General features: G+C 42.2%; 8 protein-coding genes and 1 pseudogene across 17 annotated transcripts; 6 read left to right on the forward strand and 3 right to left on the reverse strand.

Moving 5' to 3' along the window:
• Positions 1 to 925: 925 nt before the first annotated feature.
• On the reverse strand, positions 926 to 15087 carry LOC118368203 (beta-soluble NSF attachment protein-like). 4 transcript variants are annotated; one of them, XM_035752082.2, is made up of 13 exons: positions 14941 to 15087; positions 14149 to 14199; positions 12547 to 12762; positions 6569 to 6832; positions 4757 to 4839; positions 4553 to 4669; positions 4088 to 4134; positions 3785 to 3862; positions 3640 to 3695; positions 3353 to 3437; positions 2635 to 2739; positions 2420 to 2488; positions 926 to 2297 (listed from the first exon to the last, which is right to left on the reverse strand). In XM_035752082.2, the coding sequence occupies exons 4-13, from the start codon at positions 6664 to 6666 to the stop codon at positions 2145 to 2147; spliced, it is 891 nt and encodes a 296-aa protein (XP_035607975.1). In that variant the 5' UTR covers positions 6667 to 6832; positions 12547 to 12762; positions 14149 to 14199; positions 14941 to 15087; the 3' UTR covers positions 926 to 2144. The 4 variants fall into 4 exon arrangements, with proteins under 4 accessions (XP_035607975.1, XP_035607976.1, XP_035607977.1 ...); XM_035752083.2 differs by lacking the exon at positions 6569 to 6832; XM_035752084.2 differs by lacking the exon at positions 4088 to 4134.
• LOC118368205 (cardiolipin synthase (CMP-forming)) lies at positions 6892 to 17545 on the forward strand. Of its 2 annotated transcripts, none has more exons than XM_035752090.2 (5): positions 6892 to 7236; positions 16106 to 16272; positions 16682 to 16755; positions 17133 to 17222; positions 17331 to 17545. In XM_035752090.2, exons 2-5 carry the CDS (start codon positions 16239 to 16241, stop codon positions 17415 to 17417), a joined length of 285 nt encoding a protein of 94 aa, XP_035607983.1. In that variant the 5' UTR covers positions 6892 to 7236; positions 16106 to 16238; the 3' UTR covers positions 17418 to 17545. The 2 variants fall into 2 exon arrangements, with proteins under 2 accessions (XP_035607983.1, XP_035607982.1); XM_035752089.2 differs by lacking the exon at positions 6892 to 7236 and adding an exon at positions 15695 to 15840.
• Positions 17546 to 18040: 495 nt separating this feature from the next.
• hao1 (hydroxyacid oxidase (glycolate oxidase) 1) lies at positions 18041 to 20734 on the reverse strand. Its single transcript, XM_035752081.2, has 9 exons — positions 20457 to 20734; positions 19757 to 19908; positions 19573 to 19673; positions 19328 to 19482; positions 19021 to 19196; positions 18813 to 18904; positions 18579 to 18737; positions 18419 to 18488; positions 18041 to 18305 (listed from the first exon to the last, which is right to left on the reverse strand). The coding sequence occupies exons 1-9, from the start codon at positions 20591 to 20593 to the stop codon at positions 18238 to 18240; spliced, it is 1110 nt and encodes a 369-aa protein (XP_035607974.1). The 5' UTR covers positions 20594 to 20734; the 3' UTR covers positions 18041 to 18237.
• A 208-nt stretch (positions 20735 to 20942) lies between these two features.
• On the reverse strand, positions 20943 to 32069 carry tmx4 (thioredoxin-related transmembrane protein 4). Of its 2 annotated transcripts, XM_035752087.2 has the most exons (8): positions 31794 to 32068; positions 31157 to 31272; positions 30981 to 31026; positions 30754 to 30882; positions 23071 to 23116; positions 22871 to 22972; positions 22231 to 22294; positions 20943 to 22137 (listed from the first exon to the last, which is right to left on the reverse strand). In XM_035752087.2, the coding sequence occupies exons 1-8, from the start codon at positions 32009 to 32011 to the stop codon at positions 22016 to 22018; spliced, it is 843 nt and encodes a 280-aa protein (XP_035607980.1). In that variant the 5' UTR covers positions 32012 to 32068; the 3' UTR covers positions 20943 to 22015. The 2 variants fall into 2 exon arrangements, with proteins under 2 accessions (XP_035607980.1, XP_035607981.1); XM_035752088.2 differs by lacking the exon at positions 30754 to 30882 and having other exon boundaries at positions 31794 to 32069.
• Positions 23039 to 60044, forward strand: LOC118369074 (1-phosphatidylinositol 4,5-bisphosphate phosphodiesterase beta-1-like). 3 transcript variants are annotated; one of them, XM_052496772.1, is made up of 33 exons: positions 23039 to 23145; positions 37076 to 37617; positions 42509 to 42586; positions 42992 to 43060; positions 43306 to 43446; positions 43679 to 43758; positions 44143 to 44196; positions 44645 to 44720; positions 44895 to 44995; positions 45136 to 45299; positions 45407 to 45553; positions 53019 to 53176; positions 53410 to 53492; positions 53585 to 53669; positions 53819 to 54005; positions 54190 to 54254; positions 54391 to 54490; positions 54578 to 54662; positions 54866 to 54990; positions 55134 to 55288; positions 55390 to 55554; positions 55803 to 55902; positions 56018 to 56122; positions 56238 to 56350; positions 56461 to 56599; positions 56854 to 56916; positions 57031 to 57247; positions 57479 to 57635; positions 57712 to 57788; positions 57908 to 57997; positions 58828 to 58885; positions 59663 to 59749; positions 59874 to 60044. In XM_052496772.1, exons 2-33 carry the CDS (start codon positions 37519 to 37521, stop codon positions 60042 to 60044), a joined length of 3594 nt encoding a protein of 1197 aa, XP_052352732.1. In that variant the 5' UTR covers positions 23039 to 23145; positions 37076 to 37518. The 3 variants fall into 3 exon arrangements, 2 of the variants coding, with proteins under 2 accessions (XP_052352732.1, XP_052352733.1); XM_052496773.1 differs by having other exon boundaries at positions 57482 to 57635; XR_008092956.1 differs by lacking the exons at positions 57908 to 57997; positions 58828 to 58885; positions 59663 to 59749; positions 59874 to 60044 and having other exon boundaries at positions 57031 to 57237.
• A 9707-nt stretch (positions 60045 to 69751) lies between these two features.
• Positions 69752 to 77381, forward strand: LOC118368206 (cell division cycle-associated protein 4-like). 2 transcript variants are annotated; one of them, XM_035752091.2, is made up of 3 exons: positions 69752 to 70036; positions 72963 to 73099; positions 73406 to 77381. In XM_035752091.2, exon 3 carries the CDS (start codon positions 73415 to 73417, stop codon positions 74342 to 74344), a length of 930 nt encoding a protein of 309 aa, XP_035607984.1. In that variant the 5' UTR covers positions 69752 to 70036; positions 72963 to 73099; positions 73406 to 73414; the 3' UTR covers positions 74345 to 77381. The 2 variants fall into 2 exon arrangements, with proteins under 2 accessions (XP_035607984.1, XP_035607985.1); XM_035752092.2 differs by lacking the exon at positions 72963 to 73099.
• Positions 77382 to 77515: 134 nt separating this feature from the next.
• LOC118368207 (uncharacterized) lies at positions 77516 to 81827 on the forward strand (annotated as a pseudogene).
• Positions 81828 to 100683: 18856 nt separating this feature from the next.
• On the forward strand, positions 100684 to 124473 carry LOC118368208 (neuroblast differentiation-associated protein AHNAK-like). The gene is made up of 7 exons (XM_052496774.1): positions 100684 to 101018; positions 110970 to 111019; positions 111170 to 111280; positions 111370 to 111456; positions 111589 to 111730; positions 112003 to 112166; positions 112274 to 124473. Exons 1-7 carry the CDS (start codon positions 100964 to 100966, stop codon positions 121829 to 121831), a joined length of 10167 nt encoding a protein of 3388 aa, XP_052352734.1. The 5' UTR covers positions 100684 to 100963; the 3' UTR covers positions 121832 to 124473.
• A 4207-nt stretch (positions 124474 to 128680) lies between these two features.
• Positions 128681 to 132001, forward strand: LOC118369228 (protein LBH-like). 2 transcript variants are annotated; one of them, XM_035753690.2, is made up of 5 exons: positions 128681 to 128819; positions 130022 to 130122; positions 130546 to 130636; positions 130933 to 131131; positions 131268 to 132001. In XM_035753690.2, exons 3-5 carry the CDS (start codon positions 130547 to 130549, stop codon positions 131339 to 131341), a joined length of 363 nt encoding a protein of 120 aa, XP_035609583.1. In that variant the 5' UTR covers positions 128681 to 128819; positions 130022 to 130122; position 130546; the 3' UTR covers positions 131342 to 132001. The 2 variants fall into 2 exon arrangements, with proteins under 2 accessions (XP_035609583.1, XP_035609582.1); XM_035753689.2 differs by lacking the exon at positions 130022 to 130122.
• Positions 132002 to 143189: the final 11188 nt, after the last annotated feature.

The raw sequence follows: 143189 nt of genomic DNA on the forward strand, positions 1-143189 counted from the left end.
TGGGCTGCAATAGTGGGAGGGGTTTCCTTCCTGCATTATGACTGCATCATCCAAGCTCTCCAGCATCAACAACGTTCTGACACACACACACAAACAAGGAAAACACTTTGATTGATGCATGCACGCACAAACACATGCCTACACACACTCACACGCAACTCTCCTTGTTCTTGAAGACAAACTTATTCAGCTTGAGGTCTCAAAGCACCAGTCCGTTGTCATGGCAATGTGCCACGGCCAGCACCAATGTGCCACGGCCAGCATAGGGCTCCATTTGCTGGTAGCCGCCGACACTGGGCTCGGAGCAGCGCCTCTGGGTTCCCATAGGAACGTGGGAAGAGGGGGGCAGGCTGTAGCATGAACACAGAACCTACCGTGAGACAGGAAGCACCTAGAACACAGAAACACTGTTGAGAGGTCATACATATTCTACAATATTAGCCTATATTATAGAACACCTGGAATACAGGGATACTGTTGAGGCCCTATATGAAACCAGTAAGACAAGATCTGCATTATGGTGTTAGCACAGCCTACAAACAAACACAGGCCTATTGTACATGAGCATCAACTGTCCTGTTTCTGTTGAACTTGGTGGCACATGCAGTAAGAAGAGGAGATGAGGGGGAAAAGGCTGGAGTTTGGAGACGAGGAGAGAAAACACGTGATGGTGCTCCCTTGCCTTCTTTCATCTCTTTTCCATCTCAATAGTTGGCTTCCTCTTCTAGTTTTACAAAATAAATAACTTTATATATTGTAATCCACAGACCTTGCACACCAGCTCGTTTATATAGGCTACTCTGCTAGCGTGTCGTGGAACACACCTTCCACGTTGTTCATTATTTTCCATATAATGCATAGCTCCTCGTTGATTATCCCTTACATAGATCCATCTCTCTATCTCACACACACAAGGCAGCAAATGCAAGTTTGTTGAAGTTTTATTTTTTTGTACATTATGCACTGGATAATGAACATAGTGATACATTGAGTTAACCTTTTTTGACAATAACACTGAACACACACATCATTACCATGGCAACATGCTGAGAGGAATACACACACAGCACAAAAGCACAACACAGCAACACACTACAACACAGACACTTCCCCTAACCTCTGACTCCTAACACCTGTGTCGATCTGATAGAATTGAATGTGTGCTTATACCTATCCAATTTCTTTCAGATCACTAGTGTCTAACGGGCTAGGGGACATGTCTACGAGGTAGTGCATAAGGGTCCAGGGGTTAAGGGAAGTGTGTAGGGGCTAGGATGATTGTCTAGGGGTGAGGGGAGAAGTGTGTAGGGAGTAGTGTTGTGATATGAGGGAAGGGCAAGAGGAGAGGAAAGTAAAGGGTTCAAACATATATACATATTTTCATAGGAGAATAATCAATAGAAACACTTTTATAACAGAGGACTCTGATTTGACAAGAACTATTAACACACCGTTATGTCACCCACAGAACAAGTGTTCATTCCCTTTGGTTTCTCTCTATCGCTCACACACATGCGTACACACACAAACATATACATATACACACACACACAAAACAACTACAACAAGCACTGTCACAGATATATTGGCTTCAATGTGATACATTGAACGCACACACACACACGAGCTTTACATACACTGTCTGTATAGCCCTACACGTTAAAACATGAACCTGTACAGGTCCAATCAAGGGAAGATATTCAGTGGAGACGTTAGGAAGGTTAAGTGTGTCATACACTGTAAAAAAAAAAGTGTACTGATTCACATTAAAAACATGAGTGTAAGAGTACCCTACTTAACTAAAAGATCAAGTTGTATAAACATTTATACTATTATGTATCTAATAATTTGTCAACTGGTTTTTCAACTCCTGGGTAACTCCTACTTGTAAAGTTGAAACAGCTAAGGTTTTTGACAGTGTGTGAGTCTGAGGGGAGATATGGTAAGACACGATGAACTACAGAGTCATGGAGTTCTTTACACTGAACACATGAAACACATAAAGACCTGCCTCCCTTCACACCACTGACCTAACCCTATATCTCTCCTCCATCCCTTTCATCTCTCCATCCTCTCTCCCTACCCATATCTTTCTCTATCCCTCACTCCTGTATCCCTCCCCCCAACCCACCCCTCTTTTCTCTTTATTTGAGATCTCCAGCATCTCCCTGGATGGTCTTCTTGATACGGAGCAGCATGGTGGTGAGCCATTGGTCCAGACGAGAGATGGAGTCAAATTCTTTAACAGCTTCAGTAAACGCCTCACAGTTCTGCTCCTCATGGGCATCCAGTAACTTCTACAGAGACAGAGAGGGGGAGGGAGATGGGTGTGGGCTTGTGAAGAAGGAAGCTATGCTGGTAAACAAGCAATGTGAAGTCCGTTAACACACACACACACAAAGGCGCTCATCATGTCTACCTTCAGCAGCTTGCACTCTCTGGAGTCTGCGAAAGCAGGAAACATCTCCTCATACTTCTCTATGGCCAGCTGTAAAAACACACACACACACTTGTAATCACTAATAATTGACAGGTACTCTCTTGGTTCAGTTGTATTATCTGAATGATATATGTCTACTCTGTGTCTCTTGTTTTAAAACAGACAACTACTACCATTAATAATGATAATAATACCTTTGCGTTGAGTTCGTCCACAATGAAGTGACAGAGGGAGGCTTTGAAGAAGTACTCTTTGGCATTATACTTCAGCAGGGGGTTGTCCATAGTATTGGTGGCCACCTGACACACACACACACCATTACATTACTCAAAGAGCGCTGTTCACATTTCATGCACCTCCCGGGTGGTGCAGTGGTCTAATGCAATGTATCGCAGAGACTCTGGGTTCGAGCCCAGGCTCTGTCGCAGCCGGCCCTGACCGGGAGGTCAATGGGTCGATGCACAATTGGCCTAGCGTCGTCTGGATTAGGGAGGGTTTGGCCGGTAGGGATATCCTTGTCTCATCGCGCACTAGTGACTCCTGTGGCGGGCCGGGTGCAATGCACGTTGACCAGGTCGCTAGGCGTACGGTGTTTCCTCCGACACATTGGTGCGGCTGGCTTCCGGGTTGGATGCGTGCTGTGTTAAGAAGCAGTGCGGCTTGGTTGGGTTGTGTTTCGGAGGATGCATGGCTCTCGACCTTCGTCTCTCCCAAGTCCGTAAGGGAGTTGCAGCGATAAGACAAGACCGTAACTACCAATTGGGGTAAAAAAAGAAGAAGCAACAACCCCAGTTCGGGAGTTGTAGCGATGAGACAAGACAGTAATGACTAACAATTGGATACAACGAATTTGGGGAGAAAAAGGGGGTAAAAAAAATCAAATAAATGCATGCATAGCAGACACATACACACCTGCTCGTAGATCTCAATGGCTTTCGGATACTGCTCCAGCTGAGCGCTGTAGTGGCCCACTTTCAGCAGACACTTGTTAGCAGAACTGAGAGAGAGAGAAACATAAGGAACAGCATAGGTCCTAGTATAGAGCTCTGTGGAACCCCTCATGACGACTCCCACTGAACCCTAACCTCTGTGATAAATAGTACAAGAGTAGTATAATACAAAAGCATTTGGGTGTAGTAGAGTGTAGCATAACTGAATAGTATAGTATTAATTTATACTACAGAACACTGGATACTCACCTGTTGGACTCCTCCCCTTTATAATAATCGGCTGCCTGCTCATAGTGGGCGATTGCCTGGGCAACAGGAGACACACACGTAAAGTATTGTTCATAAGGAGTTAGATGTGAGTGAGTGTGTGTGTGTGTGTGCGCGTGTTCCATACCTTCTCTATGTCCACCAGCTCAGACTCGTACACCTCTGCGATGGTGATGTGATGTTTGGCTGCGATAGTAAACCTACCCTGTAATACACATGTGGACAACACTGATACATAATCATTAGATTGTATCAGCCTTCAAATCGGTTGGTATCAGCCAATGATGGCTGGAAAACAAAGCCCCCTCACACACAGTACATGCACTATTGCACATAGAAATGGGTGAAGCAGGTTAAGATGACAGTGGTATGGTTAGCGGTCACAGGTTAGGAATTAGAGGTCAGGGCTCAAGGGTTGGACCAGGCTTACCATGTCAGTGTAAATATCGATGGCTGCATTTATACAGTTGATAGCCTCTAAAGGAGAGATGGGGAGAGGGAGGAGTGAAAGAAGGGGAAAGAGAAAAAGAAAGGGGGCAGAGAGATAGAGAAAGAGAGCAGGGAGTAAGAGAGGTTAGGTTTTCCTACCAGAGAGAGTGAAAAAGAAAGAACACAGACAGAAACATACAGTATGTACTTGTAGGGACTACTATTAGGGAGGATTTGCCCTCTGGGGCGGCAGGTGGTTAGAGCGTTGGGCCAGTAACTGAAAGGTTGCACGATCAAATCCCTGAGCTGACAAGGTAAAGATCTGTTGTTCTGCCCCTGAATAAGGCGGTTAACCCACTGTTCCTAGGCTGTAATTGAAAATAAGAATTTGTTCTTAACTCACTTACCTTAAATAAAGGTAAAATAAATAAATAGTCTAGTATGTAATGTTGGAGTGTGTTCCTACCCTGAGGATCAGCCTTCTTGTAAGCGTTCCCTGCGTCGACGAAGCTGGTGGCTGAGTCCAGTTTATTCTGCAGCTGCATGTGGAGCCGGGCCCCCTGACAGAACGCATTACCAGCAGCTACACACACACAAACACATAATGATCATATCTATGGAATGTATGTAGTATTTCAGCTGTGTGTGTGTGTGTGTGTGAGTGACCCACCGGTCCAGTTCTTGGCCATCTTGAACATGTTGGCTGCTCTGGCGTACATCTCACATGCATCTTCTACTTTGTGGTGACTTCCCCTGAAATACACAGATATTCACACAAACGTTTAACAACACTGTAAGGTATATGAGTTCTAGACCTGGACACCATCAGAAAATGTGTTTTTGTCTAGTGGGTCTCATTCAGGAGGATGCAAACTGAACGTTGTCTACTGAAGATAATCTATACTGAACAAAAATATAAATGCAACACGCAACAATTTCAAAGATTTTACTGAGTTACACTTCATAGAAGAAAATCAGTCAATTGAAATAAATGAATTAGGTCCTAATCCATAGATTTCACATCACTGGGCAGGGGCGCAGCCATGGGTGGGCCTGATAAGGCATAGGCCCAGCCACTTGGGCGCCAGGTCCACCCACTGGGGAGCCAGGCCCAGCCAATCAGAATTAGTTTTTTCCCACAAAAGAGCTTTATTAGAGACAGAAATACTCCTCAGCACCCCCCTTCCCCTCCTCAGATGATCCCGCAGTTGAAGAACCCATATGTGGAGGTCCTGGGCTGGCGTGGTCACACATAAGTCTGCGGTTGTGAGGCCGGTTGATGAACTGCCAAATTCTCTAAAATGACGTTGGAGAAGGCTTATGGTAGAGAAATTAACATTAAATTATCTGGCAACAGCTATTATGGACATCCCTGCAGTCAGCATGCCAATTGCACACCCCCTTAAAACTTGTGACATCTGTGGCATCGTGTTGTGAGACAAAACTGCACATTTTAGAGTGGCTTTTTATTGTCCCCAGCACAAGGTGCACCGGTGTAATGATCATGCTGTTTAATCTGATTCTTGACATGCCACACTGGTCAGGTGGATGGATTATCTTGGGAAATTAGAAATTAAATGCTCACTAGCAGGGATGTAAACTAATTTGTGCACAAAATTTCAGAGAAATATGCCTTCTGTGGGTATAGAAAATGTCTGTGACCTTTTATTAAAAATGGGACCAAGACTTTACATGTTGCGTTTATATTTTTGTTCAGTATATTTAATATCTCATGAATAGAGCTGGCCTACTCTACATGTCAGAGAGCCATGTCTGTTCTGCAGAATATATTATGGGCCACTACCAATAAGCACCCTACTGTTGTCATTAATGAGCAACAACCCGGGCCGGGTGGCGCAGCGGTTCGCTACAGATCCGGGTTCGAAACCGGGCTGTGTCGCAGCAACCAGGAGTCCGATAAAGCCGGCCGGGATGTCACTGTCCCGCGCACGCACGCTGATATGGTCGCCAGGAGGTGTTTCCACCCACACATTGGTGCGGCTGGCTTCCGGGTTAAGCGAGCAGTGTGTCAAGAAGCAGTGAGTCTTGGCAGGTCGTGTTTTGCACTATTAGAGGACGCATGGCTCTCGACCTTCGCCTCTCCCGAGTCCGTAAGGGAGTTGCAGCGATAGGACAAGACCCTAACGACCAATTGGGGGCAAAAATAATAATAATGCAACAACCCCGGTGGTTAAATGATACATGTTGTCAGAAGACCTGAGCACAGCACATCTTTCCCTGAGGCCTGACTGCGACAAACAGGACCGTCATCCTCCCCCTCACTTTTGCAAAATTATACGTATAATAATTACATTAATATAGGCCTAACCATCATACAGCTAACCAATACACTCGCGATGTGTTGTGTCCAATGTCAAGAAAAATCGACACATCCCCTTGCCGTGATGCAGCAATAGTGAATCTGCGCTCGTGTGTGTACTGACTCGGTAGGCTACATGAGAACCAGGGCATCTCATCTCACCCGAACATCCCTCCCAAGAACGAGCCGGAGGACTTGACCTTCTTGTCTGCTTCGGCCATCAGCTGCATGGCCTCCTTCTCTTTTCCGGAGGTATCCATCGCTGTTTGGGCTGTGTGTGTGTCGTCCACAAGGTAAAAAAGAAATATTCCGCAGAATCCGTTCAGCTGGGAATGGATTCCGAGAGATGGTGCTGATGAGAGTCCTCATCCGTCGTATGACTTTATCTATTGATTCCCTCTTGGTGCATTACCGCCACCTATCGATCTGGAGAACATTTCAACAAGTTTGACTCCAGCACGACTTATTTGTAAGAATCATACTGCATTTATATATATTTTGTCTACCATAACAAGTGCACTATATAGCGTTTCAAAATACAAGACTGAAAACAAAACTCTGCAAAGTATGTTTTATGCATTTGAGACTTGAGAGGTTCATCTGAAAAATACTGCAGCGAAGCGATGCGGAAGTTGCTCCAAATGGCTCCAAAGTTGAAAACATAAACAGAGTCATCAACAGAAACTGTCGTTGTGTTAACTACTATTGTTTGCTAGCTATTACATTTTCAATATAGCTCATTATTAAAGCAGCATAACCAAAGAATATCCATTCATCTTTAAAGTTTGTCTTCAGAGAAGTCACGTTCGCTTCCCCAACAAGAAACTCGGGTGAGCAGCAACGTTCGTCTTCCAATGACTACCTTACGTTAGCTGTTCTTCTAGTAGCGGGCGAGGTAGCTAATTCTAGCTAAGTGGTAACGTTAACTTTTCAGCATAAATTGTGAGTTTGATAGCTAGAGTGGAAACGCACGGCCTCCCCCAGTGCTCAAAGAGGTATGGGTCAGACACACACAGTTAGTCTGCGGTAAGTGTCGGTAATACTAGTCTCTAACCAGCCTCGAAATATCCCCTAATCCCTCAATGATGTCCAAGTGAGCCCTTGGTTTTGGGACAGCACTGACAACATGGTGGATACCTGTGAAGGCAGGGGTGATTGGTAAACAGAGCATCTCTTGCTCTGTTTGCCTGTGTCTGTGGTGTCTCAGACCACTCTGGACAGACTCTGTCCTTATAAAGGCTGGGCCCTCTACTTCATTGAATGTAGGTGTGTCTTTGTACATACACACTGCGTGTGCGTTTCCTGTGTGAAGGTTTCATACAGAGTTCTCCATATATGGAGAAGATCAAAGTGTTTGAACAGTACTTCACCTCACAGATACACCATTGACAAATATGTCAAAAACAGTCTGAAGACATAATTTTCAGCTCTGAAAATAGTAGCCTTTGGTGAGAGGGTGAACTTAGTGTGTGTGGGATGAGTTTGAGCATCAGGGCAGTGTGTTGGTGGACTATAAGCGTCTGGTTGAGGATAAGGAGGTTTGTATGGCTCTGCCGGACCAATCAGCTAAGAGAACAACCAGAAACCACCCTTAACTGTCTGGAACTCGCCATACACCAGGTACACACACGTCACTGAAGGTATGTGTGTCTATGTATTTTAATGTGTGTGTGTGTGTCAGTTTTGACGGAGGACTTGGAGAGACATGGGTTACAGGGGGAAGGGCTTCCCGGCGGGGCCACACCCATCATTAACATACCTCAGTTCCAGGTAAAACACACAACAGTTATGGTCTCTCTCTGACTCAGCTATTAGAAATATGTGTTTGTCCCTAACTGTGTCTGTTTCAGGTTGTATAATCATGAGTCATTGACAGCCCTGAGGACCCTGCGGGTGAGTGTGTTTGGTCGGTTGGTGTGTGTGAGGGGGACCGTGGTCTGTGTCAGCAACATCATACTCACCCTACCACACGGCAAGTTCACCATGCCCACCAAGGTACAACACACACATTCACTTTCACCACAGTCGACATTGGATTGAACCCCAGGCTGTGTGTTTCCTCAGTGCGTGCAGCCAGGTGTCGTAGTCGTTCCTTCATTCCCAACAGCTCCCGTCTCACCCTCACTGGACTGGCATAATATCAAGTAGCTACACTATTATTTATCATGCTTATATTGTATATGTCTATACAATTCAATTTAGAGCTCCAGAGGTTTCTTGGGTGTATGGGCTAGGGGAAAGAGTTTAGGGGGGGCTGAGGCTGTATGCAAACTCTTATTTCCCATGGTGGTCCAGGAGATTATTGGAGGAGAGCAGAGGGGGGCGGGGCGGATCCCTCTGGATGGTGGCGTGTCACCCGACCAGTGCTGTCCCTGGAGACACTGTTACTAACACAGGAACTGTCCAAGTCTGCCAGGATGACACACAGTTAACACCCTAGAGATGATTATCTAAGTTACATAACAAAGAAATCCCCATTAAAATCGGTCAGTTTAAGCTAGAGATGTTTTTTTTTGCATTGGATGCGTCTCAATCACCTGCTGTGAAAGGAGATAGTGATGTTTGTCAGACCATGAGACATCTCAGTCGTCTCACAAAAAAATTCTGTAGCGTCTGAACGGTTTGACCTAAACTATTACATTTGTATTTGCCAGGGAGCAGTATTTGCCAGGTCCGAACACACCAAAGCACCCACATTACAGATAAAACAGGGAACTATGTTTGTACTGAATGAGCTAAAGATAAAACAGTACATCATAGAACATCCCTACACCACCATACAACAATATCACAGTGTGTGCGTATGCATGTGTCTGTACCTTTGTGTGTGTCTCCTCACAGAACCCATAATGTGTATTTTTACCTGCGTTTTAAATCTTATTCTACTGCTTGCATCAGTTACCTGATGTGGAATAGAGTTCCATGTAGTCATGGCTATATGTATTACTGTGCACCTCCTATAGTCTGTTCTCGACTTTGGGACTGTGAAGAGACCTCTGGTGGCATGTCTTGTGGGTGTACATTCAGCTTGTCAACACCTCTTAAGGATGAAGTCAATCTCTCTTCCACTTTGATCCATGAATGTCATTAATGTTGGCCCTTAAAAGTACACGGAGAGCTATCTGTGTTGCCCTGTTTTGAGCCAACTGCAATTTTCCCCAAGTCCCTCTGTGGCACCTGACCACACTACTGAACAGTAGTCTAAGTGTGACAAAACCAGGGCCTGTAGGACCTGCCTTGTTGATAGTGTTGTTAAGAAGGTAGAGCAGCGTTAAGAAGGTTGACCATGACAGTTTACAAGACAGGGTTACTCCAATCAGCTTAGTAATCTCAATTTGCTCAATTTCCACATTATTCATTAAAGAGATGTAGTTGAGGTTTAGGGTTTAGTGAATCATTTGTCCCAAATACAATGCTTTTAGTTTTGGAAATATTTAGGACTAACTTACTCTTTGCTACCCGTTCTGAAACTAACTGCAGCTCTAAGTGTTGCAGTCATTTCAGTCGCTGATGTGTATAGTGCTGAGTCATCCACATACATACAGACACACTGGCATGACGTTAGTAGATATAAAAAAAACAAGTGGCCTAAACAGCTACCCTGGGGAATTCCTGATTCTACCTGGATTATGTTGGAGAGGCTTCCGTTAAAGAACACCCTCTGTGTTCTGTTAGACAAGTAACTATTTATCTACATTTTAGCAGGGGCTGTAAAGCCCTGGATAATGTGTGAAATGCTTGATAATGTATGTGATAAGTATGTTTTCTGGGTGATTTAAATATTGACTGGCTCTCATCAATCTGCCCACTCAAGAAAAAACGTCAAACTGTAACCAGTGCCTGCAATCTGGTTCAGGTTGTCAGTCAACCTACCAGGGTAGTTACAAACAGCACAGGAATGAAATCATCAAAATTGCTTTAAAGCAGTATCCAAATCCATAGGCTGTAGTGATCACAATATAATAGCAATATCTAGGAAAACCAAAGTTATGAAGTCTGGACCTAATATAGTGTATAAGAGGTCATACAATAAGTTTTGTAGTGATTCATATGTTGATGAATATTGTACGTGATAATGTAGCACTTGGTGGTCTATAGCAGCTTTCCACAAGAATGGGCTTTAGGTGAGGTAAATAAACCTGTAGCCATATTACTTCAACAGTATTTAACATTAGATTGTCTCTAAGCTTTATAGGAATGTGGTTCTTTATATAGACCACAACACCGCCTTCGTTGGCATTTGTCTTTTCGGTAAATGTTATAACCATGTATTGCTACCACTATTATCAAAGGTACAGTTGAAGTCAGAAGTTTACATACACCTTAGCCAAATACATTTAAACATAGTTTCACAATTCCTGACATTTAATCCTAGTAAAAAGGTCCTGTCTTAGGTCAGTTAGGATCACCACTTTATTTTAAGAATGTGACATTTCAGGATAATAGTAGAGAATTATTTATTTTGGCTTTTATTTCTTTCATCTCATTCCCAGTGTGTCAGTTTACATGCACTCAATTAGTATTTGGTAGCATTGCCTTTAAATTGTTTAACTTGGGTCAAGCGTTTCAGGTAGCTTTCCACAATAAGTTGGGTGAATTTTGGCCCATTCCTCCTGACAGAGCTGGTGTAACAGAGTCAGGTTTGTAGGCCTCCTTGCTAACACACGCTTTATCAGTTCTGCCCACAAGTTTTGTATAGGATTGAGGTCAGGGCTTTGATGGCCACTCCAATACCTTGACTTTGTTGTCCTTAAACCATTTTGCCACAACTTTGGAAGTATGCTTGGGGTCATTGTCCATTTGGTCGCAAATGGGTCTTCCAATCTTGAACTTCCTGACTGATGTCTTGAGATGTTGCTTCAATATATCCACATACTTTTCCTCCCTCCTGACGCCATCTATTTTGTGAACTGCACCAGTCCCTCCTGTAGCAAAGCACCCACACAACACTTCACGGATGGGATGGTGTTCTTTGGCTTGCAAGCCTCCCCCATTTCCTCCAAACATAACGATGGTCATTATGGCCAAACACTTCTATTTTTGTTTCATCAGACCAGAGGACATTTCTCCAAAAAGCACAATCTTTATCCCCATGTGCAGTTGCAAACCGTAGTCTTTTTTAATGGCGGTTTCGGAGCAGTGGTTTCTTCCTGGCTGAGCGGCCTCTCAGGTTATGTCGATATAAGACTTGTTTTACTGTGGATATAGATACATTTGTACCCGTTTCCTCCAGCAACTTCACACGGTCCTTTGCTTTTGATCTGGGATTGATTTGCAATTTTCGCACCAAAATACATTAATCTCTAGGAGACAGAACACGTCTCCTTTCTGAGCGGTATGACAGCTGCGTGGTCCCATGGTGTTTATACTTGCATACTATTGTTTGTACAGATGAATGTGGTACCTTCAAGTGTACGGAAATTGCTCCCAAGGATGAACCAGACTTGTGGAGGTCTACAATTATTTTTCTGAGGTCTTGGCTGATTCCATTTGATTTTCCCATGATGTCAAGCAAAGAGGCACTGAGTTTGAAGGTAGGCCTTGAAATACATCCACAGGTACATCTCCAATTGACTCAAATGATGTCAATTAGCCTATCAGAAGCTTCTAAAGCCATGACATTATTTTCTGGAATTTTCCAAGCTGTTTAAAGGCAGTCAACTTAGTGTATGTAAACATCTGACCCACTGGAATTGTGATACAGTGAAATAATCTGTCAGTAAACAATTGTTGGAAAAATTACTTGTATCATGCACAAAGTAGATGTCCTAACCGACTTGCCAAAACTATAGTTTGTTAACAAGAAATTTGTAGAGTGGTTGAAAAACAAGTTTTAATGACTCCAACCTAAGTGTATTATCGAAGTGAGTTGCAGAGATAGTCAGAATATGATTGTCATCGGTTACAAGCAAGTTATTGACTTCATGGACCTTGTTTCTCAGGCTGCGTATGTTAATGCTTTACTGGGAAGCTTATCAGAAGTAAACTTCATAGTGCAGGGTGAGCTGCACAAAGTGGTCTTCCTACTAGGGCAAACCGCCTCAGTGCTAACAGTGTAACTGGTTCATAGGTTCATGATTAGAGCATACAATAGCTGTAGGATCAAACAGGTATGCGTGGACATAAATTAAGTTACTTACATTTTGTCTGCTAACGCCCCTTAGTATAATGTACTTTCGATGCAGCAATATGACGACTCATTGTCACAATGGTAGTGATTAACTGAGCTGGTCTTGGGCCATTGATATGTCATTGTTTCAACGCAGACTTGAAATGTGTGGACAGAGCCTAGAAGATTTGGTTGGACTCCGTCATTCCTGTAGAGCAGTGGTCAACCGGTCGACTGCCAAACATTTCTGTAAAAAAAAAAAAAAAAAAAAAAAACGATAAAGCATTGTGTTCCTATTTTCTTGTCTCTGTTGGTGGTAGGTGCAGCCAATTCAGCTGCCCTGCGCGCCAGGTAGACAAACTGTTGCAATTTCATGTGTCTGAAGGTACAAACTCTGCCTTCCTGGTGGGCCTGGAGAGGAAATCAAGTGCACAATGCTACCGCTGGCCAATCAGATTGCTCAGATGATCAAGTCTGCAGTAACGTAGCAGGCATAAAAGAAAGCTACGGCAAAATTGATAAGAGATTTCAAAACGTTTAAAACCATGATTAGAGAGAGACTGTCAACGAATACAGCAAAGAGCTGCTGTTTTAGTTCTTACTCAGCACTGTCAACACTTATAAGCCATAAAATGCACATTCTTCCTATTTCCAGTCAGCGCTACAACAAACAGTGCAGCAGTAATGAGTAGGAAAGTGTATTGATAGGCTTGGCTCTTTTTATATTGAGGAATATTTCACTTTCTCTGGTCATAGGGAGTAACAACATGAATTTGTGCATGAGGCAGAAATAATGCAGTGCGACTTGAGTTTCACAATCAGTTGGAACACTGTGTCCCTTTTTGGTCAGTGTCAGTGGAGGAAAGGGAGAGAGGAGGGACATTGAGAGGCTGACCCTCAGTCTACTGCTCTCCCTCTGCTAAGACTGACCATCAGATGCAGGCACCATCAGCCCAGTAAAATAAAAAGCAAATGATTTAAATGTATGCTCATTCAGCTGTGCCTCACAAGTAATACAACAATGGATATATGATCATATAGCCTACCTCAAATTTTTAAATATAATTAAAAAAAATATCCTTAACAACAATGCATTGGCAGGTATTTTTTTAAATTTTTTTTATGTATTTTACTAGGTAAGTCCAGTGAAGAACAAATTCTTGTTTACAATGACGGCCTAGGAACAGTGGGTTAACTGCCTTTTTCAGGGGCAGAACGACAGATTTTTACCTTGTCAGCACGGGGATTTGATCTTGCAACCTTTCGGTTACTGGCCCAACACTAACCACTAGACTACCTGCCGCCCCAATTCAGGCAAAGCCAGTATGTGGTGATAATGTAGTGGGCCCATAGCATACTGTACAAACCTCATTGCTACAATACTGTTTTTAATTGGTTAATGTTGCATAGGCTTACATTTTTTAAGTCATGTTAATAAAATTAGAGCGGTAGATCTCAGCATGCATTTTGACTCAGTGATCTTGACTCAGAAAAGGTTGGTGACCAGTGCTGTACAGTATCTTCTGTTTCCAGATGGTGTTGCATAAACTATTGCAGAATAATTACTAGGGACTGAGAAGGGGGTTGGGAGACACCATCATTTCTGGACAGGGCCATCTATATAGAAGCTTACCCAACCAATCTGAGGCAGTGGTTGTGTGGCTAGCAGTGGTGCTTGGCAGATCTGAAAGAGGCACAACATTATTTGAATGAGAATTCAGTCCACTTGACAATTAAACAGAATTCAGTATTCTTCATGCTGATTATTTGTACAACTTGAGACAGATAGCAATACAAATAGATTAAAACAATATGAAATGTAACACTGATACAGATGAAGTGCATCTGGTGGTTTTAAATAATAATGGTACTATAGATAGTTCGATCTGTCCATGCTTTTCCTAGAAAATGTCCCTAAAGTAGACATTTCTCCTCCTCGCTGGTCTGCAGATACACGACTACATGATGTGGCTGTCACATGTGATGTGCATTGCACTAGAAGAACAAATAGCTGTATCAGATAGACATTTTCAGGAAAAGCAGCTCATAGCATGCCAATAAAATGTCTATCTTTGCATTGGTTCGATATTGACATCTGGCTATATAATTAAGATAACTTCTCTACAAGCAAGAAGTACTCTTACAAGTACAGATTTTTACAAAATGTTTGGCACAGGTTAGTCGCTAAAAACAGATTCGACACAAGCAAATGTAGTTTTGATTCACCAGTTGCAAAATATTATTGGATTTTCTCACATCAAGTTACATGTTTGCAAGTATTTATTCACACATTACCTACCTCCTTGCTGGTGTTGTTGCATTTGTCAAAAGTTACATGTTTGCAAATATTTTTTGCAAGTACAAAACTGATTAGACAGGCGCAACTCATATTTGACATGATTGTACACTTATGACATTAATTTACCTGTATACTCGAGGCTGTGTGTGGTAAAATAAATCAGCTACAAATATTATCAACATTTTAGTAAAATAAAGTAGCTCCTAATAGACTCCTTGCAGCTGCGCAGAGGCGCTGTTTGTTCAGCTGTGTCGCAAATTTCTTTTGGTCAAGGATCTCGCTTTGTGCGCAGGAGTGTGAAATAGTTAACATTTGCACAGAAAAGTAGGAAGGGTACAAGATGAAATTCTGAACCATCAAGCTAGTTGGTTACACCTCCTGCATACTCGGATTTATAATTACCCAAACTATCACAGCGAGATAACTGTTCTTTTGAAGTGACAACCACCAACACGACGTAAAACTCTCGGAATACGGCAGAAAACATGGATTTATCGGCTAGAGTTGCTGGCTGGATAAGAAGTAAACGGATAAAAATATGAAATGTCGAAGGTGTTAAACAGCAGGATATGTGTAAAGAGGAGTAGATGAGGTTAGTTTAAGTCGCGTCTTGTTCGCGGTTTTCAATGTTGTCTGTTTGTAAAGATAACTTTGTGCGCGCGAGGGCACCTAGTTAATGTAATGCGATGAGAAGTGTGTGTTGGTCAACTGGGTCATGGCGGCAGCAGACCGGTGTATGTGTGAGGGCAGAGCTGAAGAGGCTGCAAAGACTCAAACAGAATACTCTGTCACCCAGCTACACACCCCACAGGACACGAATATCCCAATCCGGTCGACCCCAGAGGTTACCGGCCACGCGCTGAAGGGTTCCACCGAAAGCGTCACCCGATACTAATCGCTGGATGCAGGGTAACGAAAACGGCTTTAGTTTATACCCGAAGGCCCTCTCGTACTCGGCTGAGGTTGTGCCCGGTGAGGTCTGGTGTGCCCGATCCTGGTCCGGGGCTGTTCAAGTTTAAATAATTGGTAGGTGTTGTGGGTATGTGGTAAAACAAGTGGTAGTCTTGGCAGATTCATTGTTGTCTGTCTGTGAAAGAAGTTACCCAGATGAAGGCAAAATTATGCCATATTAGATTATACTTTTAGGGCTGGTTTCCCATGCTGTCACTTTACTTTTCATGGCATGAATTAAGGCAGACAGAACCACACATTCTCCAGTCAGATCAACAATGCACAGTCTTGCACTGAATGTTGCTAAACATGTTCTCTAAATTTTGTGTGTGTGTTCCAGTATGAAAGTCCATGGACCATCCCCAACCTGCTGTGTGTATGTTGAATCACGCTGGCTCCGGTCCTGCGAGTCCTGATCACTGAGCAACATTTTCACCTCTCTCTGGGACTCTTCACTTTGGCTGGATTTACTGATGTGGTATGCACGCCTGCCTGCGCACACACTTTGTAAGTGCTTTGATTTGAAATAAAAACAATAACCATACACTGCCACCACTATACACACACACACACACACACACACACACTACACCCTCTGGTAACCCTGTGTGTTGTCTCTGTAGCTGGGTGGTTATATAGCCAGCAACTGGGCCAGTAGGAAGTCTGTTAGGCAGCGCTCTCGACCCATTGACTGATAAGATCCTCATCAGTGTTTTCTCCCCTACACTCAGCTCATCCCAGGTCTGTGTGTTTGTGTGTGTTGAAATGTAAGTCCTTCCTGGCTGCAGTATCCAAATACATCTTAGTGCTAATAATCCCAATCAATGTCCACACAATCGCCATAGAGGGAGAGAACCAAATAATTAGTTGTTCATTTTGTGCTCTTCTGACTGTGTGTTCTCACCTCCCCTGACAGCGTTGGTGATTGTCAGAGACGTCGATCTGATTGCTGCTGTTTCCTACGTCAGATACAAGACTGTCCCCCCTCCTGTAAGTCATACACACATAGCGGGCTGGTTCGGGCCTGTCACGGACACTAGTCCATCGGTCAGAATACATGAACAAGGAGATGGATGGGAGTGTGTCCAGTACGGTTAGATCTGTGGCGTTGCTCTGTTTATACTACATCTGTCTGTCTGTACGTTTTTAAACCCCTGCTACAGTGCAGCTCAAACCCACCACCCTCAGTAAGGTAAGTCTCTGTACATCACACACACCGGTGTTTCCCCTATATGCATTTAAATCGTGGCCGCCACTGAAAATGTAGGAAGAAAAATAAGGGGAAATACACACATGCGTCATACACAAGTAAAACAACAGTCCGCATTCATTTGTCTAGTTGGTTAGTCATGTGTTTGTGCATGCAGGTGAACACAGCGATCCAGCTCTTCCTGGTAGCAGCATCGTTGGCCTCATCCGTCTTTCACTTCAGACAGTCCGCTCCTGCAGACCCTACGGTAATACACACACCATAGCCAGTCTGTTTCTCCAGACTACACACTGGAAATCTTAATGGTACATTGTTTCTGTTGTGTGTTTTGGTAATACTGCTTCTGCGTGTGCAGGTATATCACACAGGTCACGACGACTGTGTCAGGCTACAGCTACTGTCACTACGGCATGAAGACTCTTGCGGTGCTCAACAGCACTAAGTAATCATGGCAACTCAACAGCGCCAACTAAACTCCGCAACACCAAGTAACTGTTGCAACGTAACACGCTTGCTGCACCCACCGGTCTGCCAGTTGAACACACCCATACTTGTGTAAAAACTCCAAAATGAACTCTTGTGAGCGTGTGTATTTATTAACCCTGTATTGCCATGGGAACCATCCTGGTAGATTGACAGTTTTGTATCTGATGAATGTGATTAAATCATGAACCTGCTCTGATAACTTACATGGCGAGAGGCTAACTCCTTGTTTAGATTGCTAGTATGCTCTGTAAAGAGGATCAGGATTCTGCAAGAGTGTATGTGGCGGGAAATGTTACGTGTGGGTGTAATGCGGAAACAGCTTTCCAAGGTTTTCAACATTACAACCAATTCTACCAAAAAGGTTTACAGTGTCAAAGCTGTTAGTGACACCTGCTGGTCTACTGAAGTCACTTCAGCTGTTTTATCAGATTGACTATAGATATTTTGCCATTAGTTCAGTCTCCTAGTTTGGTGACTTTGTCAATACAGCAGAGTTAGTCAAACCCTAATCTCGTAAACCGAGACTTCAGTGAGATGAGATTTGGAAGCGCAAGGCTAGTAAAACCCCAACACCAGTAATATTGGAAAGAAACATGATTTAATGAGGCTTCAAATTACATCAGGTGGTGATAGTCATTTCGGACAGTCATGAGTATTTTACCTCCAATTCGTAGTGCTTTGGAAACTATTGAAAAGCAGTGATAATTGATTAAATTAATTTAACCAGGTTTTACATGGCTGGTGCCTTCAAACCCAATTTGTGTGTATCAGCTTCTTCAGATTCTGGAGGTGAATTCAGGTCTTCTGACGAGGGATCTGTTAACCTCTGCCAGTGAACAACATCCTGCAGACAAAACACAAGGTTCAACCTTTACCTCTGAAGGAGAGGTTGAGAATTAGTAGATGAGGAAAGGCAATGTGAGGAGGAAATGGAGTAGGTTAATTATCCATGGTTACCTGCCAGGGCCATCGCCAGGTGTAGCTCATCTCTCATGAGCTCCAGAACATCACTGACACCCTGCTCCCCCTACAAACACATGTTTTGACGTTTTAGATATTTAGCAGTAGGTAAAAAAAACACATATGGTCCTTTATCTGCACACACACACAGTGGTACCTGGCAGGCGAGCCCCCAGAGTACAGGCCGTCCGAGGAAGACAGCGGTAGCCCCCAGAGCTAAGGCCTTCAGGACGTCTGTCCCCCTCCTCACCCCTCCGTCAAGGTACACCTCACACCTCCCTGCTACTGCTGACACCACCTCAGACAGCACATCCAGCTACACAGATAACATATGTCACAGATCAAGAAGTGAAATATTACTGAAGCGTTTTTGTGTGTTGGGCTCCCTCACCGTAGCTGGGACCCCGTCCAGCTGCCTTGCTCCGTGGTTAGACACCAGGATCCCATCTACACCGTGGATAAGTGCTTCTAGCGCATCTTCAGCTGGAGGGAAGAAGGGTAGATATAGATCCATAGATGTATAGACATGTTACTACTCTGCCATGAAACTTAAAACCTGCCTTATCATTATGTGGCGTGTACTGTGTGTTGTGTGTCACCTCTCAGGACACCTTTGACGACCACAGGGAGGTGTGTGTTTTTCTTCAGCCAAGCAATGTGTTCCCAGCAGAGAGTAGGGTCGATAGCCTGAGCGACATAGACAGCCAGCCCACTGTCCTCACCGTAACCCTCAGCACTGGAGAACGCCAGCTCTGCCGAACCAAAGTTAGTCATCCTACACACGCGCACACACACACACACACACACACTAAAATAAGAGGTAAGCTTAAATAATATATTATTTGATGAAGCATGTGTGTGTGTCTGTGTATATGGTGTGGTGATGAGTGTGTTTTTGGTTCCTACTTCAGGTGAGGGGGGAGTTTAAAGCGGTTGCGCACGTCGTCTCGTCTCTTTCCGAGGTAGGGCGTATCCACGGTAACAAAGATGGCCTTATACCCCGCCTCTTCAGCCCGGCGCACCAATGACAGGGTGAGGTCGCGGTCCTTGTAGATGTACAGCTGTGCGGATTATATATAGGTCATAGATGTTCACCAGACTGGTGATGTAAACTGTGATGTAATCAAAACCTATATCTAGTAGTACTCCACCTGCATCCAGAGCAGGCCGTCGCCAGCTGATGACCTCACTTCCTCTATGGTAGAGGTGGCCCAGGAACTCAGCATCATCCCTGTCCCTGCTGCTCTGGTTGCTAGGAGATGGAGCTTTATTACACACATACAGTATACACAAGAGGCTGGAAGCAGCCGTGTGTGTGTGTGTGTGTATACGTACCTCTGGCGGTGGCCGTCTCTCCGTCAGGGTGGGCCATCCTCTGCATTGCGGTTGCCCCGACACACACAGGCATGCTGATTCGCTGACCTAAAACACTAACACTCAGATCCACGCGGGACACATCCCTCAGTACCCTAGGGAACAAACGCCACCTATACACACAGAGAAGTGATCTGGTGTAAACAAGTGCTGTGTCAGACGTTGAACAGGACTTTGAGTTGAAGTTAGGTGGTGAGTCAATTATTAAACTACTGTGGGGATTTCTAGGATATTGTCTGCCTAAAACAGCCACAAAAAAAACAGTGAACAGCACTGAAACATCCCAAAAACACTTCTAACTCACCTCACTAACATATTCTATGAGATGATGGAGAACATAATCTGTGCAGATCTTATGTAAAGTGTGTGTGATGCAGTATTCTACACTAGTGTTGTATAAAGCCTTGTTGTCTGGTTTTAATGTTACAACTAGGTTTGATTCTCCACATTACAATAGTTGTTACAGGACAGAACGTGCATGTTCATGTTACCTGGAGAAAACAGCAGTGTGTGTATGTGTAACCTAACGTCGCAGGCGTAAGAAGTTCCCACTTCCATTTTTCAGGGGAAACGGAAGTTAGGCTGAAAATACCGTATCCCGGAAAACGGGATGTTAGTGTTTTCTGGAGACTCCGCATAGGCAAGTGTATGTGCTAGTTACCTGGAGAAAGCAGCAGTGTTATCTGCCAAGGTCTCTTGCTGGTCAGCTCCAGAGCAGTAGTAGTCAAACACAGCTTTTGGTAGAACTCTCTTGGCCATAGACTCATAGTCAGCCACACACACTAACTTCTCAGACATGACTACACACACACAAACAGACAAATGCACACTTTAACACACTTTGATCCACACACGCAATAACACATACAGGCCGACTAACTCTAACACGACCTGATCCACACACACAGTCCTCCCTGACTGCTGTCACACAGACACCCCCAAGTCTCTCCTCTCTGATCATCTGACCACCAGCAATCATTAACCCCAAGTTTACACAGCCCTGCTTCCCACTCAATCCCTCCCTCACACACACATGCACTCTAATTTAAGCAACCCTGACCCATCACCCCACAACCCTTATATATGATAGCACTGTCCACACAGCACAGACAGGAGATGGGAACCATAACTAGACAGTAAAAGAGGCCTTTGTATAAAAATGTTTATTTTGGTGATTAAATTATCCATTATCAAGGATGGAGGGGCCTCTCACATGGCAACAACACTCAGTCATTATCATAGTCATCCATCAATAATAGAATCATACCTAGCTCAAACGGTATGTATGCATATGGCAGTCTTAACAATAGAAAACTATTTCAAATCAAAGAAAATAAAGTTTATATTGTGATAATCATAGAAAATTGGACCGTTATAAAAAACACATTTAAAAACACACAACAAGCATTAGTCAAATCACTCTTTTTGCTCAGCATACATTTTTGTCTTTGTCGACCTGTCTGAAGGGAACATTTCCCTTGGAACTGGTTCAGGGAACAACAGAAAACCGGAAAATAACAACATTTTCCAAGGAACAGAATCAGAACCCTCCGAAGCATAGCTGTAACCTACTGACGTTACAAGCGTGATTCAGAAGATAGGGAAATAGATTTTTAATTAGAGAAGAATGGATTAACTTTTTCTATGCTAGTTAGGATACTATAGTTATCACATTTCACATTGTATTTATTAACTACAAAAAGGTAAGATGTGTTTTTAATTCTGGTGCCGCTCTGCACACACAAGCTCATTAGCTAGCTATAGCTAGTTCTGGTTCAATGTTAAGCCAGCTCTGAAGTTAAAAGACATTCAAAGTTCCTCCAAAGAAGCCGCTCCGCCGTAGGTGTAATTCTGTGGACCTAATTCAGATAATGCATGTCACCACAAGATGCCCAGCGCTTTAAGCCAAGCTTCCTCCACCCGCAAAATTTCAGCTGTATGTAAAACAACTCACTGAGCTATAGCTTGTCTGCTCCATATCAAGCTGCTCTATCTGCAGTGCATGATTGGTGAAGTCATTTAATGTTGAGCAAATTATTATTTATTTTTTAGTGGTTTAAAAAGGAACAGAAAGGAACAATATAAACTGTTACTTTTATTTGGTTCGAACCGGTTCAGAACTTTATTTTGCTGGTCGGAAAACAGTGGAATGTAACAAAAAAAATAATGGTTCTGTTCAGAACGAAACGATTGGAAAATAATTTAGGTTCCAACCACTGGTTAGGAGGTACGTTTTGCCTGTCCTCTCCTCTGTCTCAGTGTCTCTGGGTCCTCCTTGTTAGAACCCTCACCCTCATCTGCCTCCGACGCTTGCCTCTTCTCCGCCATACTCACACACACTCCTGCTCGAAACAAACACAAGCTGTAGAGCACTAATAACACACTGTCTTTGTGTGTGTGTGTATGTGCTTTGTTCTGTGGGATCATCCTCTCACCTGCTCTCTCCTCCTTCCGCTTCTGTCGGGAAGGACAGAGGCAATCTGCAACCAGGACCAGCACCTACACACACACACAATGAGATAGAGACGAGTTTAAAGCAGCTCTGTTGAGTGGAGGGGAGGGTTGAGACAGGATCAGAGAAGTTAGACAGGGTCAACCTAAAATAAATACAACTATAGTAAATAATCTAGTTTAGAATGAAGGTAGTTTAAACTAGTTAAGAGGTTAATGTCAGTGTAGGCAGGAGTTGAGTTGAGTTCCAAACTTTAAGTAGAATGCAGCTGGTTACACAAGAGCAGCTGAGTGCATCCCACACATCTGTCCTCCTGCTGCTTCTCCAGTCTCCTCTACCAAGTCCTGAAATAGCAGCCATCCTCCCACTCCCACTCTTACATAAGATCACATTTCACTGCAGAGAAACTCCTCGAAGTGTGTGTGTGTTTGTTTGTGTGTCTACATACTCTAACAGGCTGTAAGAGAGAGACGATTTGGCATCTTTCTCAGAACAATGACATACTCAACATGTTCAGATCCCTTCAAAAGCATTTGTGTGACATAAACATTGTGTTTTGTGTTTATTAACAGTTTAGTAGTAATACAATAATATAGTGAAATTATTATTAGTGTGTAACTCACCAGTCCCATCAGCAGCCCAGTGACAAGTGTTGCCATGGCAAAGGAGAGGTAGGAGCCCCACACCGGCATGCCCAAATCCCCCGTCAGATACCCATGAGTCCACTACACACGCACACACACACACGATTCTGAGTGAGTGTGGATCCTTTACACCATTTTCTCTCTGTGTGTGTGTGTGAGAGAGAGAGATTTGGTCTCACCCGGATCCACAGTGAAAGCCTGAAGAGTCCGGCCATGCAGCTCATCCTGGAGGGAGGAGATCCACAAAGTCAGAGGTAAGGTCAGAATATATTTACAGAAGACAAGACAAATTCCACGTTTATGTATAATATACAGTACCAGTCAAAAGTTTAGACACATCTACTCATTCCTGGATTTTTCTTAATATTTACTATTTTCTATATTGTAGAATAATAGTGAAGACATCAAAACTATGAAATAACACATATCATGTAGTAACCAAAAAAGTGTTAGCAAATCAAAATATATTTTATATTTGAGATTCTTCAAAGTAGCCTCCTTTTGCCTTGATGAAAGCTTTGGACCCTCTTGGCATTATCTCAACCAGCTTCATGAGGTAGTCACCTGGAATGCATTTCAATTAACAGGTTTGCCTTGTTAATAGTACATTTGTGGAATTTCTTTCCTTCTTAATGCGTTTGAGCCAATCAGTTGTGTTTTGACAAGGTAGGGGTGGTATACAGAAGATATCCCTATTTGGTAAAACACCAAGTCCATATTATGGCAAGGACAGCTCAAATAAGCAAAGAGAAACGACAGTCCATCATTATTTTAAGACATGAAGGTCAGTCAATCTGGAAAATGTTGAGAATTTTGAAAGTTTCTTCAAGTGCAGTCGCAAAAACCATTAAGCGGTATGATGAAACTGGCTCTCATGAGGACGGCCACAGGAAAGGAAGACCCAGAGTTACCTCTGCTGCAGAGGATATAAGTTCATTAGAGTTATCTGCACCTCAGAGTGCAGCCCAAATAAATGCTTCACAGAGTTCAAGTAACAGACGGTTGGGGAGTAACGGATTACATGTAATCAGTTGCACTACCAGCAAAAACATTCTAATCAGATTATAGATACTTTTGAAAAACTAGATGATTACTTTTAAATTCAGAAAAGATGTTTGTGAAAATAAACCTAAGGCACTTCTCTGTTATCTCAATGACATTCAAATCAGCATGGAAAAAAGGCACAAGTTTAAGTTTGTTCCACCTGAGTGAGACTGACCACAAGTCAGAGACCGCTGTGATGACACACCAAATATGTTTGCTGGATTGCAGGAAAAGAGCAGGAATAGGCTTTTGTAGGCTACAGTCCAAGCTATATCTTCCAATGGTGCGACTGCTGTCGGCATCCAAAGATTATCCAACTTGAATAAACGCTTGGAGGTAAAGATGACAGTAATGATGTAGTCTATGGCAATACGGCTATCACTTATTATTGATATCTACATAGCGCATTGATGTGAATCACACTGCTGCTCTCTCATTTAGCTATTTGCGGTTGTTGTGGATGGCTGTTCACACATCTAAATGTGTATTTCAACCCAATAATGGTTGAATTCAAGAAGTTTAAGCTGCCTATTAATCATTGTTTTTGAAACCAGTGGACAGCCAGTGAAAAAAGCACTCTTGCAACAGCTGCATAGTGAAGATCCCAGCCTATGGAATAAAAGTGGGGCTTTTATTGCTCGATCTAACCTAATGGACACATGCTCAAACTTGCACACTTTTGATAGACTTAAAGGGGCAGTTGCTACATCCATTTCTGGATTTATAATGTAGATTATATCCATTGACTCTTGAAGAATACAGTTGTGACTCTTGAAGAATACAGTTGAAGTCGGAAGTTTACATACACTTAGGTTGGATTCATTAAAACTTGTTTTTCAACCACTCCACAAATTTCTTGTTAACAAACTATAGTTTTGGCAAGTCGGTTAGGACATCTACTTTTTGCAACAATTGTTTACAGACAGACTATTTCACTTAATTCACTGTATCACAATTCCAGTGGGTCAGAAGTTGACTGTGCCTTTAAACAGCTTGATAAATTCCAGAAAATTATGTTATGGCTTCGAACTCAGTGCCTCTTTGCTTGATATCATGGGGAAAACAAAGGAAATCAGCCAAGACCTCAGAAAAAAAAGTGTAGATCTCCACAAGTCTGGTTCATCCTTGGGAGCAATTTCCAAACGCCTGAAGGTACCACGTTCATCTGTACAAACAATAGTACGCAAGTATAAACACCATGGGACCACGCAGGCGTCATACCGCTCAGGAAGGAGACACGTTCTGTCTCCTAGAGATGAACATACGGAACATATGGTGTGAAAAGTGCAAATCAATCGCAGTACAACAGCAAAGGACCTTGTGAAGATGCTGGAGGAAACAGGTACAAAAGTATCTACACTGCTCAAAAAAATAAAGGGAACACTAAAATAACACATCCTAGATCTGAATGAATGAAATATTCTTATTAAATACTTTTTTCTTTACATAGTTGAATGTGCTGACAACAAAATCACACAGAAATTATCAATGGAAATCAAATTTATCAACCCATGGAGGTCTGGATTTGGAGTCACACTCAAAATTAAAGTGGAAAACCACACTACAGGCTGATCCAACTTTGATGTAATGTCCTTAAAACAAGTCAAAATGAGGCTCAGTAGTGTGTGTGGCCTCCACGTGCCTGTATGACCTTACAATGCCTGGGCATGCTTCTGATGAGGTGGCAGATGGTCTCCTGAGGAATCTCCTCCCAGACCTGGACTAAAGCATCCGCCAACTCCTGGACAGTCTGTGGTGCAACGTGGCGTTGGTGGATGGAGCGAGACATGATGTCCCAGATGTGCTCAATTGGATTCAGGTCTGGGGAACGGGTGGGCCAGTCCACAGCATCAATGCCTTCCTCTTGCAGGAACTGCTGACACACTCTAGCCACATGAGGTCAAGCATTGTCTTGCATTAGGAGGGACCCAGGGCCAACCGCACCAGCATATGGTCTCACAAGGGGTCTGAGGAACTCATCTCAGTACCTAATGGCAGTCAGGCTACCTCTGGCTCTCCTATCATTGAGCACATGGAGTGCTGTCTCTGCATGGCCCCCAAACGAAACCTCAAGCCACCCCACACCATGACTGACCCACCGACAAACCGTTCATGCTGGATGATGTTGCAGGCAGCAGAATGTTCTCCATTACAGCGTCTCTCCCTGCCTGTGCCAGATTGTCACATCTGTCAAGTGCTCAATGTGAACCTGTTTTCATCTGTGAAGAGCACAGGGCGCCAGTGGCGAATTTGCCAATCTTGGTGTTCTCTGACAAATGCCAAACGTCCTGCACGGTGTTGGGCTGTAAGCACAACCCCCACCTGTGGACGTTGGGCCCTCATACCACCCTCATGGAGTCTGTTTCTGACCATTTGAGCAGACACATGCACATTTTTGGCCTGCTGGAGGTCATTTTGCAGGGCTCTGGCAGTGCTCCTCCTGCTCCTCCGTGCACAAAGGCAGAGGTAGCGGACCTGCTGATGGGTTGTTGCCCTCCTACGGTCTCCTCCAAGTCTCCTGATGTACTGGCCTGTCTCCTGGTAGCGCCTCCATGCTCTGGACACTACGCTGACAGACACAGAAAACCTTGTCACAGCTCGCATTGATGTGCCATCCTGGATGAGCTGCACTACCTGAGCCACTTGTGTAGGTTGTAGACTCCGTCTCATGCTATCACTAGAGTGAAAGCACCGCCTAGCATTCAAAAGTGACCAAAACATCAGCCAGGAAGCATAGGAACTGAGAAGTGGTCTGTGGTTACCACCTGCAGAACCACTCCTTTATTGGGGGTGTCTTGTTAATTGCCAATAATTTCCACCTGTTGTCTATTCCATTTGCACAACAGCATGTGAAATTTATTGTCAATCAGTGTTGCTTCCTAAGTGGACAGTTTGATTTCACAGAAGTGTGATAGATTTGGAGTTACATTGTGTTGTTTAAGTGTTCCCTTTATTTTTTGGAGCAGTGTATATCCACAGTAAAATTAGTTCTATAATCGACATAACCTGAAAGGCCGCTCAGCCAGGAAGAAACCACTGCTCCGAAACCGCCATTAAAAAAACAGACTATGGTTTGCAACTGCACATGGGGACAAAGATAGTACTTTTTGCAGAAATGTCCTCTGGTCTGATGAAACAAAAATAGAACTGTTTGGCCATAATTCCCATTTTTACATTTGGAGGAAAAAGGGAGAGGCTTGCAAGCCGAAGAACACCATCCCAACAGTGAAGCATGGGGGTGGCAGCATCATGTTGTGGGGGTGCTTTGCTGCAGGTGGGACTGGTGCACTTCACAAAATAGATGGCATCATGAGGGACGAAAATGATGTGGATATATTGAAGCAACATCTCAAGACATCAGGAAGTTAAAGCTTGGTCCCAAATGGGTCTTCCAAATGGACACTGACCCCAAAGTTATGGCAAAATGGCTTAAGGACAACAAAGTTAAAGTATTGGAGTGGCCATCACAAAGCCGTGATCTCAATCCCATAGAAAATGTGTGGGCAGAACTGAAAAAGTGTGTGCGAGCAAGGAGGCCTACAAACCTGACTCAGTTACACCAGCTCTATCAGGCGGAATGGGCCAAAATTCACCCAACTTATTGTGGGAAGCTTGTGGAAGGCTACCTGAAACGTTTGACCCAAGTTAAACAATTGAATGGCAATGCTATCAAATACTAATTGAGTGTATGTAAACTTCTGACCCACGGGGAATGTGATGAAAGAAATAAAAGCTGAAATAAATCATTCTCTCTACTCTTATTGTGACATTTCACATTCTTAAAATAAAGTGGTGATCCAAAGTGACCTATGACAGGGAATTTTTACTAGGATTAAATGTCAGGAATTGTGAAAAACTCAGTTTATAAGTATTTGGCTAAGGTGTATGTAAACTTCCGACTTCAACTGTATAACTCATACAGTGGGGCAAAAAAGTATTTAGAGTCAGCCACCAATTGTGCAAGTTCTCCCACTTAAAAAGATGAGAGAGGCCTGTAATTTTCATCATGGGTACACTTCAACTATGACAGACAAAATGAGGGAAAAAATCCAGAAAATCACATTGTAGGATTTTAAATGAATTTATTTGCAAATTATGGTGGAAAATAAGTATTTGGTCAATAACAAAAGTTTATCTCAATACTTTGTTATATACACTCTGTTGGCAATGACAGAGGTCAAACGTTTTCTGTAAGTCTTCACAATGTTTTCACACACTGTTGCTGGTATTTTGGCCCATTCCTCCATGCAGATCTCCTCTAGAGCAGTGATGTTTTGGGGCTGTTGCTGGGCAACACGGACTTTCAACTCCCTCCAAAGAATTTCTATGGGGTTGAGATCTGGAGACTGGCTAGGCCACTCCAGGACCTTGAAATGCTTCTTACGAAGCCACTCCTTCGTTGCCCGGGCGGTGTGTTTCGGATCATTGTCATGCTGAAAGACCCAGCCACGTTTCATCTTCAATGCCCTTGCTGATGGAAGGAGGTTTTCACTCAAAATCTCACGATACATGGCCCCATTCATTCTTTCCTTTACACGGATCAGTCGTCCTGGCCCCTTTGCAGAAAAACAGCCCCAAAGCATGATGTTTCCACCCCCATGCTTCACAGTAGGTATGGTGTTCTTTGGATGCAACTCGGCATTCTTTGTCCTCCAAACACGGCGAGTTGAGTTTTTACCAAAAAGTTTTATTTTGGTTTTTTCGTCTGACCATATGACATTCTCCCAATCTTCTTCTGGATCATTCAAATGACAGGCCTGGACATGTACTGGCTTAAGCAGGGGGACACGTCTGGCAATGCAGGATTTGAGTCCCTGGCGGCGTAGTGTGTTACTGATGGTAGGCTTTGTTACTATGGTCCCAGCTTTCTGCAGGTCATTCACTAGGTCCCAACGTGTGGTTCTGGGATTTTTGCTCACCGTTCTTGTGATAATTTTGACCCCACAGTGTGAGATCTTGCGTGGAGCCCCAGATCGGGGGAGATTATCAGTGGTCTTGTATGTCTTCCATTTCCTAATAATTGCTCCCACATTTGATTTCTTCAAACCAAGCTGCTTACCTATTGCAGATTCAGTCTTCCCAGCTTGGTGCAGGTCTACAATTTTGTTTCTGGTGTCCTTTGACAGCTCTTTGGTCTTGGCCATAGTGGAGTTTGGAGTGTGACTGTTTGAGGTTGTGGACAGGTGTCTTTTATACTGATAACAAGTTCAAACAGGTGCCATTAATACAGGTAACGAGTAGAGGACAGAGGAGCCTCTTAGAGAAGAAGTTACAGGTCTGTGAGAGCCAGAAATCTTGCTTGCTTGTAGGTGACCAAATACTTATTTTCGACAATAATTTGCAAATAAATTCCTTAAAAATCCTACAATGTGATTTTCTGGATTTTTTTTCTAATTTTGTCTGTCATAGATGAAGTGTACCTATGATGAAAATTACAGGCCTCTCTCATCTTTTTAAGTGGGAGAACTTGCATAATTGGTGGCTGACTAAATACTTTTCTACCCCACTGTAAATCCTTCATGAGCTTAGTACAACTGTCATACTCTATCAGAACCCCAAATAGAAACTTGTTTTATCCCAGTGTAAACATTGTAAATGTAAACCAACCCTTAAAGTCAATTTTGACATCCATATATGGCCAGCTATGAAACTTGAACATTAATTTATCCCGCAATAGATGTCATTCAATTGGTAACATACATTTTTGTCTTCTAATGCCTCTTAAGGGGAAATAAATGTAAAACTAACGGAATGTAATTAGATTACGTTACTGAGTTTGGGTAATCCAAAAGTTATGTTACTGACTACAATTTTGGACATAGTAACTGTAACAGATTACATTTAGATAGTAACCTACCCAACCCTGGTAACAGACACATCTCAACATCAACTGTTCAGAGGAGACTGAGTGAATCAGGCCATCATGGTCAAATTGCTGCGAAGAAACCACTACTAAAGGATACCAATAATAAGAAGATACTTGCTTGGGCCAAGAAACACAAGCAATGGACATTAGACCGGTGGAAATCTGTCCTTTGGTCTGAGTCCAAATTTGAGATTTTTGGTTCCAACCGCCGTGTCTTTGTGAGACGCAGAGTAGGTGAACGGAAGATCTCTGCATGTGTGGTTCCCACCGTGAAACATAGAGGTGTGATGGTGTGGGAGTGCTTTGCTGGTGACACTGTCTGTGATTTATTTAGAATTCAAGGCACACTTAACCAGCATGGCTACCACAGCATTATGCAGCAATAACCCATCCCATCTCAGCATTATGCAGCAATAACCCATCCCATCTGGTTTGCGCTTAGTGGGAGTATCATATGTTTTTCAACAGGAAAATGACCCAAAGCACAACTCCAGGCTGTGTAAGGGCTATTTGACTAAGAAGGAGAGTGATGGAGTACTGCTACAGATGACCTGAATCACCCGACTTCAACCCAATTGAGATTGTTGAGTGGAACTGCAGAGTGAAGGAAAAGCAGTCAACAAGCGCTCAGCATATGTGGGAACTCCTTCAAGACTGTTGGAAAAGCATTCCTCATGAAGCTGGGTGAGAGAATGCCAATAGTGTGCAAAGTTGTCATCAAGGCAAAGGGTGGCTACTTTGAATAATCTCAAATAAAAATATATGTTGATTTGTTTAACACTTTTTTGGTTACTACATGATTTCATGTGTTATTTCATAGTTTTGATGTCTTTACTATTATTCTACAATGTAGAAAATAGTAAAAAAATGAATTAAATAAAAAGTTAAAACCCTGGAATGAGTAGGTGTGTCCAAACTTTCGACTCGTATTGTATATGGTGTGTATATTTACAGAGGAGAATTAGGAGACTTCCATGAAGGCAGTGGTTCCACCTCCTCCCACCTCCTGTTAGAGACATATGTATGGAACTCCTCCGCCTCACGGACAGACACATACCTCCTCACGCTACCCTCCTTTACACTGTAGAATACACGCACAGATAAATACTGTATACAAAGTTAGAAAGGTTAAAGGTCATGGATCAAAGGACAGGGTCAAAGGTTAACTGAGATACTAACTGGAAAATGGTTGGCAGTGTGGTAACCAAAAATCGTCCACTGAGACCTGAAAGAAAAGAAACACACATACATAGTTAGAAGGAGCCTCGGTATGGCATTGAATCTCACAAAGCGAGGAGAAGACAATATTGAGGACAGTAAGAGCCAACAGTATCAACTTCATAATATTTCCATACCAGGCTGTTCAGTGACGTCCACTTCTCCTACAGAAACCCCCATGGCTGCTGCCAGGCTGGAGAATCTCTCCCACTGCTCCTTCAGCTGGGCACATGCCGGGCACCAGGGAGCAACACTATACACACACACACACATTTATCTGTGGACATTATGGAGATTCTATAGGTGGGTGTTCAGGGCACAAGTCAGGTGTTCTAAAAACCAAATCTGAATCAATCATAGACGTCTATGATTCACTATTTGACAGCAAAGTATAGTTCAGTACAGTAGAGCAGGGGTTCCCAAATGTTTTCACTCAGGCCCCCCTTCCAGCATTTCGTTCAGAACTGAAAATTAACCTGGTTTCAACATCCAGAAAATACTTATTTTCAACGTCAGGAAAATACTTTGGCATGATCTATATAGGTTGAAGAGAGCATAGTTTCACATTCAATGTTCCATCAACTTCAACACGAAACATCTGAATTATTGGAATAGAATACACTCACTCTGGACCTAGACCAAAAGTTTTACTCTAAAATCTTATTCGGCACTTAATAGCTTCAATTATTTATATCCTCCTTCCCCCCTCCCGTTTTCATCTTCCGCCAAACATGCATACATCCGATCATCAGTACGACTTCGTACTGTACTCACAACTTTATCATCCACTCGCCATCCATAGTGACCGTCCAGTTAGCATCTGTTATTGTCAGGACGCCTGTCTCTGTTTCTGCTACAGCAGAACTTGCGATGGAGCTGACTAATATTATTGAGAGGAGTGGTTGGAAAAGATTACTACGTGATAATTTACATGAAGGTGAATTAGTTTGACATAACAGTTTACAGGAACGTTTTGTTTTCAGCTGCGCCATGTTGCTGTTCCGAAACGAAAACTGCCTAGCAAGCTAAACACGGAAGTAACAGAAACAGGGATTTTTTTTAAGGTCGACTGGCGCGTCTAACAACCTGAAGTGTGTGCGTGTGTCATTGTTTGTGTGTGTTTGTGAGTGCGTGTGTTTTTTAAGGTGGTCTGCTATACCACAGACAGATGGATCTAAAAGTAGTGAAACATTATTTATTGGTGTCTCTATTCTGAAAGGGAAAAGGCAATGACCACACACATGGGAAATTGTGAAATTAAACGTAGGTGTCCCTCTGTTGGTTAATGGGAATCTGAATGAGAAGGCCTTAATACAAATTAGTGTCCCTATAACCTTGTCCCTAATGGTTTGTAACTTTATAATTTCTATGAGCAAACAGTTACAGTGTCTGTCTGCCTGTCCCCAAACAAAAAATGATGTTTACATTTGGGAAGTGCTAGTTGTTTTTAAATATATTTTTGAAAGATATGTATAAAATACACTGATCTGTACTGTATGTAATGTATAGCAATGCACACGCAATGGGCATGTAAATTATGATAGAACACATATCAAAACAATGTGAACATGACAGAGGGAGGGATATGCTTGAGTTTTTTATTCGCTGTCACCAAATAATTTTTTCAATTCTGAAATGTTCTTTTTTTAAAAGAGGTATCATTTAAAACATACAATATACTTGCAGTGAAGCCGCTCAACAACTACATCACATTAGTCATCTACCAGACTCCCATCCAGAGTGACACACAGAAGCAACCAGGGTCAACGCCCTGCTCAAGGGCATGTCAACAGATCTAGAAGAAAAAGAAACGCACACCTATTAAGACGAGGTGCTGGCTAGCGGAGTAGAAACTTGAAAATAAAATAAAAGAGAGCCGCACACTCTTGGAGCTCAGATGCAAAAATGTAATACCAACGTTTCGACAGCCAAGCTGTCTTCATCAGGATATAATCTATACCCTGATGAAGACAGCTTGGCTGTCGAAACGTTGGTATTACATTTTTGCATCTGAGCTCCAAGAGTGTGCGGCTCTCTTTTATTTTATTTTCATGTCAACAGATCTCCCACAAGGTCAAAAACGGGGACACGAACCAGCAATCCATCAGCCACCGACCCAAGCTCCCAAATGCCAGGCCACCAGCCTCCCAAACGCCAGGCCACCAGATCCCCCCACAGTTCCCCCCGAGAAAAATTTATAAATTAAATAATTCCATTCCCCACCCCCAAGACCCACCCGCCCCCCCAAGGACCAACAACCAACAAAATTAACAAAAGAGAAAAAAGTGTACAAACACCTGCATGACATCTGCCTAAGGCAATGTTCTGAAATATTCTTCTTTTTTTGTCTTTTAAAATGCTGAAAAATCCATTTATGGATGTGGGAAAATCCACTCTGGACAAATGGCCTGCGGGACAAAAAGAAAATGATTTATATCATTGCTACTTTAGCCATGTGTTATACTAAGTAAAAGAACAGCTAATAAAATGTATATACTTGGAAGGATTGTACAGAAACATACCTCAGTAGGGTAGAGTGCCAACACGATCAAATGGCACAGCCATTGATTGGTGCCATGAGGTTTGAGTGTGTGGGAGGGAGCTGGCCAGGGAGTGGCCTAGGCATCTGAGTTGGAGCTGTTGTGATGGTCAAATCAGGGTGCATTTTGTAGAGCATCTGCCCAATATACTTGCTGTTATTGAAAGAAGACTATCCAGGTGAAAGCTATGATCCCTTATTGATGTCACTTGTTAAATCCACTTCAATCAGTGTAGATGAAGGGGAGAAGACAGGTTAAAGGATTTTTAAGCCTTGAGATAATTGAGACATGGATTATGTATGTGTGCCATTCAGAGGGTGAATGTGCAAGACAAAAGATTTAAGTGCCTTTGATCGGGTATGGTAGTAGGTGCTAGATGCACCAGTTTATGTAAAGAACTACAACGCTGTTGGATTTGTCATGCTCAACAGTTACCCGTGTGTATCAAGAATGGTCCACCGCTTAAAGGACATCCAGCCAACTTGACACAACTGTGGGAAGCTTTGGAGTCAACATGGGCCAGCATCCCTGTGGAATACTTTCGACACCTTGTAGAGTCCATGCCCTGATGAATTGAGGCTGTTCTGGGAGCAAAAGGGGGGTGGGACCAACTCAATATTAGGAAGGTCTTCCTAATGTTTGCTACACTCAGTGTATAACCATATCATAAAAATAACAATCAAAGTCTAGGAGGAAGTGTAGTTCAGCCGATAAAGATGAGTCTTAAGGCCTGCTTTAAAAGCCCCAACAGTCTGAACAGCCCTGAGATTGTCAGGAAGGGTGTTCCAAAGGTGTGGGTCGTGGGAGGAAAAGGCACGGTCCTACATTGTTCGGCATCGGGTCCTGAGTTCATGAAACAGTTTGGCATGCCTTGACCATATGCGTGGAGGTTCATAGGGGGAGAGTAGATCTGACAGGTTGGTAGGTCTGATACCATTTAGGGCTTTGAGGAACAGGTAGCCAATGAAGGTCAGCAAGGAAGTGGGTGATGTGGGCAGATGTTTGTGCTTGTGTCAGAATCCTTGCAGCACTGTCATTTATTAATTGAATTTGCAAGTAGGCCCCTAAGTACTGCATTCCCATAATTGTATTTATATCATACATACAGTATATTAGTATGATTCTCACAGTTAAAATAAAAAGGTCATCCTGTCAAGTTCTGACCTTTATTTGCTTTGTTTTGTCTTTATTTAGTATGGTCAGGGCGTGAGTTGGGGTGGGCAGTCTATGTTTGTTTTTCTATGTTTGGTTTCTGTTTCGGCCTAGTATGGTTCTCAATCAGAAGCAGGTGTCCTTAGTTGTCTCTGATTGAGAATCATACTTAGGTAGCCTGGGTTTCACTGTAGGTTTGTGGGTGTTTGTTTCCATGTGAGTGTTTGTCGCCACACGGTACTGTTTCGGTCATGTTCACATTTATTGTTTTGTATTTTATAGTGTTCAGCTTATTTATTAAAGTAATCATCATGAACACTTACCACGGTGCATCTTGGTCCGATCCTTACTCCTCTTCAGACGAAGAGGAGATCTGCCGTTACACATCCACTACTTTAAACTGACATTAATTAAAGTGAATACATTAGCCTTGCCCTCTGTTTTGAACGCAGACAACCCGAGGAAGAATATAACAGCAACGTAAATGAAGCTACAGAGAAAAAGATGAATCCACTAAAGTTTCTCTATAGAATGAATAAATAACATGTTCCTTACCAATGTGTCTTTGTCATCAGGTAGATGCATCGTTTTCTTTTTCCACCAAAGACCCAGCTGAGCCAGCCAACACTTTTTGGTGTCTTATGGACAGCAGGAGTCTCAGGCCCAGCCACTGGGCCGGCTGCCAGTTTGGCTCTGAGGGGCAATCTTTCTGCCTGTTTGTGTGTCCTCACATCTCCTCTACAGTCTATCATTGCATCCACATTGTAACAACACTATTCTCTATTTAGCACTGCCTGAGAGAAGAGGGTACGCATAGACCTATGGTTTCTGTATACATATACACAGACACACACACACACACACACATTCCCTCACATTCCTTCGCTCTTTTGGACACTCATAACTGTATCCTCATACACTACTTGGTCAAAAGTATGTGGACACACCTTCAAATTAGTGGATTCGGCTGGTTCAACCATACCTGTGTATACAGGTGTATAACATTAAGCACACAGCTATGTAATCTCCATAGACAAACATTGGCAGTATAATGGCTTGTACTGAAGAGCTCAGTGACTTTCAATGTGGCACCGTCATAGGATGCCCCCTATCCAAATCAGTTCGTCAAATTTCTGCCCTGCTAGAGCTGCCCCGGTCAACTGGTTAGTGTTGCTATAGTGAAGTGGAAACGTCTAGCAGCAACAATGGCTCAGCTGCGAAGTGGTAGGCCACACAAGCTCACAGAATGGGACCGCCGAGTGCTGAAGCGCTTAGCGTGTAAAAATTGTCCGTCCTCGCTTGCAACACTCACTACCGAGTTCCAAACTGCCCCTGGAAGCAACATCAGCACAATAACTGTTTGTCGGAAGCTTCATGAAATGGATTTCCATGGCCGAGCAGCCTCACAATCCTAAGATCACCATGCGCAATGCCAAGCATTGGCTGGAGTGGTGTAAAACTCAAGACCATTGGACTCTGGAACAGTGTTTTCTGGAATGAGGAATCATGCTTCCACATCTAGCAATCAGACAGATGAACCTGGGTTTGGTGGATGCCAGGAGAACGCTACCTGCCCGAGTGTATAGTGCCAACTGTAAAGTTTGGTGGAGGAGGAATAATGGTCTGGGGCTGTTTTTCATGGTTTGGGCTTGGCCCCTTAGTTCCAGTGAAGGGAAATCTTAATGCTACATTATACAATGACATTTTGCTTCCAATTCTGTGGCAACAATTTGGGGAAGGTCCTTTTCTGTTTCAGCATGACAATGACCCTGTGCAGAAAGCGAAGTCCATAGCAGCAAAGGGGGGACCAGCAAAATGGTGTACAATGAAAGGGTCGACAAGCCATGTAGTGTATCACCTGCTTCTTGCTCCCCATCCCCCAACACATACACACCATATCAACCACACACACACATTCCATATCAACCACACACATACACACCATATCAGCTACATACACACCATATCAACCACACACACACATACCATATAAACTACATACATGCTGTAGCTCGCCCACGCACTCACGGCTCTTCACCACGTGAGGAGGGAGTGGGAGAGTTAGAGCTGAAATAGCTCCTGCAGTAGTCCTGCACACACACACCAGCCACAGGTCAAGTTGTTTAGGATCCAAACCCTTTCAACCACCCATTCTGGAAAACCTGTACAGGTATGTATGGTCTTATGGTGTGGTCCTGTACATGTGAGCCCAAACCCTCTACAGTCTTTGATGATTATTTGATCAGAAATTAGATACATGAAAATAGACTTATTATGGATCCAAAAACGGTCTATTTGGTTTTATATTCTCTCTCTCTTTCTCTCTCTCTCTCTGTGTGTCTTTGTGTGTGTGTGGGCGTGCAGGCTCAATAAGCATGTCAGAGTGAGTCAGTGTGGGGAGGCAGTAGCAGTTCTGTCTCAAAGAGAGAGAGCAGACAGATAGAACAAGGCATTATGCAGCTAGTACTATATTATCCAGATATACACTAGGTATGCAAGAGGACAGCGATACTAGAAGGATAACCCTAAGACATTATTCAGCTAGTACAGTAGGACACATTATACTAAAGAGAGGAGTGTACTGTTGATTCTATAGAAGAACTGACTATACAGGACAAAGGAGACTGTTGATTGTAGACATATATGCAGCCTGTTTCAGTGATGTAACTACGAGCTCACTATCAACCAACCCTCTCAGTCTACTGACTAAAGAGGAGAGAAGAGGAGAGCAAGACAGGAGAGGAGAAAGACTAGAAGGCAGGTTAAAGAGGACTTCCGGCGCAGCAGGTTGGAGGTGTGTGTGTACCATGGCAGGGGCTCAGCCAGGGACACATGCTCTGAAGCTCAAACCGCTGACCGTCCCCGACACTCTGAAGAATGGCAGCCGCTTCATGAAATGGGACGATGTGAGTATCAGTGGGTGTGTCTCTGTGTATGTGTGTAGTTTGTGCTGATTTTAGCAGCGAGAAGTGTCAGACATTTAAGATAAAAATGTGCACACACTTGACTTTTGTGGTTGTGATTGCGCATGTAATGTTGGTTGCAAATATGTTTTAACATAGTTGCTGTGTGTGTGTGTGTGTTTGCAAGAGTGTGTCTAAGTGTGTTGAAGGTTTTAAGCACAGAGCATGGATACAGAGAAATGTGCTGGCCTGTTGCTATGGTAACTGCCATGGTTTAAATCCCTCCTCAATTAGCTAAGATGTTCCAACACCTAAAAAAGAGAGAGAGTGTGTGTGTGTGTGTGCATGTGTGTGTGTGTGTGTGTGTGTGTGTGTGTGTGTGTGTGTGTGTGTGTGTGTGTGTGTGTGTGTGTGTGTGTGTGTGTGTGTGTGTGTGTGTGTGTGTGTGTGTGTGTGTGTGTGTGTGTGTGCGTGTGTCAAAAAAAATATGTATTGGTCACATACACGTGTTTAGCAGACGTTATTGCGGGTGTAGCGAAACGCATGTTCTTATAGCTCCGACAGTGCAGCAATATCTAACAAGTAATATCTAACAGTTCCACAACATATACCCAAAATACACATACAGTGGGGCAAAAAAAGTATTTAGTCAGCCACCAATTGTGCAAGTTCTCCCATTTAAAAAGATGAGAGAGGCCTGTAAATTTTCATCATAGGTACACTTCAACTGTGTGAAAACAGTAAGTAAGGATTAAGAATATATATACATATACACTACCGTTCCAAAGTTTGGGGTCACTTAGAAATGTCCTTGTTTTTGAAAGACAAGCACATTTTTTGTCCATTAAAATATCATCACATTTATCAGAAATACAGTGTAGACATTGTTAATGTTGTAAATGACTATTTTAGCTGGAAACGGATGATTTTTTATAGAATATCTACATAGGCGTACAGAGGCCCATTATCAGCAACCTTCACTCCTGTGTTCCAAATGCATGTTGTGTTAGCTAATCCAAGTTGATCATTTTAAAAGGCTAATTGATCATTAGAAAACCCTTTTCCAGTTAGGTTAGAACAGCTGAAAACTGTTGCCCTTATTAAATAAGCAATAAAACTGGCCTTCTTTAGACTAGTTGAGTATCTAGAGCATCAGCATTTGTGGGTTCGATTAGAGGCTCAAAATGGCCAGAACAACTGAGCAAGAGGACAAGTACATTAGAGTGTCTAGTATGAGAAACAGACTTCCTGGACCCCAGGAAGAGTAGCTACTGCTTTGGCAGCAGCTAATGGGGATCCATAATAAATACAAATACAAGTTCCTCTGTCCAGTGTCTATGTTCTTTTCCCCATCTGAATCTTTTATTTTTATTGGCCAGTCTGAGATATGGCTTTTTCTTTGCAACTCTGCCTAGAAGGTCAGCATCCTGGAGTCTCCTCTTCACTGTTGACGTTGAGACTGGTGTTTTGCGTGCTATTTAATGAAGCTGCCAGTTGAGACTTGTGAGGCGTCTGTTTCTCAAACTAGACACTCTAATGTACTTGTCCTTTTGCTCAGTTGTGCACTGGGGCCTCCCACTCCTATTTCTATTCTGGTTACAGCCCGTTTGCGCTTCTGTGAAGGGAATAGTACACAGCGTTGTATGAGATCTTCAGTTTCTTGGCAATTTCTTGCATGAAATAGCCTTCATTACTCAGAACAAGAATAGACTGAAGAGTTTCAGAAGAAATGTCTTTGTTTCTGGCCATTTTAAGCCTCTAATCGAACCCACAAATGCTGATGTTCTCGATACTCAACTAGTCTAAAGAAGGACAGTTTTATTGCTTATTTAATCAGGGCAACAGTTTTCAGCTGTGCTAATATAATTACAAAATGGTTTTCTAATGATCAATTAGCCTTTTGAAAATTATAAACTTGGATTAACTAACACAACGTGCCATTGGAACACAGGAGTGATGGTTGCTGATAATGAGCCTCTGTAAGCCTATGTAGATATTCCATAAAAATCTGCCATTTCCAGATACAATAGTCATTTTCAACATTAACAATGTCTACACTGTATTTCTGATAAATGTGATGTTATTTTAATGGACAAAAAAAATGTGCTTTTCTTTCAAAAACAAGGATATTTCTAAGTGACCCCAAACTTTGGAACGGTAGTGTATGTAAGAGTGGCATTGGACTAAGATACAGTGGCATAGTATAGAGTACAGTACATACAGATGAGATGGGTGATGCAATATTTACAAACAACTAAAATGACTAAGATACCGCAGAATAGTACAGAGTACAGTTTACACATATGAGATGAGTAATGCAAGATACGGAGACATTATTAAAGTGGCTAGTGTTTCATTTCCTTAAAGTGGCCAGTGATTTCTAATCTATGTCTATAGGCAGCAGCCTCTGATGTGCTGGAGATGGCTGTTTAACAGTCAGGGGTGTAGTATACAATACAATACAGTATATACATATGAAATGGGTGATGCAATATGTAAAGACAATTTAAAAGTGACTAAGATACCGTAGCATAGTGTGGAGAGCAGTTTATACATATGAGATGAGTAATGCTAGATACGGAACAATATTAAAGTGGCTAGTGATCCATTTCTAAAAGTGGCCAGTGATTCCTAATCTATGTCTATAGGCAGCCGCCTCTGATGTGCTAGTGATGGCTGTTTTGCAGTCTGATGGCCCTAAGATAGAAGCTGTTTTTCAGTCTCTCGGTCCTAGCTTTGATGCACCTGTACTGACCTCGCCTTCTGGATGATAGCAGGGTGAACAGGAAGTGGCTCGGGTGGTTGATGTCCTTGATGATCTTTTTGGCCTTCTATGGCATCGGGTGCTGTAGGTGTCTAGGAGGGCGGGAAGTTTGCCGCCGGTAATGCGTTGGTCAGACTGCACCACCCTCTGGAGAGCTTTGCGATTGTGGGCGGTGCTGTTGCTGTACCAGGTGATGCAGCCCGACAGGATGCTCTCAATTGTGCGTCTGTAAAAGTATGTGAGGGTTTTAGGTGTTAAGCCACATTTATTTAGCCTCCTGAGGTTGAAGAGGCGCTGTTGCGCCTTCTTCACCACACTGTCTATGTGGGTGGACCATTTCAGTTTGTCAGTGATGTATACGCCAAGGCCCCATTAATGTGGATAGGGGGGTGCTCCCTCTGCTGTTTCCTGAAGTCCACGATCATCTCCTCATGTTCTGTTGATGTTGAGTGAGAGGTTATTTTACTGGCACCACACTCACAGAGCCCTCACCTCCTCCCTGTAGGCTCTCTCATCGTTGTTGGTAATCAAGCCTACTACTGTTGTGTCATCTGCAAACTTGATGATTGAGTTGGAGGTGTGCTTGACCACGCAATCATGGGTGAACAGGGAGTACAGGAGGTGGCTGAGCACGCACTCTTGTGGGGCCCCAGTGTTGAGGATCAGCAAAGAGGAGGTGTTGTTTCCTACCTTCATCACCTGGGCGCGGCCCATCAGGAAGTCCAGGACCCAGTTGCACAAGGCGGGGTTCAGACCCAGGGCCTCGAGCTTGATGATGATCTTGGAGGGTCTTGGTGTCTTGGTGTTGAATGCTGAGCTCTAGTCAATGAACAGCATTCTTACATAGTTATTCCACTTGTCCAGATGGGACAGGGCAGTGTGCAGTGTGGCAGCGATTGCATAGTCTGTGGATCTATTAGGGCGGTAAGCAAATTGAAGTGGGTCTAGGGTGGCAGGTAAGGTGGAGGTGATATGATCCTTGACTAGTCTATCAAAACAATTCATGATGACAGAGGTGAGTGCTACGGGACGATAGTCATTTAGTTCCATTACCTTCGCTTTCTTAGGTACAGGGACAATGGTGGCCATCTTGAAGCATGTGGGGACAATAGACTGGGATAGGGAGAGAGTGAATATATCTGTGAACACACCAGCCAGCTGGTCTGCGCATGCTCTCAGGACGTGGCTAGGGATACCATCTGGGCCGACAGCCTTGCGAGGGTTAACATGCTTAAATGTCTGACCCACGTCAGCCACAGAGAAGGAGAGCCCACAGTCCTTGATAGCGGGCCGTGTCAGTGGCACTGTATTATCCTCAAAGTAAGCGAAGAGGTGTTCAGCCTGTCCGGAAGCAAGACGTCGGTGGCTGGTTTTCCTTTTATAATCCGTGATTGTCTGTAGAGCCTGCCACATACATCTGGTGTCTGAGCCGTTGAACTGGGACTCAACTTTGTCCCTATACCGACGTTTAGCCTGCTTGATTGCTTGGCGGAGGGAATAACTACACTGTGTGTATTCTTCCATATTCCCAATCTTCTTGCCCTGGTTAAATGCAGTGGTTTGCGCTTTCAGTTTTGCGCAAATACTCCCATCTATCCATGGTTTCTGGTTGGGGTAGGTTTTAATAGTCAAAGTGGGTACAACATCTCCTATGCACTTCCTGATAAACTAATTTACCGTATCGGTATATGTGTCGATATTATTTTCTGAAGCTACTCTGAACATATCCCAGTCCGCATGATCAAAACAATCTTGAAGCATGGATTCCGATTGGTCAGACCAGCATTGAATTGTCCTCACCATGGGTGCTTCCTGTTTGAGCTTATGCCTATAGGAGGGGAGGAGCAAGATGGAATTGTGGTCCGATTTGCTGAATGGAGGTCGGGGGAGGGCCTTATATGCATTGTGCGTGGGTGTGCGTGTCGCTTTATATTTCTTAGTAGAACGTTCATTCGGGACCAGAGTCATTCATGCTTATGCAATGCCCTTTTCAAACCCAACTCAACTTCAAACATACACACACACTGAAATCACAATACAATATATTAAAATGCACATTACATATGTTATCACAACCACCAACGTCAAGCGCGCGTGTGTGTGTGCTAATATCTGTCTCCATGTGGTCAGGATCTCTCGACAGTGACTCCCATCACCCTGACTGTGGATCCACACGGATACTTTCTTCACTGGACTGATCAGAACAAGGTACACACATGCACATGCACACAGAGACATGGACACACAGAGGACAGATGACACCATGCTATCTCTCACGTTGGGACTCCTACTGTGTATCCTGCTTCTTCTTGCTGGGGCTTAGTCACCCTGTGTGTGTGTGTGTGTGTGTGTGTGTGTGTGTGTGTGTGTGTGTGTGTGTGTGTGTGTGTGTGTGTGTGTGTGTGTGTGTGTGTGTGTGTGTGTGTGTGTGTGTGTGTGTGTGTGTGTGTGTGTGTGTGTGTGTGTGTTGATTAGCGCCTGTGTGTCCCCCCTGTGTGTGCATGTGTTGATTAGAGTGAGTGATGAATATTATAACATCCCTCTCACTCCTCCTCTCATGTCTTTACTCTCTCTCTCCCTCTCTCGCTCTCTTTACCTCTATCTCTCCTGTAGGAGACAGAGTTTTTAGACATCACCCATATAAAGGATGCCAGAACAGGGAAGAGCACCAAAACACCAAAGGTACTTAGCCCCCATGACATCCAAACACTTGACCCAGGTATGTAAAATCAAGCTCTTGTTGGTTTACATAATTGCCTTTGATTCAGAGTCTGATTCAGCCAATTAACAATACATATCAGTAACACTGATAAATTAAACACCAGGCGGAAATGAAAAAAATGTTTTTGCCCTTGAGGACTGGAGATGACACCCATGGTCTAACCTTTGAACCTGACCTCTAACCTCTGACCTGCTGTCCTCCCTAGGAGGCGAAGCTGCGTGAGCTACTTGATGTGGGGAACCTGGTCGGTCGTATAGAGAACCGTCTGTTGACTGTAGTCACAGGACCGGACATGGTCAACATCACATACCTCAACTTCATGGCCCTGCAAGAGGAAGAGGCCATGGTACACACACACACACACACACACACACACACACACACACACACACACACACACACACACACACACACACACACACACACACACACACACACACACACACACACACACACACACACACACACACACACACACACACACACACACACACACACACACACACACACACACACACACACACACACACACACACACACACACAGAATGTTCCTCCCTCTCGCTTTGTGTTGTATAGGAGTGGGCTGAGGAGCTGTTCTCTCTGGCATCCAACCTGCTGAGTCACAACATGAACAGAGAAACCAGTCTGGAAAAAGCGTGAGTCTATCAGGAAAATTCATTTTGGAGCTGAATCTGCAGTAGGTTAAACAGTGGTCCTCCAAGGCATATTTGTTATTGTTTTGGTTTTGTTCATGAAAGGAGCATCCAACGTCATCTTAACCTTTCTGTTCTATCATGCAATGAGGTGCAATGTTGTCCAAAGGGGAAACAACAGTGTTCGTTGTTTTAAGCAACGTCTTTGTTGTTGTAATATTGTAAACTGAAGTGTCAGTTTCACCGCTACGGATTCCAGCTTTAAAGGGAAACATTGGTGTCAGCCTGATTTGTGATAGCGATGGAGATCACTGGAAATGTAGGCGTGACAGAGGTGTGTTTATTCTTCAGTTTCTCGCTCACCTTTTCCCAATCTTTCTCTAACAGGTACGTCAGACTAACCTTGCAGCCAAACTCAGAGGGGCGGATCCCAGTGAAGAAGTGAGTAAATCCCATTGGTTCCTCAATATATTTAGGGGGTTGTCCTGAGCAAGGCGTGGTGCAGAATCACTTATCTATATAAATCACCTTGTATCCTAAATAACCACTAATTATAGGATCAAGTTTTGTGATTCTGTGCAGCGCTCATAGAGGACTCATCTTAATATCTATGCCATTAGTGTCTGTGACAGCATGGGCAGCGCCAATGGAGCTATAACCCATAGGAATCCCCACCCAGTTAACTACTTTGACTACTTTAAAATGGTGGACGCATGGTGGAAGCCCTGAATGGCGACTAGAGGCTTCTATCATTCTCTATGGCAGCACTTTGCTCAGGGCCCATCCCTTCGAACACTGATCATCACTCCCGTGTCTGCTGATTAACTTCCTGTGAATCCTGTAGGATGTGATTGATTGATATTATGCATATCCCGCCCCTTTTACCCAGCATCGTCCGCATGTTCTCAGCAGACAAAAAGAGAGTGGAGACGGCCTTGGAACACTGCAACTTACCCTTTGGACGGGTATACATTATAACTATGGAATATTATACAATATGACAAACTATACAATATTGAAACTGGTAGTACTGGTGGTATTTTAAGTGGTATTTCTTTCCTCTCACATTCAAGCCAACTATAAAAATCATCACTTCTTGAGACCTGACTCATCTCAGCGGTATTTGTGTTCCTTTGCAGAGCAACTCTATTCCCCTTGAGGACTTCACCCCTGACGTTTACAGATCTTTCCTCTCCCACCTATGTCCTCGGCCAGAACTCAGCTCAGTCTTCTCTCAGCAGTAAGTACTATCAGTACCTCCTGGCCTCAACTCTAAACCCTGACCTTTTCTCACATCTATCAGCCATAACTCAGCTGTCTTCTCTCAACAGTATGTACTGTCACTAATTCCTGACTCTCTCTCGCTCTCTCTTTCTGCAGGGGTGCTAAGGGTGCTTACCTGTCTGTGGATCAGATGACAGAGTTTATTAACGAGAGGCAGAGAGATCCTCGTCTGAATGAGATTCTGTATCCTCCTCTCAGACCCTCTCAGACACAGACCCTGATGGAGAAATATGAACTCATCCAGAGCCTGCTTAAACAAGGTGTGTGTGTTTTGTGTGCATGCATTTGTGCCTGGGTGTAAACTTGAGTGTGTGTATGATTGTGTGAGTGTGTATAACCCTCCGTTGTGTGTGTGTGTGTCCTGTAGGGCTGATCACATTGGAGGGGTTCAGCAGATACCTGGTGTCTGATGAGAATGGAGTGATTCCACCTGAGAAGTTAGACCAGTCTGAAGATATGACCTTCCCTCTGTCTCACTACTTCATCAACTCCTCACACAACACCTACCTCACAGGTACACACAAACGTGTACACATGAGCACACGCATGCACGCACACGACTATAATTTGTTGACTCGCACACAATCGCACTTTGAAGCTGATGACAAATCTACTTCATCTGTGTGTATGTATATTTATAAATGTGGTGTTTGTGTATCTATGTGTATGTATATTTATAAATGTGTGTGTGTGTGTGTGTATGTGTCACGTTCGTTGTATGAAGGAGACCAAGGCGCAGCGTGGTATGTGTACATTCTCTTTATTAAAAGAATGTCTCTTTATTAAAAGAATGAACACCGAACAAACGAACCGTGAAGCTATACAAAATATTGCTGACAGGCAACTACACATAGACAAGATCCCACACCAGAAAGTGGGAAAAAGGGCTGCCTAAATATGATCCCCAATCAGAGACAACGATAAACAGCTGTCTCTGATTGGGAACCATATCAGGCCAACATAGACATACAAAAAACCCTAGACCTACAAAAACCCTAGACATACAAAAACCCTAGACATACAAAAACCCTAGACATACAAAAACCCTAGACATACAAAAAACTAGAGTACCCACCCTAGTCACACCTTGACCTAACCAAAATACACTGCTCAAAAAAAATAAAAGGAACACTTAAACAACACAATGTAACTCCAAGTCAATCACACTTCTGTGAAATCAAACTGTCCACTTAGGAAGCAACACTGATTGACAATACATTTCACATGCTGCTGTGCAAATGGAATAGACAACAGGTGGAAATTATAGGCAATGAGCAAGACACCCCCAATTCTGCAGGTGGTGACCACAGACCACTTCTCAGTTATTATGCTTCCTGGCTGATGTTTTGGTCACTTTTGAATGCTGGCGGTGCTTTCACTCTACTGGTAGACTGAGACGGAGTCTACAACCCACACAAGTGGCTCAGGTAGTGCAGCTCATCCAGGATGGCACATCAATGCGAGCTGTGGCAAGAAGGTTTGCTGTGTCTGTCAGTGTAGTGTCCAGAGCATGGATTCACTACCAGGAGACAGGCCAGTACATCAGGAGACGCGGAGGAGGCCGTAGGAGGGCAACAACCCAGTAGAAGAACCACTACCTCCGCCTTTGTGCAAGGAGGAGTAGGAGGAGCACTGCCAGAGCCGTGCAAAAAGACCTCCAGCAGGCCACAAATGTGCATGTGTCTGCTCAAACGGTCAGAAACAGACTCCATGAGGGTGGTATGAGGGCCCGACGTCCACAGGTGGGGGTTGTGCTTACAGCCCAAAACCGTGCAGGACGTTTGGCATTTGCCAGAGAACACCAAGATTGGCAAATTTGCCACTGGCGCCCTGTGCTCTTCACAGATGAAAACAGGTTCACACTGAGCACATGTGACAGATGTGACAGAGTCTGGAGGCGCCGTGGAGAACGTTCTGCTGCCTGCAACATCCTCCAGTTTGACCAGTTTGGCGGTGGGTCAGTCATGGTGTGGGGTGGCATTTCTCTGGGGGGCCGCACAGCCATCCATGTGTTCGCCAGAGGTAGCCTGACTGTCATTAGGTACCGAGATGAGATATGCTGGTGCGGTTGGCCCTGGGTTCATGTGGCTTCCTCAGCAGTTCCTGCAAGAGGAAGGCATTGATGCTATGGACTGGCCCGCCCGTTCCCCAGACCTGAATCCAATTGAGCACATCTGGGGCATCATGTCTCGCTCCATCCACCAACAGACTGTCCAGGAGTTGCACCACAGACTGTCCAGGAGTTGGCGGATGCTTTAGTCCAGGTCTGGGAGGAGATCCCTCAGGAGACCATCTGCCACCTCATCAGGAGCATGCCCAGGCGTTGTAGGGAGGTCATACAGGCACGTGGAGGCCACACACACTACTGAGCCTAATTTTGACTTGTTTTAAGGACATTACATCAAAGTTGGATGAGCCTGTAGTGTGGTTTTCCACTTTCATTTTGAGTGTGACTCCAAATCCAGACCGCCATGGGTTGATAAATTTGATTTCCATTGATAATTTTTGTGTGATTTTGTTGTCAGCACATTCAACTATGTAAAGAAAAAAGTATTTAATAAGAATATTTCATTCATTCAGATCTATGATGTGTTATTTTAGTGTTCCCTTTATTTTTTTGAGCAGTGTATATAGAAAACAGAGATATCTAAGGTCAGGGCCTGACAGTATGTATATTTATAAATGTGTGTGTCTGTGTACATGTACAGTTGAAGTCGGAAGTTTACATACACCTTAGACAAATACATTTCAACTCCGTTTTTTACAATTCCTGACATTTAATCCCAGTAAAAAAAGTCCCTCTCTTAGGTCAGTTAGGATCACCACTTTATTTTAAAAATGTGAAATGTCAGAATAATAGTAGAGAGAATGATTTATTTCAGCTTTTATTTCTTTCATCACATTCCCAGTGGGTCAGAAGTTTACATACGCTCAATTAGTATTTGGTAGCATTGCCTTTAAATTGTTTAACTTGGGTCAAACACTTTGGGTAGCCATTCACAAGCTTCCCAAAATAAGTTGGGTGAATTTTGGCCCATTCCTCCTGAGAGAGCTGGTGTAACTGAGTCAGATTTATAGGCCTCCTTGCTCGCACACTCTATTTTCAGTTCTGCCCACACATTTTCTATAGGATTGAGGTCAGGGCTTTGTGATGGCCACTGCAAAACCTTGACTTTGTTGTCCTTAAGCCATTTTGCCACAACTTTAGAAGTATGCTTGGGGTCAATGTCCATTTGGAAGACCCATTTGCGACCAAGCTTTAACTTCCTGACTGATGTCTTGAGATGTTGCTTAAATATATCCACATCATTTTCCTTCCTCATGATGCCATCTATTTTGTGAAGTGCACCAGTCCCTCATGCAGCAAAGTACCTCCACAACATGATGCTGCCACCCCTATGCTTCACCGTTGGGATGATGTTCTTCGGCTTGCAAGCGTCCCCCTTTCTCCTCCAAACATAACAATGGTCATTATGGCCAAACAGTTCTATTTTTGTTTCATCAGACCAGAGGACATTTCTCCAAAAGTACCATCTTTGTCCCCTTGTGCAGTTGCAAACCGTAGTCTGGCTTTTTTATGGCAGTTTTGGAGCAGTGGCTTCTTCCTTGCTGAGTAGCCTTTCAGGTTATGTCGATATAGGACTCGTTTTACTGTGGATATAAATACTTTTGTACCTGTTTCCTCCAGCATCTTCACAAGGTCCTTTGCTGTTGTTCTGTGATTGATTTGCACTTTTCGCGCCAAAGTACACTCATCTCTAGGAGACAGAACGCGTCTCCTTCCTGAGTGGTATGACGGCTACGTGGTCACATGGTGTTTATACTTGCGTACTATTGTTTGTACAGATGAACGTGGAACCTTCAGGCATTTGGAAATTGCTCCCAAGGATGAACCAGACTTGTGGAGGTATACCATTTTTTTCTGAGGTCTTGGCTGATTTCTTTTGATTTTCTCATGATGTCAAGCAAAGAGGCACTGAGTTTGAAGCAAGGCCTTGAAATACATCCACAGGTACACCTCCAATTGACTCAAATGATGTCAATTAGACTATCAGAAGCTTCTAAAGCCATGACATAATTTTCTGGAATTTTCCAAGCTGTTTAAAGGCACAGTCAACTTAGTGTATGTAAACTTCTGACCCACTGGAATTGTGATACAGTGGATAAGTTAAATAATCTGTCTGTAAACAATTGTTGGAAAAATGACTTGTGTCATGCACAAAGTAGATGTCCTAACCGACTTGCCAAAACTATAGTTTGTTAACACGACATTTGTGGAGTGGTTGAAAATTTGTTTTAATGACTCCAACCTAAGAGTATGTAATCTTCCGACTTCACCTGTATATTTATAAATGTGTGTGTGTGTATCTGTGTGTATGTATATTTATAAATGTGGTGTATCTGTGTGTATGTATATTTATCAAATCAAAGTGTATTTGTCACGTGAGCCTAATACAGCAGGTATAGATAGACCTTACTGTGAAATGCTTACTTGAAGGCTCTAACCAATAGTGCGAAAAAAAAGGTATGTGTGTGTGTGTTTGTGTAGGTAAGTAAATAAATAAAACAACAGTAAAAAGACATTTGAAAATAATAGTAGCAAGGCTATATACAGACACTGGTTAGTCAGGCTTATTGAGGTAGTATGTACATGTAGGTACATGTACATGACTATGCATATATGATAAACAGAGTAGCAGTAGCATAAAAAGAGGGGTTGGCGGGTGGTGGGACACAATGCAGATAGCCCAGTTAGCCAATGTGTGGAAGCACTGGATGGTCGGGCCAATTTAGGTAGTATGTACATGAATGTATAGGTAAAGTGACTATGCATATAAGATAAACAGAGAGCAGCAGCAGCGAAAAAGAGTGGTTGGGTGGCGGGACACACATTGCAAATAGACCGGGTAACCATTTGATTACCTGTTCAGGAATCTTATGGCTTGGGGGTAAAAACTGTTGAGAAGCCTTTTTGTCCTAGACTTCACACTCCGGTACCGCTTGCCATGCGGTAGTAGAAAGAACATTCTATGACTCGGGTGGCTGGGGTCTTTGAACATTTTTAGGGCCTTCCTCTGACACCGCCTGGTGTAGAGGACCTGGATGGTAGGCAGCTTTGCCCCAGTGATGTACTGGGCAGTACGCACTACCCTCTGAAGTGCCTTGCGGTCGGAGGCCGAGCAATTGCCGTGCCAGGCAGTGATGCAACCGGTCAGGATGCTCTCGATGTTGCAGCTGTAGAACCTTTTGAGGATCTCAGGACCCATGCCAAATCTTTTTAGTTTCCTGAGGGGGAATAGGCTTTGTCGTGCCCTCTTCACGACTGTCTTGGAGTGTTTGGACCATGTTAGTTTGTTGGTGATGTGGACACCAAGGAACTTGAAGCTCTCAACCTGCTCCACTACAGCCCCGTCGATGAGAATGGTTGCGTGCTCTGTGCTCCTTTTCCTGTAGTCCACAATCATCTCCTTATTTTGGTTACGTTGAGGGAAAGGTTGTTATTCTGGCACCACCTGGCCAGGTCTCTGACCTCCTCCCTATAGGCTGTCTCGTCGTTGTCAGTGATCAGGCCTGGTGTCGTCTGCAAACTTAATGATGGTGTTGGAGTCGTGCCTAGCCATGCAGTCGTGGGTGAACAGGGAGTACAGGAAGGGACTGAGCACGCACCCCTGGGGAGTTCCAGTGTTGAGGATCAGCGTAGCAGATGTGTTGCTACCTACCCTCACCACCTAGGGGCGGCCCGTCAGGAAGTCCAGGATCCAGTTGCAGAGGGAGGTGTTTAACCCTAGGTTCCTTAGCTTAGTGATGAGCTTTGAGGGTACTAAGGTGTTGAATGCTGAGCTGTAGTCAATGAATAGCATTCTCACATAGGTGTTCCTTTTGTCCAGGTGGGAAAGGGCAGTGTGGAGTGCAATCGAGATTGCATCATCCGTGGATCTGTTTGGGTGGTATGCAAATTGGAGTGGGTCTAGGGTTTCTGGGATAATGGTGTTGATGGTGTTGATGTGAGCCATTACCAGCCTGTCAAAGCACTTCATGGCTACAGACGTGAGTGCTACGGGTCTGTAGTCATTTAGGCAGGTTGCCTTTGTGTTCTTGGGCACAGGGACTATGGTGGTCGGCTTGAAACATGTTGTTATTACAGACTCAATCAGGGACATGTTGAAAATGTCAGTGAAGACACCTGCCAGTTGGTCAGCACATGCCCGGAGCACACATCCTGGTAATCCGTCTGGCCCCGCAGCCTTGTGTATGTTGACCTGTTTAAAGGTCTTACTCACGTCGGCATGGAGAGTCATCCGGAACAGCTGATGCTCTCATGCATGCCTCAGTGTTGCTTGCCTCGAAGCGAGCATAGAAGTGATTTAGCTCGTCTGGTAGGCTCGTGTCACTGGTCAGTTGACGGCTATTCTTCCCTTTGTAGTCTGTAATAGTTTGCAAGCCCTGCCACATCCGACGAGCGTTGCAGCTGTTGTAGTATGATTCAATCTTAGCCCTGTATTGTTGCTTTGCCTGTTTGATGGTTCGTCACAGGGCATAGCGGGATTTCTTGTAAGCACCTTGAAAGCGGCAGCTCTACCCTTTAGCTCAGTGCAGATGTTGCCTGTAATCCATGGCTTCTGGTTGGGGTATGTATGTACATTCACTGTGGGGACGACATCCTCGATGCACTTATTGATAAAGCCAGTGACTGATGTGGTGTATTCCTCAATGTCATCGGAAGACTCCCGGAACATGTTCCAGTCTGTGCTAGCAAAACAGTCCTGTCGTTTAGCATCTGCTTCATCTGACCACTTTTTTATAGACCGAGTCACAGGTGCTTCCTGCTTTAATTTTAGCTTGTAAGCAGGAATCAGGAGGATAGAGTTGTGGTCGGATTTACCAAATGGAGGGCGAGGGAGAGCTTTGTATGCGTCTCTGTGTCTGGAGTACAGGTGATCTAGATGTTTTTCCCCCTCTGGTTGCACATTTAACATGTTGATAGTTTTGGTAGAACTGATTTAAGTTGCCCTGCATTAAAGTATCCGGCCACTAGGAGCGCCGCCTCTGGGTGAGTGGTTTCCTGTTTGCTTATTTCCTTATACAGCTGACTGAGTGCTGTCTTAGTAGCAGCATCTGTTTGTAGTGGTAAATAAACAGCCACGATAAGTATAGCTGAGAACTCTCTAGGCAAGTAGTGTGGCCTGAAATTTATCACAATACTTCAGGCGAGCAAAATCTAGAGACATCCTTATTTCGTGCACCAGCTGTTGTTTACAAATATGCACAGACCCCCCCGTTGATAAGATATTCGTGATCGTACCTCGTCTAATTTATTGTCCAATGATTGCACGTTGGCGAGTAATATTGACGGTAACGGTAGCTTTCCCAGTCGCCTTCTCCGGGTCCTGACCAGGCATCCGGCTCTTCGTCCTCTGTACCTGCGTCACTTCCTCTTGCGAATAACTGGGATGTCGGCCCTGTGGAGTGTTTGGAGAATATCATGTGAATCTTGCATGTTGTAGAAAAAATCTCAGTCTAATCCGAGGTGAGCGATCGGTGTCCTGATATCCAGAAGCTCTTTTCTGCGGTAAGATACGGTTGCAGAAACATTATGTACAAAATAAGTTACAAATAACGTGAAAAACCCCACATAATAGCACAATTAGTTGGGCGCCCGTGAAACTGCTGCCATTTCTTCCTGCGCCATTTTCTTTCCATATGTATATATGTATATTTATAAATGTGGTGTCTGTGTGTATGTATATTTATAAATGTGGTGTGTGTGTGTGTATGTATATTTATAAATGTGGTGTGTGTGTGTGTGTGTGTGTGTGTGTGTGTGTGTGTGTGTGTGTGTGTGTGTGTGTGTGTGTGTGTGTGTGTGTGTGTGTGTGTGTGTGTGTGTGTGTGTGTGTGTGTGTGTGTGTGTGTATCTGTGTGTATCTGTGTGTATGTCTATTTATAAATGTGGTGTGTGTGTCTGTGTGTGTGTGTAGCGGGGCAGCTGGCAGGAAGTTCATCAGTGGAGATGTACCGTCAGGTGATGTTGGCAGGCTGTCGCTGTGTGGAGTTGGACTGTTGGAAAGGACGGACCGCAGAGGAGGAACCAGTCATCACGCACGGCTTCACCATGACCTCAGAGATCTGCTTTAAGGTACACATACGCAACCACACACACAAACATATGCATGCTCTGAAAACTCCTGCGTCAAAGCTAACTCCATTCCTAATCTAAGGCTAGAATAGTCTTTGCAACAAAGAAACAATGTTTCCTGCTTGCCTTGTCCATGTGCTTCTAAAACTTATACTGATATAGTCTATATCTGATAACTTCTATACATGTACATAAAATAACCAACTACTATAACATCTCCTTTTGCTTTACAGGAGGTGATTGAGGCCATTGCTGAGTGTGCTTTTAAAACCTCTCCTTTTCCTGTTATCCTGTCCTTTGAAAACCATGTGGACTCGTGAGTAAACATAGACATGAATAGGTGAATATACTAGAGCATCTTTGGTGAACTGCTCTTTAATCCTGACCCCTGACCTCTAATCCTAACAGGCCAAAGCAACAAGCCAAGATGGCAGAATACTGTAGGTCAATTTTTGGAGATGCACTACTGATAGACCCACTGGAGAAATATCCTGTACGGTTTTAGCACACTCACACACACTCACACACCCATCCACACCGACACCCACACACACAAACATGTACGCATGCACACGCGCTCTGATGTGTGTGTGTGCGGTGGGTTGGTGTGTGTGTGTGTGTGTGTGTATGTTCGTCTGTTAGCTGGAGTCTGGGGTACCCTTGCCAAGTCCTCAGGAGCTGATGGGTAAAATCCTCATCAAGAACAAGAAATCCCACAAGCCCTCGGCTGCCCATGGCAACAAGCAACTGGCAGAGCATCCAGCCAACCAGAGCGCAGCAGAGGAACAGGCAACAGATGAACCCTCGTCTCCTAACAACATCGCAGCTGGTGAGCCTGACTGCAAGTGTGCTCTAATGTATAAAAATGATGATAATAATAAAAATCATATTCATCATTTTCACCACTATCATTAGAGCTGGTGAGGGTCTCTAGAAGCCTTTTATAAGAGTCGGCGAACATTTGTCACTTTTTAAGTTTATGAAAATGTAAACAGATTCTTCTCTTCTTTCAGGTGAAATAGACGCTGAAGACGATGACGATGATGATGACGATGACTGTAAGAAGACGTCAGATGAAGTGAGTTCAGTAGCTTGCCCTCTGCTACCATGGTTACTTGGTTACCCTCTAACACTGGTGATGTACTGTAGGTTAGAGGTGAAGGGTCAGGGTTGGAGTAACATGGCTACCTGTTATGTGATGACTTTGTCTCCAGGGGACAGCAGAGGAACGGGAGGCCGTAGCTACAGAGGAGATGTCCACTCTGGTCAACTACGTCCAGCCCACCAAGTTCAACTCCTTCGAGGCTTCCAAAAGTATACTGGCTCACTGAAAATAGACAAAGACGCACTCACAAACAAACACACACAAATACATAATAAACCATTATGTTCTTTCCCCAGAGGTTAATCGTAGCTATCAAATGTCATCATTTGTGGAGACTAAAGCTCTGGAGCACCTCACCAAGTCGCCCGTGGAGTTTGTGGAGTATCCTTAAGATTCAGCTGACCTCTAAATAACCCCAACTATAACCTTGAACCCTAACTCAACTCCAGTATTAGTTTGTCGTGTTGTTGATTACTTTCCTCTCAAGGGTCACGTTGCTCTATCTAGTTTAGTCTCGTCAAAGCAGGTGACTATACAAAGGCCCTACTCTCCTCACCGTAAATGTCTTTAACCTGTCCTCTCAGATATAACAAGCAGCAGTTGAGTCGTATCTACCCTAAAGGCACGAGGGTGGACTCCTCCAACTACATGCCACAACTCTTCTGGAATGCTGGCTGCCAGCTGGTGGCACTCAACTTCCAAACTATAGGTGAGACATTTTGATTGTGTTGCCTTGGATGTGACCTAATAAAAGCAATTGTTCACAAACTATAGATGGGGCAGCACTGCTTACTTGACCTATAACCATTGACCTTGCTTAACCTCTGACCTCTCTCTCGCTCTCTCTCCCAGACCTGTCTATGCAGTTGAACCTGGGCATGTATGAGTACAATGGGAAGAGCGGCTACAGACTGAAACCAGAGTTCATGAGAAGACCAGACAAACACTTTGACCCGTTCGCTGAGAGCACCGTGGACGGCATAGTGGCCAACACTGTCAAGGTCAAGGTAAGAGTTACAAAATACCATAACACAACACACTGTGGTTAACTAATTAACCAGTTAGATTAGACTAAACTGGTGTTATGAAATGAGCTTCTCTCCTACAGATAATCTCAGGCCAGTTTCTGAGCGACAAGAAGGTAGGTGTGTACATAGAGCTGGACATGTTTGGTCTTCCTGTGGACACCAGGAGAAAAGCCCTGAAGACTAAGACGTCCCAGAGCAACGCTATCAACCCAGTCTGGGATGAAGAGCCAATTATCTTCAAGAAGGTGAGAAACAGTAACCAACTGGGTTTGAAACCAGGTCTCCTGCACGCCATAAAATGGGACTGTGTTAGCCCTCTGAGCTAAAGCCTAGGGAATTCTTCAGGACTTAACAAGCTGTATAACCATAGAATGCAAGTGTATACTATTGAAGTGCAACTGTATAACTGCGTAAAACTGTTCTTTTAACTGTATAATTGTGTATAATGTTAAAGTATATTCATGTATGACTGTGTATAATTGTGTTGTTGCAGGTGGTTCTCCCCACGTTGGCCTCTCTGAGAATCGCTGCATTTGAGGAAGGAGGAAAGTTCATAGGTCACCGTATTATCCCTGTGCCAGCCATACGGCCCGGTAAACATTCTATTTACCTGTAATCAGTAAAGACTGCCTCTGCAATGAGTTTGTCATCTCTTTCTCTGTAGTCCCTATTGTCCTCAGGTTATTAACTGTGTTTTATCTATCTCAGGTTATCGCTACATCGGACTGAGGAATGAGAAGAACCAGTCTCTGATTCTGCCTGCTGTGTTTGTCTACATTGAAGTGAAGGACTATGTCCCAGACACCTTTGCAGGTAGGTCTGGTATACGACAATGCCTATTAGACCTGGAGGTCTCTATGTAAGCTTAGTACCAGTTTATCCACATGGTATCAAGGCTAATCCCTAATGTGTTTGTGTGTGTGTGCAGATGTAATCGAGGCGCTGTCTAATCCCATCCGGTATGTGAATCTCTTGGAGCAGCGGTCCCAACAGCTGGCTGCTCTCACTCTGGAGGAAGGGGAGGAGGAGACCAGTAAAGAGGTTTGTGGTCAAACTAGGGTTGTGTGGTTGAAAATTATGGACAGTAAAAACAATGTATGTATTTAGAAGTACCATTATATTGCTACTGTTGTTGTGTTATTGTATTAAAGATTGAGGCTAATGCTGATCAACCCGGGCTTGCTGAGCCAAAAGCCAACCTACGATCTGCTCCTTTGGAGAACGGTCTCAGCCCCAGCCCTGCCGTCACACCCAGAACTCTGACTAATACACCCCAGTCTGCAACTACAGGTAACCCCTGACCCTGACCCACTAACTTCTATCTGCTATCGCCACACCCAAGACTGCTACAATGTCACTGCAGATGTATTGACATGAATGATTTTCTCATTAAATCAAATCAAATCAAATCAAATGTATTTATATAGCCCTTCGTACATCAGCTGATATCTCAAAGTGCTGTACAGAAACCCAGCCTAAAACCCCAAAGAGCAAGCAATGCAGGTGTAGAATGGAGCATGCCAACCAATCATAGTGTTTTCTAGTTGTTTCAGAACCAACCAAACCAGCAGCGAAGACTGAAGACATGGTGCAGAGCGTTCTGATAGGTCAGAGGGAGAAAGGGGGAGGGGTTGTGTGTGTGTGTGTGTGTGTGGTGGTGTGTTTGTCCGTATAAGATGGTGTGTAGACTGTGTTCCACTGTGTGGTCTCTGCCTGTTCAGATATGAAGGCGGTCACACTAGAGGAGCTCAGGCAACATAAGCTGATAGTGCGGGAGCAGAAGAGACACTACAGGGAGATGAAGGATGTGGTGAAGAGACACCAGAAGAAGACTTTGGAGATGGTGAAGGAACAGACCACCAAGTACAACCAGGCTCAGAACCAACACACACGCAGACACAACGCTCTCCTGAAGACTAAACAACATGGTAAGACAAGGTAGGTAGGGTGGAGGGTAGGCAGATCTGGTAGAGTGTAGGGTTGTGTGTATGTGTGTTGTCCCTAACCCCTGACTCATGGTGTGTGTGTGTGTGTGTGTGTGTGTGTGTGTGTGTGTGTGTGTGTGTGTGTGTGTGTGTGTGTGTGTGTGTGTGTGTGTGTGTGTGTGTGTGTGTGTGTGTGTGTGTGTGTGTGTGTGTGTGTGTGTGTGTGTGTGTGTGTGTGTGTTAGAAGTTTGTCACCTGAAGGGAAGGCTGAACTGAAGCAGTTTGAGGATGGAGAGGGGCAACTGAGGGAGATGAGAGAACAACAACAGCAACAGCTACTGGAGTTGAGACAGGAACAATACTACAGTGAGAAATACCTCAAACGAGAACACATCAAACAGGTAACACGCACGCACACACACAGATTATAGATTACATAATTGTACATTCCAATACTGTATATCGCCACTATTGCAGATGAGTGAGAAACTGACTACGGTGACTGAGGAAAGCCAGAACAACCAGATGAAGAAATTAAAAGACATATGTGACAAGTGAGTTTGATATGACTGTGAGACATCAGTTTAACAGAGATGCGAAGTTAGTGTACTATAGAGATATAATTGGATATAATTCTATCAAATATATAATTTGTGATGCTTCACCTTTGCAGAGAAAAGAAAGACCTGAAAAAGAAAATGGACAAAAGGAGAACAGAGAAAATCAAAGAAGCTATGACAAAAGAGAAGCACTTGGTAGAAGAGTAAGTGTACCAAACCCAATAACTTCAATCATTAAACCCTCTCCCTGGCTCTGGGACTGAAGAGACAAACTATGTAGCATTTTACTGCTGAGGTAGGGTACTATCCCCAACGTCAACCTGACCCCGTTGTCCAGTGACCACTTCATACACCTCTGTGTCAGGGTACGACCAGGTTTACAGGGAACTCAGTCAATCAGGAAACCTGGTCAGCCAATCACATACCCTATCTGGTGGGGTAACAGCCCCCCCCCCCTTCTATCAGTACCTCAGTCTCTCACTACAGCTCCAAGAATTAACAACCAGTTGACTAACCTGGCTGCACCAACATTCAAGGACTCACCTATGGTCCTCACTCCTTGGCAGCTTATTCTCTGGACATTCCATCACTAGTGTTAGCGCATTCATGACCATAAAACCACTATACACTACAACTAGTTTTCTCCTCTGTAATGTCATGTGTGCCTGTCTTGGGTGTGAAATAAAGTGTGAATTGTATCCCTGTCTCCTGCTGGTCATTATCAGTCCTCTTACCAGGACTCTGGGACAGTTGAATCTATACTAAATCGGCACAGCTTTCTGAAACCACAACCAACAGGCGGTGCTCTTTTTCATGGATTGGTACAATTGTGCTGGACTACCAGTAGTGACAGGATGCAGTTCACACCGCATTCCATGCCCCTGACCAGGCGTGCACGCCGGTGAGAAGAGGAGGACCGGAGACTCCAGTGCATAGGGAAGAAGCCCAAGCTAAGAGAACTCTATGTTTGTGTGTGTGACAGAAAGAGAGGCTGGATTTCTGTATGTATGACTATTTATTATTCTGTTGTTAGGGGGAAGTTGGAGATCAACAAATCATATGTGAATGAAGTGGTACAGAACATCAAAAGGGTAAGGATGGAAGGATTGGGGGTCAGATAGTCTCTCGTGGATAGTGGTGTAAAGTACTTAAGTAAAAATACTTTAAAGTACTACTTAAGTCGTTTTTGGGGGATATCTGTACTTCACTATTTATATTTTTGACTACTTTCACTTTTACTTCACTACATTCCTGAAGAAAATTATGTACTTTTTTACTCCATACATTTTCCCTGACACCCAAAAGTACTTGTTACATTTTGAGAGGCAGATGGTGACAGGAAAATGGTCCAATTCACATACTTATCAAGAGAACATCCCTGGTCACCTCTACTACCTCTAATCTGGCGGACTCACTAAACATTTGTAAATGAAGTCTGAGTGTTGGAGTGTGCCCCTGGCTATCCGTAAATTAAACAAAACAAGAAAACTGTGCTGTCTGGTTTGCTTAATATAAATAATTTCAAATTATTTGTGCTTTTACTTTTGATACTTATGTATATTGTAGCATATATATATTTAACTTAAGTATATTTAAAACCCAATACTACTTGAGACTTTTACTCTAGTATTTTACTGGGTGACTTTCACCTTTACTTGAGTAATTTTCTATTAAGGTATCTTTACTTTTACTCAAGTATGATGATTGGGTACTTTTTCCTCCACTGCTCGTGGCCAGACATCACACTGTACTCTCGTTGGAGAATCAACAGCGTGACGTCTGGTACTGTTATTTTCCTGTGAAGTGATAGCGCTTCCAGGATGGAGCAGTCCAATCACTGAAGGTAACCTCTCTCTTCCCTGCTCTAGCTGGAGGATGCTCAGGCAAAACGCCAAGAGAGACTGGTGGAGCAGCACAAAGACATCCAGCAGCAGATTCTTGATGAGAAACCAAAGGTGACATACCAAATAACCCATGACCTCTTACCTTTAAATCCGTAACCCGAACCCTAAACCTCTAGCATCTAACTATAACCCCTGACCTCTACCCCTTTCTCCTAACTCTGACATCTGACCCCAGCTGCAGGGTGCAGTGGAGGCGGAGTACCAGGAGAAGTTCTGTCTGTTGCCGGGGGAGATCCAGGACTTCCTGCAGAACAGGAAAGGGGGGGTCAAAGGTTACGTCGTGCCCCAGCCCTCCACCCCCCATGACATACTCTCTGAGGAGGAACTAGAGGACCAGAGGAAGTGAGAAAGACAGAAAGCGAGAGGAGATGGAAAGAGAGCTTTTCTTCTTAATAAATGCTGGTTTACTACTGCACTCTAAAGGTAGTCCTGGATAATTTGTATTGTTATGTTATCTGTAGCATATTGTAAACTTTTTGAGAGTTGAGATTTGATATATTCTCCTACTGCTACATTGTACTGCCTTTAATGGGGCTTCCAAGACAACTGGGAACTCTGAAGAAAAAAACGAGGTCAATTCATGATGTCAGTGACTTTCCGATCGGAAAGTCTGAGCTATAGAAAGATGCCAGAGTTTCAAGTTGGAATTCTGAGTGGGATGACCGTTCAAAACTATTTTTCCCAGTTGGAGCAAAAAATGTTGAGGTCCCTGTTGTCTGAACGCATTGAAGTCGGAGAGACTTGCTGATTCGTTGAACGCGGCACATGTATGACTACAACCAGTTAGCAAGTCAGAAATTTCAGAGTTTCCTAGTTCCGACTAGCATGTGAACACGGCATGTCACCCGTGCAATCAACGCATTCCTACGTTATACTTCCGTGTTTATGTCCTTGTTATTTTGAATTGGCGATTAAATCATCAAATTCATGAAAACGTGGTCATATAAGATATATGAAGGAATGTTTGTTATTGAATTTACTACTGCCAAATAACTTTCATTTAGTTTCTGAACTAAGACCATTCACTATGTTTTCTGCCCTAAGACCATTCACTATCTTTTCTGCCCTAAGACCAGTCACTATGTTTTCTGCCCTAAGACCATTCACTATGTTTTCTGCCCTAAGACCATTCACTATGTTTTCTGCCCTAAGACCATTCACTATGTTTTCTGCCCTAAGACCATTCACTATGTTTTCTGCCCTAGACCATTCACTATGTTTTCTGCCCTAAGACCATTCACTATGTTTTCTGCCCTAAGACCATTCACTATGTTTTCTGCCCTAGACCATTCACTATGTTTTCTGCCCTAAGACCATTCCCTACGTTTTCTGCCCTAAGACCATTCACTATGTTTTCTGCCCTAAGACCATTCACTATGTTTTCTGCCCTAAGACCATTCACTATGTTTTCTGCCCTAAGACCATTCTCTATGTTTTCTGCCCTAAGACCATTCACTATGTTTTCTGCCCTAAGACCATTCTCTATGTTTTCTGCCCTAAGACCATTCACTATGTTTTCTGCCCTAAGACCATTCACTATGTTTTCTGCCCTAAGACCATTCACTATGTTTTCTGCCCTAAGACCATTCACTATGTTTTCTGCCCTAAGACCATTCACTATGTTTTCTGCCCTAAGACCATTCACTATGTTTTCTGCCCTAAGACCATTCACTATGTTTTCTGCCCTAAGACCATTCACTATGTTTTCTGCCCTAAGACCATTCACTATGTTTTCTGCCCTAAGACCATTCCCTATGTTTTCTGCCCTAAGACCATTCACTATGTTTTCTGCCCTAAGACCATTCACTATGTTTTCTGCCCTAAGACCATTCACTATGTTTTCTGCCCTAAGACCATTCACTATGTTTTCTGCCCTAAGACCATTCACTATGTTTTCTGCCCTAAGACCATTCACTATGTTTTCTGCCCTAAGACCATTCACTATGTTTTCTGCCCTAAGACCATTCACTATGTTTTCTGCCCTAAGACCATTCACTATGTTTTCTGCCCTAAGACCATTCACTATGTTTTCTGCCCTAAGACCATTCACTATGTTTTCTGCCCTAAGACCATTCACTATGTTTTCTGCCCTAAGACCATTCACTATGTTTTCTGCCCTAAAACCATTCACTATGTTTTCTGCCCTAAGACCATTCACTATGTTTTCTGCCCTAAGACCATTCACTACGTTTTCTGCCCTAAGACCATTCACTATGTTTTCTGCCCTAAGACCATTCTCTATGTTTTCTGCCCTAAGACCATTCACTATGTTTTCTGCCCTAAGACCATTCACTATGTTTTCTGCCCTAGACCATTCACTATGTTTTCTGCCCTAAGACCATTCACTACGTTTTGCCGATTGAAAACCATTCAAAAAGCCAACAAAATTCTTGCTACGTCACTTGGTCTAGTGTGGGGTTTGATTCAAATAATCAGCTAATCATCCAGCTTTGATCATTTGAATAAATTGTGTAGTTTTAGGGCTAAACCCCAAACGGAACACTTTGGGGTCCCGAGGGCCGGGTTTTGGAAACGCTGGTCTAGTGGCTGAACAGTGTGTTGCATGAGGGCAAGCGAAGAACGTGTTCTTATTCTACTGACTATATATTGACTTCAGGCACGGTCCTGTTGTTCTGACCACATGTGGTTCTTATCTAGTCATAGTGTTGGGGTAGTCAGTGGGCGAGAGAGCGCCTTTTTGCACTAAAATGTGGATAAATTGCTTCTGTTTGCACCACTGCTGGCTGTCTGTGCTTTTCTCTTAAATTAGGTTGCTACTGAAAAGGTTTCTTTAGGCCTTTTCACACTGCATTGTTCTTAGCCCCAGACAAAGACTAGTCCTGGGCTAGTTTATCCTGTTTGCACAAGCATTTGTTAACCCTGCCCTTATAAAGAAAGATTGCCGTTTTGAAACTGCAGTAAAAGTGCAGTAACTGCGGTTGACTGTGGTATTTTGGACACAGTAATTGCAGAATAAGGGTGGGCTTTAGCCCTGGGCTGAGAATTCACACTTGTACAAACACACATGGACCAACATTCTATCTCTGTCACTCGACCAATGTTAAGCAATAAGGCATTTTTTTTATTAACAAATGATTTCCTCTTGCTTTTAGTCTAGCATTTTATGTCCAACGGTGACGGTTTGTATAAACCTTGCTGTCTGCCTGTCGGACCTGGTAAACAATTAGGGTTGCCAGCTTTTTCACTACCAAATAAGGGAGAAAAGGTGGCGTGCACGGCGGTGTGGGTATGATGCCGTGTGAATGAATATACAGTGTATATTCATATTATTCAATTGGAAAGGCAATCGTTTTTTTGTTGTAGGATTTTTAAAACTCAGATGGGAGGATGTAGTATACATTTACTTAAAATACCATGCAGAATGCATCACAAGCATATGCCAATTAAGTGAATGTGTAGCTTTTGTGATTGGACAGTGAAAATTCTGCGTATCACACTGGCTATTTCTCACACACACCGTGTTTCACACACACCGTGTTTCTGGGGATAGAGCCGAAAAGTCAGTGCAAGCCCTGGGCTAAGGTTGGTGCTAACCCACTTTTTAATGTGCAAGTGTGAACACTTGCTTAGTCCCGAGCTAAAAATCTCCCTTAGACCAGGGCTAAGGAGGCTCTTAGCCCTGGGCTAAGGTGCAATGTTGAAAGCACCTAATCATTGGTATTAATGCTTTTAGAGTTTCAGATGCATAAGTTTTGCAAACGACATTGATCTGTTATTTACAAATGATGAGCTGTTGATTGTTTGGTTACATACACTTTCAGGGATGCATGACTTTATGCAGCATTTTTGTTGAATGTTTAAAATGTACTATTATATGATTAATAACATGGATGTACTGGTTCAATCATAATTAATGACTTAGTTTCATGTTATTTAATTAGTTTCCTTTTGGATATTTAATACAATTATATCCCAATTCTTTATCACCATTTCCAACTCTTGATGTAGTGTAAAATAACCCACAAAAATGTCAGATCCAACAAAGATTTCGTAGTGGATTCACATGGGACCTGCAACAATGTGTTGCAACTGGCAAAGTGTTTTTCTTGTTGCTGTTGTTTAAACGTTTTTTTCTGTAATTACTGCACTTTACTTCACATCTGTTTGACTATTTTACTGAGGCTAAATGTCTGTTTTGATCAACAAAATTACTATACTCTAGTAATTACAAAAAATAAAGTATTACGTTTGATCTCAAATTTGTATCAATAAAAATACATGAATAATATAGGAAGAAAACATATGTAAACATGTTATGAAATTCCAAACCGTGTTTAACTCTCTTATTGAATAGGATTCTGGTAGTTATTTGAATGTTTATGAAGTATATAATTGTATTGGATTTATTTGTATATAGTTGTATTTGTTTGGTGTCAGTATTATATTGAATAATAATAAAAAACGTCAAAGATAAGTTGGGTGTTAATAATAAGAATATTACTAGAATTATTTATTTACTTTACAAAGTTGTTCTAACTTGTATGGATGGAGCCTTTGCTTTCAGTAATGATTTGCCCCTTGTTTTTGTGATTACTTGAACCACATTTGACACAAATATTTATTATGAAATTAGATAAATTAGATGAATTAAAAGAATACAGTTGAAGTCAGAAGTTTACATACACTTAGGTTGGAGTCATTAAAACTAGTTTTTCAACCTCTCCACAAATTTCTTGTTAACAAACTATAGTTTTGGCAAGTCGGTTAGGACAAATACATTGTGCATGACACAAGTCATTTTTCCAACAATTGTTTACAGACAGATTATTTCACTTATAATTCACTGTTTCACAATTCCAGTGGGTCAGAGGTTTACATACAGTAAGTTGACTGTGCATTTAAACAGCTTGGAAAATTCCAGAAAATAATGTCATGGCTTTAGAAGCCTCTGATTGACATCATTTGAGTCAATTGGAGGTGTACCTGTGGATATAGAACATTTGTAGGCAGAACTGAAAAAGCGTGTGCGAGCAAGGAGGCCTACAAACCTGACTCAGTTACACCAGCAATGTCAGGAGGAATGGGCCAAAATTCACCCAACTTATTGTGCGAAGCTTGTGGAAGGCTATCCGAAACATTTGACCCAAGTTAAACAATTTAATGGCAACGCTACCAAATACTAATTGAGTGTATGTAAACTTCTGACCCACTGGGAATGTGATGAAAGAAATAAAAGCTGAAATAAATAATTCTCTCTACTATTATTGACATTTCACATTCTTAAAGTAAAATGATGATCCTAACTGACCTAAGATAGGGAATTTTTACTATGATTAAATGTCAGGAATTGTGAAAAACTGAGTTTAAATGTATTTGGCTAAGGTGTATGTGTAACAGTATAGCTTTCATCCGTCCCCTCGCCGGGCTCGAACCAGGGACCCTCTGCACACATAGACAACTGACACCGACGCGGCCCTTGCAGGGCAAGGGGAACCACTACTTCAAGTTCTCAGAGCGAGTGACATCACCGATTGAAACGCTATTAGCGCGCACCGCCGCTAACTAGCTAGCCATTTCACATCGGTTACATATGTAAACTTCCGACTTCAACTGTACATTCACACAAACTAACTGGTACGCACAAATGCAAACATGACATAAGTACATACACTCATCTGAAACCAAACACAAAAGGTTATTATAACAGCCATACAAAACCTTATAACATCTGCCAGTCATTACTTGAATTGGCAACAGCACTCCCTGCAGGACAAACGCTTGACAAACGTGGTCGCTGTCGTCGTGGTCTTCTTCTTCGTCTGCTGCTGCTTCTTCTTCTTCTTCTTCTTCTTCTTCTATGATGTCATGGCGGTACGCAAACAATCGTTTAAGTACATGCTTCCACCTACTGTGCTGGAATGTATGATCAATCATGATCTGCCCAATTCTGTACTGCCATGAAAATAAAATTCAAAACCAGATAAATCCCTAACTTCTACCACATCCTCCCCCCAAAACCCCATTAAACTTGATCTATATCATGCTGAGACACTCCACCCTTTGGATTGTTCAGCATGTCAACAACCATTTCAACAGTAATATCTGTTACCCCCAAAATCTATTTTGCCATCTCCAAAAAAAACTTCAACCTGGCATTTCTGCTTTCCACAAACCGAGTCATATTGATAACCTTACCAATAAAAACTATGAAGTCAACTTTATTCATTATCAACGTGTCCTTTGACACCACACATTAATGAGCACAAGATTTCTGAACAGGCCTCGAAACCATGCCAAGACCATCAGAAGCACCAGCCTCGACAGTTGGTCCACTTAATACAGGTACATCCATGTAAGCTCTACATGGTGTACAATTTACGGCCTCTGCATATGATACATCATGACTGATTCTATTTCTCTGAGCCTCTCTAGCCTTTCTCTGTACCTGGCATCCACAAAATGCAGCACTGTGTTTTCCCCCATAATTACAGGACTTAACCTTCACATTGCTTCCACATTCACCATACTCATGTGCCCCTCCACACTTCTTTTCTTTCCTTTACACTGAGCAGCTACATGTCCCATTCGTTGGCTTTTAAAACACTGCAGTGCATATGGGACAAGTTCTCTAACATTCTAAATTGGAAATCCTACGTGTACTTTCCCCGGCAAGACTTTCTCAGACCTCAACATCACTGATAAGCTTGGACTTCTTTGACCCTCTTTCCTACTGATCAACCTTTTGACCTCAATCACTCTGCCTCCCTTCACATTTTCTTTAATATCATCTGTGGACATACAGTACCAGTCAAAAGTTATCAGGGCAAAGGGTGGCTACTTTGAAGAATCTCAAATATAAAATATATTTTGATTTGATTAACACTTGTTTGGTTACTACATGATTCCATATTTGTTATTTCATAGTTTTCATGTCTTCACTGTTATTCTAAAATGTAGAAAATAGTACAAATAAAGAAAAAACATGGAATGAGTAGGTGTGTCCAAACCTTTGACTGGTACTTTAGATACTGGGACCCCAGTGACGACTCCCCTCAATCTAGCATAAGAACAAAGGACACAGCTTTTAATCTTCTTCCCATTAAGCTTTTCCAGTTTCAGAATCTTCTCTTGCTGAGCCTGACTTCCACACAATATTAACAATCTACCATTTCCAATGAACCAAGCTAATTTCACTTCACCTACAGTTGAAGTCGGAAGTTTACATACACTTAGCTTGGAGTCATTAAAACTCGTTTTTCAACCACTCCACAAATTTCTTGTTAACAAACTATAGTTTTGGCAAGTCGGTTAGGACATCTACTTTGTGCATGATACAAGTTATTTTTCCAACAATTGTTTACAGACAGATTATTTCACTTATAATTCACTGTATCACAATTCCAGTGGTTCAGAAATGTACATACACTAAGTTGACTACGCCTTTAAACTGCTTAGAAAATGGCTTTAGAAGGTTCTGATAGGCCAATTTACATCATTTGAGTCAATTGGAGGTGTACCTGTGGATGTATTTCAAGGCCTACCTTTAAACTCAGTGCCTCTTTGCTTGACATCATGGGAAAATCAAAAGAATTCAGCCAAGTGTAGACCTCCACAAGTCTGGTCCATCCTTGGGAGCAATTTCCAAACGCCTGAAGGCACCACGTTCATCTGTACAAACAATAGTGCACAAGCGTAAACACCATGGGAGCACGCAGCCGTCATACCGCTCAGGAAGGAGAGGCATTCTGTCCCCTAGAGATGAACGTACTTTGTTGCAAAAAGTGCAACAGCAAAGGACCTTGTGAATATGCTGGAGGAAACAGGTACAAAAGTATCTATATCCACATTAAAAACGAGTCCTGTATATTGACATAACCTGAAAGTCTGCTCAGCAAGGAAGAAGCCACTGTTCCAAACCCGCCATAAAAAAAGCCAGACAACTGCACATGGGGTCAAAGATCGTACTTTTTGGAGAAATGTTCTCTGGTCTAATGAAACAAAACTAGAACTGTTTGGCCATAATGACCATTGTTATGTTTGGAGGAAAAAGGGGGACGCTTCCAAGCCGAAGAGCACCATCCCATCAGTGAAGCACGGGGTGGCAGCATCATGCTGTGGGGGTGCTTTGCTGCAGGAGGGACTGGTGCACTTCACAAATTAGATGGCATCATGAGGGAGGAAAATTATGTGGATATATTGAAGCAAATCTCAAGACATCAGTCACAAGTTAAAGCTTGGTCACAAATGGATCTTCCAAATGGACAATGAGCTCAAGCATACTTTCAAAGTTATGGCAAAATGGCTTAAGAACAACACAGTCAATGTATTGGAGTGGCCATCACAAAGCCCTGACCTCAATCCTATAGAAAATTTGTGGGCAGAACTGAAAAAGCGTGTGCGAGCAAGGAGGCCTACAAACCTGACTCAGTTACACCAGCTCTGTCAGGAGGAATGGGCCAAAATTCACCCAACTTATTGTGGGAAGCTTGTGGAAGGCTGCCCGAAACGTTTGACCCAAGTTAAACAATTTAAAGGCAATGCTACCAAATACTAATTGAGTGTATGTAAACTTCTGACCCACTGGGAATGTGATGAAAGAAATAAAAGCTGAAATAAATCATTCTCTCTACTATTCTGACATTTCACATTATTAAAATAAAGTGGTGATCCTAACTGACCTAAGACAGGGAATTTTTACAAGGATTATATGTCAGGAATTGTGAAAAACTGAGTTTAAATCTATTTGGCTAAGGTCTATGTAAACTTCCGACTTCCAAATGTACCTCTATCTAATAATAATAATAATAATATATGCCATTTAGCAGACGCTTTTATCCAAAGCGACTTACAGTCATGTGTGCATACATTCTACGTATGGGTGGTCCCGGGGATCGAACCCACTACCCTGGCGTTACAAGCGCCATGCTCAACCAACTGAGCTACAGAAGGACTCAATGGAATTAGTTAGTTGGATAGGGTGTAAGTGATGTAAAGTGGTGTAAAGTTCTAATATAAAAATACTTTAAAGTACTTGTTGTTATAAAGTCGTTTTTTGGGGTATTTCTACTTTACTTTTCCATTTATATTTTTGCCAACTTTTACTTTACTATATTCCTAAAGAAAATAATGTACTTTTTACTCCATACATTTTCCCTGACACCCAAAAGTACTCGTTACATTTTTACAGGAAAATGGTCCAATTCCCAGACTTATCAAGAGAAGATCACCTGGTCATCCCTACTGCCTCTGATCTGGCAGACTCGCTAAATACAAATGCTTCATTTGCAAATGATGTCTTGAGTGTTGGAGTGTGACTCTGGCTATTCGTAAATGTTAATAAAAAATAAAAATAAATGTGCAGTCTGGTTTGCTTAAAAGAAGTTATTTGAAATTGTTTATACTTTTACTTTTAATACTTAAGTACATTTAAAACCAAATACTTTTAGACTTTTACTCAAGTACTATTTTATTGGGTGACTTTCACTTTTATTTTAATCATTTTCTATGAATGTATCTTTATTTTTACTCAAGCGTGACAATTTATCACAACTTTCCACTCCAACACATAACTACTACTTTCTGTATAATGATCTCTCTTCTTCCTATGTCTTTCCACTACTGACAATTCCGGTCCTTGACGCTCATCCTCCCATTATATACCCTCAGAACTGACACCCTTATTGTTCGCATTCCAGCACAGCTGTTGCTTCCACCAACTTTTTCTACACTTCTCATTTTCGTCCGCACTACTCGCCGCAATTTCCGATCGGGTTACGGTGTTGTACCGTCACTATGTTTTTGGCCAAACACATCCAATTTCACACCCACGAACTAGAGTAAGATTGGAAGAGTAATTTGTCAAAAGAGAGGATAACAAAAATCCTTGGTAAACCAAATTTGAACAATGAAAAAAAAAGATCAATTAAGTCAAAAGCTCCAATGTCATTATATTCTGTAATTCTGTATAACTCATCGTAGTTGTATTTAATTTATTGTTGATTTAAAAACAAAAATGTTTTGCTTTGAAATAACAATTTCCTCGCTATGCACTGATTACAGTCTGCAGTTGTGGGGGGAAACGCACGCGAGCTCTGATTTACATGTGCTGTTGTTGCTGTGTCATTTCTTTGCGTTTTGAGAGTGTGGAGTGTACCTTTTGTTCTGGTGCTCTCGTTCAAGTGACAATGACAGCCTGTCTATCAAGATGCATGGAACCCGCCCCATTCACCCCTCCTGCTCCCTGGCCGTAGCAAGCAGGGAGCAGTGAAGACGAGGTAGCTAGTTTTGAAGCCGTGGCATAAATGATCTCATCTCAGCCCGATCTCCGCTTTCTACAGAGGATCCTATGACCAACACCGGAATAAAGTAAACATAAAGGTACGCCAAATTAATTAACCGACTGTATTTATTTGTTAGGATTGATATGGGGCATTTATTGAAATGTTTATCTCCGAAACTCTTGTCAAATGTTAGTCTGGTGAGGGGGTGGGGGGTGAGCTAGCTACACATTTAGCTAGGTAACGTTAGCTAACGGTAGTTAGGTAGCTAAACAATTTTCATGCGGGAGTATCCATGTCAGTTAGGGAGAGTGGAGAAATGTAGTTGGAAAGGGGAAGTTCATCATTTCAAAAACAGTGTTGTGATAATCTACCCCATTTATATCCGTTATTTTATAGTTAAACAATTATATCGCAGTGTGGGAATTAGCTAGCTACAGTAGGTAACGTAGTTTAGATATTTCAAAATGGCCTCATCTCCGTTGTCGCCCCAGCGTCCCTGTTGCTCGAGCTAGACAAAGCATGCGGTACAGCTACTAGAGAAGGACATGCGCTATTGCAGTGAGTGCAGTATAAATAACTAATTTCATTATGTACATATTTTTGTATTAACCTATTATGAATTGCAGGATACACACTCGCACTGTTGCGTAGTCAGCTAATTTCTCCATTCAAATAAGCATAAGCGGCAGCGGAAATACTGTCAACGTCAGTACTGTGGGGGAGGGGAGACTATGCCTAGGTGGAGCCAGAGACGAGGAGGAGGAGGATCTCTGGTGGAGCTGTGGGTGTTAATGCTATTTTATGTATTAAGCCTTGCTGCTCTTTGACGTTTAGAACGGTGTAATATAACTGAGGCATAACACATACAGTACAACAAGCACAGCATACATGAATGAGGTTCCCTCCTTACATTTGGTACTGACAGAGTAATTGTTTGGAGTAAAAAACCTTGATTCATCAAAACAATGATTCAACTTTAAAGATTTTTTTTTCATTTAACCTTTATTTAACTAGGCAAGTCAGTAAAGAACAAATTCTTATTTACAATGACGGCCTACTGGGGAACAGTGGGTTAACTGCCTTGTTCAGGGGCAGAACGACAGATTTTTACCGTGTCAGTTCAGGGATTCCATCCAGCAACCTTTCGGTTACTGGCCCAACGTCCTAACCACTAGGCTACCTGCTGTCCTAATTTGAAGGGGTGTATGTTGGCTTGACCTATGTTTTGTTTTCTTATAGCCACATTAACCTATTAGATCCTATTTGTCAATGGATTACAACCTAACAGATTTGTATTGAACAGGCCATTTTAGGTTTGCAGTGTTCATAAAGAGCAAAAAGTCCCCTGCCTGGCACCACTAACTAGTTTTTTCTCATCAAAATGATTGCGCCTCCTTTTTTCCTTGTTTTCAGATATCCAATCAGCTATACTCCCATAGTAGACACCTGTTGTTTGTGGGTGAAATGGTGCATTAACATGAACCCTGTGTTGTTGTTACTTGTGTAGTATTTTGCTTCTTAGCTATAAATTCTCCATTATTTTTTACAGTTACCACTAAGGTAACAAAAGAGAAACAGAGAAAGTACATTCATGTGTCTGCCTCACATTTTGTATTTTGAATAGGATACCTGGCAACGCTACTCATGAATTGGACTAGAAAATATGGAATTATTATTTGGGTTTTAGCTATTTAGAACACAACATTTGCTGAATTTGACAGTTGTCTTGTACACCAGAGGATTGTATCAGACTGTTTGTGCATTTTATCTGTGGTCTGACGCAGGTCCATTTGCAGTCTTCAGTTCTTGCAGCTAACATGATCTTAGATTTCAGTAAGGGCACCAGTCCAATTATGTGACATATTGTTTTTCATCATGGTTTATTGATGGCTAATGACATTAGAAGCACATAACCACCCTCTAGTGAAAGCAATGGTTAGGCTAAGTGGTCGGCCATAAAGTCTGCATTCAAGTTAGGTTCATTAACACACTCAAAAGCACTCTCCTGATTGCTTCCAATGGTGAAAACATACAGTAAATGTGACAGTGTCACTTGTGATGTTATTTGTTGCTTCAGTGCTGAGATGTCTTCTCAGGTAGGACCAAAGCTCAATGTCCTTTGCTTGGCAGACTGATAGATTATGCCCCTGTGATATCAACAGTGTATCCCTGCAGCCCTAGAATAGATAGATACAAGACATTTGCTTATTAGGAACATTGCTTAAGTTGCAATTATCAACTGTGCTTTTTTTGCCATAAGCTAGTATAGTGTTAAAATCTATTAAGTGCAAATGTTTGCTGTTTTGAACCAAAATGTTACTTTATTAGCTTTACTTTATTTCATACTTGTCTCCTGTTTGATATAATTTCTTGCTTCGTAGATGGTTGATCCATGTAGCAGAGTAGTAACTCCAATTACTGCCCCAGCCACTGCTCTCTCTGAGGAGATGCACACCCTGACAGAAGTTCCTTTGTTTTAGTCTGATGGAAAATGTAGTGTGATGTCACACAGGCTCCTGTCCTGTGTTCTCTCCCTACTCTGCTCTTCCCTGCTTGTTGGTCCCTTGGAGTCAACAGCCGTCTCCTGTTGTTTTGAGGCAAGTCTTCTGATATCTTCTCATTCAGATAGAGATACTGCTTCAGGAAGGTTATTTTCACTGTTCCTCCTTTCCCTTTAATTACATTATAGCAGTTCTATTTTTTTGGAGCATGGTGTGTGTATATCTCAAACATATCACATTTAAACCTGTGGTATTCTTTTGACTTTTCTCACCCAGTATGTGTCCTATTAACTTCACTCCGGTAGTACAGAAGTGAACTCACTTTTGCCAATATTTAGATGTTTGACGACAGGTGGCAGTGGGGTGGGATAGTGTATGTACATGAGCTGATTGTGTTTTTTGTTGTTGAGAAAAGCCTGACCTATCCTGATTTTGACCGCAGTGATGGTAGTTGGTTGGTAACATGCTGTATTTTCGGTGGTTCAGTGGGTCTGTTAAAAGTGTGGTTGTTCCGCCCAGCAGGAGCCTTGCTTCAGACTGGCCTAAAATGGGCAGAAAGGGTGCAGAACAAAAGCTGCTTGTTGCTTGTACAAAAGTACTGAAGCGCTGCAGCCGGGACCAAGCTGCTATGCTAATGCCTGTGCCTCTCAACAGGAAAGGTATAGCAAACTTTCAGAAAAACAACAAGCTATTTATACTGTAGCACATTACATTAATATTTAGCTAACCTGTAGAGATTCTTCTTCATGAAATTCTCTTACCAATGAAAAGTTTGTCCTTATGCCACACACTTCAAACATAACACCACAAATTATAAATTCATACATTTTTTGAATGTAGTTTTGATAACTAAAATTCATCAAGACAACACAGTATTTCATGATATCATGTGTGTTTGTTAGAATGTGACGTTTTTGTGACCGGTTTGTCACCAATAACACTCTTTCCGTTTCCCTTCACCCCAGAGAGCCAAAATGTTCCCGAAGGGCACGAAGCGCAAGTTTTCCGACTCCAGGGAGGAACCTGTGGCAGGCGGTGAGGATGTGAATCAGTCAAGTTTGGCAGCTGTGAGGATGCTGTCGTCCTACAGCCTGCAGCGGCAGTCCCTGCTGGACATGTCCCTGATCAAACTGCAGCTGTGCCACATGCTGGTGGAGCCTAATCTATGCCGTTCGGTGCTGATTGCCAACACGGTGAGGCAGATCCAGGAGGAGATGACCCAGGACGGCACCTGGCAGATCATGACCCAGGCCCTGAGTGCTGCCAACGCTGCTGCCCAGTGCTCTGCAGACCGCCTGGTGGCCACCGAGGTGCTGTGCCGGCAGACAGAGGCAGCCCAGGGGGAGCAGGTCCCCAAGCCCTTCCCAGTGGTGGGTTCAGAGGGCTGCCCTGCGGAGGAGGTGTTGGAGGAGGAGGCGGCGGCAGAGGTGGGGATGACTATGTCCACTGTCTCCCCCCAAGCTCCAACCTCCTACCTGCCAGGCACCTTTGGCATGGACCCCTGCTGGGAAGAGGAGGAGACAGGTGAAGGTGAAGATGATGATGATGAGGAGGAGGAGGAGGACAGTGAGGAGTGTGGGTCTGGCTCAGAGGGGGAGGAGAGGGAGCGTGACAGCCTGGTGGAGGACACCAGGACAGCAGAGCAGGTCTTTGGCACGTTCGAGATCAAAAACCCTGCGCCCAGCCCCGACCCTGCTCTGGAGGAACTGTTTTCAGACGTGGATGCGTCTTACTACGACCTTGATACAGTGCTGACAGGAATGCAGAGCGTTCCTAAGATGGGGCCCTATGACCTCCTGGAGAGCCTGTCCTCCCATGGGCCCTCACCCCTCAGTTCCAGCACCAGCTGCCGATCAGACCTCAATGAACTGGACCACATCATGGAGATCATAGTGGGCTCCTGAGAAACAACACACTTTCTTGCATACTTACTTTGACTCTTTACAGACTGTGCACGTGGTGCGTATATTTGGATATGGTGTTATTATACGTTCAGATGTTGAGGGTTTATGAAATCAAGAACTTATTCAGTGTTACGACATGCAGCTGTGCATCTCTAAGTGGGCAGAGATTACAACCTATACCATTATGATTTTTCTTATTTGACATACTTTTCTATATTTCTTTTTGTCATACAATCTATTTTTCCAGTTTTGTTTTTATTTATTGTAATATGTATGGACTGAAGAACAATGTCATTACACTACACACAAATAGACCCGAACATCCAATCTTCTGAAGCGATGCATATTTTCCTAAAGAGTAAAACAAATATTAGTGAAACATGTATGTACAGTTGAAGTCGGAAGTTTACATACACCTTAGCCAAATACATTTAAACTCAGTTTTTCACAATTCCTGACATTTCATTCTAGTAAAAAATTCCCTGTCTTAGGTCAGTTAGGATCACCCCTTTATTTTAAGAATGTGAAATGTCAGAATAATAGCTGAGAGAATAATTTATTTCAGCTTTTATTTCTTTCATCACATTCCCAGTGGGTCAGAAGTTTACATACACTCAATTAGTATTTGGTAGCATTGCCTTTAAATTGTTTAACTCGGGTCAAACGTTTTGGGTAGCCTTCCACAAGCTTCCCATAATAAGTTGGGTGAATTTTGGCCCATTCCTCCTGACAGAGCTGGTGTAACTGAGTCAGGTTTGTAGGCCTCCTTGTTCGCACATGCTTTTTCAGTTCTGCCCACACATTTTCTATGGGATTGAGGTCAGGGCTTTGTAATGGCCACTGCAATACCTTGACTGTGTTGTCCTTAAGCCATTTTCCACAACTTTGGAAGTATGCTTGAGGTCATTGTCCGTTTGGAAGATCCATTTGCGACCAAGCTTTAACTTCCTGACTGATGTCTTGAGATGTTGCTTCAATATATCCACATAATTTTCGTCCCTCATGACGACATCTATTTTGTGAAGTGCACCAGTCCCTCCTGCAGCAAAGCACCCCCACAACATGATGCTGCCACCCCCATGCTTCACGGTTGGGATGGTGTTCTTCGGCTTGCAAGCATCCCTCTTTTTCCTCCAAACATAACGATTATGGCCAAACGGTTATATTTTCGTTTCATCAGCCCAGAGAACATTTCTCCAAAAAGTACGATCTTTGACCCCATTTGCAGTTGCAAACCGTAGTCTTGCTTTTTTATGGCAGTTTTGGAGCAGTGGCCTTTTCCTTGCTGAGCGGCCTTTCAGGTAATGTCGATATAGGACACGTTTTACTGTGGATATAGATACTTTTGTACCTGTTTCCTCCAGCATCTTCACAAGGTCCATTGCTGTTGTTCTGTGATTGATTTGCACTTTTCGCACCAAAGTACATTCATCACATTCATCTCTAGTAGACAATGCGTCCTTCCTGAGCGGTGTGACGGCTGTGTGGTCCCATGGTGTTTATTCTTGCGTACTATTGTTTTTACAGATGAATGTGGTACCTTCAGGTGTTTGGAAATTACTCCCAACGATAAATCAGACTTGTGGAGGTCTACAATTTTTTTTCTGAGGTCTTGGCTGATTTATTTTCATTTTCCCATGATGTCATTCAAAGAGGCACCGAGTTTGAAGGTAGGCCTTGAAATAGATCCACAGGTACACCTCCAATAGGCTAATTGACATCATTTGAGTCAATCAGAAACTTCTTAAGCCACAACATAATTTTCTGGAATTTTCCAAGCTGTTTAAATGCACAGTCAACTTAGTGTATGTAAACTTCTGTCCCACTGGAATTGTGACACAGTGAGTTACAAGTGAAATAATCTGTCTGTAAACAATTGTCGGAAAAATTACTTTGGTCATGCACAAAGTAGATGTGCTAACCGACTTGCCAAAGCTATAGTTTGTTAACAAGAAATGTGTGGAGTGGTCGAAAAACGAGTTTTAATGATTCCAAAGTAAATGTAAACTTCTGACTTCAACTGTATGTATATAGAAATATATATATTTTTACAGTTTGGGAAATTTACCAGTATGATTTAATATAATTTCCCCCCATATTTTGAATATGATAAATTTAAATTTAGCCAGTCAACCAATGTCTTCCTATGGTTTGGTTTTAAGCATTTAAGTCTCAAGATGGGCACAGTTTTTTTCCTACTTGATTTGAATCCATCCCTTACAACCTAGACTAGATTTGTAAAGTATTTAGAGAAACTCTTGCTTGATATCAGCATTAAGAAGCCTTATTTTCTGATATTTGTATTAATACAAATTAAGAATTATTGGTTGACCCATTAAGTTATTATTTTTAATTTATTTAATTTATTAAATACAGATACATACATGCCACGTAGATTTTTAAACTGAGCCGTGTATACCCATGTGATATATTATAAACTGGGTGGTTCGAGCCCTGAATGCTGATTGGCTCAAAGCTGTGGTATATCAGACCATATACCACGGGTATAACATTTTTACTGCTCTAATTACGTTGGTAACCAATTTATAATAGAGATAAGACACCTTGGGTGGTTGTGGTATATGGCCAATATACCATGGCTAAGGGCTTTATCCAGGCACACTTTAGCTGTGGTATATATTGGGCATATACCACACCCCCTTTTGCCTTATTGCTTAATTACAACTCAATACCCCCCTATTCACTCTATGCATTTCTTTTGCGAAAATATATTTTGTACAGAATTCAACTATCATTTTTTAAATTTATTTTTACAAGCAGCTCTTTCTCTAAAGATTTCTTTTCAGAATGTCTCCTTATCATGATGAAAAGATTACTCAGGCAAACCGTACCAGTAAAATCTGACAGTATTACTCTGGTCATTACCACCACAAAACTCCTCTGAATGATGTCACTGCTTCAAACAGCAGCTAGAATTTCAAAGACCTTAACAATTGTAAAGTATATGCATTTTTATATTAAGAACACATTTTAGGACCTTTGTAAATATTTTTTAAAATAAAAGGTGCAAATCTTGTCATTTTTTAATTGTAATTAATTTGATCAAATTATTCTTAGTGTAAATACATTTTATTTTATGAAATTTCTCCTTTTATATAAAGCCCTTGGTCAATATTTTTTTAACTAGGGAAGTCAGTTTAGACCAAATTCTTTCTTTCAATGACAGCCTGCCCCTTGTTCAGGGGTAGAATGACATATATTTTACCTTGTCAGTTCGGGGATTCGATTCAGCAACCTTTCGATTACTGGCCCAATGCTCTAACCACTAGACTACCTGTCACCCCAAAACAGTTGTTCCCATACCGGTAGTCGAACCCCGGCCACCTGAGTGAAAACCAGGAATCCTAACCGCTAGACCGCTAGTATATAGGTAAGTTAAAGTACTGTGGTTGATTTGTAGTGTAAGCTGTGTAATGTGCATACCAATCAGTGTACAACCTTCATAAACGTAAATGCACACCATAATATCAATTGATTTCTGTAGTGCTCAAGAAATTATATTCCATGAGACTAACTAACATTGCATTTCTTAACACAGGATGTGAAACGGTACATTTTTTGACTATTTTCATGATAACAAAAATATTAACAATGGAGTAATTAGGTACTTAGATTTTACTATATTATGAAGTGAGACCATTATACTTATTAATGGAATATTCTTCCAAATCTTCATTGAAATGTCGAAAACATATTGAAAGACACATTGATCTCCAAATTTGTTCCAATTAATTTGTTCCTCCCAAGGTAATACTTTTGTAATGTGCACACACACTTTTTACAATTACAATATACGTTTGACCTTGCGTGGATGTACATGGGCCAATCCACCACAATAGTTATTTTCTCATAAGGAAAATGTAATTGTTACATTGTATGAAATAACTTCGTAATCCATGCATCTGTAACCGTGTTCGATGGTTTTAACAGTAACAACTCTGATTTGCAGTCAAATGCGCTGCGATGTAGACTGGGTACTGTGAATTTCAAGGCATGTAAAAAGTTCCAAACCTCAAATGTGTTGCACATTTCCCAGCCCGGTGAGTGGTAGAGACCGCCCAATGACAATTAGTGGAGGCTTGGTCTGCGGTCTCGCCGACCAACTGCTTTCATAATGGGTATCCGGGAACTGTCTCTGCCTTTCCATGTGCCCCTGTAGTCCCGCACCCCTCCAAGCAAAACAGACACGTTTATCAGCGGTCAGGGGGATAGCCATAACGAAAAGAGACACGGACTTTGAACGAAACATTTGTACGATGTCTTGCCTTCCTCACATTTCAATAAGATGCAGTGAAAACTCAACTCTGTAAATGACGGTCTTTTGAGAGAGCAACGAATCATCGACAATGCGCAGGATATTTTATAAACCGAGGAGTTGGAATCAAATGCAGTAGCTCCATAATACAGGTAGATTAGTTTATTTGATTTGTATTGATAGTATTACTAGCATGTTGTGTTTGCGTTTTCTAGATAATCGTGTCTCAACAACACTTCATAAATTGTTAATATTATAATGGAAAAAATATTGGGACGCATTATTCATCCTGAACTCAAGCTCATATTTATTGCTGTCTTACACATGAAAATATGCATAAATACAGTAGTTAATTAGAGCACTGTCAACAGCGAGACGGAAGTTGCACTACCCTAGGCAGCCGATATTGGGCGCTAGAGCTGCATTATCGTCCAGGATTGATGTGCCCAGCCGGTAGTACACCCAAGTGTCCCCATTGGACCTGCTTGTACATAAAGCATCATCCATTAGCGCCCACTATCTGCTGTCTAGGCTAATGTTGCACATGTAGACCTGGCCATTACAGTAACAGCAAGTACACACGTTGCACATGTAGGCCAATACAGTAGCCTATCGACTCACTGAACAAGAGCCTTACATTACAAACTAGATTTAAAACTATATGAAGACCAGACTCAAATGATATGTATATTTCATACTCAAATGTTGATCAGTGAAAGTGATCAATGTCTTTCCTGTCTAGATCTATGTTGGGTCGTGGCGTGAAGCGGAAACAGTTGTAATGAGGGCAGAGGGGCTCAAGGTCTATTTGCCAGAGAAGGCTGAGGTCAAGGCTCAGGGTGGGTCTTCTTACCTGCCTCATCTGCAGCAGCTGGTGCTCAGCCTATGCCTGGACAAGCTACAGCGCAGTCGAACAGGAGCAGAACTAAGCCTGCACCGCTCAGTGCTGCTGGTGAATACCCTGAGGCAGATTCAATAGGACATGCACAGGGATTTGCCAGGTAGTCTTGACCTGTCAGCCCAGTCACTCTCCCCTTACCCTGATGCACCTACCCACTCAACTGACCTCTCAAACTTGCCTATAAATGCTGTCCACCATGACTCTCTCAGTGATGGTATTTGGGAGGAGGATGGCCCACTCACCTGCCCAGGGTGTGCTGAAGGAAACGCACTGGGTGTCTCCTCGCCCTCGCCGCCCCACCCTTTGTTGCCTACATCTCCCTCACAGGACAGCTCCTCTGGGCACCTCGGAGCACAAAGCCCTGGTCTACCTCACAGACCTTGCCCTGGATGACATTTTTGAGGACATTGACATCTCCATGTACAACTCTGATATCCCCTCGGCCTTGGCCGGCTACCCATCCTGGGTGTGTGTGGTGTCGTCCTGGGGGGGACAAGGGACTAAAGCAGTGTCTGACCGACCTCAATGAGCTGGACCACATTATGGAGATCATAGTCAACTCATGAAACATGTAGTTCACATCAAGGGGTTGTTGTTAAGGATTTGGACATCATCAGTATTTTTGTCATACGAGAGCGGTTTTATTAAGGTGACGTAGACTTGACGGTGTATCTACTGAGAACATAATGTTCAGTTCTTGAGGGAGTCAGCAGAATGCGAGAAAAAATACTTTTACCTTTAGTGCTTGTGCTATTATATAATGCATCTTCTTGAAATTGTACATTATCTTTGCATTTAATCAAATTATAGCAGCCACTTTTCCCTTTAAAAAAACAGTGCCTTAAAGACTTAAAATAATTCTGTATAAATGTAGTATTTGAGTTTCAATGAGGAAAGTTAAGAAATATATCAAGTGGAGAGCTGAGCAGTGAGTGCTTTCCTCTACGTGTGAGTGTCATGTAAAGGCTCAATACAACCCAGGATCATCCTCCCTTCCTCCATGTCCCTTTGTCTCTCTTCAGCCACTGCACTGGGATGTAATCTTAATTCACTCTGACATCCCACCAGTGCACTAGCTGGGAGGAGATGAGAGAGAGATGGAAATAAGAGGGGGGAGGAAAATGTAGGACTACATATCTTGTCATGTAGGGTAGGCCTACTTGTGAAAAGGTGATTGTTTTGCTCTCAGTATTACATTTCTATTCATAGACTCAACCCGCCAACCAATCAAATGACATGTGGGAGGAGTGTTCTCATCCACCAACCCCTTGTTTTCTCTGTATGGAAGAGAACTGGCTCAGATGGAGTTGTACACATGTAATAACCTCCCTGTTACGCTGCTTTGTGCTGATTAGCTCCATCATACCCCATTGACCAATCCCATGAAACATGTCTGTGGTTTAGAGTATTTAGGCAGGTTAACAAAGCAGAGGAACACAATGGGGGGAAATATAGATGTGGAAGACGCCAATAATGTGATTCTATAAATGGTTCAACCACAAACAATCCAGTTTTCCACAACACCTATCCACAGTAAGAAGACACACCCAATCATTACTTCTATTTCTATTTGTACCATGCACTCCTCAAGATGTCAAGCCAGGTTTCTACAGTGAGACTAAGGCTGTGTTTACACAGGGAGCCCAATTCTGATATTTCACCAATTGGTCTTTTGACTAATCAGATCGAAGCTCAGAAAAATATCTGATGTGATTGGTTAAAAGCCCAATTAGTGGAAAAAAGATCCAAATTGGCTACCTGTGTAAACACAATCTTAGAGATGGGTATTTTATAAAATATATGGACAAATGGGACCATCATACATTTTTGTAAGCTTTTATGTTTCTCCAGATCATTGTTTTGAGGTGTAGCAAAAATAGAACAATTGGTCATGAGAATGACTCCTCTTATTAGCAAGTTACATGTCTTCCTCCAGCTCATTCATGTTTTGTTAGGAGGCTGATAGTAACTTTGGCTTGTAGATCTGCTGTATCAAATACTACTAGTCAATGTGTTCAATGGTTTTTAAGTGCAATATCAACTTTTTAGATTTGTAAATAATTATGATATGGAATGAATCAACTCTTAGAAAAGATTCTGCCATTATCCTGGCTCATGTAGTCAGATGTCAGTATTTGTTTTATACGTACATTGAAATTAAATTATGTTTAATAACATTTTAAACTATACAATGCTTTGCGTCAGTGGATGTCTTCCCATTGTAATTTCTGTGTTTAATTCTGTTTTAACATAATCACATACTATGCCATAGATCTGACCCACAAATAATGAAAAAGTAATAGAGATTTGCCTCTTGATTTTTGTTAATGAATATTAACCCTTGTGTGGTTTTCGTGTTTTTGTTATTAACCCAATGTTCGCAAGTCTGATGGACCCACAACATTATTCGATTTTTAAAACTATACAGCCATAACAATTTACTTAAAAATACTTAATACTTAGATGTTGACTTATATAAATTACAAGAAATATAGACAGCATACATGGCTAATATTAGCCATTTACCTCAGCTAGATCACATTTATCAATTAAAGCACCATTTGTTTTTTTTGTAAACAAATCAATTGCAATCAAGACTTGGGTGAAATAAATCATGTTTATCTTGAAGCTATACAAATGAAACAGGATTTTCATCACTATTGATGTTTATTTCTTTGAGCTGAACAAATTGGAAGGACAAATTGTACTGTGTGTGTGTTGCAAATGTATTTCTTGCGCTTGATGCATGTGTACTGTGTCTTCCTGTCCTTCTTGGGTCCACACACATCGCAGCACTTCTTCTTGTTGCTACCGGCTGTAATCTAGAATGATGAAAACACTTCGTTCAGGTATTTTTCTAACATCTCACTCACATATATAGTTACAGCAGGCCAAGGTAGGAGAGTCAGACACACACATGCAACATCACTCACACTTACTTCCGGTATTGGAGTTTGTTCTGTGGGTCGGGCGGATGGGGCACCAGCATCCTCCTCCTGAATCCTCACGATGGCTGCAGAAGCTGGGGTCCTTGAGATATGTTGCCTCCTCTGGATTTGAGGTTTTACTAATGCTTTGACCAGCTCCTCGAGAAATAGCCATCTCCTCTGGAGCTGCCCTCTGTTCCAATCTGGGTTCAACACCATCCAGATAACAAACGCGTTGTACGAGACAAACGAGATGTCCAAGATGTTGAAGAATATCAGAAGTGGCCAGCGTAGGGTTCTACTTTTGCAGCTGTAGCCGGTCACCAGCTTGTCTAAATTGTCCACCCCTCATTTTGTGGCATTATAATCCATTATGATTTCTGTTTTTTGATGTTCCTGGCCACAGATTCTCCCATCCCTATGCAGCATACTCACGAGTACCACATTTTTGCCTTTGGCACATAGGACACGGGACGTGTCGGCCTTGAACACAAACTTAGAGGAATTGATAAGCCTGTTCCATCTATTCAACAGCTGAGGTGGGAGCTCTTTTTTATATATATATATTTTTTTACCCCTTTTTCATGGTATCCAATTGGTCGTTACAGTCTTGTCCCATCGCTGCAACTCCCATACGGACTCGGGAGAGGCGAAGGTCGAGAGCCGGAGGAGTCCGCCAAAGGAGTCACTAGTGCGCGAAGGGACAAGAACATCCCTGCCGGCCAAACTCTCCCCTAACCTGGACAATGCTAGGCCAATTGTGCACGGGTCTCCCGGTCGCGGCCAGCTGCGACAGAGCCTGGACTCGAACCAGGATCTCTAGTGGCACAGCTAGCACTGTGATGCAGTGCCTTAGACCACCACTCCTCTCGAGAGGCCCTGAGTTGGGAGCTCTGGCTTTTTTTTGTACTGTTCCTACATTCATCAGCTTCTTTTTAAGGAGTTCCTGTCCCAGCTTGAGCGAAGTGAAAAAGTTATTACATGTGATGTTGCAGCCACGGAGTCCCTGTGTCACTTCCAGGACAACCCACATCCCTTGGTTCTTCTCAGGGGCTCCTCCATCTGGCTTCCCCGTATACACTTGTAAGTTCCACACATGATGAAACAGTATCACAGGCAGCCCAGAATGTATGTACTGTCTGAAGGTGCTGCGGCCCCTAAATGGCATAAGCTGCTCATCAACAGTAACGTTGGGCCGTGGGTTGTAAAACAGGGGAAGGCGGTCCACTCACTTGTCCCACACTGTCCTGATTGCAGAGAGATTGTCTCTCTGCTCCCGAGCTGGTCTGGTGTCTCAGTTATCGAAGCGGATAATCCTGGAAATAATGTGGAAGTTTTCCAGAGACATCCCTCCAAATTAGTGCAGTCCAGAATTATTTTCTATATGGTGTCTGGAATGAACGTGAGTTACCGCCATCCGCATCGGCCCTGGTTGCATCCTTATCACATTGGCAGCCATGCGGGGTGCCTCATTCCTTGGGCAAGAAGACCCTTCAATTTCACAATTTTTTGACATCCATATTTCTCCTCCTGCAGGCTGCCGATGAGCTGCTTGCTGACAGGCTTTTCCTGGGACTGGATGAGGGTCAATCTCATCCTCCAAATTGACAGAGACACGATCATCATTTTCTGAAAATTGTTCATCTTCCAAAGTGGAATACATTCCTTCCACACTAGCTTCTCTCTCTGCAAAAATTATTTCTAAGGCCCTCATAGAGCAGCGATAATTTTTTGCCATATTAATTGATTTTGTGAAGGAGCCACACATGCAAAGTTATTTATTTGTTGTGTCCCTCCCCCAATTTGCACCTGGGTGGGGTAGAATGTGGGAAAATACTTCATTTTTTACAATGTGTCAAAATAATGTATTGTAATACCATTGTGCAGGTTCCCGCAAGACATTGTGTAGTTTCACACACTACAAAGGGTAAAGAGTGCAAGACATTGTTCTTGGTGCTGTGTTGAGTTCTCTGTGTGTTGACACACTACAAAGGGTTCTTGGTGCTGTGTGTTGAAAGAGGCCAGACAGGGTGCTGTGTGTTGAAACAGGGCTGCAGACAGAAACAGACAGGTTCTTGGTGCTGTGTGTTGAGACAGGCAGGGAGACAGACAGGTTCTTGGTGCTGTGTTGAAACAGCAGGCCCAGGGAGGAGGAAGACAGACAGGCAGGGAGACAGACAGGTTCTTGGTGCTGTGTGTTGAAACAGCAGGCCCAGGGAGGAGGAAGACAGACAGGCAGGGAGACAGACAGGTTCTTGGTGCTGTGTGTTGAAACAGCAGGCCCAGGGAGGAGGAAGACAGACAGGCAGGGAGACAGACAGGTTCTTGGTGCTGTGTGTTGAAACAGGCCCAGGGAGACAGACAGGTTCTTGGTGCTGTGTGTTGAAACAGCAGGCCCAGGGAAGACAGACAGGCAGAGGACAGGTTCTTGGTGCTGTGTGTTGAAGACAGACAGGCAGGGAGACAGACAGGTTCTTGGTGCTGTGTGTTGAAACAGCAGGCCCAGGGAGGAGGAAGACAGACAGACAGACAGGGGAGGAGGAAGACAGGGCAGACAGACAGGTTCTTGGTGCTGTGTGTTGAAACAGCAGGCCCAGGGAGGAGGAAGACAGACAGGCAGGGAGACAGACAGGTTCTTGGTGCTGTGTGTTGAAACAGCAGGCCCAGGGAGGAGGAAGACAGACAGGCTTGGTGCTGTGTGTTGAGACAGGGAGGAGGAAGACAGACAGGTTCTTGGTGCTGTGTGTTGAAACAGCAGGCCCAGGGAGGAGGAAGACAGACAGGCAGGGAGACAGACAGGTTGAAACAGCAGGCCCAGGGAGGAGGAAGACAGACAGGCAGGGAGACAGACAGGTTCTTGGTGCTGTGTGTTGAAACAGCAGGCCCAGGGAGGAGGAAGACAGACAGGCAGGGAGACAGACAGGTTCTTGGTGCTGTGTGTTGAAACAGCAGGCCCAGGGAGGAGGAAGACAGACAGGTTCTTGGTGCTGTGTGTTGAAACAGCAGGCCCAGGGAGGAGGAAGACAGACAGGCAGGGAGACAGACAGGTTCTTGGTGCTGTGTGTTGAAACAGCAGGCCCAGGGAGGAGGAAGACAGACAGGCAGGGAGACAGACAGGTTCTTGGTGCTGTGTGTTGAAACAGCAGGCCCAGGGAGGAGGAAGACAGACAGGCAGGGAGACAGACAGGTTCTTGGTGCTGTGTGTTGAAACAGCAGGCCCAGGGAGGAGGAAGACAGACAGGCTTGGTGCTGTGTGTTGAGGGCCCAGAGGAGGAAGACAGACAGGTTCTTGGTGCTGTGTGTTGAAACAGCAGGCCCAGGGAGGAGGAAGACAGACAGGCAGGGAGACAGACAGGTTCTTGGTGCTGTGTGTTGAAACAGCAGGCCCAGGGAGGAGGAAGACAGACAGGTTCTTGGTGCTGTGTGTTGAAACAGCAGGCCCAGGGAGGAGGAAGACAGACAGGTTCTTGGTGCTGTGTGTTGAAACAGCAGGCCCAGGGAGGAGGAAGACAGACAGGCAGGGAGACAGACAGGTTCTTGGTGCTGTGTGTTGAAACAGCAGGCCCAGGGAGGGGGAAGACAGACAGGTTCTTGGTGCTGTGTGTTGAAACAGCAGGCCCAGGGAGGAGGAAGACAGACAGGCAGGGAGACAGACAGGTTCTTGGTGCTGTGTGTTGAAACAGCAGGCCCAGGGAGGAGGAAGACAGAGCGTAGGCACACAGCAAACCTTTTTGTTGAAGTTTTACTTGTTTTCACCTACACACACACACTTCACCACACTTATATTACCCTCGGGTTCAGTGGACCCGAACACCACATATGTAATATAAATGTGTAGGTGGGTGCACAGTGGGCACTCAATGAAAATGTGTTCTTTTACATGTTTTTCACAGAAAATGGGCCAAGGCCTATGGTTGAAAAAGTTATTAATAGTATAATTTTTATTTGAGTAAACATTGAAAATGAGTCCCAAGGACCCACAACACCACACAAAGGATAAATATCTTCAATAAAATATTGGTTAATGTCAATTTTATGTCGAGCTCACACAGGGCTGACTGCTTGTGAATATTGCCAGCAGACAGTTTTGATTGTCTGCAAAATAGGGTTCAGGACTTGAGGCCAGTCTGCCCTCTAGTGGAGTGCTCTGACTTACTTTCAGTCTTTCCACGGAGTTGCATCATCTCAAGATGTCATTGTTCCCTCTGCTCTAGACAATTGTTAAACAGAATAAATCACTCAATACATTCATAGAAAATGGTATAGTAACACTGTAACTGCACTCTGTATCAAAATATATACACTACGGTTCAAAAGTTTGGGGTCACTTGGAAAAATTACTTTTTTTGTCCATTAAAGTTACATCAAATTGACCAGGAATACAGTGTAGACATTGTTAATGTTGTAAATGACTATTGTAGCTGGAATGGAATATCTACATAGGTGTACAGAGGCCCATTATTAGCAACCATCACTCCTGTGTTCCAATGGCAATTGTGTGTGCTAATCAAAGTTGATCATTTTAAAAGGCTAATTGATCATTAGAAATCCCTTTTGCAATTATGTTAGCACAGCTGAAAACTGTTGCCCTGATTAAATAAGCAATAAAACTTGCCTTCTTTAGACTAGTTGAGTATCTGGAGCATCAGCATTTGTGGGTTCGATTACAGGCTCAAAATGGCCAGGAACAAATAACTTTCTACTGAAACTCGTCAGTCTATTCTTGTTCTGAGAAATGATGGCTATTCCATGTGAGAAATTGCCAAGAAACTGAAGATCTCGTACAACGCTGTGTACTACTCCCTTCACAGAAGCGCAAACTAGCACTAACCAGAATAGAAAGAGTAGTGGGAGGCCTCGCTGCACAACTCTGCAAGAGGTCAAGTACATTAGTGTCTAGTTTGAGAAACAGATGCCTCACAAGTCCACAACTGGCAGCTACATTAAATAGTACCCGCAAAACACCAGTCTCAAAGTCAACAGATAAGAGGCAACTCCAGAATGCTGTCCTTCTAGTCAGAGTTGAAAGAAAAAAAACATATCTCAGACTGGCCAATAAAAGATTCAGATGGGCAAAAAAACACAGACACTGGACAGAGGAACTCTGCCTGGAAGGCATACTGGAGTCGCCTCTTCACTGTTGACCTTTACAATTACAATAGACTTCTACATGTAATAATTTCCTTTAAACTGGGTAAACTTTGAATCAACAAAAAGATGGGTGCACTCTCACCTTTGTTGAGAGATTAGAGATGTTTATTTTTCACTGGTGAAGAACATGGTAAAGATGAAGATCTGTCAACTGTATCTGACCTGGCAGAACTCCAGTCCCTAAATGCACCTTGGGGTCATTCTCTTCCCAAGCCGTTTGGACAGACCAGTCTTCAAAATCCCCGTAAGCAAAAATGAATGATTCCTCCATTGAACGAATAAGAGTCTGCTTTTGGACAAGGATCAGATAATGGAGGAAATTGAAATGTATCCGTCCGTCCACATCCACAGATGCTCTCAACGTCTGGACAGATCAGGCAATGCTGTGATGATCGGAAGTAGCCTCAGTGACTTTACTCTCTCTATTGTTATGATTCCCTTATACTCTATATTAGGTTTAACAGAGGATATTACTGAAAGGACAGCCATGTCATTAACAGTTAACGATAGCCACAAAAACAGCGATATATGCATATAAAGAGAATTATACACACCTGATTAATAAAACAACAAACACGGTCCATAACCTACACATAATGCTAAGCCGTTGCTAGACTGTGACTGAACTCATTTGAAATATCCCTCTTACATTCGTTATTATTACATTAAACCATTGACTGTATGCATTAAACTCACAACACACTGTATTAGCTGTCTATATTTTGTTGATAGACAGCTAAATAGGACAATATTCCTTACTGGTAGCGGGTCTCTATAACAGATTACGTTTGAAAGAATCTGGAAGATGGTAAAGTACAGCAGCCTACTTCCTAATGTTTTGGAGCCGTCCCGATGACGAAACCTTACCTGACGCAGGTGCATTGACAGCGGAGAGCTACACCCAACTGAAACCGACAGAGGGCGCCCTAAGTTTTACTATGTGTGTTTCAGCCACTGTTGTGGTCAATCAAAACACATGTACTAATATCTGCAGGTGACAGAGTCAATTGTCAAGACATGACTAGGCAGTGCATGTTTTTGTGGCTATAGTTTATTGTAAATGACGTGGCTGTCCTTTCAGTTATATCCTCTGAAGAGCTCTTCCATACCAGTCCAGTCAAGCAATCAAGGACTATTACTGTGCGTAAACATGTATTTTCTTGGGAAATAAATTCACAGCTGACTCTTATGGTTTCACACAATGAGAACAATGACATCGGAGGAAATATTTATATCCATCCACATGGTTACAATGAAAACCACAGACTCAATTAGTAGTAATAGTACACACTGTTCCTCACAGACAGAATCTGACAAGACTCATGTGATTAGGCTTTTTTTCAAAGTCTTGTTGACAGACAGTATAACGAAAATTATTTTGGGCATTCCTCAACACCATTTTAGTCAAAGCATGCCATGGGAACTCAGAATAGGCATTCCTCAACACCATTTTACTCAAGGCATGCCATGTGAACTCAGAATAGGCATTCCTCAACACCATTTTACTCAAGGCATGCCATGTGAACTCAGAATAGGCATTCCTCAACACCATTTTACTCAAAGCATGCCATGTGAACTCAGAATAGTCATTCCTCAACACCATTTTACTCAAAGCATGCCATGGGAACTCAGAATAGGCATTCCTCAACACCATTTTACTCAAAGCATGCCATGTGAACTCAGAATAGGCATTCCTCAACACCATTTTACTCAAAGCATGCCATGTGAACTCAGAATAGTCATTCCTCAACACCATTTTACTCAAGGCATGCCATGTGAACTCAGAATAGGCATTCCTCAACACCATTTTACTCAAAGCATGCCATGTGAACTCAGAATAGTCATTCCTCAACACCATTTTACTCAAAGCATGCCATGGGAACTCAGAATAGGCATTCCTCAACACCATTTTACTCAAAGCATGCCATGTGAACTCAGAATAGGCATTCCTCAACACCATTTTACTCAAAGCATGCCATGGGAACTCAGAATAGTCATTCCTCAACACCATTTTACTCAAGGCATGCCATGTGAACTCAGAATAGGCATTCCTCAACACCATTTTACTCAAAGCATGCCATGTGAACTCAGAATAGTCATTCCTCAACACCATTTTACTCAAAGCATGCCATGGGAACTCAGAATAGGCATTCCTCAACACCATTTTACTCAAAGCATGCCATGTGAACTCAGAATAGGCATTCCTCAACACCATTTTACTCAAAGCATGCCATGGGAACTCAGAATAGTCATTCCTCAACACCATTTTACTCAAGGCATGCCATGTGAACTCAGAATAGTCATTCCTCAACACCATTTTACTCAAAGCATGCCATGGGAACTCAGAATAGTCATTCCTCAACACCATTTTACTCAAGGCATGCCATGTGAACTCAGAATAGTCATTCCTCAACACCATTTTACTCAAGGCATGCCATGTGAACTCAGAATAGTCATTCCTCAACACCATTTTACTCAAAGCATGCCATGTGAACTCAGAATAGTCATTCCTCAACACCATTTTACTCAAGGCATGCCATGTGAACTCAGAATAGTCATTGTAAAAGGAAGGGCCTGGTGGCAAATACGTGACAGCAAGTTATTGGCAAAGCATTCATGCCAAAACCCACTGGGCACACCAATCATTTCAACGTGGACGTTTGGGTAATATTTGGTTGAGGCGTTGATCAATGTGAGCTCAACCTTTATTCACCCATTCAAAATGACAGCTAGACCTTTGTTGAATCCCCAATTTCAACCAAATTCCAATGAAAAACAATGTCCGATTTTTTGTTTAGTTGTTGTCTAAATGTGTTATCACTACACTTTCAACCATTTAAAAGCACAACAAAGTTCAGATGGGAATACAATGTCAGATATTTTGTATTTATACACAACATTATGTATTATCACTGTGCTTCATCTAATTGCACATCCAAATGACCTGGAATGCAGTTGAGATTACATTAAAAGTGCATTGTGTCAGTGATCAATGCTCGTCAAGATTCTGAATAGATTATTACAGCAATTGTGAAGATTTCCACAGACCTACGACCTTTGCACGCTATCTTGAACATTCCTACTTTCTATGATTATGTAAGAAGACATTTATAATTACAGCAGGCTAATCTCAAAATGTGGCCATGGATGTGTTACCTTAAGGCTAATTTACTGTTTTACAAAAATATTATTGAATTATGTTTGTTTGACAACCAATCTCAACATTTAAAGGATACAGTATGCTTAGATATAGTTTCATCTGAACAACTGGCTTAATCCTATTCCTTAGCTTAGATTTTTGGTTTAGTTGCAGAAGTGAATCCATCATATCATTTGTCAACAAGTTAATAAGCTATATTTTACTGTATTGCAAAAGTATTATTGAATTGTGTTTGCTTGTCAACCAATTCTAGTTTGATTCCAAATGAATAATTGATATGTTGTAGTCACGTCTCCATCTCAACCAATAATCAAAGTTAAAGAACAGGACTAAATCAAATCAAACTTTATTTAAAGTGCATTTAAAGGTTGATTTGATTTATTTTAGTCCTATTCTTTAACTTAGATTTTTGGTTGAGATGGAGATGTGAATCCAACATATCAGTTATTAGTTTGTAGACAAACTGGAATTAAATATATGAATTATAAAGTGTGTTTATATTTAATTGAAAACATTTATTTATTTATTTAACTATGGGACTCCCAATCATGGCCGTCTGTTAAACCTACACTTTGGAATGACTTCAATAGCAACAGAGAATACATTTAGTTATTAAGAGGTCTCTCAATAATCATTCTCACGATAGCACATTAGTAGTAGTCAGTGACAAATATAAAAGCTGAGCACTGCTGGTTAAAAATCCTTGGATAGGAGACCAAATGAATAGCTGTACATCAACTCTCCAGTAGGAGGTGCTGCTCAGCCTATTGTTTTTTAAAATGGTGGATATAACGTTGAAGATCTGGCGTTGTTTCAAAGGTACAAATTAAACGTATTTTAAACAAGGTGTGTGTCTATGTTGAAAATTAGTTACAGTGATGACATAATCCAGAAATGTCGCCCTCATAACAGTTTGTGTTGATGACTTTTTTCAAATCCAATGTATTTTCCACGTAGATTCCATCTCGCAATACGTTGACAAATTACGTTGAAACAACGTTGTTTTAACCAGTTTGTGCCCAGTGGGAAGTGATGCAAAACAGCAACATTCAAGAGGACAAGTTCTCTGAAATTCAGAGTTTTTTAATCCTAAAGTCTTCACTAAATTACCTTGAGGATCCCTGCTATAGTGAGGGCCCACAATATTACATTCAAATGAGATATCATTTCAAATGAAAAACCAATATAATGTCATAGTCCTAATAATGCTGTTCAGTCGTGTGGTCAGGCGCCACAAAAAGGGACTTAGGAAAATTACTATTGGCTCAGAACAGGGCAGCACGACTGGCCCTTGGATGTACACAGAGAGCTAACATTAATAATATGCACGTCAATCTCTCTTGGCTCAAAGTGGAGGAGAGATTGACTTCATCACTACTTTTATTTGTGAGAGGTATTGACATGTTGAATGTACCGAGCTGTCTGTTTGAACTACTGGCACACTGCTAGGACACCCATGCATATCCCACAAGACATGCCACAAGAGGTCTCTTCACAGTCCCCAAGTCCAGAACAGACTATGGGAGGCACAAAGTACTACATAGAGCCATGACTACATGGAACTCTATTCCACATCAAGTAACTGATGCAAGCAGTAAAATTAGATTTAAAAAACAGATCAAAATACACCTTATGGAACAGTAGGGACTGTGAAGCAACACAAACACTGGCACAGACACATGCATACACACACGATAACATACGCACTATACACACAAGTACACATGGATTTTGTATTGTATATATGTGGTAGTGGTGGAGTAGGAGCCTGAGGGCACACAGTGTGTTGTGAAATCTGTGAATGTATTGTAATGTTTGAAAAATGTTATAGCTGCCTTCATTTTGCTGGACTCCATTAGCTGCTGCCAAGACAGATCCATAATAAATACAAATAAAACTGTGTCTGTCACTTTGGACTAGAGCACGTCTTCTGCTGTCTATGCAGAACAAGAGCCGTGGTATGCCACGGGGTTATGCAAGTTACGCTCTTCAATTGAATGAACTCAAAATGAATTATGAAGACGGGTTATTAAAGGCAGAGTATAAGTTATTAGTCCGCTCTGCACTGTTCTCACATTACCAAGCCAACATGGGGATTTTTTCAAACTCAACTGTTCAACATCGACATTTTACAGGTCTTGTATTGGTGCAGTAGTCTCCATCATGTGGTGATAAAACATGTTTTTTCTCTTGTTATAACATGGCCCTCAGTCATATAGAGCCAATGGGGAGGGGCATTTTGAAGCTGATGAAGTTTGCTATGTAATGTGCAAATGTTTACTAGGCCTAATGTCCACATGTCCTTCAGAGCTACCGTATGTTACTCAACCAAAAACCATAGTAGGAACTGAAACTATCTATATGTTGCCTATTTATTTGCACATTTAACCATTAAAGGTCTTCACTCATTCATTCAATTAATTCAGGCAAAAATACAGGTAACTGCCAAAATAAAGGAAACACTAACATAAAGTTTCTTAGTAGGGCGTTGGGTCACCATGATCCCCAGGGCTGCCAGAACAGCTTCAATGCACCTTGGCATAGATTCTACAAGTGTCTGGAACTCTATTGGAGGGATGCGACACCATTCGTCACAAGAAATTTCATAATTTGGTATTTTGTTGATGGTGGTGGAAAACTGTCTCAGGCACCACTCCAGAATCTCCCATAAGTTTCAATTGGGTTGAGATCTGGTGACTGAGACACACACACACACACACACACACACACACACACACACACACACACACACACACACACACACACACACACACACACACACACACACACACACACACACACACACACACACACACACACACACACACTCCTTTAACACCCTATACTCCTTTGAGACCCCTCTTTCAAAGTCACTAAAATCTCTTCTTTTAGCCATGGTAGCTGAAATAATGGGCAGCTGGGAATTGTTATACGTGACCCTAAGCATGATGGGATGTTTTAATTGCTTAACCAACTCACCTGTGTGGAAGCACCTGCTTTTACAGTTTTTTTCGATTGCTAAACGACAGTGGACACAACTGGAGTCACATGTGCAAAACTCTAACTACAGTCTGCACAGCAGCAGTTCATGTGGACCAAACATGGTTGTTGTCAACAATGCAATAAAACTGCGGGAGATTCAAGATAGAGTGCTGGCTGATAATGATATATTTGAAAATGTTAATTCTGTCAGCACAACAACTATTGCTCGAGTCCGAAAGAAACACCAAGTTACAATGAAACAGTTATACACTGTACCGTTCGAGAGAAACAGTGAACGGGTAAAAGAGCAAAGATACCAATATGTCCAGGTAAGACATCTGAGGTTACGTACACAGCTATACAAAATATTTACAGTAAAAAAAAACACTAGCATTTCTACAGTAAAACTGTGCACTTACTGTTTTTCAGAGAGTAATGGAGGTGGAAGTACTGGAAAGACCACATTCATTTGTATTTATCGATGAAGCTGGATTTAACCTTGCCAAAACACGGTGCAGAGGAAGGAATGTTATAGGTCAAAGGGCCACTGTGGAGGTTCCAGGCCAAAGGGGGGGAAATATCACCATGTGTGCTGAAATGGCCAATGATGGTTTGCTTCTCAACACACCACTCATTGGCCCATACAACACAGAAAGGCTTATAGCTTTCCTAGAACAGCTCTATGCTCAGCTAGTGCCAGCAGAACAGGGGAGCCAGTAAGAAACCCCCAAGTTTTTGTCATAGTTTGCGATAACGTTGCTTTTCACCACTCTGCAGCTGTCACAGATTGGTTTGCAGCACATCACAGATTTATGGTTTTGTACCTGCCTGCATATTCACCCTTCCTCAACCCAATAGAGGAGTTTTCTCTGCCTGGAGGTGGAAAGTGTTTGGTCACCACCCACATGACCAAATGTCTCTTTTGGAAGCCATGCGTGCCGAATGTGAGGACACGAGTCCAGAGGACTGCCAGGGATGGATAAGGCACTCCAGAAGGTTCTTCCCCAGGTGCATGGCAAGAGAAAACATTAGATGTGATGTTGAAGAAAACCTGTGGCCTGATGCTAGAGAGAGTCAGGATTAGCCCCTCAATTATTTGTTCGAATTACAGTATGTACTTTTAGTTTCTACCTTTTTTTTTCTCATTACTGTAATTCCATAAATTACTACAGACTATTGAAGCAAACTGCTCATTTTCATTTACCTTAAAGAATTGTTATGTTCTAAATATTTTAATAAATCATGTGAAAGAATGTCACTCTTTTCTTTGAAGAAAATATTACTTTGTATGAAGTCACTGAAATTGTTCAAACTGTAAAGATGAAAAGTTAGTATTTTCTGTATTGGTGTTTGATGCTAGTGTTTTTACTCTCAGTGTGTTCTGAATGACAGTGTGTGTTATCTCAGTGAGGGTTGTGCATAGTGTTTGGCTGCACTGAGCGTGTTTTGAGCCATGTGTTAAGAGTTGTGTGGCTTGGAATGAGTTTTGCAGGTGATGTGAACTGTTTAGCTCAGGTGACTGTTGGTAGTGCAGACTGTAGTTAGAGTTTTGCACATGTGACTCCAGTTGTGCCCACTGTTGTTTAGCAATCGAAAAAAAACTGTAATATACTTTGTATCTTTCATTTTCTCAAGTGTTTCCTTAATTTTGGCAGTTACTGTACCTATATTTTATCATATCAGAAGGAGTCAACCCAAATCCACATGAGTTATCCTAATCTGGTTCATGGAAAATCTGTTAAATGTTTAGTATTCATTATATGATTAAGATGTTTTTCATTGAACTAAATCACCATTAACAATGCTTTATTTCTCTTTCGTTTGCTAAACAAATACTACAGTGGATTTATTCATTTCTTGACTTTTTCCCTTTTGCAATTCCTTCCTAAATCACATGACAAGAGCAAATCTCCAATCTGTCTCGATGTAGAGATAAAGCATGGAAATGGAGGGATGTAACTAATTTGATCTTTCTCTGCCTCAGCTTTCACATTTACAGATGGGAAGTACATTTCCATCTACTGCACCATCAGATATCTCTCCCGTAAAGACATGGGCAGTTATATCACATGGACACAAAAAAAAGTACACATAAACATGTTCTTGAATTTCTGAGTTGACTAGTTTTCCGTTGAGGAATGCATACAGTATTTCTGGAAAGCACATTTCTTAGACTAACACCATTTTGTGCAGCTCTGTCTGTCTTTGTGGGCACAGAGGTCATTATTGTTGACATGGTCCATGAAGGAGTTTCGGATTCATCAGCATTTCATCTGGAGACTGGAGATGCCGGAAAGTATACATAACATTGATTTTATAATTAAATGTCAGACGAAAGGGGTCCTGTCCTATATGATACCGATGGAAAAAGCTCAAATATGCATGATTTAGGATCTCATGATGTTTAGTTTCCAATGGTGTTGTCATGTTTATTGATGGAAGTTGTTTGTACAAGGGTATAGGTATGTGCCTGTGTATATAGGCTATGTTTGTGTGTTTTGTAGGCTACAGATGTCATTTGATGCCTAGATGTCTGGGAACCTTAGGTTTGTTGTTTACGGTGTGCTTACTGGAGCCGATGCCTAAATATCACCCCTCATCCTATTGTGTGGCCTTTCTCTGAGCCATGAGCATCTTCTCACAGGATTCTACACACTTCAACTTTTTTAAAGGAGGTTTTCTGGAACTGATCTAGGTAACATCGTATGCTGCTGGATGGCTCTACAGACACATACACCTTGCATAGCGGCATACAGTATTTCTTCTCCACATACTACATCGTGACAATGAGGGCAATCCCATAGTCATTATCTTCAGCACCAAACCAGTGTCTACATATTTTACCTATATTTAACTAGGCAAATCAGTTAAGAACAAAATCTTATTTTCAATCACTGCCTCGGAACAGTGGGTTAACTGCCTTGTTCAGGGGCAGAATAACAGATTTTTCCATTGTCAGCTCTGGGATTTGATCGGGGATTTAACCAACGCTCTGCCGTCCCAGTTAGCCTGGCGTGTTTCTATGATCTGTAGTTAAGAAGATACGAAGAACGGGCCTAAAAAATGCTTCTCTGTGACATCACAGGGTAGAATTAAAAGTAAGAAAAAACGTGTTTTTCAAAACCTGCAATGAGTTTCTAGGTGTTTCTAGGTGTTTCAAATCAAATCAATCAAATCAAATCAAATTTTATTTGTCACATACACATGGTTAGCAGATGTTAATGCGAGTGTAGCGAAATGCTAGGCATTTCTATGTGTTTCTAGGTGTTTCGATGTGTTTCTAGGTGTTTCTAGGCGTTTCTAGGTGTTTCTAGGTGTTTCTAGGTGTTTCGAGGTGTTTCTAGGCATTTCGAGGTGTTTCTAAGTGTTTCTAGGCGTTTCTATGCGTTTCTAGGCGTTTCTAGGTGTTTCGAGGTGTTTCTAGGTGTTTCGAGGTGTTTCGGGGTGTTTCTAGGTGTTTCTAGGTGTTTCGAGGTGTTTCTAGGTGTTTCGAGGTGTTTCGAGGTGTTTCTAGTTGTTTCTAGGTGTTTCGAGGGAGGGCATTTTCTTGCTCCCCACTTTGCCGCGAATGTCATAGTGTTTGAAAATCAATGTTTTCTAAATGTTTTAACTTTTGATGATGTCATGGGGTAGAGCTTTTTTGTTTGTTATTTTATTATTATTACCCCCCTTTTCTCCACAATTTTTTCGATCTTGTCTCATCGTTGCAATTCCCAAACGAGCTCGGGAGAGGCGAAGGTGGAGTTATGTGTCCTCCGAAACATGACACGGCTAACCGTGCTCCTCAACACCTGCCAGCTTAAACCATAAGCCAGCCGCACCAATGTGTCGGAGGAAACACTGTTCAACTGGCGACCGGGGTCAGCCTGCAGGCACCTGGCCTGACACAAGGAGCCACTAGAGCACGATGAGCCAAGTAAAGCCCCACCGCCAAACCCTCCCCTAACCCGGACGATGCTGGGCCAGTTGTCCTATGGGACTCCTAGCCACGGCCGGTTGTGGCACAGCTCTGGGGGTAGAACTTTTTAACGTTATATTATTTTCTACAAAATAATGGAAATGCGCCGTTTTCACATATGTAGACACTAGTATGGTGCTGGAGATAATGAATATGAGGTTGAAAAGTGGCAGAGTGGCCCTTTCATGCTGGGTTTCTAACATTATGAAATATTGTATGGTGCTTTTCAGGAGCATGAGATCCACAAAGAAGATTAGGTATAGCCTGATTATTTTGAATGGGTACAGGATGAATGGGAATACAGAATGTTCTTGTTTCTCTTGGCCCAGCATTGATTCTGGTTTGGAGTTGTTGTTTGATCCTGTGCCAAAAGCTAATGCAGTATCATCTAACAACTCTAAAACAAAAGGTCTGAAGAAGACTGGCAGTAATGTTTATGCAACTGTCCTGAAGTGACCAAGCCATCGAGTTGGAAATATGGAATTCATTAGAATCTAACCAATACAGTATAATAATTAGGTGGGTGTATATATTTGTTCTATTTCAAACATGTACAACTGTGTATTACAGTTAAAGTCGGAAGTTTACATACACTTAGGTTGGAGTCTTTAAAACGCTTTTTTCAACCACTCACTGTATCACAATTCCAGTGTGTCAGAAGTTTACATACACTAAGTTGACTGTGCCTTTAAACAGCTTGGCAAATTCCAGAAAATTATGTCATGGCTTTAGAAGCTTCTGGTAGGCTAACTGACATAATTTGAGTCAATTGGAGGTGTACCCATGGATGTATTTCAAGGCCTACCTTCAAGCTCAGTGCCTCTTTGCTTGACACCGTGGGAAAATGAAAAGAAATCAGCCAAGACCTCAGAAAAAAATTGTAGACCTCCGCAAGTCTGGGTCATCCTTGGGAGCAATTTCCAAATGCCTGAAAGTACCACGTTCATCTGTACAAACAATAGTACGCAAGTATAAACACCATGGGACCACGCAGCTGTCATACCGTTCAGGAAGGAGACGCGTTCTGTCTCCTAGAGATTAATGTACTTTGGTGAGAAAAGTGCAAATCAATTCCAGAACAACATCAAAGGACCTTGTGAAGATGCTGGAGGATTCAAAAGTATTTATATCCACAGTAAAACGAGTCCAATATCGACATAACCTGAAAGGCTACTCAGCAAGGAAGAAGCCACTGCTCTGAAACCGCCATAAAAAGACCAGACTATGGTTTGCAACTGCACATGGGGACAAAGATCATACTTTTTGGAGAAATGTCCTCTGGTCTGCTGAAACAAGAATATAACTGTTTGGCCATAATGACCATCGTTATGTTTGGAGGAAAAAGGGGGAGGCTTGCAAGCCGAAGAACACCATCCCAACCGTGAAGCATGGGGTGGCAGCATCATGTTGTGGGGGTGCTTTGCTACAGGAGGGACTGGTGCACTTCACAAAATAGATGGCATCATGAGTGAGGAAAATTATGTGGATATATTGAAGCAACATCTCAAGACATCAGTTAGGAAGTTAAAGCATGTTGCAAATGGTTCTTCCAAATGGACATTGTCCCCAAGCATACTTCCAAAGTTGTGGTAAAATAGTTTAAAGATAACACAGTCAAGGTATTGGAGTGGCCATCACAATGCCCTGACCTCAATCCTATAGAAAAATTGTGGGCAGAACTGAAAAAGCGTGTGCGAGCAAGGAGGCCTACAAACCTGACTCAGTTACACCATCTCAGTCAGGAGGAATGGGCCAAAATTCACCCAACTTATTGTGGGAAGCTTGTGGAAGGATACCCAAAATGTTTGACCCAAGTTAAACAATTTAAAGGCAATGCTACCAAATACTAATTGGGTGTATGTACACTTCTGACCCACTGGGAATGTGATGAAAGAAATAAAAGCTGAAATAAATCATTCTCTCAACTATTATTCTGACATTTCCCATTCTTAAAATAAAGTGGTGATCCTACCTGACCTAAGACAGGGAATTTTTACTTGGATTAAATGTCAGGAATTGTGAAAAACTGAGTTAAAAGGTATTTGGCTAAGGTGTATGTAAACTTTCGACAACTGCACATTACTGCCCTGCATGGACAGTTGTATTGATCGCCCTCTGCCAAAACATCATGTCTAATGTACTGCTGACTCTGGGGTAAAACGTCACTTAATGTCGAATACACTTAAAGATGGGATAATAAATCAGTGTTATAGTTTATGGATGACCAGCTATGTTTCATCTCTGTTCTCTCTATATAAGTGCATGTTATATAATGTTAAACACAGGTCCACATCTTAGATGTACACCAGCACAGCCATGGAACAGCCCCAGTCAGTTAACCTGACCGTAGTAGTCTCTGACTAACAACACACCCAAGGATTGCAAGTAGACAAGCTACAAACAAGGTCTCTCATCCTAACCAGTTGACAATCCATTACGCAAAGCTTACCTTTATGATTAGTGCCTGATTAGTGCCTGGCTTTTAGTGCCTGATACTGTCTTTTCCCTGTGTGGGTTTGTACATGATGCTTGTCTGGCCTGGGTTGCTATGCAGCGGTCCAACTCTCTCTCTCTCTTGCTGTGAGCTCATACTTTATTTTAGCCCAGGCTCTTAAATCATTTAACAGGAAGCATCCCTTTGAAAACACACCCAGACACAGACAAGGTGACTAGGCACCACTGCGGCACCTCAAATGTTTCATCATCGTCCCTCTCTCTGATCAAACCCTATATACACACTCTCTAAAGTCTGTGTTTAGCTCCTCTTTTGCCTTTCCCTCTTATACCCGTTTCCCAACTACTGTAATATGTAGCATCTTGTCCTGTGAGAGATTAGTCTGATCTATACTGCTGGTGAGGGGGGGGCTGAACAGAGGGGTGGGGAGCAGCCCCTCCCATAATTGGGTTAGTGTGCTGCTCCAGAGGTCTATGTTTACAGGAAAGATTAGAAGAGCCCTGCGTCACTCCAGTGTGGACTGCTCCGACTGTGGATGCTGCAGAAATCCCTCTGTCTCGCTGGCCGCTTGTTCGTTCGCTCACTCCTTCACTCTCCTCTCTCACTCTCTCTCTGGTCCTGCGACTCATCCCTTCCAGCTGTGACTGACTGAGAGAAGGCAGTTTGAGGCAGAGGCTGCAGTTCCAGCCCCGCCAGGACAGGGAAACTGCCAGAGCTCATCAGTAGCCAGGGCAGGGCCGCTGTGCTGACGCCTGCCAGTCCCAGGACAGGACCCCCTCTCCCTCCCAGGACCCCGGTGGACCGACAACATGTGTGACTGTTTCAACCTGGGCTTCCCCAACTGGCATGGCTCGCTGGGCACAGGTGGGCATCCCTCTCTCTCCGATCTCTGTTTCTATGGTTGTCCTCAACTATTCCTTGATTCAGCGCTAGAGCTCAGCATGTGTGAGTGAGTGTGTTGGGAGGCTGCTGCTGCTAAGAGCAGAGTGCTGAGTCGTGTTGCTGACCTGCTGCTTGTCTGCGTGCCTGCAGTGTGTGGATGGGTGTGTCTGCAGTGTGCTGCCTGGGTGTGCCTGCTGCATAGGGATGTACTTGATGTGTTTACATGAGTTGATGTACTTTTTTCCAGGGGTATAGTTATTATCCAAGAGCCCAGGCAGAATGTATCAAATGATGAATGCACAGTTCACCATCTGTCATTCACAATGTAAACTTAACTTATTTAAGTTTCATATAGACACAAATTCTGAAGGCCGAACTCATTGAAAGTTTGTAACATAGCCCATATTTTCTTTAAATGCTAGATTTGTGATTTGTGGACATTGTTATTAGATTTTGATCATGTAAATGATTTTGTCCTTGACATGTTCAAATAATGTTTATTTTTGCATATTATCTTGACTTAAATAATTACATTTTCTTGACTAATGCAGTCCATATCATCTCAATGTTATTCTCTAACATAATCTGTAAGGGTCCATCCCACTAGGCAAAAACTGATTGAATCAACATGGTTTCCATGCCATTTCAACAAAGAAAATCTTTGTGATGACGTTGAATCAATGTGGAACACTGATTGGATTTGCAAAAAGTCATCAACGTAAGGGAATTGTGTCCTTTTTAACCTTTTAGCCTAAATCCAATGACAGGGTGACATTTTATGTTGATTTCACTTTGAATTCATTGACAACTCAACCAAATGTTAATCAGAATCTTTTTATACAACACACTATTGTGAATTCCGCATTGCTTTCTGATTGATTTTATATGCATTGTGCGGCAGGTAGCCTCGAAGTTATAGCGTTGGGCCAGTAAACGAAAGGTTGCTGGTTTGAATACCGGAGCCTAGAAGGTAAAAATCTCTGTTGCTGTGCTGTTAAACAAGGCACTTAACCCTCATTTGTCCTGTGTTGCTGTACAGTGGTGACCCTGGCTGTGACCCCACTCCCTGTGGGTGTCTCAGGGGGAGTTGGGGTGTGCAATAAACACATTTCCATTACACACTTGTGCGTAATAGGAATAATATAAGCATTCCATTTACAATGCAGTATTTAGTGTATCATACTTTTCTACAAAAAGTGCTTTACTTGGGCACAGGCTCAAGGTTATGGAGGAAAGTGAATTCCTAGGCCTGGGAGGGACTGAAGCCAAAATGGGGCAGGGATGGCGATGATCTAATGAGATATAAGTGCCCTCTCCCCTGAGCAAAGACCTGTGCCAAATACTGGCCCAGAATTACTGTAATAGATGGTCTACTCAGCATTAGAGCCCATTGAAAGTCCATTTAAGATATCATCAACGATATCATCAATTATACACCATATACATTGGCAATCTCTTACAGACAGTCTGGGGGATGTTGCTGACTTTTATAGACATATTATTGTACTTTGCCCCTCTATATAGAAGTATTCAGCAGTACAGGTCCCATTAGAGGGTGGGTATTCACTTATTGTTTGCTTATATGCATGGACATGTACTCTCTCCCAGTGGGGCTATTTTTTGTACTAGTATTGGGAGGGCATCATGTGAGAATAGGGGCTAATTCTGATAGTTGAATTCCTAAACCATTACGAAACTCCTGTGTTAGGTATCAATTAATGTTGTGGCCTGCTAGATTGAAAGCATGCGGGATCACAGTCCCATGTCCACATAATCGGGGGGAGAAATCCAATTCTGTTTTTTTCTCCCTGTCAGAAATCTGATTATACTTTAAATGCAAACAAACCACCCCCCAGAGAAAGGAGCTTGTGTCTCTTCTAAAATTGGATAGGAATCATGCCCTGCTTCCCTGTAAACGAGGGAAATGTAATTCATTTGGCTAATGTATTTGGCTAATGAGCAGAGCTCAGGGTCCTCCCAGGGCCTATGAGGAAGTACATTCCAGCGTGGTAGGCGTACATTTAGAATTTATTAAATGAACAACCCACAAAAACAAGAAAGATAAACGACACGTAAAGTAATGCAGCGCTAAACCAACAACTAACAAAAAAAAGATGCCACAACAGAAAGTGAGAAAAAGGGCTGCCTAAGTATGATCCCCAATCAGAGACAACGAGATGATATGGCCTCTAATTGGGAACCATACTCGGCCAAAAACAAAGAAATAGACAACATAGAATGCCCACGCCAAATTACACCATGACCTAACCAAATAGAAAAACATCTCTCTAAGATCAGGGCGTGACAAATGGCTGTAATAAGGGTCATGAGTCAGCTGGTTATGTTCAGAGAAGATGTTTGATAAAGTTGTTAGAGGAAAACACGATGCTGTAGTGCTCCAGGTTTTTATTATGACATTATTTATTTGAGTATATACAATTACAAAATAGTTATGTAGCCACTGTTGATACAAATGCATTTGTAGACAAGATTTTGAATGGCCTTCCACATATCAAGGTGCAATCCCATTTATTAACAGGGAATTGCACATCAACCAAATTTCAATCAATAAAATAAAATACATCAGCTGATGTCACAAAGTGCTGTACAGAAACCCAGCCTAAAACCCCAAACAGCAAGCAATTCCGGAGTAGAAGCACGGGTGTAGAAGCATGACTATTTACTATTTGATGTTGGCTCTGTTTAAGACTGAGTTTTACAGCCTAACACGTTGTTCAGGGAGGAGACTGAGGCCCATTCTCTACCACATTATTGCTAGCTAGACGCAGCCTTGAGGGTGACCACACCCAAAGACAATGGTGCCGTTGCACCCGACGTGAGTCATGCTAGATTAACTCAATGAAATGTTCCAACATATTCCCTGTACTGTTTTGTCAAATCTTTACAATGTAAAATATTTTGCTATTATAAAGTAATAGTCATATCGACTAATGTGTTTTGGGTCCTGAACAGCAGAGGACAAACAGAGCAGAAATGTGCAGACAGTACGTGTCTGTGAGTTGGGCCCTGTCCTTGAATGGCCATTGATTTATGGTATTACCTGATGGAATGCAGAATTCATTATTTGGTCCCACTTTATATAAGTGTCACTAAAACAATGTGTTTTACACCGTAATTACATTGTCATGTACAATGTGGTTAGACATTATTACAGATTACTTACCCAACTGTTATAATTGTTTGTGACTTGCACAATTTTAGAGATGTGCAAATACATTTGAACATTGAGGGGACCTTTTAAATTGTACAGTAACGGAGAGTTTGCTGACAAATCTAAGGCCTGCAAAATTAATAATTTAAATGTGTAATCACATAAAACTCAATGTACAATCACACACCAACTATAAAACTGGTTACCTAACTACACCTGCCTACAGTATGCAATTACTATGTCAACACAGTTTGTAGGGACAACTTACATAAAGTATGGCAGACAGTGAATGAACGTAGATACTTTTACTGTGTCACCTTTCTGCTGCACCTATTTAACAAATATTTGAGTAGGGAGTTTTCCACGCTAAGTGCCAGTCTTGGTATGAGGAATATATGCCAGCCCCTGCCAACAAAATATAATATAACATGAACATCAGCAATTCTGGCTATTTTTTAATTGAGATATCAATTTGGAATTGTTCCGGATTATTTGAAGTATGCCCTTCCTTTCAGCCCACACAGGGAGAGTCCCCTTGTTCTTCAGAGTACACCGTCCACTGTCTCTCTCCACAGTCATGACCCTCTCCATTATTACCCTTTTCTCTGAACATGTATACAGCGTTTGTTGAAAATCAGTCAATCTGAAGGAAAAAAGTGTGTAAAGAAGTCTCTGTGAGATGTGAGTGGAGATGACTAAATACTGTAAAGTTTACATAATATTTCTATATTTATAGCTGCGGTGTACATCCCCTGTAGGAGTGGAAATGGTTATATACAAATATGTATTTTGGAGAACATCCACACCTTCATGAGAAGTATTTAAAATATGATTTGCAACTCCAGTCCTAGGATTTGGCACACTGTCCCCTGCTGTGTGTTACTCATACTGTTACAAGATTGATCTAGAAGGCTGAGCTGCAACTGAACCGGAACCCAAAAAATGGGCAGTATCCACCCTTCATCAAAGGTTCATTGCTCTTACTCTCTTGGGAGCAAAAACATAGCAGCTATGTTGGGAGTTTCATCCAGTCTGTTGGTTGAGTGGAATCTGTCTGAGGCGGTATTAAATGGATAAAGCAGGTTGCTACTTTAGCTTTAAGGGTGAGATATTTCCTTCAGGTAAGCCCTCTTGATATAAGAATTTCTCCATGAAAGTGTTCTTATGTGGTTGAATTAGCCTTGGCTGAACCTGTGTTGGACAAGGAAACATAGTAGTAGTAGTTGTTTAACTAGGCAAGTCAATTCTTATTTACGATGATGGCCTACGTCAGCCAAACCCGGGCCGGTTGTGATACAGCCTGGATTCAAACCAGAGTGTCTGTATTGATGCCTCTAGCACTGAGATGCAGTAGACCGCTGCACCACTCGGGAGCTTCTTTTATTGTCTTGACATCATGATTATTATGGACTAATGATGATTTTTACATTTCACAACACTAGCTAGGTTTCCGTCTAATTGGCAACTGATTTGTATTTTATTTTACATTTGACCCCTTTTTTCTCCCCAATTTCGTGGTATCCAATTGTTTTAGTAGCTACTATCTTGTCTCATCGCTACAACTCCCGTACGGGCTCGGGAGAGACAAAGGTTGAAAGTCATGCATCCTCCGATACACAACCCAACCAAGCCGCACTGCTTCTCAACAGAGCGCGCATCCAACCCGGAAACCAGCCGCACCAATGTGTCTGAGGAAACACCGGGCACCTGGCAACCTTGGTTAGCGCGCACTGCGCTCGGCCCGCCACAGGAGTCGCTGGTGCGCGCTGCCTCTGATTGGGTACCATATCAGGCCACCATAGAAATACAATACAATTCCCCTAGATAACCCACCCTAAATCACACCCCGACCTAACCAACATAGAGAATAAACAGCTCCAACATAACCAACAACCAAAATAAACAGAATAATCAGCTCTCTATGGTCAGGGCGTGACAGTAGTGCACAAAATATTTTTGCTTACCTTTTAATTTAACTAAATAAAAATTGAAAGTTCAGTGTGTTTTCATCCTATATTTAACTCTACTGATTTCTGTCACAATAGTTTTGTCAAAAACTGTTGCGTTAAATAGCAAAAGTGCCTACTCTAGTCTTGGCACGTGTGCTCTAGCCAACAGCTAGCAGATAGCCTACAGTGAGGGTAGGCTGTGTGGGTAGCATAGACATAATACAAATATTCCAAAACATGCATCCTGTTTGCAACAAGGCACTAAAGTAATACTGTAAAAAATGTGGCAAAGCAATTAACTTTTTGTCCTGAATACAAAGTGTTATGTTTGGGGCAAATCCAATACAGCACATTACTGAGTTTCTACTCTCCACATTTTCAAGCATAGTGGCTGCATCATGTTATGGGTATGTTTGTAATTGTTAAGGACTGGGGAGTTTTTCAGGACAAAACAGAAACGGAATGGAGCTAAGCACAGGCAAATTCCTAGACGAAAACCTGGTTCAGTCTGCTTTCCATCAGACACTGTGTCACGCCCTGGTCGAAGTATATTGTGTTTGTCTTTATTTATTTGGTCAGGCCGGGGTGTGACATGGGTTTATTGTGGTGTGTTTTGTCTTGGGGTTTTGTTAGGTATTGGGTGTGTGGCTTAGTGGGGGTATCTAGCAAAGTCTATGGCTGTCTGGAGTGGTTCTCAATTAGAGGCAGGTGTTTATCGTTGCCTCTGATTGGGAACCATATTTAGGCAGCCTTATTCTTTGAGTGTTTTGTGGGTGATTGTTCCTGTCTTTGTGTTTGCACCAGATAGGGCTGTTTCGGTTTTCTCATTTCATTATTTTGTAGTTTCTTCATGTATAGTTTTTTCCTTCATTAAAATATCATGAGTCATCATCACGCTGCATTTTGGTCCGACTCTCCTTCTCCACAAGAAAGCCGTTACACACTGGGAGATGTACTCACCTTTCAGCAAGACAAATCTCTTAGTCTTTTAGTTAATCTTTTAGTTAATTACAGCTGCATAGCTTATGTATTTCTTTGGTGTAAAAACACTTTTTCATATCAGTATTGTACATACATGTGATGGTAAAAGTTTTGTATATTTTGGTTTGGCCCATCGCGGGTTATCTGTATTTCAGTACCCCCTTATTGTTCTCTTTTGCCTGACCTTTGGCTAGCAAGGTATGTTGTCCTTGGCTCCGAAATTGTTCAATATAAAACCGTGGTAATGTTACACAATGTACTGTTATGCTACCATAAGTTTGTTACAATGTGGATAATATAAAGATTTATGTTAACAAGTTTCACAAAGCTCGCTATCTAGGGTATCTATTGTAACTTGTGAGTACTTGGGACAGTGTTTGAGTGAGTGTCCATGTGCTTGCGCAGGTGCTTGAGAGCTGTGACTGCGCCAAGGGTTAACATAATGTGTGTTGTCTCTTCATGTGTCTTTTATTTTGTCCGAATTATGTTCTGTATCATTTTACTTGTATTGTATGGTGTGCTGTTGTGCATTGAATGTGTGCACTCAGCTCCTGTTATTTCCTTTTGGTGCTCTTTTGCCTGACTTTCAACCAGCAAGGTGTCTGAGAGCCAGGACTGAGCCAAGGGTTAACATAACGTGTGTTGTCTCTTCGTGTGCAGGGCAAATCAAAAGAATTCAACTAGCAGACCTTCAGTTGTGGCAGCGTCCTAATTAAAAGTACACAACGCAGATGAACCACGCTACATCTAGCAATGATCCACAATCAATATGACAGTGCTTGAAGAATATTGTAAAAAATGATGGGCAAATTTTGCACAATACAGGAGTGGAAAGACTTACCCAGAAAGACTCACCGCTGTCATCTCTGCTGAAGGTGCTTCTACAAAGTATTGGCTAATGAGGGTCTGAATACTTATGTAAAACATATATTTCTGTATTTCATTTTCAATACATTTGCAAACATTAAAAAACACGTTTTCACTTTGCCATTCAAATAAAATCAAATAAAATCACATTTATTTGTCACATACACATGGTTAGCAGATGTTAATGCGAGTGTAGCGAAATGCTTGTGCTTCTAGTTCCGACAATGCAGTAATAACCAATGAGTAATCTAACCTAACAATTCCAAAACTACTACCTTATACACACAAGTGTAAAGGGATAAAGAATATGTACATAAAGATATATGAATGAGTGATGGTACAGAACGGCATAGGCAAGATGCAGTAGATGGTATCGAGTACAGTATATACATATGAGATGAGTAATGTAGGGTATGTAAACAAAGTGGAGAATAAAACAAATATTCAAAAACAAATAATGCTATGAATGTTATGATATTAGCTGCTGAGTACCCTCGTGGTTGGACTGAAGCTTCACAATAGGCCTACTGGAAGTCACTGGTCAGATCATTGCAGCGGTGAAAAGCGGAGTCAATCACCACCTTCCGGAGACACCTGAAACCCCACCCCTTTAAGGAATACCTAGGATAGGATAAAGTAATACTTCTCACCCCCCCCTTAAAAGATTTAGATGCACTATTGTAAAGTGGCTGTTCCACTGGATGTCATAAGGTGAATGCACCAATTTGTAAGTCGCTCTGGATAAGAGCGTCTGCTCAATGACTTAAATGTAAATGTGTTATGTTTCCCCTGTCCAGACGCTGTCCTTGTTTGTTTCATGTCAGTTATTTATTTATTTAACGTTCACTCCATGTACTTGCTTCTCGTCTCTCAGTGTCTGTTAACATCACTGTATACACACAAACTCACAAGCAAACAAAGAATTGTATACACAGCAATTCCCCATTACTTATCGCTCAAACTAACCAGCATGTTTTCAAGTGGGGCATACAATATCAATTAATTTACGATTCTAAAATCTTGTGAATGTTTTCAGACATTTTTTGGGCTCTCTACACTTTATTGCTTGCAATGTTTCGACCAGAACACATCAAACATGTTTACTTGCCTAAGTCAATCGATATCACATACAGCATCTCAGAATGTAAACTCAGCATTGGATAATTCTGAGCAGGGAACTTGTCTCACCTGTAACCTTGTTACAGCATTTTTGATAGACAATCTTGATTTTCACATCAACATGAAGAGAGTTTATTCAACCCCACTGCATCTTCTGATTTTATGAGACACCGCTGCTTTTCATTTACATTTACATTTACATTACATTTAAGTCATTTAGCAGACGCTCTTATCCAGAGCGACTTACAAATTGGTGCATTCACCTTATGACATCCAGTGGAACAGCCACTTTACAATAGTGCATCTAAATCTTTTAAGAGGGGGGTGAGAAGGATTACTTTATCCTATCCTAGGTATTCCTTAAAGGGGTGGGGTTTCAGGTGTCTCCGGAAGGTGGTGATTGACTCCGCTTTTCACCGCTGCAATGATCTGACCAGTGACTTCCAGTAGGCCTATTGTGAAGCTTCAGTCCAACCACGAGGGTACTCAGCAGCTAATATCATAACATTCATAGCATTATTTGTTTTTGAATATTTGTTTTATTCTCAGAAATGGATACTCAAGTGGCATCAGCACAGGGGTAACTTGACAAGGGAAAACATGATCACAGTATGATTGTATATCAAAGATGATAATAATAACAATCACATTGATCCGGATAATACATTTTGAAAACTACACTCCCTTACCTACTGCAGACTTCAAGGCACATTTTGAGTTAAATCTCCAAATCAATAGAGTGGATCACTTAACAGGCAGCTGTGGAAGCTGGTTCCTTTGGGAATTCTTGCCAGGAAGAACTTCCAATAATCTGCTCCTGGGCTTTAGTATCTCTAAAGAACTCTGATACCCTGGTCAGACTGGGAGGGAGGGACAATCATCTGAAATATTTTGATAATGTTATATCCCGATAATATTCACAATAGATGTGAACAAAACATGGAAATATTATCTAATACCTGGTTACCTAATGAGAGATATTCTGAGGCTTTATTTGTATTTTATTTTACTTAACATTTATTTAAATAGGCAAGTCAGTTAAAAACAAATTATTATTTAGAATGACGGCCTACCAAAAGGCAAAAGGCCTCCTGCGGGGACGGGGGCTGGGATAACATTTTTAAAATAAATAAATTTGAATAATAAATAAAGTGGCTGTTCCACTGGATGTCATAAGGTGAATGCACCAATTTGTAAGTCGCTCTGGATAAGAGCGTCTGCTAAATGACTTAAATGTAAATGTAAATATAAATATAGGACAAAACACACATCACGACAAGAGAGACAACACAACACTACATAAAGAGAGACCTAAGACAACAACATAGCAAGGCAGCAACACATGATGACACAGCATGGTAGCAACATAACAACAACATGTCAGCAACACAACATGGTAGTGGCACAAAACAGGGTACAAACATTATTGGACACAGACAACAGCACAAAGGGCAAGATGGTAGAGACAACAGTACATAACGCAAAGTAGCCACAGCTGTCAGTAAGAGTGTCCATGATTGAGTCTGTGAATGAAGTAATGGAGATAAAACTGTCCAGTTTGAGTGTTTGTTGCAGCTCGTTCCAGTCGCTAGCTGCAACAAACTGAAAAGAGGAGCGACCCAGGGATGTGCGTGCTTTGGGGACCTTTAACAGAATGTGACTGGCAGAATGGGTGTTGTATGTGGAGGATGAGGGCTGCAGTAGATATCGCAGATAGGGGGGAGTAAGGCCTAAGAGGGTTTTATAAATAAGCACCAACCAGTGGGTTGCAACCTTTTGAGAACTGTGGTGGTTTACTAAATATGCTCTTATTATTTTTCTCTTTTTATTCTTTATTTTGAGTAGGGTCCGGACGAAGGCTGAAGGGACCAGAGCCTGACACGGTGGATGATTCAGTGAGTGGATATACTGATATGGCAAACTTATTATTTGCATTGGTGGACATCATGTGAATACTAAAGACTATGGGAAAGACACCCAACTCATTTGAATGAATCTCCATATAGTAACAAAAGGAACTTACTTTGAACATATTTTTGTTGTAGATATGTGAAGACTCATCTGAGTTTATAGAGGGGGAGAGACCTCGCCCTCAAGGATCCTCCCCTGTAGATGAATACCCCGAGACTGACAAATACAAGGACAGTGATAAACAGGTACAATGCTGTATATTTCATCCAACCATCATGTTGACTTGCAGTGTGAATTTTGTCACACCGTCTGATTTCTTTAACATTCATTTTAGGGTGGAGGTGGGAGTGGCAAAAAAGGAAAGAGAGGTTTTGGGTCCCTGTTTGAAAAGCGCTCCCCTGCCAAGATGAGTCAACTGGAGGTCAGACAAGACTGCATTATCTTTAACTCATGGAGAAGCATGGCTTCAGGGTTTCATTGGTGGTGCATAACATGTTGGTAGTTCAACATTCCTCATGTTTTTCTTTCATTCTTTTTTCCCGTGTAAACTCAGAGCCCAGAGTCAGGAGTGATTGTGAAAATGGCAAAAGAGACATGTGCCGAGGGCCTCGTTGTAAGTGGAGGGAAGGAGGGAATCTTCATCAAAGAAGTGAGGCCAGAGTCACCAGCCTCAAAGCTTCTTAGTGTACATGAGGGTAAGCAGACAACCAGCTCATACCATGTTCTTTCAGAAGCTGAACCAAAAGAGTAGCCTATAGCCTATAAAAAGTTAACCTGAAAGCAAAGGACATATCAGTGAAATGTGGAGTGAAATAGGTTAAATGTGAAGTAACGGAGCCAAGATTGCTTTTGCTATCCAGGGTAAGAGACTCCCACATTTTTGGCTTTGAATGATTGTATATGCTAGAGTTCTACAGTTCAAATGTTGATTTATTGGTATTTCTATGTTTTCCTTTTGTTCATTCAGGTGATCAGATACTCAGTGCCACTGTGTATTTTGACGATGTTACATATGAAGATGCTCTACAGATATTGGAACATGCCCAGCCTTACAAGATGGAGTTACTTTTGAAACGTAAACCAATAAAGACATCCACACTTGAGAGGGAACCAGCCCTTGAAATCATCCAAGTAACTATCACTATGTTCTTTTTCTGGATATGTAGAGTAGTGTTATGTCTTTGGCTCTTTTTCTCATTCAGAAATCAATCAGCTATTCACTTTTTGTTATCCTACAGGTGAATGAAGGTTCCTCTCCGGAAATGAGGGGACATTCAAAGACAAAAAGGCACGGTGACCGAATCTCTTGGCCCAAGTTCCCCTCCTTCAGCAAAAGTCAAAAGTCCCATTTTAAGAGGTCTCACAGTACTTCAGAGGCCGATGATAAGAGGAAGCTGGAGCTTAGCCCTACAACAAGTGACACAGAGTCGCCAATAAAATCTCAGGAGGCTGTCAAGGGCAAGACAAAGAAGCATAAGATAAAGTTATCAAGCATGAAGATGAAGGGCCGCAAGAGCATGTCTGTTGAACAGCCGGACCAGGACATAGACATACTAACTGTAGAACGTGTAGAGGGTATGGAAAACCAACAGAGTCAAGATGACATACACTCACCAGATGGTCTAGAGAGCGCATCAGTAGATATATCTGAAGTATATGTGTTAGAATCAGAATCTGAAAAAATTGAACCCACCAAGATAAGAAATGAATGCATTATTCCAGACCTGGCAGCCTCTGAAACTAAAAAACACAAGGTAGAACTTATTAGTCTGGACAAAACTTTGAAAACCACAGACATAACAGTTGCTCTTGCTGATCAAGAAAGTCCCTCAACCAAGAAATCTCCAGAGGGAAAGACAAAGAAGAAAGAGAATAAAGAGAGGTCAGAACTAAAGTTTACATTCAAGGGAAATGAGAAAAAAGACAAACACAAGCAAAACATACCAGTAAAAGTATCACTAAAAAACCTGAAGACACCAAGAACAGATATGATAACATCTGATCTGTCTGCACATGACAATACATTGCTGAGCCCAACTGTAGTATCACATACTGAGCTGGAGGAGTGTCAACTCCCAATTGATATCAACACTCAAGTAATCATCAATGAGAGTTCAGGGAAAACCCTACCCTCCACTGATAAGGAACTGAGCATGCCAAAAGTAGACATCTGCCTTGACATGTCAGATAGAGGATTTATCAGGAAATCCCCTCAGATTGGACAAGATCAACACTTGAACGAAACATATGTTAAAACTGATGTGAATGCACAGGAAATTAGCATACATGCTAAGGTCATCAGTATTACAATGGAACCAGACTCGCAGATGGAAATACAAGCTTCAAAGTTACCTACAGAGAGAAGCATTGATGATGTTTTAGCACAAATTGGTACAAGATCTGCTCCCAAATTCAAACTGCAGAGGGTGGACCCTGCTGACTTTGTTACTGACAAACCCATAAAAATGACAGATGTGAAGATTGTAGAAAAGGACGTGAAAGGCCTTACAGTTGAGGATAGGGGGTTAAAGATACTTCCAAGCCGTGAGGATATTGAGATCCCAGGCATAGAAGATGCATCATTAACTAGCACCAAGGCCACAGTGATAAAACAGCCTAAAACAGCATTCACTCTTCCTTTTGAAGAAATCCAGGCGCAGACTGTACAGATGGTTATAGACGTTGATAGAGTTAAAGAGGCTGTCTCCAAATTGCCAGGGTTCAAGCTGTCGAAGGGTGACATTGCAGGCCTGCCTGCTCATCAACAAATCACAATGACAGACGTGAATGCAGAAAGAGTAGATGTGACAGTAGATGCCACCCTGTCTAAAATCACAGACATAAAGGCACAGTTGGACACGTATGTCAAAAAGACTGACATAAATGCTTCACCAGAAAAGTTGAGCAGGAGCTCAGTTACCACATTCAAATTGCCAAAGACCCAACTTTTTGATCTAGGTGCTCATGAACCTATTACTATGACAGAAATAGACCATACAAAAACAAAACAGGAAGCTGGAAAGACCAATGAGGATGAAATCCAAATTGAACTCCATAAACGAGAGAACATAGAGAAAGCTGGAATGGAAACTATACAACAAAAAGGAACTCCCAACAAAGTGGAAAAGGAAAAAGAGACTGGTGAAATTCTGGAGCCTAAGTTGGCAGTACCAGTACCTGAGGGGCCAACCATCACTTCTGAGGAGAGAAATCGTATGCCTGCCACTTACACTAAAGGATTAGATAAGAAGTCAAAGAAAGCAAATATTTCAATGCCTAGGTTTGGAATAACACAAACAGATATTAGATTCTCAGACATCGGGATTGGACTACCAAAAAGAGACACCTCGGTGGAAAAGAAGGATGAGGTCAAAGATGAAAGCAATGCATTGCACCTTGAAATGAAAATGTCGGAGGCTGAAATTAAACTCAGCAAAGTACCAGATTCTGAATATTCCACTATCAAAACTCATGTGACAGACCTTCAATCACCTACAATACGAACTTTAAGCTCAGAAACAATGCCAGAGGTACCTTCATCTGACATTGAAGAAGCAGTTATGGGCATTGATGTCCAATCTGTTGATGTCGGGAGAGGAGACATCCAAATACCGGATGTTGAAGCCGAAGTACCCTCCGTTGAAGTTGAAATACCAGAAACAGTTTATAAAGATATTGATGTGACAATTAAAAAACGACAGATGTCATTCCCCAAATTTGGAGTTAAAGCCCCAGGGATTGACGTTAGTGTGCTAAAACCAGACATCTCTCTTCCCGAGGGAAACATGGAGGTCAAATTGCCTGAGGTGGAAATTGAAGTTCCAAAGCTTCAAGTTGAAGTGAAAGATACAAGATTTAAAATCCCAACTTTAAAATTCCCTAAATTTGGAGCAGTTGCTCCAATCGTCACAGTAGAGTTACCTGATGTGGACAAGGATATCAAACTTCATGGAACTGAAAGTCCAGAACCCAAGCTGTCAATATCAGGAAAAGTACATGAAGTTGACTTTGAAAAACAGAGTGACTTTAAAAAATCTAGTGTAAAGATCCCATCTATAGATGTGGATGTGAAGACTAAAGGACTTGAACTGGAGAGGCAAGGAAGCAAGTTTAAACTGCCAAATCAGGGAATTTCATTAACAAAAGTAAAAGGTCCTGAGATAGATTTAGGTGTATCGAAGAAAGACATAGATGTCACTTTACCAGAGACCAACATGGAGATCCAACCACCTGATGTTGATCTGAAAGTGTCTTCTGGTGAAGTTGAAATGCCTGAGCGAGCTGCTACAGAGATTGATGTGAAAGTGAAAAAGCCACAGATTTCATTTCCAGGGCTTGGATTTTCAAAACCTGAAGTATGTGAGGTTGATGTCAGTCTTCCAAAGGTGAATATTTATCTTCCAGAAGGAAATGTGGGGGTCAAAAAGTCAGAGGTGGAAATGACAGCTCCAGAGATTCAAGTTGAAGTGAAACATGATATTGAGCTTGAGGGACAAGGAAGTAAGTTCAAACTACCCAAATTTGGAATATCAATGCCAACGGTAAAAGGTTCTGAGATTGATTTAAGTTTATCAAAGAAAGTCATAGACGTCACTTTACCAGAGGACAAAGTGGAGGTCCAACCACCTGATTTTGAAATCGAAGTGCCTTCTAGTCAAGTTCAAATGCCTGAGGGAGCTGCGACAGAGATTGATGTGAAAATGAAGAAGCCCCGAATGTCATTTGGATGGTTTTCAAAACCAGAAGTGAAAGCACCGGAGGTTGATGTCAGTCTTCCAAAGGTGGGCATTTTGCATCCAGAAGGAAAGGTGAAGTTCAAAGAGCCAGAGGTGGAATTTAAAGCTCCAGAGAGTCAAGTTGAAGTGGAACATGATATTGAGCTTCATGGACAAGGAAGTATGTTCAAACTACCTAAATTTGGAATCTCATTGCCGAAGGTTAAAAGTTCTGAAATTGACTTAAGTGTGTCAAAAACAGATGTAGATGTCGACTTACCAGAGAGAAGAGCAGCTCTTCAACTACCCGACGTTGAAGTTGGAGTGGCCTCTGTTAAAGTTGAAAAACCAGAAGCAGTTTCTAGAGATACTGATGTGAAAATGAAAATGCCCAGAATGTCTTTCCCAAAATTTGGCTTTTCAAAACCAGAAGTGAAAGCACCCGAGGTTGATGTCAGTTTTCCAGAGGTGGATATTTCTCTTCCAGAGGAAAGGGTGGAGGTAAAAGTGCCTGAGATGGAAATTGAAGCTCCAGAAAATCAAGTTGAAATTAAACATGGAATTGAGCTTGAGGGACAAGGAAGTAAGTTCAAACTACCAAAATTTGGAATCTCATTGCCGAAGGTGAAAGGTCCTGAATTTGACTTAAGTATGTCAAAGACAGATGTAGATGTCAACTTACCAGAGAGAAGAGCAGTCCAACTACCTGATGTTGAAGTTGGAGTGCCCTCTGTTAAAGTTGAAAAACCAGAAGCAGTTTCTAAAGATATTGATGTGAAAATGAAAATGCCCCGAATGTCTTTCCCCAAATTTGGATTTTCAAAAACAGAAGTTAAAGCACCCAAGGTTGATGTCAGTCTTCCAGAGTTGGATATTTCTCTTCCAGAAGAAAATGTGGAGGTCAAAGAGCCTGAGATGGAAATTGAAGCTCCAGAGATTCAAATTGAGGTGAAAGATACCGTAGGCTCCCCCTCAAGATTCAAAATGCCAACTTTAAAATTCCCTCAATTTGGAGCAGCTGCTCCAAACATCACAGTAGAGGTACCTGATGTGGACAAGGATGTCAAGGTTCATGGATCTGAAATTCCAGAACTCAAACCGACAATGTCAGCAATTAACATTGAAAATCCAAGTGTTGACCTTAAAGGCCCATCTATAGATGTGGATGTGAAGAGCAAAAGACTTCACATTGTCACTTTACCAGAGGCAAGTGTGGAGGTCCAACCACCTAGCACTGAACTCAAAGTGCCTTCTGGTAAAGGTGAAATTCCTGAGGGGGTTGCTACAGAAATTGATGTAAAAATGAGAAAGCCACGAATGTCATTTGGATGGTTTTCTAAACCAGAAGTGAAAGCACCGGAGGTTGATGTCAGTCTTCCAAAGGGGGACATTTCTCTTCCAGAGGTAAAGGTGGAGGTCAAAGAGTCAGAGTTGGAAATTAAAGCTCCAGAAATTCAAGTTGAAATGAAACATGGAATTGAGCTTGAGGGACAAGGAAGTAAGTTCAAACTACCAAAATTTGGAATATCATTGCCGAAGGTTAAAGGTCCTGAATTTGACTTAAGTATCTCAAAGACAGATGTAGATGTCAACTTACCAGAGAGAAGAGCAGACCATCTACCTGATGTTGAAGTAGGAGTGCCCTCTGTTGAAGTTGAAATACCAGAAGCAGTCTCTAAAGACATTGATGTGAAATTGAAAAAGCCCCGAATGTCTTTCCCCAAATTTGGATTTTCAAAACCAGAAGTTAAAGCACCCGAGGTTGATGTCAGTCTTCCAGAGGTGGATATTTCTCTTCCAGAAGAAAATGTGGAGGCCAAAGAGCCTGAGATGGAAATTGAAGCTCCAGAGATTCAAATTGAGGTGAAAGATACCGTAGGCTCCCCCTCAAGATTCAAAATGCCAACTTTAAAATTCCCTCAATTTGGAGCAGCTGCTCCAAACATCACAGTAGATGTACCTGATGTGGACAAGGATGTCAAGGTTCATGGATCTGAAATTCCAGAACTCAAACTGACAATGTCAGCAATTAACATTGAAAAGCCAAGTGTTGACCTTAAAGGCCCATCTATAGATGTGGATGTGAAGAGCAAAAGACTTGACATTGTCACTTTACCAGAGGCCAGCGTGGAGGTCCAACCACCTAGCACTGAACTCAAAGTGCCTTCTGTTAAATGTGAAATTCCTGAGGGAGTTACTACAGAAATTGATGTAAAAATGAGAAAGCCACGGATGTCATTTGGATGGTTTTCAAAACCAGAAGTGAAAGCACCGGAGGTTGATGTCAGTCTTCCAAAGGGGGACATTTCTCTTCCAGAGGTAAAGGTGGAGGTCAAAGAGTCAGAGGTGGAAATTAAATCTCCAGAAATTCAAGTTGAAATAAAACATGGAATTGAGCTTGAGGGACAAGGAAGTAAATTCAAACTACCAAAATTTGGAATCTCATTCCCGAAGGTTAAAGGTCCTGAATTTGACTTAAGTATCTCAAAGACAGATGTAGATGTCAATTTACCAGAGAGAAGAGCAGACCATCTACCTGATGTTGAAGTAGGACTGCCCTCTGTTGAAGTTGAAATACCAGAAGCAGTCTCTAAAGACATTGATGTGAAATTGAAAAAGCCCCGAATGTCATTCCCCAAATTTGGATTTTCAAAATCAGAAGTTAAAGCACCCGAGGTTGATGTCAGTCTTCCAGAGGTGGATATTTCTCTTCCAGAAGAAAATGTGGAGGCCAAAGAGCCTGAGATGGAAATTGAAGCTCCAGAGATTCAAATTGAGGTGAAAGATACCGTAGGCTCCCCCTCAAGATTCAAAATGCCAACTTTAAAATTCCCTCAATTTGGAGCAGCTGCTCCAAACATCACAGTAGAGGTACCTGATGTGGACAAGGATGTCAAGGTTCATGGATCTGAAATTCCAGAACTCAAACTGACAATGTCAGCAATTAACATTGAAAAGCCAAGTGTTGACCTTAAAGGCCCATCTATAGATGTGGATGTGAAGAGCAAAAGACTTGACATTGTCACTTTACCAGAGGCCAGCGTGGAGGTCCAACCACCTAGCACTGAACTCAAAGTGCCTTCTGGTAAATGTGAAATTCCTGAGGGAGTTACTACAGAAATTGATGTAAAAATGAGAAAGCCACGAATGTCATTTGGATGGTTTTCAAAACCAGAAGTGAAAGCACCGGAGGTTGATGTCAGTCTTCCAAAGGGGGATATTTCTCTTCCAGAGGTAAAGGTGGAGGTCAAAGAGTCAGAGGTGGAAATTAAATCTCCAGAAATTCAAGTTGAAATGAAACATGGAATTGAGCTTCAGGGACAAGGAAGTAAGTTCAAACTACCAAAATTTGGAATCTCATTGCCGAAGGTTAAAGGTCCTGAATTTGACCTAAGTCTCTCAAAGACAGATGTAGATGTCAACTTACTAGAGAGAAGAGCAGACCAACTATCTGATGTTGAAGTAGGAGTGCCCTCTGTTAAAGTTGAAATACCAGAAGCAGTTTCTAAAGATTTTGATGTGAAATTGAAAAAGCCCCGAATGTCATTCCCCAAATTTGGATTTTCAAAACCAGAAGTTAAAGCACCCAAGGTTGATGTCAGTCTTCCAGAGGTGGATATTTCTCTTCCAGAAGAAAAGGTGGAGGTCAAAGTACCTGAGATGGAAATTGAAGCTCCAGAGATTCAAATTGAGGTGAAAGATACCGTAGGCTCCCCCTCAAGATTCAAAATGCCAACTTTAAAATTCCCTCAATTTGGAGCAGCTGCTCCAAACATCACAGTAGAGGTACCTGATGTGGACAAGGATGTCAAGGTTCATGGATCTGAAATTCCAGAACTCAAACTGACAATGTCAGCAATTAACATTGAAAAGCCAAGTGTTGACCTTAAAGGCCCATCTATAGATGTGGATGTGAAGAGTAAAACACTTGAAATTGTCACTTTACCAGAGGCCAGCGTGGAGGTCCAACCACCTGGAATTGAACTCAAAGTGCCTTCTGGTGAAGTTGAAATGCCTGAGGGAGCTGCTACAGAAATTGATGTGAAAATGAAAAAGCCACGGATGTCATTTGGATGGTTTTCAAAATCAGAAGTGAAATCACCTGAGGTTGATGTCAGTCTTCCAGAGGTGGATATTTCTCTTCCAGAGGTAAAAGTGGAGGTCAAAGAGCCTGAGGTGGAAATGACAGCTCCAGAGATTCAAGTTGAAGTGAAACATGATATTGAGCTTGAGGGACAAGGAAGTAAGTTCAAACTACCCAAATTTGGAATATCATTGCCAAAGGTAAAAGGTCCTGAGATGGATTTCAGTGTATCAAAGAAAGTCATAGATGTCACTTTACCAGAGGACCAAGTGGAGGTCCAACCACCTGATGTTGATATCGAAGTGCCTTCTGGTGAAATTGAAATGCCCGATGGAGCTGCTACAGAAATTGATGTGAAAATGAAAATACCACAGATGTCATTTGGATTGTTTTCCAAACCAGAAATGAAACCACCTGAGATTGATGTCAGTCATCCAAAGGTGGACATTTCGCTTTCAGAGGGAAATGTGGAGGTCAAAGAGCCTGAGGTGGAAATGAAAGCTCTGGAGAGTAAAGTTGAAATGAAACATGAAGATTTATCAGTTGATGGAAAACTAGAAACATCAGAGATGGGATTCAAAATGGCAACATTCAAATTCCCTAAGTTTGGCGCAACGTCAAAGGTTGTAGTCGATGTCTCGGATACAGAGAAGGATATTAAAGTGCCTGGGGTAGAAATTATAGATCAACTACTTGGAGCTTCATTACAAATTGATTTACCCGAACACGGGGACACAGTTGACATTAAAGGATCTAGAGAAGTACAGCTACATGATGCTGGATCTGAAAGGCCCTCAGTTAAACGTGGAATGGCAATAGCCGAAGTGTATGTTCATGAAGTTGAAGTTTCAAAACTGACAATTGATGATAAAGGCCATGGTTCCCCCAGCAAAGGTCAAGGCTCACCTAGTAAATTCAAACTTCCAACCTTTAAAATGCCCAGATTGAGCATTTCAAAATCCAAACCTGAGAATGAACATGATGATATAAATCCAAATGTTATTTTGGAGAATTATGAGATTCAAGTAAAACCACAAGGACCAGAGAAATCCCCAAAGTTGACTTTGACAACATTTGGGGAGGTATTAAGAAGCATTGATGTTGAATTTGATGTTCCCAAATTAGAGGAAGTGGAAAAGAAGCTCACAGGCTCAAGGGAAGATATAACAGCCTCAGGGAAAACCGAACTAAATGCTCAAACCAGTGTTGAAACCCAGTCTGTGCATAAAGAGGAAGAAGCCAAAGAAAAATCTACATTTGGGTGGGTTAAGTTTCCCACATTTGGACTATCTTCTCCTTCAGAATCTGCCAAGATTTTAGAAAAAGACACTTCTGAGAAAGGAGGAAGTGAGAAAAGCCATGACTCTGTGGAACAGGATGCCAGCTTGACCTTTTCAGTACAGTCATCGGAAGCTTTTGCAGATATTAGTTCAACAGTCACAAGCGAACAATTTGGTCCACCATTGGCCTCTCCAACCAAAGTCACAGTGAAATATTCTGATCCTATTGCCACTGAGGTACAGGGTGATGTCATCACCTCCACAGCAAGGACAGAATTGATTGCCTTTGAACCCTACTTGGCAGATAAAGTCACCATTCCAATGTCCTCCGGAGTTTCCTCCTCATCAGTGGCCACCCTAAAATTGGAGTCTGGTACACATGTCAGCACATCCAATATACAAGCAATACCAGACACACAGAAGGCCACACTCTTAACAGATTTTGGATTGCAGACAGGGACCGCCGGAGTTTCTTCTGCATCTTGGTCAGTGGACGACACCAACAAAACACAGAGTGATGGGCAAACAGTTATTGAGAGGCATGTAGTTAAGGAAATGTCAGGCACTGACAAGGAAACGGTTTTCATAACCCAAAAAATTACACATGTGTTTGTGGCTGAGCCCATCTCAGATGAAACAGCCTCATCTATCAAACAGATAAAAGACACTATGCAGTCTGAGAAAATGAAATTTTTTGATGGGGCTGAATTGGAGTGACTGGGAGGAATACAGTATGATAAATCCCTCCATTGAGGAGTAATATCAGTCAGATTATTATTGTGCTCTTATTAATTGTGCTTTCATTTATGACCAAGTTTTAATATATACAGTTCAATGTTTTGAGTGTTTACCTAGTACACTATATAAGTACACAAATTGGCATACAAGCCCCATGATACAGGTAGCGTTGTAAAAGCCAACTTTGTCAATGTAATTACTTCCGCTGAGACCAGGTCAATTCCACAGTAACAGCGTGACAGCAGCTAGGTTTCCATTCGATTGGGAATATTCAAAAATCTGCATAAAGAAAATATGCAATCAAGTTTTAAAAATATGTCATTTTCAAAATACATAAATCATCCCCGTATGATGCAATTTGCAGCATACAGGGATGATTTCTATATTTTGAAAGTTACATATTTTGAAAACTTGATTGCAGACAAGCAAAACATTTTGGGACTATGTCAACAATGAACTAATGAAACAAATACCAAAAGATCGTTTCCGGGTGGAATTTTTCTTTAAGTTTATGCATTAACTCAGAATTATTAAAGTTAGACATTAACTCCAAATGTTTAAGGTAAAGGTTAAGGATTTGGGACAGGCATAAAACAAAAATATCAAAAACAACTTTCTTTCGCTGGATTCGAACATGAAACCTTTGGCAAATACACATCATCTCCCAACTTCCTCAGACTTGAATGGTCATCCAATACTGACATCTATCGGGGTGACTTGCCTCTTCCAAAGTCATAGTGGGTGGACCACACAATAGCATTCAGCCTGGTCTCATAGACTAGACATAACATAGTAAACACAATTACGACATACAAATCAGTTTGGTATGGTTACATAAGACAGAAGGTTACATAAAGCAAAAATAAATGTAAGGTGGCTGGTCGGGGTGGGTGTATAACAGGAAAGTCTAGCAACCGAAAGGTTGTCTGTTTGAATCTTATCATGGACAACGTTTGCATTTGAGCTAATTATCAACTTTGTAACTACTTACTACTTGTGAGCAACTTTGCTACTACTTAGCATGATAACTAACCCTTCCCTAACCTTAACCTTAACCCTTTAACCTAACTCCTAACCATAACCCTTAATCCCTAACCCCTAGTCTAGCTAACATTAACCACCTAGCCACCTAGCTAACATTAGCCACAACAAATTGGAATTCTTAACATATCATACCTTTTGCAAATTCGTAACACATTGTATGATATGTATCGGATATATATTTACGATGTTAGGTCTACCCCTGAGTTGCAGCATCATGTGACTCCAATTGACTTCAATATGATGGTTTTTATATACTGTAAATATTTGCACATAAAAGCATTTCCACCACCATTTCTCGCATAATTCATTTTACTGACACAAAATGATCCCACCTTGTCTAGCTTATTTAGTTTTCTCCCCCAAAAATACATTTACTGACAAATTTGCTGTTTCCATCAGGTCTGTTGTGAATTTTTTTTATCTGGCATAGGCTACTTTCTTCGCATAAAATCAGAACATTTTGCAAAAATACATTTACTTGAAGAACAGTGCAAATGCAAAGTTTTATAACAGAATGAGAGTTTGTGCCTCATTCTGTTACCAGCATTTTTGGTGGTTGTTTCCTTGTTTGCAGAAATTGTAATAGTTTGCCTAATTTCAGTTTATGTGACAAAACAAGCATGTAGAGAGTAGAGAATCATTGTACCATCTAAACCACTGTGAAATATATTTCCATAACTAAAAACGAAGCATTTTCAGCTGTTTGAAGCTGGTGTACAAAACTGGAAATATAAGACGCAAAAACTAAACGTAAGAACTTGAAGCATAGAAATAGAGCACATAGAACAGATCTACCACTTCTTGTTTTCAAAGAAAAGGACAGATCTATAACTCATAGTTCTATATGAATTTGGTCCCGTTGCCCAAAAAGTTACGTAATGCAGCTTTAAAAGTAGTCATTGTGCATAGAGTTGTATGGTTTGTTTAACTTTGCTATCATTGATTTTGGTTTGACATACATTTTAAAGTAAAATATCTGAGTCTCAGTGTCACTCTGTTACCATGGAATTGTACACCACTGAGACCATTGCTGTTTTTAGACATCTCTGCAAATTGTTATGCTGTACATATAATGAAGAGGAACTTGTTAATCCACTGCCATATGCATTTATGAATGATCTCGGATGTTTGCTCTTTATTCCACAGGCATATATAGATATAAGGTATAAATGATCATGAGTCTGAAAAATGAATACGTAATGATATACATACAAACCATGCAACATTAATAGAACAAAAACAGAACACATATATAAGGAACTATTCAAATCTGTACACTCAATACCATGAAATACATGATGCTAAAATTGAATGCTTGTAATCACAGTAAAAAGCAGAAAATATATATTGATGCAACTTTATTTTGATTATAATGATGCCTAGTTTTGATTTGCCATAATGTAAAACTAATAGATTTGGTTTTCTGTGCAAAGTAGAAACATTTTAACACCTATGTAAATAGTTGATTTATTCATTTATATTGCCTTATTTTGATTGTTGCTATTGCCTTATTCTGCACTGATGTAGTCAATTTATTTGCAAAACTATAAATAATAAATATTCTAAAATATTAAGAAGTGCATGTCCTTACTGCTACATGTATCTACATTTAATATCACTCAGATTTCTGTTTTCTTCTTTACAGACACGCCATATCCAGCAATGTAGAATCGAGCTGGTTTCTATAGCATGCTACGGGCCATTGTTGTGGATTATGTAGGCTGGCTAGCTACAGACCATGAGTTATTCAACATAATTTAATTGGTAGGCCCACTCTTGGTGGTATGTGTGCACAATTGACAGTGTGGTTTTAACTACCATAAGACCCTTTCTCATGCAGGCTTAGTTAGATGTCTAGGAGAGGAGAGGTTTGCAATTATTAGTGAATAAACATGACTAAATGCCTCCCATTTAATGTGGATGGTAGGAACATTTGCAAAGCTGTATGTTTGCTTGAGGAAGTGCGTTGAAGTGTTTCAATCATGTTGCATGCAGCAACGGAATGAACTGATGCAGTAGTACCTGAATGCTGTCACTAGAGGTTAGTAGTGTTCTAATCCTACAGCTCAGAATGAATTTGGTACTCAGCTGAGAGCAGTGTCAGTAAAGTTGTCCGTGCCTGAGAGGATGGCAGCAGGGATGACAGTGATATCTCGAAGCTACATCGGCAGCTCCACAATGAATCAGTCAGACAGACCACTGACTGTTAACCAGTTCTCCAATTGCCCTATCTACACACAACATAAACACAGCCCTATATCCAAGTGTTGTAACTGTCGGCCTACAGTAGCCCACTGTGTCCTACTCTTTCCATATTGCACAAAAAGAGGGAGGTAGATAGCCGCCAGTTAACTGTTCACCTGCTCTGAGGGAAAATGAGTGAGCTTCATAATGTAATGTAAATTTAAACGGTACAACACACAGTGTAGGCTGCTATGTATGTGATGTCCAATAATGTCGTGGCATCTCCATTTGTTGGATCTGTTTCAATTGGAAGTGACTTAAGGGCAATTCCATGGCAACAGAATTACTCAAGAGACTTTTCACTTTAAAATGTATACTCAACCAAAAACATTGATTTCAACGTTTAACAAGCCATGCAATGTTATGCACAAGGACTACTTTTCACAATTTTCATTGAAAATTGAACAAAAACTAATTTAAAGGAATAACTGTGCAGATACAAAGTTTGTTAACAGAATAAAACTAAGGGAGATTTTACTGTAATTCTGTTGCCAAACTTTGCATCTGCACAGTTTTTCCAGTAATTGTTTTATATAATTTGATTAAACTTTGCATCTGCACAGTTTTTCCAGTAATTGTTTTATATAATTTGATTGACTGTGTAAATTGTTTAAAGTAGTCATTGTGCATAGAGTTGTGTGGTTTGTTAAACTTTGAAATCAATGGTTTTTGTTTGGTACACACTTTCATGTAAAAAAAACTGAATCTCAGCATAAATCTGTTATCGTGGAATTTCCCATTTTCAATTTTGAATTGAAAACATGGAAAAGGGCAAGGAAAAGATAGGGAAATCTCACAAGCTCCAGGTGTGTGGTGTTAAACCTGAAGATGCCTGGCCTTTGAATTGCAATTGAGATGACGTGAAACTTGAAATATTAAACACTAGTGTTTAGTCATGGAGGCTATGAATGGTAGACAGTTTCCCTTATCATGACTCCAATTGCATTGCATTGGAGTCATTCCACATCCCTTTTGATTAGCTGAGGGGATTATTTAAGAGTGAAATGCTCTATCTAGAAACAAATTGATCCTTGATTATGATACGGTTTTGGAAACCCTGAATACTCAACTTAATTATCAGCCCAAAATTACTTATTATTAGTTGTTTTACAGATTTACACTGAGTTTTTTTGTGTAACACAGGTACATGAGGCAATGTATTTTTTTTCTTCCCTCCCAAGTTTCCATTAGCTCAGTTGTTGTTTTAGACTAGTTCAGGTAAATGTGCAATGTAAAACACCTCCGTAGGATTCCATTAAAATGGTGCATTGTAAGTTACTCTTTTGTGTTTCAAAAATTATTTTTCCTACGAAACTTAAGTTCCAAACATTTCCAAAAACCATAGCGCAAGCAGGGATTATAAACATTTCTAAATGTTAAATATATTAGCCACATGCTTCATAAACAACAGGTGTAGATGAACAGTGAAATGCTTACGCACGGGCCTGTCCCAACAATGCAGAAACAAGAGAAATAATAGAAAAGTAAAACACGTAATAACATTAGATACACAATGAGTAACACAACGATAACTCGGCTATATACTGTACAAGGGTTACCAGTATCAAGTCGATGTGCAGGGGTATGAGGTAATTGAGGTAGATATGTACAGTGCCTTGCGAAAGTATTCGGCCCCCTTGAACTTTGCGACCTTTTGCCACATTTCAGGCTTCAAACATAAAGATATAAAACTGTATTTTTTTGTGAAGAATCAACAACAAGTGGGACACAATCATGAAGTGGAACGACATTTATTGGATATTTCAAACTTTTTTAACAAATCAAAAACTGAAAAATTGGGCGTGCAAAATTATTCAGCCCCCTGAAGTTAATACTTTGTAGCGCCACCTTTTGCTGCGATTACAGCTGTAAGTCGCTTGGGGTATGTCTCTATCAGTTTTGCACATCGAGAGACTGACATTTTTTCCCATTCCTCCTTGCAAAACAGCTCGAGCTCAGTGAGGTTGGATGGAGAGCATTTGTGAACAGCAGTTTTCAGTTCTTTCCACAGATTCTCGATTGGATTCAGGTCTGGACTTTGACTTGGCCATTCTAACACCTGGATATGTTTATTTTTGAACCATTCCATTGTAGTTTTTGCTTTATGTTTTAGATCATTGTCTTGTTGGAAGACAAATCTCCGTCCCAGTCTCAGGTCTTTTGCAGACTCCATCAGGTTTTCTTCCAGAATGGTCCTGTATTTGGCTCCATCCATCTTCCCATCAATTTTAACCATCTTCCCTGTCCCTGCTGAAGAAAAGCAGGCCCAAACCATGATGCTGCCACCACCATGTTTGACAGTGGGGATGGTGTGTTCAGGGTGTTGCTTTTACGCCAAACATAACGTTTTGCATTGTTGCCAAAAAGTTCGATTTTGGTTTCATCTGACCAGAGCACCTTCTTCCACATGTTTGGTGTGTCTCCCAGGTGGCTTGTGGCAAACAGAGTCTCCCACCTCAGCTGTAGATCTCTGCAGTTCATCCAGAGTGATCATGGGCCTCTTGGCTGCATCTCTGATCAGTCTTCTCCTTGTATGAGCTGAAAGTTTAGAAGGACGGCCAGTTCTTGGTAGATTTGCAGTGGTCTGATACTCCTTCCATTTCAATATTATCGCTTGCACAGTGTTCCTTGGGATGTTTAAAGCTTGGGAAATATTTTTGTATCCAAATCCGACTTTAAACTTCTTCACAACAGTATCTCGGACCTGCCTGGTGTGTTCCTTGTTCTTCATGATGCTCTCTGCGCTTTTAACGGACCTCTGAGACTATCACAGTGCAGGTGCATTTATACGGAGACTTGATTACACACAGGTGGATTGTATTTATCATCATTAGTCATTTAGGTCAACATTGGATCATTCAGAGATCCTCACTGAACCTCTGGAGAGAGTTTGCTGCACTGAAAGTAAAGGGGCTGAATAATTTTGCACGCCCAATTTTTCAGTTTTTGATTTGTTAAAAAAGTTTGAAATATCCAATAAATGTCGTTCCACTTCATGATTGTGTCCCACTTGTTGTTGATTATTCACAAAAATATACAGTTTTATATCTTTATGTTTGAAGCCTGAAATGTGGCAAACGGTCGCAAAGTTCAAGGGGGCCAAATACTTTCGCAAGGCACTGTATATATAATTATGAATTAAGTGGCATATAGTAAACAGTAGCAGCAGTGTGCTGATAGCCAGGTGTAGCAGTGGTAAGGATTCACTCCATGGTGCTGAAAAAAAAGCTCTGCTGTTGGGACAGCTTTATGTAGTCCCAAACAGTTTGTGAGTACCTTTGTCACCGTTATAGTACAAGTAATATATTTTTTAGTGTTGTGTAGTGGCCTTACTGGCATGCATTAATATTTGTTCGATTTTTTTGCCCCACCAAGATTTACATGTTAAAATCGCAACTGCCCTAGTGTACACTCTTGGGTAATACTTTTGGCAGAATAATAAATTATTCTCTTGTCTCTATCCTACCTGTGGTTTTTCAGTAGGCAATGGTGTCAGTCGAGTCACCCAACTGCGCAAGTGCGCATACTCCAGTCCTCGCGTGCTGGGGAAACTTCATTCAGATATCACTGTGTATAAGGACACTTGCCACTCGGATTTCTCTCTATCAAAAAAAAAAAAGATTCGGAAAAAAACATCTTCCTCAACTCTGCTTTGAAGGACGTAAAACGCTCCAAACAGGTAGACATTCATGATTAAGGTGCGCACAGTTAGAGTTAGTAGCCTATAAACAGTTTGTGTTTATCAACAAATGGCTTAGGACGAACACAAATATCCTATAATGATAGAGAATAGAGTGTTCAAATGTAGTGTTTTACAGCTTAGCATTGAGTCTATGGGTGTGCATTTCGGACAGAGCTGGACATTGCAACTACATTGTGTCAGGGTATGACATGGGTGCGTCTTAATACGAGGAGCTGCCTCCTTTCCTATGTCATATTTCTTAATCCTTACTAATATGAAAGGATTGGATATAGGTGAGTGCATTTTAGCAGTTACTCCAGCTAAGCAATATTTCTTGGCTCTGAAATAGGACAATAGTAAAGATTACACTTACTGTATTTGAACCTGTGTCTCTGACAAGGGAAATAATTTATTGGGTTGGAATGTATGCAGACTTTGCGTTTGAATAGTTGGATGCACCTTGATGACATTCTTTCCATCTGCATCCATCTTATCACTCACACACCTTTCCTCCTAGTCACATCATGCTGTGGTATTTTATTTTAACCTGATGTCTGTTGGTGTCATGCCATCATTACAGTAGGTAGGTGTGTTTATATGGAGTAACACTACATACCAAACTCTTAACCCACAGCAATGTGTACCCAAGCTTTCGCAATTACATTGCACCATGACTTCCCAACTGATATTGAACAAGAGAAGCCTTTCCCTTGGAGCGAGGACGGCCGAGGGGTCAAGACACAAAATGACCACAGGAATTCCATCTAGGGACAATATGTGCTTTTGAGTAGGAATAAAGGAGCAATTAGCTTGAAAATATACAATAGTAATACGACACAAGGAAGAAAAAACAAAACACATCCAGGTTTAAAGGACTGAATTCAGACTTTCATATCATCAGTAATTACTACATAGTACACACTTGAAAACACCCAAATCAGCTGTCTTTTTCCAAACTTTGCCAACTGCTATACTCAGAAAATCCCACAGACTGTCATTCCCATTTCATACGCTGCTTACGTTCACATCAAAAAGAAAAAAACAAAAACAAGTTCAGCAAGTTTCTGCTACACTGTCTTCATATTTTCTGAGTTTAGGTTGTTCTTGAAGCGCCAGGTTTCTGTATGCTTATTTGCATGTGAGACTGGAAGTACAGGACCCTGGAGAGTGACTATGATTCTGTGTCAAAACACTTTCAGCATTAGGGCTGTCTCGTTGGACCACAGAGGCTGGCTTGGCACTACTGCACTCTCTGATCTAAGCTGTCATCAAATAAGCAACAGCTGAGTGAGCGAGGGAAGTAAGAATTACCAAGAAGGGAGATTAAAAAAGCATCACAATTGACTTGAGTAGCTCTGAGTAGAACTGCGATTCAGATGTAGGATATTAATTTGAGACAGTTTTCTACAGCAGGAAAATAATCCTGCAGCAACAGGAAATGTGAATTATTATGTGGATTATAAGAATGGACATTTTTGTTGGGGTTTATACATTTTTGTAAAGGAAAATCAAGTCTGAAATTTCTAAGTGGAAATTACAAACTTCAGAAGCCTTTTTAAACCTCAAATACACAAGTGTATTGCAAGAATGCTCTCCTGCAACAGGGTGATCAAATTAAGATCCTACATCTCTATGAATGTATTATAGAAATAAACCACATCTGTTTCTTTGCATAAAAGGGTATACAACAGCAGTATTGCCTTGGTCCCCTTGTTGTTCATAGGATGACTGAGGTGATGAACACACAGGAACCTGTGATAAAGGACTTCAGTGTAGCTGGAGCAGCATCAGGGGATCAGGGCATATCCTTTCAGGTGAGTCTACTGTTGCCTCAATCCATCCATCCATCCATCCATCCATCCATCCATCCATCCATCCATCCATCCATCCATCCATCCATCCATCCATCCATCCATCCATCCACCAGTCACTCAACCAAGAGTTTAATTGACAGCCTACTAATTATGAATGTGCCTTTAATTTTGGATCTTTCTTGTAAAATGTTGTATGAGCTCTCATTGCAAGGATCTCAGATTTGAACTTCAAATCCCTGTAAGAAAGAGTAAAACACCCTAATAAAGAGTCAATCGACCCTACTTCTTGTGTCCAGATTTTCCCAGATACCCATGAGCGGAATCCCAAGCTGTCCAAGAGACTTCCCTCTATTGTGGTGGAGCCCTCTGATGGGGGCAATGTGGAAAGCGGGGAGCTCCGCTGGCCCCCTATGGATCTCAACTCTGTAGAGGCCCCAGGCGGGATGCAGCCCCACAAACACACTCCTCTTCAGACCACACAGGACCAGGCCGCAGGTAGGATAACCTGGCATGATATTCTGATTACCTCAATGTAAAGTGTGTGTGTGTGTGTGTGTGAGAGAGAGAGAGAGAGAGAGAGAGAGACTCTTTCCCTATCTGATTGTGACAACTCTCTCTATGTGTCTCCCAGATGAAGATCTGAATCACGGGGTGCAGGACAGCAGTGAAGTGGTGTATGGGGCCGTAGTAGAGGAATCTAACTGAGAAGATCATCCATCCACCTCCACAGCTGCTCTCACTGTAAATGTGTCCAGAGTAAGAAAGATAGACAGGTGGGCAGGGGCACTGAGGAGAGTGGAGGAGGGACTTGGAGGGTCGTTACCCTCACTCTGCGCACTGCAAGAAAACCAATGAGTTCATTCTGACGTTTCAGGCTGTACAGCAGTCTGTTAAAGCTGTCTTAAATAGCTTGCTTGTGCAGTTTCATATACATGCAGACTAGATCACAGCTACGCAGCACTGAATAATTTTGTTGTCCTCTAATTGTAGATATTTTGATACCTTGTGCAAAAATGTGGAGTACTTTGTAAGAACTGAGGTGTTTTTGAACAGCAGTATTCAAAGCTGTGTCCAGCATGTATACTCCAAGTAGAATGTAAGCTAGATAAAGTGGTGACAACTGTGGGTATTCCTGTCTCGTGAAAAACTATGATTCTGATTGTGTACGTGAGTTCTTTCAACTTGTTCTACCATAAAAATCAACAGCTAACATCCAGAGATAGTCTTAGTTGTTACAATCAATGGGAGTAAAAATGCTGTGTATGTACCGCAACTGCATTTTTCTCATCTGCAGTTTTTATAAACAGTCAATATGTGAGTGCTGAGATTGAAGCCCCAGTTATTGCACAGACAATAAAGTCTTTAGGCTTACCAAACCTTTTGTTGTTGAATTTGTCAGCCTGTGCCTTTATACTATTCTCCCCCTCTCTCTCTCACCCCTTTCATGTCGATCCACTCCCCACCATCCACAATCCCCATGTCTGATGGCTCTCTTGGATCTGGTTTCCTGGTATAGGTCAGATTCAGTGTCTTCATCTAGATGCAGACATGAGTGGCAGGGACTCAATCTTATTTTTCTATCTCTCCTTCCTTTTTGGATGTGACCTTTCAACTGACAGCCTTGTTAAGAGCCCTTTGGCACAGCAAACATGCTCACCTCTGGAAAAACAAAAGGGCAGCATTGGAGAGAAAAGGAGTGAAAGAGAAAAAATATATATGGTGTAGAATATTTTTTTCAAATGTCTATTATTTTAATGGAATGTCAATACTGTGCACTATTTAGAGGTTAAATGGGTCTTCAAATTTGATGAAGACGCACAATGATGTATCAAAAATATACCATAAGGTACCGTACTACTGCAGCAGGACTCTAGTGATTTAGTATGTTACTCCTTGATTATTATTATAACTATTTCAACATAAACACCAGACATAATTTTTCTCTTTGCTCACAATAGCACATTGTGCCATCAAGTAGAAATAGTTGTGCTTTTACATACAGCAAGATACAGCTACAGTCATGTCAAAAGGCCTTTTGACATCATGGCTACAGCATCACCATGGCAAGCAGATTTCAATATCATTTCTGAAGCTATATTTGACCCAGTTGTATAAAACATGCCTGTTGATTCTCTCTCTGCATGTTGATACAATCACCATCACCAGTGTCCCTTTTATCATGGTGATTATCATCACAAGTACATATACAACCTTCTTTCTGTGTTTTTTCCATCCTCTATTTTGTTCCATTTTTTAGGACAAAGAGTGAGCCACGTCAGACAGCCACTTCCCTCCCTGTTGATGTAAAAGTGCCTTTTGATAGAATAGCATTAAGGTGAGGTGCATCGGGTGTTTTTTTCAGCTTTTAAAAGGGATCTTTGTTCTTGTGGTGCCCACGCTGTGTTCCCACTTTCATCTTCCTCTTCTGCTGGCTTCAAACAGGTCCTTCAAAGCGGGTCGTGATGGGTCAAGTTAGATTCCCCACCACACACCACACCTAACCTATCTCTGCTCAGTCTCACCGCCCACCCAGCATCCTCAGCCTTTAACATCACTTTCAGCCTCCTCTCGCCCAGCAGGAACTGGATGGGGATGTTGTCTCCCCATCATCAGGGCAGCAGGGCAGAGAACTCTCATGTCAGGGTCATTATGCTTAAATGAGGCCAAGGTCAGGAAAACTAGGACATGCCTGTGCATTTGCGCCCGACTGTCTTTTCCCACCCAGACCAAGGACTGAAATGAAGGCTTTGAGAGGGCCTGTCTTTTGGCAGTTATTCACTCACTGTAAATGATGTGAAGGTGAGAGAGAACCTTCAGAGGCAGAGCTCCAATGAGGCCATAAAGATTTACAGTATAATCTCCCAACAGTGATTATCTCCCTCTTGTTTACTGTCCATATGGTAATTTATCCTGCAAAGGCTTTTAACCACACCAACTTAAACTACTATACATTCAGTTCATGTAATCAGTGAGATAGAACAACAGCCTCACTATAGAATTACAAACAAAAATGAACTTTCTGAATGCTTGTTTTATAGAATAAGATTAATCAGTGTAACATGACCACTATCATTTCAGTGAAGAACTCAAGGCTACTTCTCTCTGTTAGTGATGCAGTCCACATATGTACCACATCAGAAGGTCACCCCTGTAACCTTTCCAGCACGCATTAAATGTCATTTTAATCAATTGTAGATAAGAGGCACTACAAATGGCAGAGCCGAGGAGAACTTCAGTTAGCAGCATAAAATGGCACATTAACAGTTTCTTTGTCACAATCATCTGAACTGTCACAGTGTGAATCCTTTCATGAGACAGATTTGTTTCTAGTATGTTTCTCTAAGATAAAGTTATAATTATACAGTGCATTCGGAAAGTATTCAGATCAGCCTTATTCTAAAAAATGTCCCCCATCAATCTACTCACAATAACCCATAATTACAAAACAGGTTTTAAAAATGTGTTGCAAATGTATAAAAAAATAAAATAAATGAAATAATAAATGTACATAAGTATTCAAATCAAATCAAATTGTGTTAGTCACATGCGCCGAATACAACAAATGTAGACCTTACAGGGAAATGCTTACTTACAAGCCCTTAACCAACAATGTAGTTAGAAAAATTATGAATAAGAATAAGAAATACAAGGAACAAGTCATTCAAATCAAATCAAATGTATTTATATAGCCCTTCGTACATCAGCTGATATCTCAAAGTGCTGTACAGAAACCCAGCCTAAAACCCCAAACAGCAAGCAATGCAGGTGTAGAAGCACGGTGACTAGGAAAAACTCCCTAGAAAGGCCAAAACCTAGGAAGAAACCTAGAGAGGAACCAGGCTATGTGGGGTGGCCAGTCCTCTTCTGGCTGTGCCAGGTGGAGATTATAACAGAACATGGCCAAGATGTTCAAATGTTCATAAATGACCAGCATGGTCGAATAATAATAAGGCAGAACAGTTGAAACTGGAGCAGCAGCACGGCCAGGTGGACTGGGGACAGCAAGGAGTCATCATGTCAGGTAGTCCTGGGGCATGGTCCTAGGGCTCAGGTCCTCCGAGAGAGAGAAAGAGAGAATTAGAGAACGCACACTTAGATTCACACAGGACACCGAATAGGACAGGAGAAGTACTCCAGATATAACAGACTGACCCTAGCCCCCCAACACATAAACTACTGCAGCATAAATACTGGAGGCTGAGACAGGAGAGGTCAGGAGACACTGTGGCCCCATCCGAGGACACCCCCGGACAGGGCCAAACAGGAAGGAGCCGCAGTAATTAAAGAGCCGCAGTAAAATAACAATAGCAAGACTATATACAGGGGGTACCGGTACAGAGTCAATGTGCGGGGGCACCGGCTGTTTGAAGTAATTGAGGCAGTATGTACATGTAGGTAGCGTTATTAAAGTGACTATGCATAGATAATAACAGAGAGTAGCAGCGGAGAAAGGGGGGGGGGCAATGCAAATAGTCTGGGTCGCCATTTGATAAGCGTCTTACGGCTTCGGAGTAGAAGCTGTTTATTAACCTCTTGGACCTAGACTTAGCGCTCCGGTACCGCTTGCCGTGCGGTAATAGAGAGAAGAGTCTATGACTAGGGTGGCTGGAGTCTTTGACAATTATTAGGGCCTTCCTCTGACACCGCCTGGTATAGAGGTCCTGGATGGCAGGAAGCTTGGCCCCATTGATGTACTGGGCCGTATACACTACCCTCTGTAGTGCCTTGCGGTCGGAGGCCAAGCAGTTGCCATACCAGGCAATGATGCTCTCAATGGTGTCTTCACGACTGTCTAGGTGTGCTTGGACCATGTTAATTTGTTGGTGATGTGAATTTCTCAACCTGCTCCACTACAGCCCCGTAGATGAGTATGGGGGTGCGCTCGGTCCTCCTTTTCCTGTAATCCACAATCATCTCCTTTGTCTTGATCACGTTGAGGGAGAGAGAGGTTGTTGTCCTGACACCACCCGGCCAGGTCTCTGACCTCCTCCCTATAGGCTGTCTCGTCATTGTCGGTGATCAGGCCTACCACTGTTGTGTCATCGGCAAACTTAATGATGGTGTTGGAGTCGTGCCTGACCATGCAGTCATGAGTGAACAGGGAGTACAGGAAGGGACTGAGCACGCACCCCTGATGGGCCCTTGTGTTGAGGGTCAGCGTAGCGGATGTGTTGTTACCTACCCTTATTGCCTAGGGGCAGCCCGTCAGGAAGTCCAGGATCCAGCTGTAGAGGGAGGTGTTTAGTCCCAGGGTCCTTAGCTTATTTATGAGCTTTGAGGGCACTATTGTGCTGAACGCTGAGCTGAAGTCAATGAATAGCATTCTCACATAGGTGTTCCTTTCGTCCAGGTGGGAAAGGCAGTGTGGAGTGCAATAGAGATTGCATCATCTGTGGATCTGTTAGGGCGGTATGCAAATTGGAGTTCAGACCCTTTACTCGGTACGTTTTTGAAGCACCTGTCATGACGTGGCACTTTCTGGGTATAGAGCGTGGCATCCCACACTCTCTCTCTCTCCCTCCTACACCCAGGTTCTGTTATCTCAGGTCATAAGTTCCCGGAGGAGACTCTCGACTTCTGGCCATGCAGTAACTTCTTCTACATCACAGAACCTGAGAACTGAACAATATCCATGTTTTGGAGAATGTGTAAGCGGTCGGTGGAGAAGCCAGCTACGACCCGGTCCATTTTGTTTCATGTTTGTGACCTCATGAAAGACAATACAGCCACATTACCATAACTCTGTTTATGCAGATGGCTCCGTTATGAGGTTTGCGTCTAATTATTATGTAAAATGAATGAGTAAAGATTAAACTATTTGTGAAATTATGTAAGGTGATGTTGAACCGTTAATGTGAGAGAATTGTATTCCCTGGTAAGTCTAACTCAAATGAAATGAAATCAAATGTATTTATATAGCCCATCGTACATCAGCTGATATCTCAAGTGCTGTACAGAAACCCAGCCTAAAACCCCAAACAGCAAGCAATTCAGGTGTTGAAGCACGTTGGCTAGGAAAAACTCCCTAGAAAGGCCAAAACCTAGGAATAAACCTACAGAGGAACCAGACTATGAGGAGTGGCCAGTCCTCTTCTGGCTGTGCCGGGTGGAGATTATAACAGAACATGGCCAAGATGTTCAAATGTTCATAAATGACCAGCATGTTCAAATAATAGGTCTGGGACAGGTAGCGGGTCCGGTGAACAGGTCAGGGTTCCATAGCCGAAGGCAGAACAGTTGAAACTGGAGCAGCAGCACGGCCAGGTGGACTGGGGACAGTAAGGAGTCATCATGCCAGGTAGTCCTGAGGCATGGTCCTAAGGCTCAGGTCCCCCGAGAGAGAGAAAGAAAGAGAGAATTAGAGAGAGCATACTTAAATTCACATAGGACACCGGATCAGAGAGGAGAAGTACTCCAGATATAACAAACTGACCCTAGCCCCCCAACACATAAACTACTGCAGCATAAATACTGGAGGCTGAGACAGGAGGGGTCAGGAGACACTGTGGCCCGATCCGATGATACCCTGGACAGGGCCAAACATGAAGGATATAACCCCTCCCACTTTGCCAAAGCACAGCCCCCACACCACTAGAGGGATATCTTAAACCACCAACTTACCATCCCGAGACAAGGCCGAATATAGCCCACAAAGATCTCCGCCACGGCACAACCCAAGGGGGGGCGCCAACCCAGACAGGAAGACCACGTCAGTGACTCAACCCACTTAAGTGACGCACCCCTCCTAGGGACGGCGTGGAAGAGCACCAGTAGGCCAGTGATTCAGCCCCTGTATTAGGGTTAGAGGCAGAGAATCCCAGTGGAAAGAGGGGAACAGGCCAGGCAGAGAGAGCAAGGGCGGTTCGTTGCTCCAGAGCCTTTCAGTTCACCTTCACACTCCTGGGCCAGACTACACTCAATCATATGACCCACTGAAGAGATGAATCTTCAGTAAAGAGTTAAAGGTTGAGACAGATTTTACGTCTCTCACATGGGTAGGCAGACCATTCCATAAAAATGGAGCTCTATAGGAGAAAGACCTGCCTCCAGCTGTTTGCTTATAAATTCTAGGGATAATTAGGAGGCCTGCGTCTTGTGATCGTACCGTACATGTAGGTATGTACGGCAGGACCAAATCAGAGAGATAGGTAGGAGCAAGCCCATGTAATGCTTTGTAGGTTAGCAGTAAAACCTTGAAATCAGCCCTTGCCTTGACAGGAAGCCAGTGTAGGGAGGCTAGCACTGGAGTAATATGATCACATTTTTTGGTTCTAGTCAGGATTCTAGCAGCCATATTTAGCACTAACTGAAGTTTACTTAGTGCTTTATCCGGGTAGCCGGAAAGTAGAGCATTGCAGTAGTCTAACCTAGAAGTAACAAAAGTATGGATTAATTTTTCTGCATAATTGTTGGACAGAAAGTTTCTGATTTTTGCAATGTTACGTAGATGGAAAAAAGCTGTCCTTGAAGCAGTCTTGATATGTTCGTCAAAAGAGAGATCAGGATCCAGAGTAACGCCGAGGTCCTTCAAAGTTTTATTTGAGACGACTGTACAACCATTAAGAGTAATTGTCAGATTCAACAGAATATCTCTTTGTTTCTGAGGACCTAGAACAAGCATCTCTGTTTTGTCCGAGTTTAAAAGTAGAAAGTTTGCAGCCATCCACTTCCTCACTTCTTTTGGGTGGCAGGGTAGCCTAGTGGTTAGAGCGTTGGACTAGTAACCGAAACGTTGCAAGTTCAAATCCCCGAGCTGACAAGGTACAAATCTGTCATTCTGCACCTGAATAGGTGTTCCTAGGCTGTCATTGAAAGTAAGGATTTGTTCTTATTTGACTTGTTCTTATTTGACTTGCCTAGTTAGATAAAGTTAAAATTATGTCTGAAACACAGGCTTCTAGCGAGGGCAATTTGGGGGCTTCACCATGTTTAATTGAAATGTACAGCTGTGTGTCATCCGCATAGCAGTGAAAGTTAACATTATGTTTTCGAATGACATCCAAGAGGTAAAATATATAGTGAAAACAACAGTGGTCCTAAAACAGAACCTTGAGGAACACCGAAATTTACAGTTGATTTGTCAGAGGACAAACCATTCACAGAGACAAACTGATATCTTTCCAACAGATAAGATCTAAACCAGGCGAGAACCTGTCCGTATAGACCAATTCGGGTTTCCAATCTCTCCAAAAGAATGTGGGGATCGATGGTATCAAAAGTAGCACTAAGGTCTAGGAGCACGAGGACAGATGCAGAGCCTCGGTCTGATGCCATTAAAAGGACATTTACCACATTCACAAGTGCAGTCTCAGTGCTACGATGGGGTCTAAAACCAGAATGAAGCATTTCATATACATTGTTTGCCTTCAGGAAGGCAGTGAGTTGCTGCAAAACAGCCTTTTCTAAAATATTTGAGAGGAATGGAAGATTCGATATAGGCCGATAGTTTTTCATATTTTATGGGTCAAGGTTTGGCTTTTTCAAGAGAAGCTTTATTACTGCCACTTTTAGTGAGTTTGGTACACATCCGGTGGATAGAGAGCCGTTTATTATGTTCAACATAGGAGGGCCAAGCACAGGAAGCAGCTCTTTCAGTAGTTTAGTTGGAATAGGGTCCAGTATGCAGCTTGAAGGTTTAGAGGACATGATTAGTTTCATCGTGTCAAGAGATATAGTACTAAAACACTTGAGTGTCTCTCTTGATCCTAGGTCCTGGCAGAGTTGTGCAGACTCAGGACAACTGAGCTTTGAAGGAATATGCAGATTTAAAGAGTCCGTAATTTGCTTTCTAATAATCATGATCTTTTCTTCAAAGAAGTTCATGAATTTATTACTGCTGAAGTGAAAGCCCTCCTCACTTGGGCGAATGCTGCTTTTTAGTTAGCTTTGCTACAGTTTCAAAAATAAATTTCGGATTGTTCTTATTTTCCTCAATTAAGTTGGAAAAATAGGATGATCGAGCAGCAGTAAGGGCTCTTCGATACTGCACGGGATTGTCTTTCCAAGCTAGTCGGAAGACTTCCAGTTTGGTGTGGCGCCATTTCCGTTCTAACTTTCTGGAAGCTTGCTTCAGAGCTCGGGTATTTTCTGTATACCAGGGAGCAAGTTTCTTTTGAGAAATGTTTTTAGTTTTTAGGGGTGCAACTGCATCTAGGGTATTGCGCAAGGTTAAATTGAGTTCGTCAGTTAGGTGGTTTGTCACGAGTCCGACGAGGGTGGTTTCCCTTCCCGGGCGGCGCTCGGTGGTCGTCGTCACCGGCCTATTAGCTGCCACTGATTGTCTTTCCTCCCCCTCCTTGTATGTTCATTGGTAGCACATGTTTATGTATGATTAGTTTGTCTTTATTAGACAGCCGGCCCGCCTGGTTGTTGTGCGGGATTATTTCAGTGTAACCTTCGGCTCTGATGTAGAGGTACGTGTTAGTGCCTGGTCGTGATTTTTCCGTTGTACATTTTCATTCCCTGTCTTTGGGGCCGTTACTATTGTGAGCACCCTGTTGGTGCTATTAAAGACGCACAGCATTGCACTCTCTGTCTCCTGCGTTTGACTCCACACCCACGACACCCGGAGCATTACATGGTTAACTGATTTTTGTCCTCTGACGTCCTTGGGTAGGCAGAGGGAGTCTGGAAGGGCATCAAGAAACCTTAGTGTTGTCTGTGAATTTATAGCACGACTTTTGATGCTCCTTGGTTGGGGTCTGAGCAGATTATTTGTTGCAATTGCAAACGTAATAAAATGGTGGTCCGATAGTCCAGGATTATGAGGAAAAACATTAAGATCCACAACATTTATTCCATGGGACAAAACTAGGTCCAGAGTATGACTGTGACAGTGAGTAGGTCCAGAGACATGTTGGACAAAACCCACTGAGTTGATGATGGCTCCGAAAGCCTTTTGGAGTGGGTCTGTGGACCTTTCCATGTGAATATATAAAAGTCACCAAAAATTTGAATATTATCTGCTATGACTACAAGGTCCGATAGGAATTCAGGGAACTCAATGAGGAACGCTGTATATGGCCCAGGATGCCTGTAAACAGTAGCTATAAAAAGTGATTGAGTAGGCTGCATAGATTTCATGACTAGAAGCTCAAAAGACGAAAATTGACATTTGCTATCGTAAATGTTAGCAACACCTCCGCCTTTGCGGGATGCACGGGGGATATGGTCACTAGTGTAACCAGGAGGTGAGGCCTCATTCAGCAGGCTTAAGCCATGTTTCAGTCAGGCCAATCACATCAAGATTATGATCAGTGATTAGTTCACTGACTATATTTGCCTTTGAAGTAAGGGATCTAACATTAAGTAGCCCTATTTTGAGATGTGAGGTATCAAGATCTCTTTCAATAATGACAGGAATGGTGGAGGTTTTTATCCTAGTGAGATTGCTAAGGCGAACACCGCCATGTTTAGTTTTGCCCAACTCAGGTCGAGGCACAGACAACTAAGTCATTGGCCCGCCCCCATGAGCACAGACATGATCTGGCTCATGGGACATCCCTTTTCTACTGTTACGAATAAAAAACCCACCTGAAGAAATCCTCTTCAGACCACACGTACCTCGGTCAGCTGAGGGGGCGAAGGTTTAGTAGAGACCACAAAAACTCAATATAAGCTAAGGTTGTAATGGTTTTTGAATCCCTAACCATACCACATGGAGCATTGGCTACATGGGTGGAAATGGTTCAACTCTGAGACCATCGATCCCGACAGAATAAGAGAAAATCTTCGATACTAATTACTAGTCTGCAGCTACAAATTATGTGAACCTGAGATGCGAAGACCGACAACCACCGAAACATCTATTCTATAAGAACATTTCTGAATGGTACTCTGAAGTATCCATTCAAACTACGAAAGGCTCCAGGAAGCAGAGAGACGCTTCGATGAACTTTCCAACAGAGAGACGGACGATTCCAACAGAGATCACGACTACACACTGAGCGTAAATATATATTGATTACAATTATTCCAAAATGAGTGAGCGTTCATGTGCAAAGGATTAGCATTTCAATTAATATAATTATTAACTGTGTAGTGTGTCTTTTGTCTTTCCCGCCATTCTCTGTCCACACCCACTTCCCATTGTCCACCAAGCCGTCATATCAGCTTAGCCCACTAGGGAACCTCCCCTATCATTTCCTAGTAACCATATCTACTGTTTGTTTGTTTATGCATTTCTGTGATTATTTAGTTAGTTAGTAAATAAATTATTAAGACAATTGGTGTATGGATGATTCATAGTAAAGGCTGGGTTCGTGCAGATAACCAACAATTTACGACGTTTGGAATGAGACTAACGTGAGGTAAAGAATAATTAATTAATTAGAAGAATTATATTAGGAAAATTATAACTTTGTAATCTGAAGATTTTCCATGATGCCAAAGACACAACACACCTTTGGCAGAGATTAAAGCCTAGAGTCTTCTAGGGTATAACGCTACAAGTTTGGCACACCTGTATTTGTGGAGTTTCTCCCATTCCTCTCTGCAGATCCTCTCAAGCTCTGTCAGGTTGGATGGGGAGCGTCGGTGCAGAATTATTTTCAGGTCTCTCCAGAGATGTTCAATCGGGTTCAAGTCCGGGCTCTGGTTGGGCCACTCAATGATATTCAGACTTGTTCCAAGCCACTCCTGCATTGTCTTGGCTGTGTGCTGAGGGTTGCTGTCCTTTTGGAAGGTGAACTTTTGCCCCACTCTGAGGTCCTGAGCGCTCTAGAGCAGGTTTTCATCAAGGATCTCTTTGTACTTTGCTCCGTTCATCTTTCCCTCGATCCTAACTAGTCTCCCAGTCCCTGCTGCTGAAAAACATCCCCACAGCATGATGCTGCCACCACGATGCTTCGCCGCAGGGATGGTGCCAGGTCTCCTCCAGGCGTGACGCTTGGCATTCAAGCTAAAGAGTTCAATCTTGTTTTCATCAGACCAGAGAATCTTGTTTCTGAGAGTCTTCAGGTGCCTTTTGGCAAACTCCAAGCGTGCTGTCATCAGCCTTTTACTGAGGAGTGGCTTCTGTCTGGCCACTCTACCATAAAGGCCTGATTGGGGGAGTGCTACAGAGATGGTTGTCCTTCTGGAAGGTTCTCCCATCTCCACAGAGCAACTCTGACGCTCTGTCAGAGTCACCATCTGGTTCTTGGTCTTTTTTCCTTTTCTGTTTTAAAACAGATAAAAATACAAACTTGGTAAAGTCGTGTGGTTCTCGGAGCTCTATGGACAATTCCTTCGACCTCATGGCTTGGTTTAATAAGGCTGTAAGGTAACAAAATGTGGAAAAAGTCAAAGGGTATGAATACTTTCCGAATGCACTGTATTACAGATCAGAATAAATCATTCAAATCATATAATTTGAGTATATATTACAAATATTCAAATTACTGTGCATAGATCTTCATCCGTACCAACTGTACACTTAGAAATGGGTCAGTTCCTCCTCTCTCTCACACACACACACACACACACACACACACACACTTTCCCACTCAGAGTGATTAATTATTGGCAAACAGCCAATCCCAAGGGGTAGGAGTGCTATATTTACCATTGCACT

This window comes from Oncorhynchus keta, chromosome 35 (genome assembly GCF_023373465.1).
Source record: "Oncorhynchus keta strain PuntledgeMale-10-30-2019 chromosome 35, Oket_V2, whole genome shotgun sequence".
Classification (NCBI taxonomy): Eukaryota; Metazoa; Chordata; class Actinopteri; order Salmoniformes; family Salmonidae; genus Oncorhynchus; species Oncorhynchus keta.

Coding starts and splice junctions, on each gene's coding strand:
- LOC118369074 (XM_052496772.1), top strand. CDS start 37,519: ATGGCAGGGGCTCAGCCAGGGACACATGCTCTGAAGCTCAAACCGCTG. Junction 57,248..57,478: donor AAACAACATGGTAAGACAAG/GTAGGTAGGGTG, acceptor TGTGTGTGTTAG/AAGTTTGTCACCTGAAGGGA. Junction 57,998..58,827: donor GAGAAGCACTTGGTAGAAGA/GTAAGTGTACCA, acceptor TTCTGTTGTTAG/GGGGAAGTTGGAGATCAACA.
- hao1 (XM_035752081.2), bottom strand. CDS start 20,593: ATGTCTGAGAAGTTAGTGTGTGTGGCTGACTATGAGTCTATGGCCAAG. Junction 19,483..19,572: donor ACGGCCTGCTCTGGATGCAG/GTGGAGTACTAC, acceptor TAATCCGCACAG/CTGTACATCTACAAGGACCG. Junction 19,197..19,327: donor AAACTCCCCCCTCACCTGAA/GTAGGAACCAAA, acceptor GCGCGTGTGTAG/GATGACTAACTTTGGTTCGG.
- tmx4 (XM_035752087.2), bottom strand. CDS start 32,011: ATGGCGCAGCTGAAAACAAAACGTTCCTGTAAACTGTTATGTCAAACT. Junction 31,273..31,793: donor GGCGAGTGGATGATAAAGTT/GTGAGTACAGTA, acceptor GTGTGTGTATAG/TGTTGCTCCCTGGTGCCCGG. Junction 22,138..22,230: donor GCGGAAGGAGGAGAGAGCAG/GTGAGAGGATGA, acceptor TGTTTCGAGCAG/GAGTGTGTGTGAGTATGGCG.
- LOC118368206 (XM_035752091.2), top strand. CDS start 73,415: ATGTTCCCGAAGGGCACGAAGCGCAAGTTTTCCGACTCCAGGGAGGAA.
- LOC118369228 (XM_035753690.2), top strand. CDS start 130,547: ATGACTGAGGTGATGAACACACAGGAACCTGTGATAAAGGACTTCAGT. Junction 130,637..130,932: donor ATCAGGGCATATCCTTTCAG/GTGAGTCTACTG, acceptor TCTTGTGTCCAG/ATTTTCCCAGATACCCATGA. Junction 131,132..131,267: donor CACACAGGACCAGGCCGCAG/GTAGGATAACCT, acceptor TGTGTCTCCCAG/ATGAAGATCTGAATCACGGG.
- LOC118368205 (XM_035752090.2), top strand. CDS start 16,239: ATGTGGTATGCACGCCTGCCTGCGCACACACTTT. Junction 16,756..17,132: donor ACAAGACTGTCCCCCCTCCT/GTAAGTCATACA, acceptor TTGTGCATGCAG/GTGAACACAGCGATCCAGCT. Junction 17,223..17,330: donor CCGCTCCTGCAGACCCTACG/GTAATACACACA, acceptor CTGCGTGTGCAG/GTATATCACACAGGTCACGA.
- LOC118368203 (XM_035752082.2), bottom strand. CDS start 6,666: ATGGATACCTCCGGAAAAGAGAAGGAGGCCATGCAGCTGATGGCCGAA. Junction 4,670..4,756: donor GATGGCCAAGAACTGGACCG/GTGGGTCACTCA, acceptor GTGTGTGTGTAG/CTGCTGGTAATGCGTTCTGT. Junction 2,740..3,352: donor CCATTGAGATCTACGAGCAG/GTGTGTATGTGT, acceptor TGTGTGTGTCAG/GTGGCCACCAATACTATGGA.
- LOC118368208 (XM_052496774.1), top strand. CDS start 100,964: ATGTGTGACTGTTTCAACCTGGGCTTCCCCAACTGGCATGGCTCGCTG. Junction 111,020..111,169: donor CTGACACGGTGGATGATTCA/GTGAGTGGATAT, acceptor TTTTTGTTGTAG/ATATGTGAAGACTCATCTGA. Junction 112,167..112,273: donor CAGCCCTTGAAATCATCCAA/GTAACTATCACT, acceptor GTTATCCTACAG/GTGAATGAAGGTTCCTCTCC.